General features: G+C 40.7%; 1 protein-coding gene and 1 long non-coding RNA gene across 5 annotated transcripts; one reads left to right on the top strand and one right to left on the bottom strand.

The window, feature by feature from the left end:
* Positions 1–5,592: 5,592 nt before the first annotated feature.
* Positions 5,593–8,063, bottom strand: LOC148133157 (uncharacterized). 2 transcript variants are annotated; one of them, XR_015746535.1, is made up of 4 exons: positions 7,787–8,063; positions 7,420–7,589; positions 7,143–7,219; positions 5,593–6,130 (listed from the first exon to the last, which is right to left on the bottom strand). It is a non-coding gene; the product is annotated as an uncharacterized LOC148133157 (long non-coding RNA). The 2 variants fall into 2 exon arrangements; XR_015746534.1 differs by lacking the exon at positions 7,143–7,219.
* Positions 7,960–108,954, top strand: ACVR1 (activin A receptor type 1). 3 transcript variants are annotated; one of them, XM_087949943.1, is made up of 12 exons: positions 8,034–8,504; positions 15,483–15,587; positions 42,073–42,238; positions 61,940–62,013; positions 76,726–76,983; positions 78,785–79,002; positions 87,180–87,279; positions 94,028–94,174; positions 96,653–96,928; positions 98,280–98,477; positions 104,430–104,560; positions 106,494–108,954. In XM_087949943.1, exons 3-12 carry the CDS (start codon positions 42,195–42,197, stop codon positions 106,626–106,628), a joined length of 1,581 nt encoding a protein of 526 aa, XP_087806069.1. In that variant the 5' UTR covers positions 8,034–8,504; positions 15,483–15,587; positions 42,073–42,194; the 3' UTR covers positions 106,629–108,954. The 3 variants fall into 3 exon arrangements, with proteins under 3 accessions (XP_026530367.2, XP_087806069.1, XP_087806070.1); XM_026674582.2 differs by lacking the exon at positions 15,483–15,587 and having other exon boundaries at positions 7,960–8,504; XM_087949944.1 differs by lacking the exons at positions 15,483–15,587; positions 42,073–42,238.
* The last annotated feature ends 9,937 nt before the right edge of the window (positions 108,955–118,891 follow it).

The raw sequence follows: 118,891 nt of genomic DNA on the forward strand, positions 1-118,891 counted from the left end.
TCGCAGAAATGATTGTTTGGGGAGGAGAGGGAGGGAGAGGCAGGTATTTTGTGGTACACTGGTAGAAAAAAGAATGACACAATTTAGCCGATGTGTTAGTGAACTTCTGAAATACAGCACTTTGTTCAGTTTCAGACGCACATTTTAATTTTGGATATAATGTTTTAGCAACCATTTGATCTTTTTCCACAAAATGGGCTTGACCAGACAGTAATTAAAAATCCACACTCCACATTTCTCATTCACGTTTGACTTGTTTTGGTTTAACACTGATTTTTTTTCTCTAATCACTGATAGGAATAACTTCCAAATAAGTGATTGCTCAATGTTGCACACATCTGGGAATTTTATCAGTCATATGTTCATCTCCCAGGCTTATTTTCACCAGGCACCCAGTAAGTGGGATAAGTACTTCCTCCTAACTTCAACATCCCCCATTTGCAAAACAGAAAGGTGTAGTAACTGATAAGGTAGTCCTGAAAACAAATGAGATCAGTAAATAATTCACATTGTTTCATTATATCTGAATTAACAAAAGAACCTCCCAGTGGCAATGGGCCAACTGCCAAAAAGTCACATTTTGTCCTGAGGTTTCAAGTAAGGATTGCAAAGGTAGATGAGTTTGGTTTCCCATCTCCTTCTCTACATCTGCATAGCCATTATCTCAGCTTTTATAATGCAGACAAGAACAGTAACACCTTCTTGCTGGAAGAATAGAGTTGATTAAGCATTTGTAAAGTGGATTATCTTCAAAGGGTATTGGCAAGGCTGTGGGATCCCAGAGTTTGTAATTTTGCATCACTTTTGTCATTGATTTTCCAAATGCTACAAAGAACTGAGGCCAAGAAACAGATGCCTTCTTACAATTCACATCAAAATCTAAATGAGTTACATTCCAGGGATGTGCATATCACAAAAGTGCTCTGTGGCCAAGGGTTCTTTCAATCCAAGCTTAAATCTCTCTGGCAAAGTAACATAAAGAGCTCTTCAAAAAAGCCTTTCATCAATTATGTAATCCTTTATTGATGATTACCAACTCTTCCCCCCCTCACCACCTGCCAAAAGAACCTCCAAACCCCCCAAGCTTCCCATTTTAATAATAAACTTTCTTTGTCAAAGAAAGGATCCTGTCACTTTAAATACAACAGTGCCCTGCTCCAGAAAACCAGAACAAAAAACACAAAAAGTGAACATGCAGTTTGGGCTAGGTTACAAGGGAAGCAGAAATAAGCACTCATAAAGAAAATGTCTGCAGCTCAGAGAAGTCCTTTTTCCTCCTAAGCTTCCTTGAATTCATTGGTTTGCTTTCAAGTTCTTCTTGTTCCTCAGAAATCTCCAAGGCTGACATGAGAAGAAATAGGTAAGAAACGGCAGCCTATGGGTTGCCCATTACTGCTTTTAATTCTGCCATCGCTTCCTTCCAAAACTTTCTTCCTTCCTCCTTCCCTCCCCCTCCCCCTCTTTTAAAATGTTCTGATGGATTTCTGATTGTCTTTGTACATGTTGAAACCCAAGCAACATATTGAAATGAAATGTATCAACATGGCACCAAATCACACTGTTCAGCCTTGATTGCAGCTATCTTGGATAACCAAAGAGATACCAGAGAGACAGAGAGAGATACCAGAGAGACAGAGAGAGGGAGTAAGCTTTGTCAGATGTCAGCAAGTATGTTTGGGAATCCTACTGGGCATCTTGTGCCGTTTTGGCAATTTATAAGATGACAGCAAGCAGAAAGTATGGTCATGATTGAACAAGATTGTCACATTGTCTGTCTGTCTGTCTTCCACCATATCTATCTATCTGTCTGTCTGTCTGTCTGTCTGTCTGTCTATCTGTTTTCTATTATGTTTTCACAAATTCAGCTGTCACAGAATGGAAGTCTACAGCGGAAGGTATTGATGGTTAGAGTTGTATCGATCTCAATGAATTAAGCCCTATGTCTTTAAAAAAATATATATATGAGACTAATGGTCAATTTATCCCAAAGAATTCTTATCTACCAGGAGAAAATCAACATCCTTAATAAAGAATGCTGACTTTGTTTCTGCACCTTAATATTCCAGTAAAAACTTGCATAAATGTTTAAATCCTTTAGAAAAAACTAATTACACTATTTTAAATATTACATTTCCAGCTGAACAGATTCTCCTATGTCCATTAGATTATCTTCCTTTTTATTCTTTTCAACCCAATGCAATGCTGGTGGTGGTGGGGTACAATGTAAATTTCTCAGGAATCCATCTGGTTGCCACAGGATAACTCTTCAAAAACTAAAAAGAATTGGACCATATTTTGTGTGGGAGGAGAAGCTAGCCCCCCAAAAAACTGGATGGGAATTGTCTTGGTGCTTAGGGAAAAAAGCATTCCAGAAAAAATCCCTTAAGGCATCTGTATAGAAAAAGCTGCTGGGTGATGGCTAGCAATATTGCTGACTATTCCATCCTAAGACACTTCCCCGCTTCTGGTCACATGACCCAGAGTAGAACGCACACTCTGAATGCACACACATAAGGAGAAAGAGGAGCACATACACCATTCTATACATCATTACAAAGAAGGGGAAAAAAACCTCAGATACCACCTATACTATGGCCATTGCTAATATAGGCATTGGAAAAAAAAATCCAGAAGCGATATACTGCATGCGTTTGCTACCTTGTTTATGCTGTTAGGATTTATAGGCCCACCCATGTCTTTTTCCAGAAGTTGTATGGTTAATGATCAAATGAAATCTAAAAAGATCGATACAATTTAATGCGAGAGGGTAGTACGTTGGTATCAAATCCCATTAAAATAATAAAAGCAGAAGGTAAGAGTGGTGTTGCAGATCTACTCTACCATGAAGATTATAGCAACAAGGTCATATGCCCTGAAGTTTTCTTGGCAAGATTTTTTGGGATGGCCATTTCTTGTTTCATAGAGTTGAGAGAGAGGGAATGGTCCAAAGTCCTCCAGCTGGCTTTGTGCCTTAGGTACAATGAATCCATGGTCTTTGGGTTCCTCGCCTAATGCCTTAACCACCCCAATAAACTGGCTCTCTAGGTTATTTCTCAGTTAAAGGATAATATATCTCATATGGTAAGTCCAGAAAATTGACAAAATCAAAACCAAAACAGAGCTTTTGGAGAATACCTTACAAGACACTGCATTAGCAGAACACAGTTGCCTTTCAAAATCCAGTGTGAGATTTTGCTTGTACCATTCATTGTTTGCTTTTATCAAGGAATCATTAAAATGTTTAGCCCCCCCCAGTTTTGTATCCTATTATCTCAGGAAACAACTCTCTTCAGGACTCTATTTTAGCTCTACGGTTTTCCATGGTTCCTTTCTTTCATAGAACTTTATGCATTTCATTCATGAAATCCAATCTTTCATTCTAATCATATATGTTCCTTATATCCTAGTCTAAGGAAGTGATGCTTCATACCATGAATTACTGAGAGGAGAATGAGTCATGTTTTGCCATCTTTAGCAGAAATAGTATTCTTCGGGAATTATTATTTGAAAAGAACTATTATTGGCAAATCAACTTGCACCATGGCCCATGAAGTGGCTCAGGAATAATTTACTATTAGGACAGTTTCTAAGAGACCAATCCAAGGGCTCTTAAGAGGCAGAATTCTTATTGAGTTCAGGAGTGCTAAAGCAAGAATTATTAAGTGGAGGCTATCCAATCTCATTGGGGGAAGCCAATTTAGAAAAAGCAAAATGATATTTGGTAAAAAAAAAAAAGTGGGGGGGGGGAAGACTTGGGTATAACACAATTGTACAATGAATGCATTGGTTTGTATTTTTGGAACTGTTCAAAAATATACCTCAAAGTGGTAAAAGTCTTCTGTTTTGCACATAGAACCAAGAATCTGAAGGAGTACTTGTTAGAAGTGATTTAGTTGCAGCATGTAATGTTGCATAATAAACTGAATTATCATAGGATCTTTCCACCCATGTGGTCATTGTACTTATTTTAAGTGAAAGAGCTTGTTAAGTATACAACAAGCTTCCACCGCCTCCCCCTCCCCATCTAGAGAATGGACAAAGGTATTATTTAAAATAGTATATTCCAGCCTTGGCAACTTTATGTTGCGTGGACTTCAACTCCCAGAATTCCCTAATGCACATGGGCATTGCTAAGAATTTTAGGAATTGGAGCAAGCACATCTTAAAGTTGCAATGATTGGGAAACATTGTCTGGAAGAGATCATTATATGCAAGAGTGTGAATGTTTTATGTATAATTTAAGTGGGAGTGATGGTTTGTAAGAGGATAAATGGACAAAATGATTGCACTGGAACCATCCTTCCCCACTTTAGAGACTCAAACTTAACTTTCTGGGGAAATTGGTCCTAAATTTAGAATAGGAGATATGCGTTGCAGACATCAACACAGTCCAGTTTGGCAGTCAGTCAGGTCTTCAGGAGTACAAAATGCTAGTGAGTTAGAGTACCCTAGGTGTCTAGATGCAGAGTGTGAGCAGGCCAAGGATGGCCTGGAAATTGGGACTGGGAGAGAAAGTTAAGGTTCAGTAGTGGGAGCTGCCCATAGATACTCAAAAAAACAGGTAACTAGACCTGACCAGCAGAAGCCAGTAGACTATGAGAGACTGCTAGGGCAGTCTGCTACAGAGACTACTAAGAGCCATAGCAATGGAGGCAGAAGGAAGGAAGACCAGGTGACCCTGAGAATTATATCAAGAAAAGGCAACCTATGAAAAAGAACTTATAAACCAGGGTTGTCAAACTTCTGGCCTGTGGGCTGGATGCGTCACATGCTGGCCATACCCATGCCCAGTTTAGTGAAGGGGGGGAAAAGTCCCAATAAATCACATGACGCTGCCGTGATGTGAGTTTGACACCCCTGTTCTAGAGGAGTTGGCATGATTGAAAGCCCATGAAGGGCAACCTGGCTGAGTAGAGCACCAGGCAAGTTTCAGTAGCCTGGGCAGAAGGTTACCCAAATCCCAATCCTCACAGCCAAATGCTTTCAAGTAGTGTGAAGTGAGAGAAACTTTGAAAGGACTCAAGGTTCTGGGTACAGGAAAAGTGTCAACCAACACCAGAGCAGTTCTGGCACAAACTGGGCAGTTGCAAAGAGCCAGCTGGCAGCAGAGAGTAGCTTCAATTCCAACAGCAGTGACTGCTGGTGGGGAAGATATTTATTTATTTGATTTGTCAATCGCTTACAAGATAATAGGTATAAGGATAAACATAGTTATGAATACAAGAAATGAGTACATGTAAGAAAAATAAAAGAAACAATAGGACAGGGACGGTAGGCACTTTGGTGTGGTTATGCATGCCCCCTAATATATAGTTGATATATATTGATATATAGATAGTTGATATATAGATAGTTGGAGGTGTGAGGCCAGAGGCCAAGAGAAAAGAACATAGGATAGGATAAAAATTGGAAAGAATATAGACATCAAATTTCTAAGATGGAATTGATATGTACAAATGACAGGAACTATAGAGAATCTAGAAAGGAGGGGGGAAAGCCTATATAAATTTTAGAGTAGGTAATCAGAAATCTTAGATTAACCAAGAATACTCTGTAAAATAAAACATTCAGCAAGAAAGATACAGGTAATCCTCAATTTATAACCATTTATTTAGCAACCATTTGAAGTTACCACAGCCCTAAAAAGGGAGCTACAACTGGTCCTTGCATTTACGACCCTTGCAACATCTCCATGGTCACATGATCAAAATATGGGCATTAGAACAAGCAACATGTATTTTTGATGGTTGCAGCACCCTGAGGTCACATGGTTGTTCTTTATGACCTTCTCAGACAGTATCCAATAAGTAAAGTTAATGGGGGAAGCTGGATTTGCTTAATGACCACATGATCCACTTAACAATTGTGTGACAAAAAAGGTTATAAAATTGAGCAAGACTCACTTAACTAACCACCTTGCTTAGCAACAGAAATTCTGGTCCCAATTGTGGTCATAGGTTGAGAACTCCTTATAAAATAGAGATATCAAAAGAAAAGAAAGTATGAAGGTGAAAGTTCGTTCTCCAAGCTTTTGGATTGGTTTCCAAATGTTTCATTACCAGGCTAGGTAACATCTTCAATGGAGTTTAGGGGATGTCAGTGTTCTTCTGTTTATAAGGGCTTCGTCCACCTTTAAATAAATAGAAAAACAGTAAAACTACTTTGTAGGATTATAGGCAGAGTAAATAAACTGAATTGATAAGCAGAGTAATGCACAATAATTGATGGGAATAATACTGTATATAGGAGAGGTAAGAGAGTAGACCATGATATAACAGGAGAACATTAATTTTGTGTTTTCACTTTTATTTTCTTATATTCTTATATGTTGAATGTGTACAGCCTGTCTGTCTTCACACCAGGGGTGTCAAACTTGCGGCCCATAGGCTGGATGCATCATGCACTGGCCACGTCCACCCCCACTTTAGCAAAGGGGGGGGGGAAGTCACGATACATCACGTGACAATGTGACACCGTGAGTTTGACACCCCTGCTTTATACCATAGCTGAACCAATGATAATACCCCAGGAATTTTTATGGGTGAGACTAGGATAGCACTATAAATCAGGACATATAAGAAAGTCAGAGGAAACTTTGAAGTATTTCATGGGAGAAAAAAGACACCCAACTTCAGACTTACAATAAATGAAGTGCGTTAATAAAAAATATTTACCGTATTAAGAAAGAGAAGAAAATTGACAGCCACTAATATAGCTTAATCCCCTGAGGACTAAATGAAGACATTTAATATGCCAATTTGATTCCTGGATGTTTTTCCTCCACCTAATCCCCCCAACTTCTCCTAAGTATTTACCACAAGAAAATGGTTATCTGTATCTTTCCCCAGGCTTATTACTTTGTTCAGCAGCCAGATATATTAAATTCATTTCCCCTTGCAAAATAGAACATTTTTTCATCTACTTAAAAAAATCATTAACATTAAAACAGCTGTTCCTTTTCAAGGCAAGTTTGCTAAGTAAGATGAAGTATTGCCTAAAATAAACCTTTTATCTCTTGCTTTATTCTTAATTAGAAAAAAAGCAAAACTATCGAATTGTTGTAGAAATTGTGGGTTTGGATAATAAAAATATAATAACAAAAAATGAAGCAAAGAATGTTTTTGAAATGTCAGTGTAATCACCTTGGCTTTTTCATCCTTAAAAGGTGGATTTTTTTTTCCTTTGTAGAACTACTGGTGTGACTCAGTTTTAGGTTTTTCTACAAGTAGAATAGTATAATCATTCTAAAATGGGTCTCTTTTATATTTTCTCACCATCTATTATGTAAAAATGGTTTTCCAGGGATGAAATTGCATCAATCGTTATTAATATTGCTTGCTTTTCCAAAAACCTGTTTGGAGTTCTAACACAAGATTATTTCCTACTAGCATTTGAGTGAGTCTTTCTCCCTTTCCTCACCTCCCGCCATTTTCTGTTTGAGTGCTTGTACTGTTTTTTCCCCCCCTTCTGTTCCACACACGTGAATTAGTAGGTTGCATGTTCACACTTTGGCAGGCAAAGCCCGAGTCCTAGGAGATGCTTTCTTGGAGTGAGACAGTCTGTCGCTCCCGAATAGGAGCAGGTCGTGACTGGAAAGAGAAGAGAAAGCGTGGGTAGATTATATATATATATATATATATATTCCAGATCTCTTTAACGTAAAGGGTGCGCGAGGCAGTCACAAGGGGCTTCGTGGAAAAGATCAGACCGCGACACACACACACACCCCACCTCAAAAGCACCAGCGGCGCTGCCGCAAAACAAAACGCGTCTCCCCCCCACCCACCCCCACGATCCCAGCCCGCGAGCCCACGCGTGTGGGCGGGTCACGTCGCACGGGGGAGGGAAGGTGCGATGCCCCTTCGTCCCTGCAGGGGGCGAGGCGGGGCAGCTTTGGCGGCGCCTGGATTTGCGCCGGGAGGAAATGATGTGCCTGCTGCCTGGCTCATTTCAGCTCCTGAAGCCCATTGGCAGAAGAGGGAGCAGCCACTTCCTCCTCCTCTCCTCTCTCTTTCTCTCTTTCACACACACACACATACTGCAGCTGGATTCCCGGCTGAGTAGCCCCACCTCCTCCTAATCCTCCCCTCGCCGGAGTCTGCCTTGTCTCGGCTCGCCCGGCTGCTCTCTGGAACTTTGCGCTCGGCTCGCCTTCCCTTTTGCCAACTTTTCCCCGTCGCCGCTCGACGGCAAGTTCTTCTCCCGCCTTGGCGAAGGGTGCCGCCGCCACCGCCGCTGCGGGAGAGCGCAGATCCCGCCGGAGGTGGGAGGCGGCCCGCTGGGGAGATGCGGTCGCGGAGTGATTAGAGTGCGGGACTCCGGGTTTGGCCGCCGCCAGCGCTGCAGCAACTTGCAAGCGGAGCGGTGATCGGCTGCCGCTGCGGCAGATCGGCGGAGGAGAAATTGTTGCTGCTGTGTCTGGTCCTCCTTTAACTGCGCCTGAAGCTCCCGCGCCGCCCGCTCGGCTGCTTTTTTTGCCTTTGTCTGTTAACCGTGCGAGAGAGGTGAGTGGATCTCTGTCTGGGAGAGAAATCGCCCACTTGGCCGCCATCTCCCCCCTTCCTCCTCCCGCCCCCCAAATGTTGGGCAGCTTTCTCTCTCTCCTCCGGGTTTTTAAACGAGGGGCTTCCCTCTCCCTCCTTCTTTCCTTCCTCTCTTCGGGACACGAACCTGCCTTTCCAAACGGGGGAGGCCGGTCGGTCGCGATTTTTTTGTGGTTTAACCTTGCTCTTACATTCGTCTCCTCTCCGCCCACCTTTCTTTTCTGGATGGAGAATCTTTTAAAAAAAAAAACTTTTTTTTTTAATGCACACAGCGATTGGAAAGGGAATCCGTGTGGGTTGCTTCCCCCCCCTCAAAATCAGCTCTCAGACATGGGCGTTTCGGACGTGCCTTTACAGTTCTCCGAGCCCCCCCTTCCCCCCCCCAAAAAAGCTCGTAAGCTAATGCTGCATCTGTATGTCTTGCTTCCAGCCGTGGCTTTGGAAAACTTAGGAGATGGAAGCGGTGCATCTTTTAATCGCTTCGGGGAGGCCACCTTTCCTGAAAGTGGAGGGTTTGGAAGGGGGGGAGGAAAGGCTGTGTAGAGAGGAAAGAGAATCTGTATAAACTTTCCTTGGCTCCCTCCTCTGGCTGGCTGCAGTCTTCAAGGAGCATCAAAGGAAGGAATGCCCCACAGGGCAGCTGTGGTTACAGATGTTACTCATTACCCTGCCAAGTATAAGCCCGTCCCTCTCTCTATGCTGTAACTCTTGTAGGGAAGAGGGGTTTGTTTGGGAAAGTCAGCAGTACAAAATGCAAAGATGATGGATAGTTTTGATGGGAAGCAAAGCAAGCAAGTTTTGTTACACAACACCTGTCTGGTTTGGTTTGTGGACTTTCCCCAAAGGATTGGGGAAAGGAAGAAAAGTTGGGGTGGGTGGGGGCTGTTGTTTGTTTGGATTCTCATTTTTCTGTGTCTACATATGCAATTGTCATTTTTAAAAAAAGAAAGTTGGAATTTGACTTGCACACTTGGCTTACCCTCTAGTGAGGCTGACCGTTGTTTTTTTTCCAAACAGCAGAGCCTATGAAGGACATTTAATCCCTTCCCTGAAATTTGTTTTTTGTTGAAATGGCCCTTTGTTGAAAGCAGTTTTTATTGCTGTCTGCAGGCTACAAACACATGTTTTTCAACTTGTTAAAGAAATAGTTATGCCAGCATGATGTTTGGCAGAATCCTTTTCTAGCATTCCTTCATTTAAACTGAGATCTGAAATACTGTGGATCTCAAGAGAAATAACTCTTGCAAGTCTATTCCAGATATTGCCATGGGTTCTGAAGAGGCTTCATAGTAGTGGGATTCATACATCACGTAGTGCAAGGATGTAGAATGCTTGGGTTTGGTTTAATGGGTGATATGTATTCTTCCAGAGGACGCAATGGCTCAATTAGTTAAAGACATTGAGGTTCTCAGCTGGAAAGCTGCCAGTCTGGGTTTAAGACCCAAGTGCAGCATGCCGGGGTGAATTCCCATTACTTGCCTCAGCTCCTGCCCACCTAGTAGTTCAAAAGCATGCAAATGCAAGCAGATTAATAGGTACCACTTTGGTGGGAAGGTAACAGCTTTCCATTCACTGCACCTCATTGTATAGTCTTGCTGGCCATGTGACCATGGAAAAGTCTTCCCATACAACGCTGGCTCCCTCAGCTAAGAAATAGTGATGAGCACTACTGCCTAGAGTCAGATATGATTGGACAGGGGAAAACCTTTACCTTTATACATCCATCCATTTTGGTTATAACTATTGCTTATAATGTATGATGTAAACAAGGACATTCAGTAAATCAGGGGTCCCCATCCGACCCTTATTTGGAATTGGCCCGTGCGAGTGGCTGGCCGGAGCCCATGCACGCAGCTTAACTTGTGCAAGTGGTGGGCTGGCAGGCACTCGCGCACATGCGCGCTGGCCCACTGCTCATGCAAGTTTGAGTTGTGTGCGTGCATGCTGGCCTGCCATTCGCACAAGAGCTGTGGCTGTGCGCACCGACCTGCTGCTCGCACAGCCAGTTCCCCTCCTCCCCCACTGGGCTGCCAAGCAATAAAGGTTGGGGACTGCTGCAGTAAACCATGGTTAGGTGCTACCTGTACTATCTCTGAGCTTAATGCACCCTTACACAACAAGTTTTGTGTAATGGTTGAGGCAGCAGACTCGAAACCAGTAGATCCATGAGTTCTAGATCTGCCTTTGGCCTTAGAACCCTCTTCTAGTAATCCATGTATTTGCATAGTAAACAGTGACTGATATGTTGTGGTATGTGTTCTTGGAAGCAACAGCTCCTTTGTGTCAAGCGCACTTCATGCTGACTTATAACAATGATTGTCTTCAAAACTGCCAGGGTACATACTTCATTATGGCATTTCTGCTCTACCTTTCTTGTTTTGATTTTTAGAAGGGCTCACTAATTTTCTTTTTGCAAGTCTACATTTTAAAGAACAGTGATAATTTCTAATTGTAATGAGGGAGAACTTGACATAGTTTATTTGTATGCTTCTCAAGCAGTTGGTCTTGACTAACATTTAACTCGTTTCCCCAGCAAATAAACATGGAAATGAGCATAGATGTTAGCATAACCGAGAGAAGCAACTAGCAGTCCCTCTTCCCTGAACATTATTCAGATTGTGATGCTCTAAATTTGAAACCAGTTTTATATTCTTCAGTTTTAAGTACATAATTGAATAAGTCCTAGTTAACATTACCATCTCTGCGAATTCATGCTTATAACTAAATCTGGTTCTGAATGGGAAGTTCTGTTTTCATATAGCTGTCTATTTCAAGTCTTGTTAAGCTTCATATTTCTTGTCTCACATTGACTTGCTTTCTTGAAATTGTGGAAATGTTGAAAGGCACAACCTTCAGTCTTGATTAGTGCAAGTTACAATGAGCAAAAAATTCTCCCCTTTGAACTGTATGGTGAGGTGTAGGAATTTAGGCAAGAAATGGCTTGCTTTGAATTAGGACTAGCCTCATATTTGGTTTCATGGGAAATTGCTTTTCCTTGATTTGGGAAGTGAATAGAAGAAATCTGTCTTTGGAAAGAGGTCTGTCTCTCCAATATTGCTGTAGACTCTTTAACACATTGGGAAGGCACCATTTTGGGTGATGTCAGTTGAGAGGAACATGCATGGAATTCAAATCTGTATATGCAGAATAATCTAAGACATACCCTCCCCAAACAAAGTGTATTCTGATCATTCTAAAAGTTATGAATTTCCATCAGTTCTGAATGTTTTTTTTCTTTTCTTTTTTTAAAAATAAACTGTATTCTTTTATGTTTTTTAAAAAAGCAAAATTAATCATAATATTAACAGTACTTTAGCATCAGTATTATACACATTTATCTCTTATGAATATTTACATTTATATACATTGTTATACGATTATTCTTTTTCTTTTCCATCGCTCTTGTTCTAGTTTAAAAATGAGGGGAACATTTTGTTGACATAAAAAATAAATGTGTTTGTGTGTATAGGATATATAAAGTGCTACTTATTCTTAGTATTGTTTTGTGTATGGTGGGAATGGAACATCAGTGGTAGCTTCTGGACAAAAATTGATAGCGTACTGAGGACATCCCTTATCTTTTACCTTTAGTGATTTTTTAGTGTCTAAAGCTGCTGCCTTTGGTAAATAAATCCTTTAATGTAGCAATCAATTGCTACTGAATATAATTTGAGTCTTTTACTTTGTAAGTTGATGGGTTTTATTTTATATATTTATTATTGTATTTATGTGTTGGAACTGACTTGCTCAGAAAGTTCTGAGTTTTTTAACTAATGGTTGAAGATCACATGACAAAGAAAATATACATACAGGTGTATATTATTTGTATGCTGCATGTTTTCATTTGGGTTAAGCTTACATAAAAGGAAAGCCATCTAGTGCTAATAGGATGCATTGTGTGAATTGAGTCAAATTCCAAAATAACTACTGGAGGTTTGAGGGTTCCAAGCATGGAACAAAACAACCATGTTCTGGAATTGTTGGGTCCTGAGTTCAGTTCAAATTGGGATATATTGTTTTATATTGCCTGGAGTGTCCCTATAAGTTAAGTATAAGTTAGGTTCTGTTCTAAAAATTCCTCTAAGCTATGGAGACTTTTAAGAGCACATTAGCCAATAAAATAGCAGAGCTAAAGTTCTTCCTTCTGCTGCTACCATTTAAATGTGGCTGAGTAGAGAAAGGTTGGTAATGTGAGGGTGAGTTAACTCCTACTGTAGGAGGTAGGTAAATTTTGGAAGTCTTTGAAATAGAATTTATAGGTCATGGCATGGCTATATCGTTTTTGTGTGTTATGTACTTTGTGTCTTTTTCAGGTAGGTTGTTATGAACTATGCTTTACAGAAAGTGTATCTGTGCTGGTAAGCTTTCAGACATTTGGGGTGTACTGCTTTGTCTGAAGTTGTCTATATTTGCTAAATGCAGAGATTTTATAGTTACTGCATTAGGAAGAAAGACCACCACCCCTGTTAAATTGTGTTGGGGTTGTGCTGGAGTGATTCTATTATGTTTTTTTTTTTTTTTTGCTGGGCTAATTTCTTGTGATTATTTGTGCAGACAGGCTGTAAAAAAAAAGTACACCCAACTTGTTTACTCTAGGAATGTTTAAATATTTACACTCCTTTAAAAAAAATCTTTTAGTCAATGTAGTTATAGTTTGAGCAGTAGACAGCAGTCAGCATGGGCTGCCATTTCACTTTTATGACCTGATGATGAAAAATAATAGGCTTATTTTATGTTGCCGTTGTTCCCTGTGGCAGAGCACTTAAGATGTTTCAGGATTTGTTGTGGGATCACAAAACACTTCAAAATGTTTCACTGGAACATTCAAACTCCCTTGTTACAAGTTTGTACCAACACTACCCCCCCCCTTTTTTTTAAATATCTGTAGTGGGATTCTATATCACTGATTCCTTTGGCCTCTTCAATTCTATCACCAGCAGTAGCTAATTGAAAGGATTTCTTTGCACTTATCATGTAGCAATTGTTTTTGCTGAATCTGCATTCTAAGAATGTATTCTAGAGCACTTAGCGCTTCCAGTATATTTGAAAGTTCAAAGGTTTGCTCTTGTTTCATACTTAACCTGATATATGCATTCCAATTTGGGCTTTGAGAACTTGTATTTCTTTAAACTCTTCCTTGTAGTTTGAGTTATAGAGTAGTTGCAGAGGGGCCTTTGTGTTTGTATGAGTCTGTTGTGTTTATGTTCAGCCCTTTAGAAACAGGTATGGGTGTCTTCTGAGGTTTATCTTTAATCCAATTTATGTGTATCAAAGTAGATTGGATTCAGGTTGCTTTATAATTTTGAAATTCATACTTTTTCAGAGGGTATTCTATTTGCCTATTGCACATGGTTTCTGATATGAATCTGTGTGCTCAAAAGTAGTGTGATGAGAGAATGATTGTTATATTTTATCCGTCCTTTTTAATATACACACATACACACACAGGGGTGGGTTAACTGTTTGGCTGAGCTGAAAGTTTGAAGAACAAGAACACCACAAATTACAATTGTAAATCAACTTGTGAACATGTGATTCCCACTGTCTCTATACCTGACTATTATGCAGCCAGATCATCTAAATATTGGATGTGTGGGATGACTGTTTCACTTGCCATCTATAAATTGGCATATGTCAATTTTTAGAATTATAGTTGGTCAAATTATACACAACTCTCTAGGAGTTATATTTCTTTGGAATAGAACATTTAAGTTTCTTAAATGTGTATTTGGAAAATGACATTTAAAGAAAAAAGAAAAGGCCTTGACTTACTTACTTCTGAAGGTATTTTTCAGACAGTTATTGTGCATACATTGAAAACATATGGTGAGTTTATATGTGGATGGATTTGATATGCATGAAATTGTATTGTCAGAAAGTAGCTCCTTTGGGCTTTTAAGATGATGACAACTCATTTAGGTAATCTTGTGAATATGTCCTTGATTATGGTATGAGAGTTCATTACGACAAGCTCTATTTATGCATGGAATGGAGAGCAACTAGACATTAAGCCCTTAAATGGAAACAAATCTTACAATTATTAGATTTAAGTAAACTAATGAAACACAGGTTCTATTTAACCTAAACTGTGTTGTTGAAATTTATGGGACAAGATAGTCCAAATTTGAAAAATGAGCTCACTAAAGATATGTTTTCACTTTCTATTTCCAAATTATCCTTCCTGTCAACTTTGTCTATGTTCTGAGTTATCTTGATCTCTTGCTGCTTCTCTTGTTATTAATTCCAGCCTTGTCACTGGGATTTCTAGGTTTCCCATTTTTCCACAGGTTCAGAGATATGAATATAGTTCTGTAGAATTTGAAACAAGAACAAACTTGACAGCTTTAAGACTTGTGGACTGCAACTCCCAGAATTCCTCTAGTCATGTTAGCTTAGGAATTCTGGGAGTTGAAGTCCACAACTCTTAAACTTGCCAAGTTTGAAGATCCTTGTGTTAGGGTTTGGCAGTCTATAGGAAAGCTTTATGTCATCCCTGGTAATTGCTTAAGTAGCCTCAAGGAGACACACCTAGATTTGGTTCATACTATATGCTAATACATAAGGTTGTTTGTTTGATTTTCACTTAGTATGTTGTGTGAATTCAGCTAATCATAAACTTCTTTGGGATGCAAACCACAGCTTTGAATTACCTTGGAAGTTAATGTAAAAGTATAGACTAATTCTTTCATTGATTAGGCATATTAAATAATGTTTTATACAAATTGGAGTAAACAAAAACCACTTGTCCGTATTTGCTAGGACTATTCAGCACAATAGAAATCTTATCAGAAAACTGAAATTAAAACAAATTTTGTTGTTTTAGTTAAACATTGCAATGCAGTGTTTGGTTTGAAAAGATGTATGTTTGCCACTGTCTTACATCATGCTAACTCATGAATTGTTAAACCAGCTCTGATTCATTTCTGGTTTGTTTTTCAGACAATGAACATAGTCATACTTCAGTTAGCCAGTTGCTAGTTTCTTCTTCACAGTTGCTCTTACCATACATTTCTGGATTGGTTTGATCACAAAATCAAATCACAAGTAAGTCAAGAAACTGCAAGTAAGCCATGAGGTGTTACTTAAATATATCATGTGAAGTCACACTTGCAATCAGTATGCCACAAAAACTGTATGATTTCTAACTGGTTTAATACCCTAAAACAAACCATGGCTTGCTTATTACCCACTCTTGTGCCCATACTGAGCTTTGTATCTGCGTTAATGTGTACAGAAATCAATTTCATGGTGTTATGCCTTTCTGATCAGATGGATGTTTGATATTTCTGGATGTGATGGGTATATGAAAAAAGGTGAAATTGATATTGGTTGTAGCAGTGGCTGACTCAATCTTTGTCAAGAAAATGGCAAATTTAACAGGAAGTGGTTCTGTGGCCTTATCTCTCAGTCATTTTCTCGATTCCCATCAAGAGTTACTAGAGGCAGTTTCAGGAACTACTTTAAGCAAGAACCTCCCTGAAGAAAGTAATGCCAGGTCTCAGCTTTCAATGCTGTTTCATACTGAGAAGCTTACAAATGTCTGACTCATATACCTGGGCACAGACACTGAGGCCTCACTTTTATTTGTTCTTTCACTCTTGAATTAAATGTTTCAAGTAGGAATACCATATGTTGCCTGCTTCAGGATTGCACATCCTGTTTCAGGATTGCACATCCTGCTTCAGAAAGTAATTCTTGCTACATTTTTGGAATTGGTGGCTTTCTTTGGACTCCAGCTCTTGCCTCTTTAGGATGGAAATCTGTGGAATCTAAAAAGCAACTTCTAGTAGTTCGTTTTCACTTTTCTTTTGATATGAAATTACTCAGTCTTCATTCTAAGTATACAGTATCAGTTAAAATACCTAAGCAGTATGAGGGAAACCTTTAAAATAGGGGGTCTTCAAACTTGACAGCTTTAAGACTTGTGGACTTCAACTCCCAGAATTCCTCCTTAAGTCATGTTAGCTCAGGAATTCTGGGAGTTGAAGTCTACAAGTCTTAAAACTGTCAAGTTTGAAGACCCTTGCTTTAAAACTTATGCCAAAAGGAGGAAACACCCAAAGCCAAGGACTGTTTTTAATTACTACAACTTTTGTAGATTATATCATTTTACCATTGTTTAAAAACTAATAATGTGGGGTCTAATTTCTCTGAGATGCCATTACCCCTAGGATTATTTTCAGTATCATAAGCCTCCAGATTTGCCCAATTGGCAGAGTAGATTCATCACTGTAATATCCAAACATACTCTTCAAAGGGTGATTGCAATTCATGGCTATTTTTATATTTTAAAAATTCTGTTACTATCAAGCAGTTCTTTCAGCCGTGTGACATTTTTGAAATTAATTTTTTAGTGTTCATCTGACTGTGGTATATTGATTTTTAATTCATATGATGCCAACTCAAGCTATATTAGTTGAGCATCCAGCTGTTGTACTTAAGTCTCCTTGCCTGGCATATTAAAGCTGTGGTGAACTTAGGAGAGTAGAGGTTTTTTTCCCCCTAAAGCAGAGGTCGCCAACCTTTTGGACCTCAGGGACCACCAAACTCATAATTTTAAATCCCACGGACCACTAATATGAATTTTGACAGACGTTGGCTTGCTGATGTTGGTGGGAGAGAGGGAGATCTGATCTAACCTGGGAGGGCTGGTGCTGATGTGTGTTCTCTATCTCTCCACCTCTCACCCCCCTCTCACCCCCCCCCCACCCCCTCCAAGGCAGCCACATTCCTAACCTGCTTTTCAGCTCTGTTCTCAGAGGGAGAGAGAAAGAGAGAGACAGTATCCTGCAATCCCAAATAAAGAAAATAGGGTGGGGAATTTTCCTGCAGACTTTTTTTGAGATTTTCCCAGGGTCTCTGCAGAAAAAGCAGAAGCAGCAGAGACCCTGGGAAAATTCCAAAAAAAGTCTGCAGGAAAATTCCCCACCCTATTTTCCTACCGATCAATTATTCTTTACGTCTCCAGCTCTGTTCTCGGGGCGGAGGGGGAGAGAGACTTTTGGCTTCATGCAAGAAAAGCAGCAGAAACAGCAGAAGTCTTTCTTTCTCTCCCCCAAACTCCGCCAGAATGGTGCAGCCTCTTGGAGCAGGATGCCTTGCAGGGTCCCAAAGACTCATTTCTGGTGGAGTTTGGGGGAGAGAAAGAAAGACTTTTACTGCTTTCCTTGTGTGCAGCCAAAAGCAGAAGAAGAAACAAGCGGAAAGAAGCAGCCCGGTGGCCAGGTGGGGCGAGTGGGGCAAGTTCCACCCCTCCCCTCACTACTTCGTGTTCTCAATGCAAGCAACACAAGCATTGTGTTCCCGCGGGCCATGTGGGTGGCGCAGCCTTGTGTTTCCGCGCAGCCTGGATTAATTGCTTTGAGGGTGACATTTCTCTGCGGACCACCAAAATTTTCCCACCGGTTGGCGACCATTGCCTTAAAGAGCTGTACACTTACAACTTCATGACCTACGTGGGTGGTCTGATGGTTCCACATCCTATATCTGAGATGTTTTGATATTTAATTTTATCCAGATATTAGTTATGGCTGGCTCTCATAGCTTCATTATCCATTTTTCAGTTGCCATATGATTGCAGTTGCTATTACACAAATTAACATATACAGCTGAAGCTGTATGCACGACACAGTTTAAAAATCCTAACCAAGTGAATGAAATTCTTCCCTGAGAAGTCATTGGAATGGTCAGTCAAATATTCAAAGTCAAATCAGTTTGCTTATTTTCCTGGTTTTTTTTTTAACTGCTCTTTAGTCCAGTATTACATTTATTCTGGTTCTTGAGATAGGGAGGAATAGTGTGCTACACAGACCACTATTTGCTTTTTTATATCTTAAGATCTCAGGAGGCGGTCCTTGCACAAACTTTATGTTCATTCAAGCATTCATCCTCAAGAGTAGTCTCTAATGGTGATAATATGTTCTCATAGGATATGTGTAGCCTAGCCTGGATGCCTAGGTGAATTTGTCTGCGTTGAGAATGTAGGTTGGAAAAGCTTGATTTGATTGACAGTATACTAATTCTAACAATGGCTAGTGAATAAAGTACAAATATCTGGGTACATCCAATATACTAAGCTGTAAGCTGTGGCTTATCAACTATAGTGGTTGACCTCAGATAAAATGCTAAGCTCAAATCCATCATGTCCTGCAGTGTGTGGTTGTGCTCTTTTGGGATGATGAAGTTTCTAGTCCAATCCAGTACATTTGAAAGGCGCCAATTTGTGAAAAATTAAATGGACATGATGAGTGACGTTTGGGTATATTTGCTTGGCAAATGACAACAAAAGTAGAAAAACTACTTATCACTTAATGTGAGCAGTTTAAATTGAAGAGATAAGCATCAGTGATAATGCTTAATTGTTCCCCTTACCAATGTGTAGAGGTGCATTGTTCTCTCTTTTAAACTACTACCTCTAATTGGGGACCAATACAGCTGTTTATTACTCCAACTTGTCTTGTTTGCTTAGCTTGTTCTGGGATACTGGATTTGAAAATCAGTCTGCCTGAATGCAGCTTATTAACAGGATTTAGCAAGGAATAATTTTTTCTACAGGAATAATTTTTTCTACAGGACAAAGCAGGAATCTGGCTTGTCTTAGGAAATGGAACTGTAGTTTGGTGTAATGGTGAAGGCACCAGGCTAGAAACCAAGAGACTGTGAGTTCTAGTTCTGCCTTAGGCCTGAAAGCCCTGCTGGGTAATTTTGGGCCAGTCACTCTTTCTCAGCCCTCACCTCACAAGACGGTTGTTGTGGAGAAAAGAGGAGGGGGAAGGAATATTAGGTATGTTCACTGCCTTGAGTTATTTATGAAAATAATAAAAGGATTGAAAAAAACCTGTAAAATATAACTGGAGTTACTTGTGGAAAAAGTTATGGCTTTTTTCTTTTGAATTTTTAAAAACAGCAATGAAAACTCTGAATCCAGCTGGGGTGCTCTTCCATTCAAAGGAGAAAAAAACCCTCAGTTTTTTCCTATCAATGTTGTTTAAAAAAGGAATTTTTTGATCTAAGAACAGCAAAATGAGGTTTTTTTTCCTATTCCTCCACCCACTCAAAAGCCAACGTGAGTTTTAATCAACTACATGCATTATCAGCTCTCTCTTAATCTCTCTTAATTTAAAGAATTATGTGCAGCCATGCTAACGGGGATTAATTTACAGAAAACTTAATAAAGTAATTGTACTCCAGCAAATGCTTTTGGGGCTTTTATGTTAACCTGATAAAAGTGTTTAGATACGGCACCCTGATGATATAAAATGAGGTGAGGCTGCTTATATGATTCTTGTTGGTGTTTGTTTTGTGACCAGATGGATAGTGTTAACATGTAGTGTTAACAGTGCACTGTTTTTAGACATTAATCGTTCAAAGATTTTGTAGGTCATACCATATGCAGCCTTGAAATAGCTTGAAATTTCAACTTACATGCAAACCACCTGTGACATAGAATGTTAAACATAGGTCACCTGGACAGTCTTTTTCTGTAATGTGTAATCAAGATTTTGTCATGTTTAATTTTAGTTATCCACAATTCTCCTACTTAGAAAAGAGTGAGAATTTTTAAAAATAGCCATGGGTTTGTTTAAAATATTTGTTATTTTCTGGACAGTAGAAAGTCAAAAATCTTTTAAAATTTCTGTGTAGAAAGGAATCGATTTTAGAATTCTTAGGGTAGAGTAGATTTTTAAAAAATTTAATTTCGTTAATATTTTTTAAAAGATATGAGTTATTCAGAAAAGACCTTCAAAGTGTTTTACAGGGAAATCTAAAGCAGTCACTATCCGGAGCCATGTATTGAGAAGGTACGCACGGTAGTTAAAATATATCCTCTGCTGTACTGTATTTTGTGTTGCAAATGTGATTACGGTACTGTATTTTGTTGTTTTAAACTAAGATTAAATATTGGATCCCATTTTGACATGGACAGGGTCCTTGTCTCTTAATCATAGCTTTGGCTGCTATGACTGCTATATTGTCTGGCAGAACTGCAGAGCAGCGTAGAAGCTACAAGCAGACTAAAAGTGTGCTGAGGCATCCTTTTTTGCAAATACAAACATGTTATTGTATTGACGTTGGTTAATTTTGCTTCCACAGAGCTGAATTGGTGGTGAGAACAGGCCTGAAGGCCTTGTCTGAATGATAGCTATAAAAATGAGTCATGAGATCAAGTTTCAACACAGCTTTCTAGCTCTCTGCGGAGGCTGATGCTGAGCAACTAAAATGTGTAGAGCCGTAGAGGCTCTAAAGAGATTTGCTAAACTTTTTTTGTGCTGTGCGTGCACTTTCTTCCCACTTCAGTCTGTTGTAGCAGTCAGTTGTATTATGTCTGGAACCCTTGGCTCTCTTTATAGTATGTTTATTCAGTTTAATCCTCTGAGCAGATTTAGAATCTGAGTGTGTGCTATTAAAAGTGAATGGCAGGTACCTCAGAATTGATTGGAAAGGCTGAAATGAGGTGGGGGAAAGGCTTGCTTGTAAGATGTACATATGTCTTCTACCTCTTTTTTATTTTCCTTTAAAGACTTCCCTTTTACAGAAGAAAGAATGATTCTTGTTGACGTTTTAAAATTATTTCTGCAACCAAATAATTTGCAATATAAAAAACATTCTGGTATTAATTTGAAAATTTGACCTGAAGTCTGATCTACTTAATGTGATCTATTTGACTTTTAAAATAAAAACAATATAGACGGCTCTTTGCCGAAAACTCTGAAGGTAATGTTGGCAACGGCCATAAAAAATTCATAATCCAGATTTGGACCTTAATATTGTTTAGCTCTCCTCTGAAGTGTCAGATCTGGAGGGCTATTTTGCAGAGCAGATCTTCCTGTAAGAAAACAAAAACAAACCATACCATCCTTTATCCAAAGGTTTAGATTAGACTTGATCCTTTTTTATGGTGAGGCAAACAGCTATTCAAACTAATTCAACAAAGTTGGTTGGGTTGATAGTTCTGAATAGTGGTCCTTTTTCCTTAGTGCTGTTCTTGCTATTGTGTTTGCAAGTATTGAACCCAACTATAAACTCAGCAAACATGTGTCTGAAAAGGATGCAACGTTTTGGCTATTTTGACCATGTGCCTTGTTAGTATGAAAAAAGCCTTCTCACTGGATCCAACCTTTGCATGTAAAGGTGGTGATGTAAAAAAGAACGCCTTTTGTGTTACAGTTGTCCTGGACAGGTCACTGCCTGGTTACTTTTAGATGTGCAACCAGATTGGCAATTCTGAAGAAGGGAAGGGTTGACTAAAATGGTTCAAGATGGGATTGTTTTGTTCTGGATATAATGGAGGGAGAACAAGCGGAAAAAAAGCTAAGAATATAAGTGGATGGGGAGGCAGGAGGGAGGGGAAGTTGCAGGACACATGTAGGAGAGTAGTGGGATATACCATACTGGGACATTGGCAGCAACTAAAGAGGAGTTTTTAATACCATCAATCAAGTCATCCTTCTGAATCATAGGGACACTGTTTTTCCTATCTGCTCATGTCAGCACCAGGGGACTGTTTTTGAGCGCTTAGGTCATTGGCCTGCAATGTCTAATACTGTCACGCCCCACAAACCAAGGGCGACACATGAAATTATTTCTGGGTAGCTTCTTTATTATTGTTTGCCTACAGACAGAATCACACCAGACTAAAAGAACTTACCTGCACAATATAAACATTTTAGTTAACCCTAGAACTATATTTTGTGAACTACTAGGGGGAGTTGTCTTTGCTTCTAGCCTACCACACATTCCAAACTCTGCTGCCTCTTTGCCCTCTGAGAAGCAGTTTCTCCCTCCTAGGACTCCAGATGACATTCTACCGCAAGAAGGATACTTCTGTGTGGTTCAACATCTCTATAAAACTCTGGGGAGGTCCTTTGGAGCTTTGGAGTAAAATGCCACCATGATGGTTATTACACCCAGTTCTGCAACTCTCTTGGTCATTAAATTTATTTATTTATTTATTTTTATTTATTTGATTTGCCAATTGTTTACAAGATAATAAGTATAAGTGTATACATAGTTGTGAATACATGAAATGGGTACATATAAGAAAAATAAAAGAAGAATAAGAGAAACAATAGGACAGGGACGGTAGGCACGTTGGTGCGCTTATGCAATATTTCCAAGGAAACAACAAGAATCCTTGAATGTTGCTTAAATTCTATAATGAGTTGGATGAAGGAGAACATTCCTTAATTAAATACAAACAATATGGAGATGCTGGGGGTAAATAGGATATTCAACCTCAGGGAATTGAGGTTCAACAGCTGGTTACAGTCTTGTGAAAGTACAGGTCCACAGTGGGGGAATGCTCCTTCATCTTCTGGACTTACAAATGATGTGAGCAATGCGTATGCATAATTAAGTGCCAATGGAAGCCATTCATGAAGACAATTGGATTTTGGTGACGATTAGTCAGTTACCTAGTTACATCCTGCAAAATACCCTGTGTGTGTCTAAAAATTGTGATTGGTTCATGATGGCTTTCTTGTCAAGAAAAGGTGCAGATATCACATTGTGCTTGTACTGACAGATTTCTACTACACATCAGTTGGTACTACAGTACTACTCTTAGACTTACAAACAATCATTCAGTGACTATTCAAAGTTACAGCGGCACTGAAAAAAGGACGTATAACCGTTTCTCACATGTTGCAGCATCTTCATGGTCATGTCATCTCACTTAGCAACAGAAATGTTGGGCTCAATTGTGGTTGTAAGTCGAGGACCACCTGTGGGTGGTAATTGACACAAACTTAAGTTCTTGGAATAGAAGCTCCAAATGACTCAATCTAACTGTCCGAGAGAGTTCATATCTTTTCTTCTTAGATCTGCAGAAGTGCCATAATTTTGAAGATGCCATAATTGTTCACGGATCATTTTTGTAGCACAACGGTCTTCTATATAGATACACTGTTGAGAAAATCTCCAAAGAGGCATCTGTTCCATCAGGCTCTTAACTCTTAATTTATTTCAGTGTTCAGTGCTGTTTTTAATTTTCTATATACCGTTTGCTATCCTGCTGCTAGCTGCTGTTAGTTGCCTTTTAAAACTTTTATTTTTGTTTTTGTTAATGAATTCAGAAATCAGAAAGAAAAAAAAAATAAAGTTATAAAGCAAGAAGGAAAAGAAAAATGGCAGACATCAGGGGTCCCTGACTCCGGGTCCGTGGACCAACACCGATCCGTGGCATGCCAGAAACCGGCCCACGCAAACAACAAAACCCTATCCACAAGATGCAGGCAGCATGCAAAACCACGTCCCTTCCGGTCCACGGAAAAACCTCTCTCCATGGAACCAGGCCCGGGAGCCCAAAAGGTTGGGGGCCACTGGCATACATTCATAAATGACGAGCCAGTTTTGTCAAGTGGTTAAGACTAGAATCCATGAAACTCTGCCTTCTAATTCCACCTTAGGTTTGAAAGCACAGCTGGGAGACTTGGGGCCAGTCATTCTCTCTCTCGGCCCAACCCACCTCATAAGTTTGTTATGGTGGGAAAATAGGAGGAGGAGGACGAAGTAGTATTAAATATGTTCGCCCCCTCATTTATAAAAATAAAGGGAGGATGAAAATAAATAAATTAAAAGTGTGTGTGTGTGTGTGTATAGATCTTGAGTATCTATTATAAAGGTAGAGTTGAAACAGAATAAGCAAAATAAATACTCTCTTACATGCGCGGGCTCAGATTTAGAGATTGATTTCTCAGGTTTTTCTTTCTTTATGCATCATCCTAAATAAGGTGATAAATTTTCAGAACACTGACTTCTATGGAGTTCCATACTCTGTTATAGTTAAGGAGTATTTAAATTGGGAGCTAGTACTCTGAACAACATTTGTGTATAACTGCATGGTTGGATTTTAGAGGTCTACTTTGAAAGAAACCCTGTCAGCCGAGAAATAGCTCTAAATGATTTTAATTTGAACCAAACATTTGTGAACATTATAGAATTGTGAAATAAGGTTTTAACAGAGGACTATTATGTCAAATGCTAATCCCCTTCCCAGGGAACATTTTGCAGAGCTCCGTAAAAAAAAAAAGGATTTTCTGAGTTAGATTTTCCCATCAGGTGAGTTACTGAATCCTGCTTGTCGGAATGTACTTTCTGTTCACTTGGGAGAGTTTTAAGAAATACATATGCTGTATGTCACAATACAGTTGATTTTCAGATCATTTGTTCATATTACAACCTTACAACCATTCGTTTAAGTTACAGTGGCACTTTAAAAAAACGACGTAGGACCATTTTTCACACTTATGATTATTGCAGGATTCCATTAATCATGTGATCAAAATTCAGACATTTGGCAACTGGCATGTATTTAGGACAGTTGCAGTGTCTCAGGTTATGTGATCGCCTTTTGCGACCTTCCGACAAGCAAAGTCAATGGAGAAGCCAGATTCACTTAACCATGTTACAAATTAAAGAACTTCAATGATTCACTTAACAACTGTGGCAAGACAGGTAAGTGGGGCAAAATTCACTTAACAACTGTCTTAGTAATGTTAAGCTCAATTTTTGAGGACTACCTGTATAGGTAAATTAAAACTGGAATTTTACACCATTTGCCTGAGAAAATACTCAGTTGGACTTGGTGGGTGTATTTCTGAGTCAGTATGTTTAAGATTACATTATTAGACCATTATATTAGTAAGGATAAGTGCTGGATTTGAGTGACCGAGGGTCAGATGCCTATCCAGCCAGAAAATTCACAGGACAACTGTGGCCCAGCTCTGTCCTTTAAGCTAATTTACTCATTGACTGATTTTACAGGCAGAGTTTTACTATATGAAAGCTGTGGTTTTGCTTAACCTTGATGCTGAATGTGTCTAAAGTCACAAAACATATTAAGCTATCAACCATAGTTCAGACCTGAGAAGGATTGGGCTGCAACAATACTCCAAAACCAAAGAAACCACGTTATGGTTTCCTATATTGTATATCCTTCCTGTTGGAAGAAAGATGCAGAGAAGCAGGTAACATTTTAATGGTAAGGCAGATTGGGCGTTGGTTCTTACCTGATACGCCCTTCTCGGCGAGCCGCAAGGAGCATCCAGAGACTGGGATGTGCTTCCGAGTCCTCTTCTTGCAGGCTGAGCTTTAGATGAGGAAACGCTCCGCCCCCTCACGTGACATGCGGAGCGCCTCCCAGTTTTTGCGATAACGAGAAGAGACTCCACCAGGCTTTCTTAACTGTTAATTTATTTCAGTGTTCAGTGTTGTTTTTAATTTTCTATATACCGCTTTGCTATCCTGCTGCTAGCTGCTGTTAGTTGCCTTTTAAAACTTTTATTTTTGTTTTTGTTAATGAATTCAGAAATCAGAAAGAAAAAAAAATAAAGTTATAAAGCAAGAAGGAAAAGAAAAATGGCAGACATCAGGGGTCCCTGACTCCGGGTCCGAACACCGATCCGTGGCATGCCAGAAACCGCCCATGCAAACAACAAAACCCTATCTGCAGGCATCTCCACGGAAAAACCTCTCCACGGAACCAGGCCGGGAGCCCAAAGGTTGGGGGCCACTGGCATACATTCATAAATGACAGGAGCCAGTTTTGTTCAAGTGGTTAAGACTAGAATCCGTGAAACTCTGCCTTCTAATTCCACCTTAGGTTTGAAAGCACAGCTGGGAGACTTGGGGCCAGTCATTCTCTCTCTCGGCCCAACCCACCTCATAAGTTTGTTATGGTGGGAAAATAGGAGGAGGAGGACGAAGTAGTATTAAATATGTTCGCCCCCTCATTTATAAAAATAAAGGCAGGATGAAAATAAATAAATTAAAAGTGTGTGTGTGTGTGTGTGTGTGTGTGTATGTGTGTATAGATCTTGAGTATCTATTATAAAGGTAGAGTTGAAACAGAATAAGCAAAATAAATACTCTCTTACATGCGCGGGCTCAGATTTAGAGATTGATTTCTCAGGTTTTTCTTTCTTTATGCATCATCCTAAATAAGGTGATAAATTTTCAGAACACTGACTTCTATGGAATTCCATACTCTGTTATAGTTAAGGAGTATTTAAATTGGGAGCTAGTACTCTGAACAACATTTGTGTATAACTGCATGGTTGGATTTTAGAGGTCTACTTTGAAAGAAACCCTGTCAGCCGAGAAATAGCTCTAAATGATTTTAATTTGAACCAAACATTTGTGAACATTATAGAATTGTGAAATAAGGTTTTAACAGAGGACTATTATGTCAAATGCTAATCCCCTTCCCAGGGAACATTTTGCAGAGCTCCGTAAAAAAAAAAGGATTTTCTGAGTTAGATTTTCCCATCAGGTGAGTTACTGAATCCTGCTTGTCGGAATGTACTTTCTGTTCACTTGGGAGAGTTTTAAGAAATACATATGCTGTATGTCACAATACAGTTGATTTTCAGATCATTTGTTCATATTACAACCTTACAACCATGATTGTTTGAAGTTACAGTGGCACTTTAGAAAAACGACGTAGGACCATTTTTCACACTTATGATTATTGCAGGATCCCATTAATCATGTGATCAAAATCCAGACATTTGGCAACTGGCATGTATTTAGGACAGTTGCAGTGTCTCAGGTTATGTGATCGCCTTTTGCGACCTTCCGACAACCAAAGTCAATGGAGAAGCCAGATTCACTTAACAACCATGTTACAAATTAAAGAACTTCAATGATTCACTTAACAACTGTGGCAAGACAGGTAAGTGGGGCAAAATTCACTTAACAACTGTCTTAGTAATGTTAAGCTCAATTTTTGAGGACGACCTGTATAAGTAAATTAAAACTGCAATTTTACACCATTTGCCTGAGAAAATACTCCATTGGACTTGGTGAGTGTATTTCTGAGTCAGTATGTTTAAGATTACATTATTAGATCATTATATTAGTAAGGATAAGTGGTGGATTTGAGTGACCGAGGGTCAGATGCCTATCCAGCCAGAAAATTCACAGGACGACTGGCCCAGCTCTGTCCTTTAAGCTAATTTACTCATTGCCTGATTTTACAGGCAGAGTTTTACTATATGAAAGCTGTGGTTTTGCTTAACCCTGATGCTGAATAAGTGTCCAGAGTTACAAAACATATTAAGCTATCGACCATAGTTCAGACCTGAGAAGGATTGGGATGCAACAATACCTAAAACCAAAGAAACCACATTATGGTTTCCTATATTGTATATCCTTCCTGTTGGGAGAAAGATGGTGGTACTAATGCGGAGAAGCAGGTAACATTTTAATGGTAAGGCAGATTGGGCGTTGGTTCTTACCTGATACGCCCCTTCTCGGCGAGCCGCAAGGAGCATCCAGAGACTGGGATGTGCTTCCGAGTCCTCTTCTTGCAGGCTGAGCTTTAGATGAGGAAACGCTCCGCCCCTCACGTGACATCGCGGAGCGCTCCCCCAGTTTTTGCGATAACGAGAAGAGAGGTTATTGATTCTATCTAATCTACTATTGGCTCCTTGGCTGAAGAAAGAGCCCCCACCAGACGGAGAAATTAGGGTGGGGCTGGATGCTCCTTGCGGCTCGCCGAGAAGGGGCGTATCAGGTAAGAACCAACGCCCATTCTCCCTCGAGCCGCTCGGAGCATCCAGAGACTGGGACATACCAAAGCTGGGCTGTCCTACGGGTGGGACTCCGTCTGGCCCGAAGGCCCCTCCGGATCACTGATGACCCTCTGTAAGACCCGTCGGCAAAAGAGGCCTCCGCTGAGGCGTACGTATCTATTTTATAATGTCTGATAAACGGGGACGGAGAGGACCAGGTGGCTGCCCGACAAATGTCAGCGATGGGGGCTTGTGTGGCCCAGGCCGCCGAGGTGGCTGCACTTCTGGTGGAATGGGCGGTTATCCCACCCGGAGCGGGCAGAGAATGGGAAAGGTAGCACCTCGCAATAGTAGCCCTGATCCAGCGACTGATGGTGGAAGGGGAAACCTTAAGCCCCATTGACCTGGGTTGAAAGGATAGGAAGAGGGATTCCGACCTTCGCATGGATTGAGTGCGCTAATATAAATACGCAAGGCCCTTCTAACGCCTAGGGTGTGCCAGAGGACCTCCCTGCCCCTGGAGGGCCTGGGGCAGAAATTTGGTAAAATCAGTTCCTGTGACCTATGGAAGGGAGAGTTAATTTTGGGTAGAAAGGTAGGGTCGGGACGAAGGACCACCCGGTCTGCGTGGAACACGCATAGATCGCTCCTGACTGACAGAGCTGCTAATTCCAAACTCGACGAGCAGAAGTAATAGCTACTAGAAAAACTACCTTGAAGGTGAGAAACTGCAGGGATGACTCCCTCAAAGGCTCGAACGGGGACGTGTAAGAGAAACGAGGACCTTGTTGAGGTCCCATGTGGGGAACCTGTGAACGGTAGGAGGGCACAGGTTGGTGGCGCCCTAAGGAAAGATCTAACCCTGGGGTGGTGAGAAAGGGAACCGTAGTTATCACAGGAGACCACGGTTGAGAGAGCAGAAACTTGCCGTCTCAGGGTGTTAGGTGCGAGCCTTGCGAAGACCCTCCTGAAGAAATTCCAGGATCTGTGCCACCGAGGAGAGAGGGGATTAACCTGAGACCCGCCACACCACTTGCAGAACCCTTTCCAAGTGGCATCATAAATTCGTGTGGTGGAAGGGCGCCTGGCGGCCAAAATAGTGTCGATGACTTGAGTTGAAAGATTCTCAGAAGTCAGACGGATCCGCTCAACCTCCAGACGGCTAACTGGAGCCATTGAGGCTCCGGATGCAGAAGGGGCCCCTGAGAGAGGGAGACCTTGTCCGGGGGATCCTCCATGGGGGCGCTACTGATAAGATGCGGAGATCCGCAAACCATGGTCGCCTGGGCCAATAGGGAGCCACCAGGAGAAGTTCTGCCCTCTCCTGAATGAGTTTTTGAACTACTCTGGGAACTAACGGGAGCGGAGGGAAGGCATATAGGAGCCCTGGGGGCCATGGGCAACGCAGAGCGTTGTGATTCTCCGACCTGTGAGACGGATACCGGGAGAAGAACCGTGGAAGCTGAGTGTTGGTCGGGAAGCGAAGAGGTCCACCACCGAAGGCCGAATATTCTGGACGCTTCCTCGAAAAGGGATGGATGGAGACGCCATTCCGCCTGGTCCACCGTGGCCCTGCTCAGCCAGTCCGCCTGAGTATTGTCTACTCCGGAGATGTGTTCGGCTTTTAAAGATAGGAGGTTGGATTCTGCCCAGCGGCAAAGGCGTTCGGCTTCCTCATTAGCTGGATGGACTGGGTGCCCCTTGCTTGTTGATATGGGCCTTGGCCGTGACGTTGTCCGTGAGCACGAGAACGTGATGATTGCGGATCTGAGGAAAAGCTGCGCAGGGCCAGAAGGACGGCGTGAAGCTCTAGCCAATTGATGCTGCACCCTGCTCGGTCAGCGACCATTTGCCCTGTGCAGAGATCGAGTCGAGATGAGCGCCCCAACCGGATAGGCTTGCGTCCGTAGTGACGGTGAGTCGTTGAGGTTCCGCGAATAGGTGGCCTCTGTTGATGGCGGGATTGGTCCACCAGAGAAGAGACGTGAGGACCTTTGAGGGACCCTGACCTTGACCTCGAGTTGCTTCTTCCGGATCGTTGGAACGGGAGCAGGAACCATTGGAGGGATCTGCTGTGTAGACGAGCCCAGGGAATAATGGAGATGCATGATACCATTTTGCCCAACAATTTAGAGAGGTCCAACAAGGCCACCCTCCTTGAACGCGCCTGATCTGATTGACCAGGGCTTGAATGCTAAGGAACCTCTCCGGAGAGAGGAAAACTCTCTGTGACACCGAATCAATTATGGCCCCCAAGTGGTTAATTCGAGTAGAAGGGGTAAGTTGGCTCTTTTGCCAATTGACTAGAAAACCGTGTGCCCGTAAGGCGGAGAGGGTGACCCTGGTATCCCTGACTGCCTGGGATTTGGACGGGAGAGAATAAGAATATCGCCCAAGTAGCAGTGGAGGCGGACGGAACGGTCCTGAGATGGGCCGCCAGGGCCGCCAGGACCTTGGTGAAGGTCCGGGGGCCGAAGCCAGACCGAAGGGTAGGGCCACGTATTGATAATGAAGGTTATTATGGCAGAACCTGAGGAATTTGTAATGGGAGGGCCTGATTGGAATGTGGAGGTATGCCTCCGACAGATCTATGGAAGATAACCAGTCTCCCCGCCTGGTGCCTAAGAGAATTGATTGCAAGGTGTGCATCTTGAATCTACGCTGGATGAGGTGACGGTTGAGCCGTTTCAAGTCTAGGATGGCTCTCCAACCCCAGAGTGTTTGGGCACCACAAAGAGATGGGAGTAAAAACCCTTTCCCTTCTGGGCCGGAGGGACAGGTTGAATGGCCTGGATGTCAAGAAGATGATGGATGGCTGCATCCATTAGAGCCCGTTGGAGGGATCCCTTGAGGAGGGGGATGGGATAAAACAATCAGGGGGCGGACCTGAACTCCAGGGCGAGACCAAACCTGATTGTGTCCCTAACCCATGCATCGGAGGTGGATATGTCCCATTGGGCGGCGAAGGGCTGAGGCGGCCGCCAATGGGGAGGGGAGGAAGAGGATCTACCTTCTACGGTAGGGCCTTCCTCCCGATCCCCGGAATGGTCTCTTGTAGCCGCCACCGCGTCTGGTTCTATCACCCGGGTCTGAGCGGTCCTGGGACCGGAAGGAAGGAGGTCTAGGTATCTGGGCGGGAAGGGGGTTGGTAGAAGGGGCGGGGAAGCTCCTCCGAAAGGGCTGGGGCCCCTGGTCTCCGATCTTCAAAAAGGGAGGGCAAATACTTTCTCTTACTGCGGCCCTCGACCAGCAGTGGTTCCAAAGCTGGGCCAAACAGTTTGTCTCCGTAATGGGAGCAGTGGCCAGCTTGACCTTATTCTTTACGTCCGCCTGCCAGTGTTTGAGCCATAGCATGCGGCGAGCCGAAACGTGCACGTGATGGCTCTGGAAGAAAATTTTACCGACTGGTAAGTGGCGTCAGCCGAGAACTCGGCTGCAGCCACTAACTTCGCTATATCCTGGTGAGCTCTCAGATTGGAAGCAGGGATGTGGTCCTTGAGCTGACGTAGCCAGCGGATGGAAGACCTGGTGAAATGAGGCGGCGTAGCCGATTTAATGGCCCAGGCGTCAGATAGGTGGGCCCACGCAGCGCCAGCTCCGCCCGCCTGTCCTCAGGCTTTAAGGCCTCTAGGGCCTCACTAGGGGTAGAGGAAGAAGCTAGACCCACAATGGGGTCATCAACCTCCGGGATATTCAGAAGGTTAGACAGAGCCGCATCGAGATTGAAGAATCTCTTGTCTTGGCTAGATGGAGCAGGAGGTGTCCCTGAGGAGGTAAGTTGCTTTGCAACCAGATCTACGAAGATGGGAGGGGATGGGATGACCTCGGCTTCCACCACTGGTTGGGTGAAAATGGAGTCTTCTGGGCCCTCTTGGACTGGGGGGTTCAGCAGGGGACTGGGAAAGAAGGCCAGATACATTCTTGGCCTTAAGGAGGAGGGACTTGAACATATGTGGTTTGAACAGCCCCCAAAGGTGGGTTGGTCGAGGAAGGACCCTCGTCCTCCGACATCTCCCCTCCATGATGTCAGCCTCTAAGGGGTTCACTATAGCGGGAGGATCCCATCCGGGAATCCTCTTCCTCCTCCCTGAAATCCCCAAAGTCCCCTTCCTCCTCCATCTGGGCCCCAACCGGTGGAGGGCTATCCCTCTGAGATAGTACCTGATCAGTTGGGGGACCGGTTGTGGAAGGGATCTGAGTGATAACGAATCGTGTTCAGAGGCTCGCGGAGAGAAACCTGATCTGGACACGTGTTGTAGTGCCTCTGCTATGCCCTGGCGGATGGCTGATTCCATCCAAGCCTTGATGTGAGGTGGAACCTCGGAGGTAGAGGGTTCATCCTGGCGCAGACCAGCGGCTGTGGGTGTAAAGGTGGCTTCGGGGTCCGTCTGGTCGGAGGTCCGGGGGTCGGAAGACCCTGAAGCGAACTGCGCGCCTAGGTAGGGAAGAAGGGTCTGAGGGGAGAGGTAGAGCAGAGGTAGAAGGGGTTGGAGGAGGAGGTATAGGCGTCTCCGAGCGGGACTCCCTTGAACGCCGGTCGAACTCTTTTTCTAACGCTTTGTGGCGCCTCAAGGCGTCACGTTGTGCGGCCTTGGAAGGTTCCTTGTCCTGTCTGGAGCCCTTAGGTTCCTTGTCCTGCCTGCGCAAGTAGTGGGACTTTGCTTTAGCCTTCAAAGAAGGACGTTTAGATGGATTGTCGTCTGCCATGTTAGGTAACAATACTAGCAAAGGCGGTTGGCTCGCCCAGAATAGGCCTGGATGAGGCCGGGTGAAGGTGAAGCTGGCCCTCTCCCCCTTTGGAATTTGTAGTTACAGAGATAACAGTGAGGTATCTGAATAATATAGTATGTACAGGAAAAATAGATACTCTATTTGTAATTCCTTTGATTTCTTTTTTTTGTTCTTTTTATCTTTTTCTCTTTCTCTTTTTTTTTTTTTTTTTGTACGCAATATATATACAGGTTATCCGTAAATGTCTATATATCTATGAAAAAAAAATTATTACTGTACAAAAAAACAGAAATTATTATTATTATTATTTTGCAAATATATTCCTTTATTCTCGAACAGTAGCAGTAACTGGTATCTCAGTACAGGCCGGATCAGTCAAATAAACGCCTGAGGCCTATGTAGAAGAGAGGGCCTCTGGCAGCAGGCCTCCAGACAAGAGAAAACAAAACCGGAGGGGGCTGCAACTTCGCCCGAAACGGACTGCGGGAGGCCAACTAAGATAAAAAGAGCGAGCCAGGTAGAAAGAAATGGGCAGCAAAGCTCTGACCCAAGGCCTGGGGCTCTAAATCACCGCAGCTACAATCAGAAAAAAGGCGCCCGACCACGAGGCGGAGCCAAAATGGCGACCGCGAGCTGAACCGTCGGGACGCCTTGACGGAAAAGGAGGGCTTTGCCGGTCAGCTCGGCACGCCTAGGGCCTTAGGGGCAATAACCCTCCCGGTCGGCGTTTGGGGTGGGGGGAATCCAGCAGTAAATGAAAGAAAAACAACGCGTGCCACGAGGCAACGCGGAGGCAGCGATGCGATCTGATAAGGATGGGGGGGTGCGCTAAACGCGCTGCGAGCCCGCAGCTTCGTCTCCGGACGAGGGAAAATTTTCCCTGAAGTCCAGACCCTTTGCGCAGGAGGAGAAAGAAGGCAAACCTTATCAGAAAGTGTAATAGGAAGGAAATCTGCGATCAGCCAAGGAGCTCTCTAACACACAGCCTGACTCTTCGAGGCTGAGCAAAAGACTGGGGAGGCGCTCCGCGATGTCACGTGAGGGGCGGAGCGTTTCCTCATCTAAAGCTCAGCCTGCAAAGAAGAGGACTCGGAAGCACATCCCAGTCTCTGGATGCTCCGAGCGGCTCGAGGAGAATCATGCAGCCTAGGGCTGCAAACTGCAGTAGTCCTTGATTTACAACAGTTCATTTAGTGACCGTTCAAAGTTACAACAGCATGGAAAAAAGTGACTTATGACCATTTTTCACACTTACGACCATTGCAGCGTCCTCATGATCAAAATTTGGACATTTGGCAACTGACTCGTATTTATGACAGTTGCAGTGTCATGTGGTCACTTTGTGCAACCTGCTTACAAGCAGGAAGTCAATGGGGAGGCCAGATTTGCTCAATAAAAACGTGTTACTAACTTAGTAACTGCTGTGGTTTACTTAACAACTGTGGCAAAAAGGGTCATAAAATGGGGCAAAATTCACTTAAATGTTTTGCTTAACCACAGAAAATTTGGGCTCAATTGTGGTCGTAAGTCGAGGACTACCTGTATATAGAATGAAAATTCCTTGTCTGGTTACATTTATTGCTTCGTGTGTAGCTCTTGGACTCTTTAAAACAGCTTCCATCTAAGGTAGGACAGTAGAAGTCAGCCTTCAAACGTCCAATGACAGATTCAGATTACATAGCCTGTCATTGAGGACACAGCACAGTGCTCTAAATACTGGACCTTGTGTTTGAATGGAGGTAACCTGCAAATCAGGCTGCAGGTTTTCCCACCAAACAATGGACCACAAAATATGTTCCACTGTGGCGTGGCTTTCTAAACCTACTTCAACTTAAAGCACCTTGAAATGTTTTATCAATTTGTCCTGGTATAGCTGAGTGACCATGGAGGAATTCTCAGGTGGATCTTAAGGATTTTAAATTTTTCTTTCCAAAGAAGAATAAGTTGAGGTGCTTCATACCACACTCTGAAATAGCTTTCCTTTGAAGGAGTGAGTTTTAGGATTTGTAGTAAAGCCTGTCTTCCTTGTAAGTCATATGGAATGGGATACAGCATGCCTAGAATTGGTGGGTTTGTCTTGATGACATGGTTCTGATTGACTTCTTCTCAATTCAGTTTTATGCTGTAAGCTGCTCAGAATTGCTTCAAAATGAGATGGCGGTGAATACATTTCATACACACACACCTGCATACACGTGTGCCTGTTCTGGCTGCTCTTTCTTAGAAAACAGGATTGGTGTTAAATACACCCACGATTTCTAGTTGAGTGTGGTTAGCTGCATGCATAGCTTCTCTATTCTGTATTGATTCTACAGAGGCCCTGAGGTTTGATTTTGATAGAAATGACACCGGAGACAGCTGTCTGTTAAGAAGGGTCATGCATACTAGCTACATTGATGAGAAAGACGTCTGGCGCCAGGGTACACATTAATAATAACATTTCAGTAAAGGGCTCTTTAATTTCCTTTTATTAAACTCCCTGACATGCTAGTCAGCGTTCAAAGGCTTTTAACTCCTCCCTCTCAAACACTTCTGTCTGTAATGTTGGTGTCGAAGACGGAAGTATTATATTTATCTCTCTGTTTTGAAAGGAGGACAAAAAAGACAGCATATTTTGAGACTCTTATCAAAAGCTAAAAGGGAAATAAGAGTTTCATTAAAAATCTAGCTAGCCAGCAGGAAACATGTTTATCTAATCATTTGTTTATGTGAAAAAGAATACAAGTTTTGTTCCCTCTAAGCAAATGCAATATTTTTTTCCCCTTTCCCTCTCGAGGATGGCTATAATTCCAGATGCTGTTTGGATTCAAGATAGTGAATAGAGGAGGAAAAAATCTTAATGATAATAACAGAGTCAGACTGGCTGGTTCTGTTTTGTCAGGGAAATAGAGAGATAAAAACTCCATTAATGATGTGTGCTTTGCCTAAGTAGCTAATAAAACAATGCCTTCTTCACTGGAAATACGTCCAGAGATTGGCAGAAATCACTGCCAAGAGCATAAAGTGACAGCTGGACAGGCTGATGTTGTTTTTGTGAGGCAGAAGTGATGGGTGGGAAGAAGTCTTAATGATGTAAGAACTTTGCAAGTTCTTCTGTACAACCTTTTTCTATCCTATTGGTTAACTAGTTATTACTGATATATCTATCACTATATACAGCTAATCCTCAACTTACGACCAAAATTGAGTCTAGAACTTCTGTTGCCAAGCAAGGTCTTTTTTTCCACGGTTGTTAAGCAAATCACTGAAATTCAATGATTACGTAAATCCGTTGACTTTGTCAGAAGCTGATTGGGAAGATCACAGATGGTGAATATATGACCCAGGGACACTGCAACGGTCATAAATGCATGCCAGTTGCCAAGCACCCCAATTTTGGTCACATGACCAGGGGATGCAGCGATGATCATAAGACTGAGGAACAGATGTAAGCTCTTTTTTTTTTTCCTGTGCCGCTGTAACTTTAAACGGTTGCTTTTGAGGACTAGACTTAAATGTTGGAAATCCTCTTCTACTAACTTGTATTGGACTAGTATGTTAGATAACCATCTGTAACCTTCAGTGAAGAATCATCCTGTAATGGATTCATTTTTAGGATGATGATAATAGTAATAGTAGTAGTGTTAATAGTAACACCAACAGTAATAGGCGCTTTGGGGTGCAATCCCCAAACAATTGGAGCACTACTTGTATAAACATCAGCATTAACAAAATCACCACCAGTCAATTGCAAAAGGCAGCTTTACCCAGGATAGCTTACATTCTGTGACAATGCCTCTAGCCCCATAAAACATCAACCTCTTTCTATCTCAGGTTCTTAGGAAGGACTTGATAGGTGGATAAAAATACCAAATACAGTATAAACATCTGGCTGACTGTACGACAAACTATATACAAACAAAAGTTGTATAAAAATAAGCATGAACAGTAATCAATCATAGAATAACTATAGGTAGTCTTTCACTTAACAGCAGTTCCTTTAGTGACCATACAACGACACTGAAAAACGTGACATAGCCAGTTTTCGCACTTTACAACCATTGTAGTTGTCTTGGTCATGTGATCAAAATTCAGATGCATGGCAATTGACTCATATTTATGACAGTTACAGTGTCCCGGGGTTGCGTGATGCCATTTTGCGACTTTCTGACAGTCAAAGTTAATGGGGAAGCCAGATTTGCTTAACAACAATTAGACTCATTTTAACAAATCCAGTGATTCACTTAGCAACTGTGGCAAGAAAGGTCATAAAATGGAGCAAATTCACTTAACAAATGTTTCGCTTAGCAACATAAATGTTGGGCTCAATTGTGGTCATAAGTCAAGGACCACCTGTAGTTTTTAAATATAATTCTATTCGTAAAAAAAACCCAACACCCTAAAAACTAAAGCCTTTTCTGCTGAATTCAACTTCTGATGATTTCATGGATACACCTGTGTAGTTTTCTTGATATCGGTATCAATTAAATGGCTATACAGTATAAATGGCTTTGCCATTGCCTGTTTCTGGAATATTTTTGGACTTTCCACTTTGCACAATGCCTACAGCATTGATACTATGGTGGTTTTTCACCCCAGTACTGACTAAATCCAATTCTGCTTAGCTTTTTGAGGGCTAGCCATCAAAGTAATCTTAGATATGTCAGTAGGGATCTGTATTTAGATTTATGAACTTCCATTAAATGATCTTGGAAGAGTTGCTAAGCCACAATGGGTTAGGCTTGGAATACCATCTGAACCCAGACCATTAAGGGACTCTGCCAAGATTAATCACAGTTTATCCCCATGCTTGTGCTGCATTTAACTGAACCATCACATGGCAGGTGGTCCAAACAAGGAAAGAGGAATTAGCTTTATTGTTTAGTTTCCCTAACTCTCCAGACCTAGAGATGGGAGTCAGAAATGGTGTAAAATGGGTATATGTTTGTGTGCTTCTGTTTCTACTATTGCTTCTACTCACATTTTCCTCCACCACATACTCAATTAGTATCAACTCCAATTAGACACCCCCCCCTAATTTGGGGGATAGGGGAGGAATACACAAAGAGATACTAACCATTGGTGGGCACCCAAAGTAAGTTTGCTTAGCGTTCATATCTCTCACTTGCTTTGTAAAGTAATTGTGAGAAAAGATTGTGAAGAAAGAGCCGTACCATATATTAACTTGAACTCCCATTTTGCAAATGTTTAATATGCAGGTACTCCTCAGCTTACATCATAAATTGGGACTGGGATTTTGCTGTCGCTAAGTGATGCAAGTTTAAAGCAGGGGGCGGTAGGGAGTGCTGCTGGGGATGGGAGAGACTGGGTCAGGGTCAGGGAAGCCATGTTTGAGTGGGAGAAAGAGTAGGAAGGATGTATTGGGAGTGACTTGTGACCTTCCCTGCTGGCTTCCACGTTGACTTTGTTTGCGGGGACAGTCACAAACAGCAATCATGTCTCCGCAGCTCCTTGCAATATCATAATCATGGGCTGAGCGTCTAGATTGCAGTCACATGTGCTGTGTGGGGAGGGATGCTGTGATGCTAGAACAGCGGTCCCCAACCTTTGCGGCTTGGTGGCCCAGCCCAGGGGGAGCGGAGGAACCGGGATGCACAAACATGCAGCCCTGCCACTCACGTGAGTAGAGCTCCACATATGTACATGTGTGCCAGCCCGTTGCTTGCGTGACTTGAGCTGCATGTGCACTCTGGCCCATAGCCCGGGTGCAAATAGGCCACGGCCCAGTATTAGGCTGCGGTCTGGGGGTTAGGGACCCCGGGTTAGAGGACTGGTCATTTTTTTCACTGCAGCTGATTGTTAGTACCATAGTTGTTAAGTGAATCTGGTTTTTCCATTGATTTTGCTTGTCAAAAGGTGACCCTGGGATGCTGCAATGGTCATAAGTATGAACCAGTTGCGAAGCATCTTAATTTTGATCACATGATGATGGGGCTGCTACAAAGTTTGTAATTGCGAAAAGTGGTCATAAGTCATTTTTTTCAATGCTGTTGTAACTTTGGTCACTAAATGAACTTGTAAGTTGAGAACTACCTGTATTTTCTTTTTATTAACATTCAGCTTTCTCATTAGGGTAGGTCTCGTTTTACAATCACAACTGAGACCAGAATTTGCATCATAAGTCATGCAACTGCAAGTCAAGTTGGACCCAACAATGCCTATGATTTAAGAGAATCACCACGGTCATTAAGGAAATCATTCAGTTGTTAAGTGAATTCAGTTTCCCCAATGGGTGTTTTTTTGCTGGAAATCAGCAAAATGGTTGCACATTGTGATCAGGTCACGACAGGATGCTGAAACCGGCTCTAAATGCAAGCTGGTTGCCAAGCCCTCAAATTGTGATCATGTGACCATGAGGGTGATATGATGGCTTTAAGAGTGAGCACAGGTGATAAATCACTTCTTCCAGGGCCACCATAACTTTGAACTATAACAAAATGCTAAATTGTTGACTGCTTGTAATCACAACGTGAGAATGAACATTCTATAGGGAAGTGATTTTAAAAAACCTGAGTAGCCTGTTTATTATCTTTTGGGGACAGTATTGCCTGGTGGTGTTTTATTTTCCCCCTTTAGAAAAGTGGCAAATTGGGCATTTTCTTTTGAACCAGAAAAACTGTAAGTTGCCTTTGTTTTCTTCCTTCTGTCTGGGGAATAAGATTTCCCAAGTAATTTTGAAAAGTGGGAAGAAATTATCAGAATTGGCCATGAACTTTCTGTATTTTGAACGCTGGATCAAGGTTGTTTCCTTGCAAAATTACAAGACATTTCCTTCATAATGGAGGAAAAAACATATTTTTATTGGTTTTTCCAAAAGCTTCTGCTGTTCTAAGATAAAAGGGAAATGAAAGAGCACACATTGATTTCTGGGGTGACGTCATATTTTACTCCAGTGATAAGTTTTTCCAAGCCTTTTTAAAGAAGAATTTCACCGCTGCCAATTTTAACTTGTATCTATTGAAGTACTCTGCTTAGGTAGCATCAGAATTTTCTATTTAGAAATAGAATTTTTTATTTTATTTTCATAATTCTATGCTTTGTTCCATAATAAAAAAAAAAACTCAGGGAATTCAATAAAATGTCAATAAAAATAATTGTAATAAAAACATAGAGAAGAGCAGCTGCTTTTCGTTATGCGTTCCTAGATATAATCAAGACTAAAATGAAAATATAACTAAAGCATTTTTAGGACTTGCTGTTGTTCAAAAGTTTTTAAACGTCTACCTTGAATAGAGCTAATATCTTCATGGACAAAATCCATGTAGGAATACTTATTGATTTATATCTCCTTGGAATCTGATAACTCATAAAGGCACATACAATATAAGGAAAAATCAAAGCATCTATATGGTATCTGTGTGGTTGCTAAGAGTTGTTGGCACATAATCACATAATGACACATTTAAAATTTACAGTGTAATCAGAAAATCAATTGACACCAAACATATTTCGATCTTTTAAGCATGATATTTATCTTTATATAAAACATCAATATAGATGTAAAATATGTGGAAGCCTCTCCAAAATATTTCAGTTGACATACTGAATTGAATGTGAACATTTTTTGATTCAATTAAATATATCAACAGAGATATTTTGGAGAGACTTCTAGTGATGCTATGTATTGCCCATGTTTTATATTTGTATTGATAACTTTATTTGTCCTTTATCTTGAGTGTTTTCAATTTCCTAGAGGCTATTAAAGAGGGACCAGTCTATTCTCCACCAGAGAAATAGTCCAAAGCAGTTAAACCATTATGAGGAGCAGTTCCTCTTTTCTTTGGCTTTCCTCACCTCCTAAAAATATGGAACCAGAATGTGTTTCTCCTTGAGCAGTCTCCTAAGATGGGCTGATTTAGGTTAGAAGTCTCTTGGAAGGCTTGGAATGGCTTGCAATTGGTTTTTTCCCATCATATAGTTTCAACTAACTTTGCTTATAATTCAAGTATTAGAATTTGGTCCCCAGTTTAAGTTCTGGCCATTTCATTTTGTTTTGAAAATTTATATTGCTGCCTCCTCGCACATGGTGACCCAAAGATATAAAAACATATTAAAATAATAATAATAAAATAAAAAGCTAAGCTTTTTGACACCAACCAAGGATGAAAAAGACTTGGTAAGGATTCCCACCCCCCTTCCTTAATCAAGCTGCACTTTCAAAATGCAGCAAGATATTTCAGTGATGTAGTGAAATCAGTTGGTCTGAAGCGGTTTGTCGGGGTTGGTTGGTTTGTGATTCTGGTTATCTTTTTTAAAGCTCTAGGTCGGTTGGTTAAGCCCAGCAGAGGTTTACAAAACTTCTGTGATTAATCTTTCAGTGGCAATAAAAGAAACAAGGCAATAATCATCAGCCTGTTGAAAATTTGAGGTTCTCCTCTAAATTTTGGCAATACAAACTTGGGAGGCGGGGGCTTCATTGATTGCAAAAAATGAAATTGGGCCATATGGGGCCTGTGGATTTCTGATCCTTTCTCTAAAATATATGAGTTCAAAAAGAGCAGCTTGGGAACCACATGTCACCTACTATCCGCATCTGCGACTTTCAGAATGAACAAAACCAAACATTTGCGCTGCGTTTTGTGGAGGAAAGGTTGTTACTAGGGTTTTTTTTCCCCTTTGCATTTTGTGAGGCAAAATGGTGGGCGGGGAGTCCTTAAACTTTTGCCGGTTCACTTTGGGTACTGATCCCACCCATTTTCGATGTCCGGCGAATGACAGGCATTCAAACGTGATGGGACAGATCTGAAGGTGGCTACCAGAGCTAACTTTCAGGCTAACCTCTCTTTGGAGAAGAGAAAATTCTGCAGTTTGAGCTTAATTGCAGAACAAATTCTGTCTCATTTCGTTTTCCTCTGAATCTCTGCTGCAAAGGACACTGGTGGAAGAGCCTGTGATGATCAGCCATAAGCTGTAAACAAGCTTGCATGTACACAGGTATCCCTTCGTATAAGAGGGATAGATATAAGAGGGATTTATTTTTCTTATATGTACCCATTTCATGTATTCACAACTATGTATACACTTATACTTATTATCTTGTAAACAATTGGCAAATAAATAAATAAATAAATAAATAAATAAAATAGTGGAAGGAATTCTGGTTTCACAACTTAAAAATAATAGCAGAAGTCAAAGTAGTTCAAGAGACATATATAGCTCATGGTACTCTTTATTTTAAAACACAGCTCTTCTTTGATTAGTCACTCTTTTATTTGTAAAAGGAAACTATTTGTTCTCAGGGACAATACTGATCAGATTATATATTGTTTTTGCCTTTGCTCCAGAAAAACAGAAGTTTTACTTCATGGCAAGAAGTAATATCCTGCAACAGAAATTTCCCCCCAAACTGGGCAGAAGGAATCTTCATAAATTGTGACGTGCAGACCTTCAATCAGATTTTGCTGAAATGGGTTATATGGCTCGCAGTTCAGTCCTGGGATTTATTCTTAAGTAAGTATATGTAGAATGGAAACTTCATTAAGCAAACAATACAGTGCGTCAGTCCCATATTTTTTCTTTTTAAAAAACATTTGCTTGCTATAGGATAGTTGCATGGAAGCATTGCATCAGGTGTGTATTTCATTGCACCCATAATCTGTTGGAAAGATACTCTAGATTAAGAAGAAACTTAAGAGGCCATGGTAGAGAAGAGTTAAAGGAGCAAGAGAAAGTCCAGCTGTTCCAAGTTGGATAATAAAATGTTGGGTGTAATCCCATTGTTTTCAATTTTTCATTTCAAGCTTTTATTTTTGTTCAATGTTAAACATTTTATCAGATGCAGCCTTCTAGTAGATAAAGAATCAGTATAATATGATGATGCACGGAATATTTTTGGCATTTTCTTTTCCCTCCCCTTTCCCCTCCTTTCTTTTTCTTCTCCTTTCCTTTTCCTTTTTCTTTCCCCTCCCCCTTTGAGTTATTTTTTTTTTACTCCTGGCCCCTGCCTTGACAAGTCCCTACAGTTTTCCTGGCAAGGTTTTTTTGGATCTGATTTGCCATTGCCTGTTTCCCAGGGGTGAGAAAGAATGACTGGCCCAAGGACAACCAGCTGGCTTTATACCTAAGACTAGACTAGAACTCAGTCTTACACCAAACTGGCTCTCACTATTTCTTAAGGTAAAAGTAAAATATATTAAAAAATTCATGTATCAGCTCTCAAGATATATATTGTACTCCAGGCTTCACAGGGGCTAAGGCAGAAGAAAAAGTATTTTAGCATAATATATCTGAAAGATATAAGATCAAAAATGGTTGCTTCAAAGTGGGATGGAATACGCTTGACTTTCTATAATAGTCAGTTGACCAGTGAAATAAAATCAATTATCCTTTGAACATTATGAGAAATTCAGGATACCGTTATATTCAATCCAGTAAATGTTGAGTTGAATGGCCTTCTGAATCTAATCTGTAAATAATTTTTTATTTACCTTTTAATGTATATTATAGTATAGCAAAAATAACAATGAGGCTTTGTAGTGTAATTGTACCCATGTGTACTTTGCTTCTTATATCCCTGTGTTACTGCTTGATCATTTGGCGCTTGGGAATATACCTGGTATAACTCCTGAATGTTTACTTATATTTTTATTTCCATACCACTATTATAAATAATAATTGACCACAGTTTAGGATTTAATATGTGCTGCTTCTCTGGGCAATTCTGGTCTTCTTTATTTCAACTTCAGCCATGGAATCCTAATGTTCCTTCTTGCTGGCCCTCTTTTCTGTTTTTCCTGACTATGCAATTAAAGTTGGCCTTTAGGCCAACATTGTGGGGCTGATTAGAGCCTTGTGACAATTTCAGGGGCAGAGCTCCAAAAGCCCTCTGTAAAAGGTCTTTAGTTGGAGTTAAGCCTGCAAGCGCCTATGGTTTCTCATCTGTTACCAGGAGTAAAATACATTTTATGGCTTAATGGATAAATAGGAACCCGACCAAGCATATTGAAGTCTCTGTGTTGGCAGCAAGAAAAGCCACAGCCCGCTATTGGTATGCAGCCTCCCAGTGCATTTGCACAGATACCCCTCTCCTGTTTGCATATACTCATATTCCTATATAACAATTACCTGTGGTTGTCCTGTCTCTTAACAGTGAGAAAGAGGAATCCCTGAGGGTTGCTACTCAAAGTGTTCTAGAACCTTGAAATAGCTTCCCCTTTGAATTTTCCAGTTGAAAAAGAGGTGAATGAAATCTTCGAGGAGCACTGTTTCATGATGATCCAAGCACCTTGAAAGCACTGAAGGTTAACAGTTTAAGTTAACTTTAAGGGCAAATGTTACCCTGGGATATGATTATTTCAGGTCACTGGAGTAGCAGTGTCTCCAGTGAAGTGCTTTTTGGTGGATAAACAAGAATGAAGTGAATCCCTGGGACACCTCCTGAGAGAATAGAAGAAATTAGCTGTTTTGGGAACCTAGATTTGATCATTGATTGATCGTGGGCCAACATATTGTCAGGTCCTAGCAACAGCATAACATAACTTGATCTTTCAGGTCATCCAAGGGTGCATACTGTAATTGAGTCTAGCTACCTTGCTACTGGTTATCCTCGCCCTCTTTTTTTCTTTTCACCTTTCCCAGCATTAAAGCTTCTCCAGAGAGCTAGATGTTTGCACAATGTGTCCAAAGTATGATAATTTGAGCCTGGTCATTTGTATTTGGTATGAAACCTCTGGGTTGTTTTTTCCCCAGTAATCTATTTGTTTTCTTGATTGGATATGGCATTTTCAAGGAGTCTTTTACAACACCAAGGTTCAATATCCTTCATAGCTTATTTCTTCAAAGTCCACCTTTCACTTCCATAGAATGCTACAGAGGATACATGGCTTACATGGGACTCTAGATATTTTAAAAATGTTTTTTTTTCCGGGGGGTTGGGGGTGGGGTGGGGATAAAGACATCAAATGGGGGGGGGGCGGTCGGCAAGCAGGAAGAAACGCAAAGGGGGGGGGGGGGGGGGGGGGGGGGGGGGGGGGGGGAAGCGGGGGGGGGGGGGGGGGGGGGGGGGGGGGCCGGTCCCCGGGGGGGGGGGGGGGGGGGGGGGGGGGGGGGGGAAGGGGGGGGGGGGGGGGGGGGGGGGGGGGGGGGGGGGGGGGGGGGGGGGGGGGGGGGGGGGGGGGGGGGGGTTTGGGGTGGGGGGGGGGGCCCCGCCGGGGGGGGGGGGGGGGGGGGGGGGGGGGGGGGGGGGGGGGGGGGGGGGGGGGGGGGGGGGGGGGGGGGGGGGGGGTGGGGGGGGGGGGGGGGGGGGGGGGGGGCCCCTCCTTTTGTTTCTTGGTTTTTTTTTTTGTTTTGGGCCTGGGGTTCAAAAAGGGGGGGGGAGGGGGAATAACATATGTTTTTTTTTTTTTAGTATAAAGACATCATGCCATATGGATATTTTCCCCAAGGCCTTCATAGCTGTTTACCTATTGCTAATCTGCAGCATATTTCTTGAGTGCTTGTTTCTTTATTATTGATGGTTCAGCCTAAAAGGTAGATACTATCCACCGTTTTGACATCTGCATTGTCAGTACTAAGACTGTTGTACCTGTTGTCATTAGTTTGATATTCTTTAAATTGAATTTTTGTACCATTTTATTTTCAGCGTAATCCTTGACTTTTATTACTACAGCTTGCAAAAAGCCAATATTTTCCTCTAAAGTCCTGCCTTGGATTTATGGCCAAGCTTTTAGAGAATCTTGTAACTAACTATTGGTTCAGTAATCAGTAGATCCCAACAGTCGCTTGGGTTGCTTTACCTATATTTCATGACAAAAGAAAGGTATGGAGATAGCCAATTAAAATTTGCTTTCCCACTGACTTAATGTGGGTAACTGGACTACAAAGTGGTATAAAATATATCAGAGGGAGGTTGGAATTTATTATGTTCCCATTATCCTAAGAAAAGATCTTATGTTGAGCAGCGTTCCTAATACAGCGAAAGCAATAAGTAAGACAGTTTCATGCAATAGTGAACGCAATTAGTGAATTAATGGGTAGAGACCAGCAGAATTCCTACATGTTTGAGAAGTGAACAACAGAAATTAACAGAAATTTCCTTATGTATTCCATGTATGTGCTCTTTCTAGGAACGTTTAGTACATTTAGTTTATCCAAGGACTTTGGAAAAGTACTGAAGCCTAATTAAAATAACAAAATTAGGGTAATTTTGCATACAAATAACAGCTGATGATAGTCACAAGTATTACTAACACAATATTCCTTTTTCTTGTCTTGTATATATATTTGCCTCGAAAACTAACAGGACACAGAGCCAAATTATTTCATAGAGCAGTTTTAAAACAAGCTTATATATTTCTCCACCCTTTCTATTTTACCCAGAAAAAAATTACCTCCAGAGACTTGGATATTGTGCAGAAATTGACCGATCAAAGGCTCAATATTTTTGTATTTTAAGCACATGTGTAACATATATTAGAGAACATTCTTACACTAATGTGTGTTAGGCACTTTTATCCCTTGGCATTTGCTTGCTTTCACTAAATCCAGGCTGATAGGTTTTATTGGAAGTAAAATAGCTGGGTGTTTTGAAAGCTTTTGATGGAGTGTCAAAGGATTCCTTATAATTACAGGAAAGTTCAATACTTTCAGGTTCTTTAGATTGATTCTAGTTTTTTGTCTTTTTATTAAAGGTAATCCTAATGCAGGGATTTGTTTAATGCAGAAGGATATAAAAGATGGGCTGAGTGTTACTTTTATGATAAGAGTAACCTCACTTTGAAAAGTCTTCCCCATTCCTTATAGGAGAAAAGTTAGAAACATTGATGAAATGTTGGTATTATTAATGGCTTCTTTGCTTGGATTCAGCCTGAGCAAAAATGTGCTTTATTTCATCCAGATCAGGAATGAGAAATTGATATTTTTTGCAAATTATATATACCATTGTATACAAAGCGGTGAGCAGTAGCTCATGTGATAAGACTCTGGGCCTGCGCACCACTGAGGTTGTGGCTCAATTCCCATGAGCAAATAAACCGGTAGGGCCTCCCCCGATTGCCTACTGACATTCCGGCGTAACAATAACACCGCCCGAAAAAATCCTTTCACAGAGGCAGCCAGCCACCTTGGTGATCCCTGGTAACACATGCCATACACTAAAAAAGTAAAAATAAAATAAAATAGAATTGATTGGACTCTTGGAGGACTTTGATTCCTACTTCACCAATGACTACCATTTTGTTCCTTGTAGTACCTCCCCTGCTTGGTATCTGGTTTCAGGACTTTTCACTTTTACTTGGCCCACTTGCTTCCACATAGTACTTCGAACTATAGTCCTTCATATACAACATTCTCAACCACGACTCAAACCAAAAAAGTTAATTGTACATAAGGAAGACTGCTGTAACCACAGTCTTGTATCCATTATGTAGCATAGTTGCGGTCCAGCTCAGTGCCGCCATGTGGACAAATTGAAAGCTTACAATTGAGCAGTCATTTTATCTTCTGGGAAAATGAGATAGCTAAAGAGCAAACATAAGAGTTTCTCCTCCTATAGTGTCTGCTCCTCCTCCTTGGTTTTTCATTCCCAGGTTCTTTTTCAAAACAAAGGATTTAACCTTCTGGCCTGTGCATTGTCTCATACCTGAGAAGTTTACTGAAGAATTTTTCCCCATTGCAGTCAACAAACATGACCAATATTACAAAGGTTGCTGAGCTATGGTGAGAAAGGAGACAACCATCAAAATGCATGTGGATCGGTTGTGTTTACTGTTCAACATTCACTAAGTAAATCTCTTGTCCATGGTCAGTGTTAACTTTACACTTAGTATGCCCCAAAATATATATCTAATGTAATTCTGAGATAAGAAGTTGGTCAGACAAGGGCTGACATTAGAACATGGTTATGAATCTTTAATTACAGACTTAAAATGCCATTATTTACCAGCTGAGTTGATTCCATCTCTTCTTTCATATTAGTTTGAGTCCTTTTGCATTAAAGCCCAGAATGAAAGAGGATTCATTTCAAATTCTGCCCAAACTTGATTTAATCATGTCAGGTGGAAACCAGCCAACTACATCAACTTGCTCATCATTCCAACCCAGCAAAGGTTCTTCTTCAGAGCCAGATATAATAGTATTCCCCCTGTGCTTTTATACAGTATATTCAGCATATCCACAATGAAACCTCTCCTTACGTGGGGGGTTTATATTGATGTACTGTCCCTTTTACAGTAATATTTGAGGAAGACTCACCTCCCACTTCTTGCTAAATGCACTGAATTATCCTGAGGAATTTGTTATTTTTCTCTTATCAAACAAGAAAACAGCTATCACTCTTAAGACGCAGCAACGTTCTGTATTGCTGCTGTGAATGTACACAAACAATTAACTATACTGCACATGACAGACATCCGCATACCTGGTTCATTTGTCTTTTGGTTATGTGGGTGCTTTGTTGGTTTTCTCCTATCTTTCTGCTGTAATTAGATCATATATGTTCTATTTTATTCAGTCACTGATCAAATAAATATCTCACACTTAGTATATCAAGCAGGCTCATCTGTGTTGTAATCCCAGAGCAGCCTTTCCTCTATTCTAGAAAGTAGCATTCATGGCTGCTCTTTTCTAGCACTATACTGTGCTTCAAAAGCTTGTTGTGACAGGAAAGTTACAGGAGGAGAATGATTAAACTTGCTGTTTAATCTTGTGATGTGGCAGAAGTTACATTAGGGCTCCCTAGAGATTACATATAAAGTGTCATGAATTTTAAGGGCAAGGAGAGAAAGCTGTTCATGTGAAACACTTTCAAGAGTAAATAACAAAATGCCCCTTAGTGTGAGAATGTGCCTTTTAAATAGAATGTTTCCCTTATATGTCCCAGGGCCTTTTGTTTTGTCTTTCCTGGTAGAGACAAAAAACATCAACAAAACAAAACAACAAAAAAGAATTTTCTTAGCAAATAAACCAAAAAAAGAACACTCTATTTTCAGGTGTCAGGGAAGAGCGAAATAGCACACACAGAGGCTGCATTGCAGCATTCAGATTTCTAAATGTGTTCTTGGCTTAGTCTATCATTTGCAGATGGCCTACTCTCTGGGGATATGCTGCAACCTTTTTAAACTGGCTTCCCTCCTCCCTTTACTATTCTTCTACAATTAGCTCGCTTGTTGTCTCCCAAGACATTATACTGCCTTTCCCTGCACAGATTTGTATTTTGTGGTGAACATATTTAATGAACAGCTGTGCATCTGAGTCACGCTGCAAATTATCCATCCCCCCACCATTTTCTCTCTCCGCCTTTAGCAATAAGGTAAAACTTCCTCAGCTGAAGTGTAAGTAAATTCTATCAGCTTCCCCAGTGAGATAACATTGGGGAAACTGGAAAGAAAGGATGGAATTGGCAATTGCATGCATCAACTCGAGACTTCTTCAAGTTGAGCTCAACTCCTAGTGACTACATAATATATCCAGATAAGCTTTTTGGCCCGAGTGCAGCATAGGCTTGTCACTTCTTTCTGTAAATTTCTGTAAATTGCACCTAGGAACTTCTTAGTTAGGGTCCCATTTAAGTTCTAACTCACTTTGACCCTGGTTTTCTTTTTCCAACATCAGCCAGCGTCCCTAGGCACTGCCCCTTGCACTGTGTTGCATTCTCTAACTTTTTTTCTTTTTTACGGCGAGAAGATTTGTGCATATGATATTACAGTCTCCCCTAAACACTCAGGGTGCAGAAATTGTAACTGGTAATTTCTTGGAATGGGTATTTCTTTGTGTGTAGAAATTCTACTGGCTAGAATTGCTCAGGTTTCTATTTATGGCAGCAGTCCTTCTGTAAGTGTGAATGCAACACATTGTTAACACATTTTAAGTATCCTGCTGGCTAAAATAGCATGTCTTTCATTTATGGAGCAGCTATTCCTCCAGAACTCAAGAGTGTCTCAGGTTAAAGGATGTCATGGCACCTGATAAAGACTGACTCGTGTCAGTAGAAAAACTGCCTTGCCCATGTTACAGCCTGCCAGAATTAAGTTTGTTGCATTACAGCCTGCGAGCATTGGAAATCTGAGGGGCTGAGCCCTGAAATGCTCTCTAGGCCAAGAAGAAAATATCTGGGGCATATCTTCAACAGACTATTTCTTGGCTTAAATATTCCCCAGCCATCAGCACCCAAGGCATGAATGCCTGCATTTCACCATGTGCAAATGCTTGGCTTAACAAATTGATGTGTCTAAATTGTTCACATAGAGGGAGGAAGACCAAGAAGCATTAGTTCGTCTTGCAATAAAAGCAGCCTGTTACGTTCTTCATGTTAATACGGTACCAGTAATGCTGATATTTATTGCAGAAGAACTCATTTGCTCTCTTCCAGGCTGGCTACTTCAATTGCTATGCCTGTCTTTATTTGTCTTTATATGTCTTTGTTTTATTGGAAGATGTAAAGAACTCTGGCCCCATAGATTTTAAGAAGCACGAGTTGTGCATGAAACAAGGGCTCTTGTAAAAACATTAGAGAGTTATAATTAACAAAATGGTGCATACCTCTGTAGAGTCAAATATGTCCTTCAACAGTTTGGGGAAGAATCTGAAGTTAAAAGGTATTCCCTCTCATCCTCATCCCATAAATCCAGTGAAAAAGGGAGAAACACCTACATTTTTGTTTCCTTCTCTTTAATTGGTTTTCCTTGAGTATCCAGTTGTACTATTACAAGTTTGCAAGAATTGAACTGAAGCCTATCTGGAAATAGAATTGATTAGAAACTATTAAATTTCCCTGTGCCTTTGTTCAAGGAGGCATCTCCTTTCTGTCCTAAGACAGGAATGCATTGTTGTGACATTTCTTTTGTTGCACTAAAATAGCTTTCCCTGACCTGGTGCTGTCTTGACATGTTGGGTCACAGCTGCGACCGTCCCCAGGTAGTAATACAATACTTTTGAAAGGCACCAGGTTGAGGAATGCTCTGCTAGCTAATGTACACCCAATGCTGGCTTAAATATTGCAAGTTACCTATGCCTGTGTTACATTCTTGGGGTAAATGTGGAGTGTCAGCTAGCTTTTTTGACTATCTATAGTTACCCATAAACTCACAAGCATGCAGGGGTCTTGAACCATGGTGGACAAATGATTTGTAACATGAGAACACTTCAGAAGCCTGTAAGATTTTTCCGGGCAGAGGTTCTCTTCCACAGACTTAGTGAATAGACCAGCAACCCTTAGAATCAAAGGTACAGGCCTCATCTAATGTCCTTAAGCTTGTTAAGTATTAGTTTTAAAATAATGATATATTAAGCATACTTATTAAGGAAGAGGTCTCCAAACTTGGCAACTTGAAGACTTGTGGACTTTGAAGTCCACAAGTCTTAACGTTGCCAAGTTTGGGGACTCCTGTATTAGGGGGATAAGCCATTCATTGTCTTTTAACAGCAATATCTTTAGAGTAAAGGATTCTGTCAGTATGTATCAATTTATATTTTGCAAAAAGACAATAAAACAAAAGTCTTGGTTCACATTTTAGTGATCACAATTTTTTTTTAAAAAAATCTTCACTCATACCACATTGTGATTCATGTCATACATGGAATGAAAAACATAAAATATGCAGAGTTTTTTTTTAGAACAAGCATTATTAACTCCTCAGTCTTTAAAGACAGTGTTAAATGAATGTTAATTGCTTCATCTTAAATATGCAGAAAGGGGTTTTTCTTAATAACAAGCTCTATGTTTTGTTTATTCTTGTTGATAAAAAGATGAAGCAGATGAATTTTATGTGGATATTTTCTTTCTGATAAGTCCATCTATGGAAGTTATTTTGTAGCATTTTGCAAAGGGCTTTTGAGAGCAGCAATTTCACATGCTGTTCTTGCTCATCGTTGCAAAAAGTCCGATTAGCAGTGCTGTAAAATGGAGCAGAAAACCTAGTGGCACCTTAAAGACTAATAGCATAACCTTTTGTAGGCTAGAGTTCGCATCATCTAATGGTCTGGCTGTATCTAGTATAGATGTCATTAGCAATGCAAAATAAATGGACGCCTTTACAGGAAATTCAGAAAGTTCAGCTCAAGGACATTTCAGTCCATAGCAGTTTATATTAAAATTCATTTTACTAGTCTCTAAAATTTTAAAAGAATGTTTGCGTAACTCTAGAACCATTTGTTTGGTGTGATTATATGATCTAATAAAATGAATGAACAATGCCTGGTTTTTTTCTTTTTTTTTAAAGTAGTGTTCTGTTTGGCAAAGGTAGTATGGCTTGCTGGTTGACCTGTCTGAATTGCCTTTCTAATGTAGATAAAAGAGCAATTTTATCTACAGGTAATACAGCAATTAATAGCAATTAAATTTAATCTTGGAAATAGCCTTTGTAAAAAAAAACCTGCACGCTTAAATAAACAAAAGTATAGAAGATATAGTGGATTAGTACTTCTACATAAATTTAATCAAAATTGTATCTAGTAGTGAGATATTGTGGTGTATGGGTGTTTGAAGAACACTGCTGTCTAACACAACATTAGGAATGTTTAGCTCACAAGTGCCTTCTAGTCAGGACCAAAATGCTAGGCCCAAGCCAGCATTTCTTTCTGAGACAATTATTATTGTTGTTGTTATTGTTATCAATTGTGTTATCAGTTTAAGACTTGTGCTAGAGTTTACAACCTTAGAGATAATATACACAGACAAAACTGGATATTAGCATTTTAGGTGATATTGTGGATTATCTATAGGTTTTGCTGAGGGAAGATGATGATAATGGTAACAGTAGATCTGTAAAGATGCTACTGTTCTTTCTTCCAAAAGGATATATTGTGTATATAAAAGTTCAATAAATTCTTGTCAGCTTATTTATTTTATCAAATAAGGTGACTCTGGGTGGCATACAACAAAGCCACATATAAAAACCAGTTAAAACAATTAATTAATCCACATTATAAAACCAAGATTGTGAGAGGCTAATGAATTAATGTCACACATAGTGTGACTTAAAGTCTAGTCTGAGTTATCTTAACTGCGTAGTAATGTTCTTTCAACTTTAGGGGTTACATAAGGTAATTATGTTGACAGTGGTTTAGATAATGCTGTTGACACACAGTTTAGAGGAAAATATAACATAAAGTTGAAAACAAAATAGGACAGAACTGCCCTGTAAGGAATAGTTTGGGAGTCATAGACAGTCTGACAGCATTCCTTTTGTGGCCATAGAAATCTCCAAGGTGTACTAAAACATTGTAAGGGGGGGGGATTTTTTTGTGGGATTTAAGAGGGGAAAAGCACTAGATTGGGCGTTGGTTCTTACCTGATACGCCTCTTCTCGTGGAACTGCATAGAGCATCCAGAGAGTGGGAGGTGCTTCAGTCCTTCCTTCTCACAGGCTGAGTTATAATTGAAGAACGCTCCTCCTTTCTCCACGTGGCTCCTCCATGCGTTCTCCCAGTTTCACGAAGACGAGAGGACAACCACAATCTTCTAACTGAACTAGTAAACAACTCAAGTATATACAATAACGATCATTGGCGAAAAACAGAATTCCCTACCAGACGGACCAAGAAGGTGGGGCTGGATGCTCTACGCAGTTCCACGAGAAGAGGCGTATCAGGTAAGAACCAACGCCCATTCTCCGTAGAACTGCTGCGAGCATCCAGAGAGTGGGACATACCAAAGCATGTTTGTCCTACGGGCGGGACTCCGTCTGGATCGGAATCTCCTTAGGATCCCCAACCACTTGCTGTAGGACTCGCCAGCAAAGGACGCTTCAGCCGAAGCGAAAGTGTCAATCTTATAGTGGCGTATGAAAGGTGACGGAGAGGCCCAAGTGGCCGCCCGGCAAATGTCAAGAAGCGAGGCTTGAGTAGCCCAAGCTATTGATGTAGCTGCGCTCCTGGTGGAATGAGCCATTATCCCACTGGGGATTGGAAGAGCTTGAACTGAATAGGCCTTGGAAATGGTCGCCCTAATCCACCGGCCTACCGTGGATGGTGGTACCTTTGACCCAGCGTTTTAGGCTGAAATGACAAAAACAGGGACTCCGATCTCCTGATGGATTGCGTGCGACATATGTAAATACGCAACGCCCTTCGAACATCGAGGGTGTGCCATTGCCTCTCCCTATCATGCAGAGGCTTTGGACAAAAATTAGGTAGGACCAACTCCTGCGCCCTGTGAAAAGCAGAATTGATTTTTGGTAAAAGGAGGGGTCTGGTCTCAAGACAACTCGATCAGAATGAAAAATGCACAAGTCCTTCCTCACGGATAGAGCTGCAATTTCAGATATCCTTCTAGCTGAGGTGATCGCTACAAGAAAGACCACCTTAAAGGTGAGAAACTGGAGTGGTACCTCCTGAGAGGTTCAAAGGGAGGCCTAGTCAAGGCCAGGAGAACTTTGTTAAGGTCCCATGTTGGATATCTATGCACTACCGGTGGGCGCAAATTAGAAGCCCCTTTTAAAAAGGCCTTAATGCGAGGGTGGTGGGAAAGAGAGCTGAAGGAGCCGCCAGCCACCACCGTTGAGAGGGCACGACCTGTCTTCTCAACGTGTTGGGAGAGACCTTCATTTAGGCCATCCTGTAAAAGGCTAGAATTTGTGCTATAGAAGGAGAGCGAGGATTGACAGAGGATTTTCGGCACCACTTACAGAAGCTGTTCCAAGTTGAATCATAAATTCGAGTAGTGGAAGGCCTCCTGGCAGCCAGAATGGTATCTATGACCTGGGTAGACAAGCCTTCTTCAATCATCGTTCCCGCTCAACCTCCAGACGGCTAGCTGCAGCCACTGTGGTTCTGGATGAAGCAGAGGTCCCTGTGACAGGGAGATCTGGTCCAGCGGGATCCTCCACGGCGGAACCACCGATAGACCGTGAAGTTCCGCAAACCACGGCCTCCTGGGCCAATATGGGGCCACTAGTAGGATCTCCGCCCTCTCGAACAGCAACTTCCGAATTACCCTGGGGATCAGCGGAAGCGGAGGGAAGGCGTACAGGAGGCCGGGAGGCCACGGCAACGCAGGGCGTCGTGGTTCTCTGCCCCGTGGGAAGGAACCGAGAGAAGAACCTTGGTGTCTGCGTGTTGAGCGGCGAGGCAAAGAGGTCTACCAGAGGAGACCCGAACCTGTCTGCTGCTTCCCTGAACAACCGCGGATGCAGGCGCCACTCTGCTGGGTCCAACGTGGCCCTGCTCAGCCAGTCTGCCTGGACGTTGGAGACCCCGGAAATGTGCTCTGCCCTGATGGAGGAAAGATGCGTCTCTGCCCACCGACAGAGTCGCTTCGGCTTCTCTCATGAGGATGATGGAGTGGGTGCCTCCCTGACGGTTGATATGGGCTTTGGTGGTGGTGTTGTCCGTAAGGACCAGAATGTGGTGCCTTCTCACCTGAGGAGCGAAAGCTCGCAGGGCTAGGTATACCGCATGAAGCTCCAACCAGTTGATGTTGTGTCGCCGTTCCGAAGGAGACCAAACTCCCTGGGCTGACAGAGACTGCAGATGGGCCCCCCATCCGGAAAGGCTTGCGTCTGTCGTAAGAGTGACCCTTTGGGGCTCCTTGAATAGATGACCTCTGTTGGTAGAAGGTCGAGTCCACCAAAGAAGGGATGAGAGAACCCTTGGAGGTATCCTTACCACTCGACTTGATGTGCTCCTTCCCGAGCGCTGGTACGGCAGAAGGAACCACTGCAAGGATCTGGAATGCAAACGAGCCCATGGGATAATAGAAATGCAGGAAACAAGTTTCCCCAGAAGCTTGGATAAACTGAGCAAGGACGCTTTACCAGTTCGCCTGATAGTCCGGATAGCAGTATGAATACTATGAAGCCTCTCCTGGGAGAGGAAGACCTTACCCTTAACAGAGTCAATTACAGCTCCTAGGTGAGCTATGCGGGTGGAAGGGCTAAGTTGGCTCTTCTCCCAATTCACTAAAAACCCGTGATCTTGTAGCACTGAAAGGGTAACACTAGTATCCCTCTCGGCCTGCTGTCGGGAAGGGGATACGATAAGGATATCGCCGAGGTAACAATGGATGCGGATGGGAACCTGTCTAAGATGGGCCGCCAGAGCTGCCAGCACCTTCGTGAAAGACCTCGGGGCTGAAACAAGGCCGAAAGGGAGGGCCACATACTGGAAATGTTGGTTATTATAACAGAATCTCAAATACTTTGAGTATGAGGGATGAATGGGAATATGGAGGTATGCCTCCGACAGGTCAACTGACGTGAGCCAGTCCCCTCCCTGATACCCTGTAAAATAGACTGTAGAGTCTGCATCTTGAACTTCTGGCGCCTGACAAAGCGATTAAGTCGCTTGAGATCTAAAATAGGTCTCCAACCCCTGAATGTTTAGGCACCAAGAACAAGAGAGAATAAAAACCTCTTCCTCGTTGAGAGGATGGGACAGGTTGGATGGCCCTAATGTCAGCCAGATGTTTAATGGCAGAATCCATAAGAGCCCGCTTTGTAGGATCCCTAGAGACAGGTGAAATCCTGAAATGTTCAGGGGGAGAGGAATTGTAGAACGAGTCCAAAACGCACGGAACTCCTCACCCAGGCATCCGGTGGACCTCTCCCAGAGGTCTGCAAAATGCCTGAGACGACCGCCTATGGGGAGAAGGTCTGAGGCCCTATCTGGGCCGGCGGGAGGCCCTGTGACCGGAGCCTCTAAAGGGTCTCCTAAAGCTGCCTCCTCTTCGGCTCCTGTCTCCTGTATCACTTCAGTCGTGGTAGGATGACCGAAACGACGGGGAACCCTGGAATCTAGGGGAGAATGACGACTGGTATGGGGGCGAAAGGAGCCCCTCCGAAAGGGCTGGGACCCTCTAGACTCCTGCCTGCGAAAAGCGAAGGAAGAAACTTTTCTTATTTCGAGGTTTCCAAAAGCAAGGGTTCAAGGGCAGGCCCGAACAGCCTCCCTTCTGCCAAGGGGGCTGAAGCCAACTTGATTTATTTTTAACATCGGCCTGCCAATGCCGAAGCCAAAGTAATCTCCTAGCTGTAACATGGGAGGAGATGGCCCGTGAAGCAAACTTAACCGAATGAAAGGTGGCATCAGCCGCGAACTCCGCCGCTGCTGTGATTTTTGCAATATCCTGATGGGCCCTGGTATTAGTCGGGGATATGCTGCTTGAGCTGCCTGAGCCACTTGATGGAGGAACGGGTGAAAAAGGAGGCGGCCGTGGCCGACCTGATGGCCCAGGCATCGGACTGGTGAGCTCGCCGAAGAGCCATCTCCGCCCGCTTGTCCTCTGGCTTCAGCGCCCAACGCATCCGTAGGGGTTGGAAGAGGAGGTCAGCCTCACAATTGGATCGTCTACCTCCGGGGTGTCTAACATAGAAGAGAATGCTGGGTCCAGATTAAACATCCTCTTATCCTGACTAGAGGGGGGTGTAGGACCCACCGAGGCCAACTGCCTCGCAACCAAGTCTGAGAAGATTGGGGGCCGGAATAACTTCTGCTTCCACAATCGGTTGCCTGAACATGAGGTCATCTGGATCCTCCAAGTCGATGGCGGTGGATCAGAAGGAGATTGAGAGGCCAGGCCTGAGCTATTCTTAGCCTTAAATAATAAGGACTTAAATAACTGGGGTTTAAAGAGGCCCACAACCGTCGGTTGTTCGGGAGAAATGCCCTCGTCCTCTGACATTTCCCCTCCATAGGGTCCCCTAGAAGGAAATCAGAATACTGCGAGGACCCCCTCTCAGAGCCTTCCTCCTCCCGAAGGCTCAAAGCCCATTTCCTCCTGTTCCTGCGAGACCTCCTGAGGCTCCTCCCCTCCTGGGGATGGGGCATCCGTATGAGAAGGTACCTGACCCTGCTGGGGCGCCTGCCCGGAGAGAGATCGACCAGATAAAGATTCAACGTCGGAAGTCCTCCTCGAGAACCAGGTCTGGATAGCTGCTGCATTCCATCAGCTATACCCTGACGGATAGCAAGTCACATCCATTCCCTGATACTATCAGGGATGATGGTTGACGGCGGCTCCTCAGGCGAAGACCTGCAGCGGTTGGCGTGAAGGTCGCCTCTGGAGTACGGGATGGCTGGCGGCTCCGGGTGGATGTACTGCACCTGGAGGGGGAAGAACGACTGGCAGGGGGGATGGGCAGAGGTAGAAGGTGGGGTAGTTATAGTGTGCAGTTCTTTAGATCGTTTACTGAACTCCTTTTCCAGAGCTTTGTGGCGCCTTAAAGGCGTCCTTTTGGGAAGCACTGGAGGAGTCCTTGTCCCTCTTACAAAGATAGTGCGTCTTCGATTTGGCCTTCAGGGAAGAGCCAGTTGGATTGTTCTCTGCCATGGTATCAAGGAAAAAAACCTTACAACAAATATGGCGGTTGGCACGCCTAGGAGTTCGCTTACAAACGCAAACCGGTTTTCCCAAATCAGATCACGTCCCTTTGAATAAAAAATTTTTTTATTATTTTTTATTTTTATTTTTTTATTTTATTTATTTATTTATTTATTTATTTATTTGAATTTGAATTTGTTTTTTAAAACACCAAGTACTAAAAACACAAGGAGAAAACTATCCAAAAATATCTACACAAAAGCTTGCTGGAATATATTATAAAATAACTAATAATAATAATTTCTTTTCTCCTTTTTTTTTTTTTTTTTAAGGGCGGGGCCCAAGGACAGGGCCAAATAGGCACAAGGAGAAAATAATAATAAAAATTATTAAATACAAATCCAAATGAGCCGAATGAACGCAGAGGCCAAAAATAAGGGAAGCAAAATAAGTATAATAGGTAGGCCTCTTTAGGCAGCCTCCCAACACAATGGGAAGTACGTGCCCGCGCCTCTGAACAAGCTGATTGATACAGACAGAAAAAGCCAACAAGAAAAAAAACCTCTAAAGGAAAGACAGCAGGGTCGGAACCACAGTGTCCTCCAATAAAAAAAAAAGGGGGCTCCACGCGGCCTGACGGTCCCGCTTAGGGCCTCAATCCACACAGCTTAAATCCAAAAACAAAAATTACACACAGCCAGGAAAAATATTATTTAAAATAAAACAAAATGGCGCCGGCCATGAGGCGGTTCCAAAATGGCCGCCCGGCACGACGCGAGGCAATCAGAGGCGCACCAGCCCTATTCGCTACCAGGCAATCAGGAACAACGAAAAGCCAGGGCTGGGAGAGGAAGCGTGCTTCCTCTAAAGCGTTCTAGGGGGAATGATGATAGTGCAATAAATCAAGGCACGGAGACAAGCGGCTGGATAAAGGCACGCTCGGAAATGCAGAGAAAGGGAAGAGGGGTGGGGGGCGAAAAGCTCCGAGCCCTTAAACCCCTTCCTACAGGCAAAAAACGCCTCACCAATTAAATTTAAGAGCACACTATCAACGCAGGGACAAGGAGGAAAGGAATAAAGGCAAACCTGAACACTTAGAAGCAAAAACTCTGAAAAACGGCCAAGGAACAAGAGATCGCTGCCTGCTTTCTCGAAGGCTGAGTGAAAAAGGGAGAACGCATGGAGGAGCCACGTGGAGGAAGGAGGAGCGTTCTTCAATTATAACTCAGCCTGTGAGAAGGAAGGACTGAAGCACCTCCCACTCTCTGGATGCTCGCAGCAGTTCTACGGAGAAATTTAACGTACTGAAACCCCAATGTATTATCCTTCCAGAATATGTCTCGGTACCTCTCTAACTAATGAGACTTTCCAACCCAACTTCTAAAACGTGTCTTGGATTCATGCCATTTCTTCATTCTAGTGCTCCATAATTCGTCTTCTTCCCCTCAGAAGAAGGCTCAGTTTTCATTGACACAGAGGGTTGTGTTTTCTAGGCTCTGATGATCTTTTTTTGTTTTTTCCTTTAATAATCCTCCTCCTGGTGGTTTCATGTTTATCTAGGTGAAATGCAGCATTGAAACTTGACTTCTTGGCTAACATTCTTGGCATCTGTTTATGGAGTTGATGTGTGATTTCAAAATTAACAGGCTTTCTTTTAAGGTCTATTCCTCCCTTGCTTGAATATACAGGCTAGCAGCATATCCTATGTTCTCTGAGCAAAATGGCAGCCGGCAAGAAATCTTGACATCCTTTCCAAAAGTTTCTTGGCAGGACTTCAACTGCCTAAACAGTTTGTTGGCTTATGCTAGACACTTTAGTAGAGAGCTGGGCTCTATTTCTTCTTAAGCATTATATATCAAGAAGTGCTTGACATTTGCCTCCCTAAGGATATCATTTAAACAGCTTGTCTTGATCAATAGAATAGCTTCCTGATAAAATGAATACATAATCTGTATTTTTGGCAAGCTAAGGCTGCAAATTGTTCTTTCCTTTTGCTTTTGTTCCTGCAAGGTTTGTGCAGTAACCTAGCACTAAAGACCTGGTTCGTATTTTTTGCTGGCTGCATAAAGGCTACCATTAGTAGGTGAGCATTTTGTTCACAGTGATAATCATATATGTAACATTTCAGCAAAATATTCAAATGGCGTATAATTAGCTAGAATACAGGCAGCCCAAAGCATTCATGAATTAAATCTCCTATTGCACAATTGGAATTTGGTAATTTGATTTTCCCTTCCTTTTGCCCCTTCCCCATTTTTCCTTTTTAGAGCATGCAGATAGTCCTCGACCTACAACCCCAGTTGAGCCCAAAATTTCTGTTGCTAAGGGGGACGTTTGTTTAGATTTTACAGCCTTTCTTGTAACAGTTGTTAAGTGAATCACTGCAGTTGTTAAGTTGTAACAGTTTGCTTGTTAAATGAATCTGGCTTCCCCATTGACTTTGTGGTCAGAAGGTCACAAATGTTGGTCACATGACTCTGGGACACTGCAACTGTCATAAATATGAGCCAGTTGCCAAGCATCTGAATTTTGATAATGTGACTACAGCGATACTGCTATGGTTGTTAGTGTGAAAATAGTTACTTTTTTCAGTGCTATTGTAACTTCGAATGGTAACTAAACAAATTATTGTAAGTCGAAGGCCACCTGCATTTAAGAAGATTCTGGGTACCTCATAATAAAAAAGTTACAGAATTCTTTTTCCTTTAAAAAACAACAACTATTAATGTAAGTTCAAAATGTGATCTAACATTACATTTTTAAAAAAGGCCTAGAAAATTACAACGTAAAACAATTTAGTATGTGCAAGTTGATCAAAGTCCTCTTCTTTTCTCCTTTATCCAAAATATTCCTGATATTTTGATGGATTCCAAAACCTCTGAATGTACTGTAATCGACATGCCTGCTTGATTCCCAGTGATGGTTAATGTAATTATGGACCAACCTTGCCAATTTGAACCCCAAATGTGCTAATTATACAAGTCCAGTTCATTGACAGGAGATATCCCAGTGGCCAACTTCCAGTCAGTGTGAAATTGCAAACTGTTACATTATGGTCTGATAGGAATGTTACCACTGGCTCCAGTGGGGTGAGTTGATTAGATCCCCTAGTGTTAAAAGGGGGGCAAAAAACAGCCCAAAACCAAACGGATCATTTTTTTTTAAAGTGAGTAGTTTTGCTGCTACTCACAGTTTTTCTGCTGTGTGATTCTCCAAAGGTAAGGTTGATCTGGTAAGAAACGTGCAGAACTCACACATGTAAGATTAGTGTTGGGAACAGCCTTTGAACAATAACATCCCCGTTGGTTAAGATTCCTTTTCCTTTGATATTGGATGCAATGCTTTAGGTCTGGCTTTGGACTTTAAAAAAAAAAAGGTCAAAATATCAGTCTTTGCTTTGAAATCTAAATATTACACACTTAAGACTGTCCATAGGAGCCAGTTTGGTGAAATGGTTAAGGTACCAGGCTAGACAATGGAAGATCATCCATTCTGAGTGACTTTGAGCCAGTCACTCTCATTCAGCCCTAGGGTGAAGGCAGTGGCAACCACCTCCCAAATTTTGCCGAGAAAAACATGGGGATTTGTCAGATAGTTTCCAGGAGTCACTAACTAAAGGCGCACACACACAGTCTCCCCACATCTCTGTTTATATTAACTGCTGGTAGGAAGGGCTTAGAAAGCCCACTGTCTCAAATTTGCGAGAGGGTTTCATATTTGTAAATGCATTATTTTGTAGACATTTGGCTGCTCTTATAAAGTTGTATTTTTTGCTATTCCGGAATCTAGCCTCTTACAAACTCTTCATGTTAGTCAAGCGATCGTTAAATGTAGTTGGGAAATTGCTCATGCTTGTTGATTGAACAGTGCAGAACTATCAAATGCAATTGGTACTCGGCTAGAGTATGCTTAGTTGTGATTTTATTTTTAAAGCAAGAATCTTTTTCCTCTTTTTTTAGATCTACAATGATAAATGGACTTATGATTGTTCCTGTTCTTGTGATGATAGTTTTTCTTTCACCGAGCAAGGCTGGTAAGTATTTGGGTTTCAGATCATATTAGTGAAATGTATTTTAATGTCACTGTTGTGTTTCTACAGGTTATATTGATTCAGTGAGAAAAGATAACTCCACAGTGGAACATTCATGTTGTATATCCTTTTGGGTGGGGGGAGGGCGGGGGGGAGTGACTTTGCTCCAATTAACAATTTAAGGTTGGAGGTCCCATGTCCCAAGTCCCTTCTGGCTCTGTTCTTCCCAGGTTCATTATCATTTCAATTCCTGTGCTAAGCAGAAGGGTTGACTGGCTGGCCTAAATGACTGCTTCCAGTTGCATCCTGGAAAAACAGAGCATTCCATTTCTGTTTCTAGATCAGCAAAAACAAAATGTTCTTGGGCCTATGCCTTAGATTTTGTGTGTGTTCCTCTCCTGACTTCTATCAGATTTAGTTCTGTCAGCAATGTTGGCCACACTTCTGATGTTATTTTGGAACACAGTTAAGATTTAGCTCTTAGTTGGACCTTCAAAGAGTGAGGAGATGATGGAAGCTACACCCCAGATATGTAATGGCAAATGCAGTGTTGAGTTTGTCTGTAGTGTTAAATGTAGGTGTTTTTGGAAATTTCAAAACTATTTATTGTACATGGTTGTTATCTGAGGGGTCCTGGTGCTCTCTGAGCTTAGGTGTTTCATTACCGAAACTATGTGACATCATCAGTGCTATTTTACTCCCTGCTAGGCCTGATTATCTTACCTAGTTTGGGTAATGAAATGTCTGCAAGAAAACAAGTTCAGAGCAATAGCACTTAGATTTTATATCCTTCACAGTGCATAAAGCCCTCGCCAAGCAGTTTACAGAGCCAGCCAATTGCCCCCAACAGTTTGGGTCCTCATTTTATCAACCTCGAAAGGATGGAAGGCTGAGTCAACCTTGAGCTGGTGAGACTTGAACTGCTGGCAGTTGCAGAATTAGCTTGCAATACTGCATTCTAACCACTGCGCCATCATGGCTCAGAGAGCAACAAAGACCCCACAGTTCAACCCTGAACTACAAATATTCTCCTTCATTGGTACTGTTGTTATCTGCTTAAAATCTAGGGATTGAAGGAACATAAAGACCCAACAAATAAGTAAATTTGAGCTGGAATGTTTATGTCCTGCTGTGTTCTTTTCCTAAAAGAAATTGTTTGGGGACAAAACCATGATGGCATTCAGCCCAGAAGAACTTGTCAGGTTATATGAATAGGTTATTGGCATAAAGCTATTGTACCATCAGTAAAATGTTTCACCAAGAAACAAAGCAGTGAGCAGTTGAGCTAAAGTTAATGTACGTGTAAAATTTGGTTTTCCTTTCTCAAGAGTCCATATTTCGAGGGAGTTGTGTTTTGAGTATGACCATTTCTCTGGTATGAAATAAGTATGTTGTGTTTTCATATTCCCCTCTACCCTCTTTAAATTAGTGATAAGCTTTATTCCTTGAGTGCAGACATGGTTTATTCTGAGCCGAACATAACTTAAAGTCTTTGATAGGGGAGGAATGTCTAGTGGTGGCACCCATTGTACAAACTTCCTTTTATCTTGCTAGACTTGCTAGTTTATAAGGTCAGGTATTACTTAACCCCAATAAGAGGGACCTTTTTGCTTGTTAAGAGTTCTCAGCCTTTAAAGTTGTAGGAGTATAAGATTGCAAAAAAAGTAACTTTTGAGATGATTGAACAATGAAGGCTTTTATTATCTACACTGAGGCTATCCATTATTAGAAGTAACTTATAAAATAGAAACCAGTGTCTTCAGAAATGAGGCATGTATCAGTCATATATATTGCATTAGAATTCTGGTAGTTGTAAATGTTAATTACATATATAGGTATATGCATGCACACCCGTACATGGAGATTTATTTTAGATCCTAGATCAGGGGTCCCCAGTCTGTGGTATGCCAGAAACTGGTCCGCGCAACCAAGTAGCCCCATCCATTGGATGCTGGCAGCACATGAAACCACACCCCCTCCGGTCCGTAGAAAAACCTCTCTCCACGGAACCGGTTCCTGATGCCCAAAAGGTTGGGGTTAGGCTGCTATCCTAGATGTCTTCCCTTACTCCAGGAACCATAAAGTATTTCTCTCCTATTGTTCAGACAACTGGAACTGTATCTGCTTTTCTTTAGGACAGTTAAGAAACATTGTGCAGGTAGTCCTCAACTTACAATCATTTGTTTCGCGACACATCAAGAGTTACAATGGTAGAAACAGAAGTGTTGTGTAGCATGTTTATATAACATTTGCTGTGAGGACATTCCCAGTTTCTCAAGCTGATCCACCTAGTTTTCATCGTTATATTGTAATGCCCTTTTCATAGATTATTATAGACAGGCCTAATATACTGCTTTTAGAATTTTTCTTCTGTATTTTGCTCTTTCCCTTCAGCATATCACTTTCAATAAATGCAGATCAAAAACAAATATTTGCCAGGATAGAAAACTTAAGCAAGAAAGCTACACTATTGAAATACTCTGCAACATACTGCAAACTGTGTCACAGCATGACTGATAAAGTAATACATTTTCTAATGCCTGCTGTGTTATTTTGTACAGCATTTATTAATTCAGATGGTACATTAGAACAAGTCATGTTGCTATTTAAGCCCAATTCCGTAGAGAAGAAGCACTAAAATAAAGGTGGAATGCCTATTAAAGGCAAGAGTTTTATACTTCCCTTCTCCCAAGGCAAATGGTTAAAGATATGTTCAGGGGTTCTTTTATGAAGGGGAAAAAAAAGACAAAAAAAAATATAAATTTGTCAGCTGCAAAGCAGGTTGAAACACCTAAAGGACCGCTTTTTTAAAAGGAGAAATCATTAAAATGTAAAGAATATGAATCAATGTGCAATCTGTTTGATGATAATTTATTCTGTTATAAGAAATATTGTAAAAGGATATAAGTGGCCACAATGGAAAGAACCAAGTTTTAAAATTTCTACTTGAGGTTTTTTGAAAAAATAAAATATTTTCAAAATTGGATGTTACTGCAGACTGGCAAGGGATACGGAAAATTCAGTGGTAGTGTCAAAAAGTTGTATTTATGAAGCCAATTATTAGCTTGGTCAGTGAGTTACAATTCAAAAAAGTTGTGGGCTAAGTCAAATATGCCTATGAACATCCAGAAATGAGGCACAAAGCTGACAAGGCAACTTTGCATATTTGTTGCCTTCATATCTTTCCAAAGTTCACACTGATTTTTCTATACAGAAATAGTAAAAATGCAGCAATGATGGTAGAGCCCTGAATTACATCACTGAAATCTTAAAAGATCAGAATAACCATTTATACCCTCAAATAGTGTAAGAGATTTGGGGAATTCATCAACAAATGATGTGATGTCAACATAAGGTAAAATACATTGTATTAATATAATCTAATACAGTGGTCTCCAACCAGTGGGCCGGGGAAATTTTGGTGGTCCACAGAGAAATGTCACTCCCAAAGCACCCCCCAAAGCAATTAATCCAAGCTGCATGGGAAAACAAGGCTGCGCCACCCACATGGCCCGCGGGAACACAAGGCTGCCGTTGCTTGCATTGTGAAGTACACGAGATAGTGAGGGAGGGGGAAAGGGCGGAGGGGGAACTTGCCCCATGCACCCCACGCGCCTGGCCTGGCCACTGGGCTGCATCTTTCCACTTCTTTCTTCTGCAAGGAAAGCAGCATGCAAGGAGAGCAGCAAAAGTCTTTCTTTCTCTCCCCCAAACTCTGCCAGAAATGAGTTTTTTGGACCCTGCAAGGCATCCTCCAAGAGGCTGTGCTGGCAAAGACTCATTTCTGGCGGAATTTAGGGGAGAGAAAGAAAGACTTCTGCAACTTCTGCTGCTTTCCTTGCATGAAGCCAAAAGTCTCTCTCTCCCCCTGAGAACGAAGCTGGAGGCGGTATCCTGTGATCCCAAATAAAGAATGATTGATCGGTAGGAAAATGGGGTGGGGAACTTTCCTGCAGACTTTTTTTTTAGGATTTTCCCAGGGTCTCTGGTCCGTGGGATTTAAATTAAGAGTTTGGTGGTCCCTGAGGTCCAAAAGGTTGGTGACCCCTGATCTAGTAGACACGAATACTTATCTTTTGTAATACCTATCAATTCTATTGTAATACCTGCTTATAGTTAAAAAGTGCAGGTAACGCTCCTGGAAAAGTGTTAAAAAATACTTACCCTGTGAATTGCTGAACCAGATCTGGAGGGCCTGGCTCTTCTTGATGTTGCTGAACAACAACACCCAGCAGCCACAGCCACAGGGGCCAGGAGTCGACGTAGTTCAGCAACAGTGAGATATAGCATGTTCCCCATTCTTGTGCTTAAAAAATTGCAGGAGTCCAGAAAATGAAAGGGCTTTCATGATTTTTACATATATAAAAAAAATTCATAGATATGAAAAAATGTTTTTATAAAAAAAAAATCAAAATTATTTGATACCAGTAGAAGAGAATATTAGTAGCTCAGGGTTGTATTGCAGAGTTCTGGGTGTTCTCTGAGCTTGGTTATTTTCTGGCAAACATTTTATTACCTAACTAGGTAATATCATCAGTGCTAGAAGGGAATGTGGCTTGCCACTCTCTACTCTCTTCTAACACACTCCTCTCTGTTATAGCATTGATGGTATTATCTAATTGGATAATGAAACGTCTGCAAGAAAACAACCAAGCTTAGAGAGTACCCCTAAGGACCCCTACAATACCTGAATCATTAGAAAGATATTAAAGATTGAAAAATTGTAACTTGTTGCTTTCGCCCTACAAACTTAAAAAAAGCTTATTTGTTAAGGTGGTATACCCGGGGAATAGTCTTGTTTCCCTGCAAAGGAATGCTTGTTCATGTTTTCTGGGGGAGCGGATGGAAATACCATAAAACATTAATAATATTGGTTTTATTTGGACATCCATAAACTACCGTAGCTAAACTCTTTTATGGGGATAGTCTTCCAAACGAAGAAGTCAAGTAAGATGAAAAACTATAGAAAGCTCAATACCGACATGAAAGTGGTAAAGGATCAGAAACAACAGATAATATAGAACTACTTCAGACTTTGTGGGGTAGGGGAGACAATTAAGCAGTTTCTGTGGAGATTCTCAGTCATCCAGATCATGGTTGTCCCAAAGGTGCTTTTTTTTAAAGAGGCAACTGGACTTTCTGGTTTTTCTTTGAAGACGTTTCTCTTCTCCAAGAAACTTCTTCAGCTCTTTGGAGAATGGGATGAGAAGCGAAACGTCTTCAAAGAAAAACCAGAAAGTCCAGTTGCCTCTTGAAAAAAACACATTTGGGACAATTAAACAGCGGTTCAGGGGGCAAAATGTGTATTCTGAGCCTTGATCAGTCCTTCTGTGCTTATTTTTTTCCTGACAATTACTGCTTTCAGTATCTGATAACCTGGAGGATAAATTCAGAATAACTTTTTGTTTTCTTCTTCTTTACCACTACAATGTTAATGATTATTTCCATTTACAGTATTAACATTTCTGTGTCCACCTCTCTTAATTAGGAGACGGGCCACGTTCCATTGCTCCATTAAAAAAGATCTTTTAAAGCTACATTCTAATCAATAACTCCATAATTATTGGCTGAGAACAAACTATCTCATAAATATAATATACCAAACATTTTTTATCAATAAGCCAACTTGTAATAACAAATTATGCAAAGTAATGTGATTTTATATCTGTGAAATGTGCTAAATGTACCACAGGTTTATTCCATTTGTTCCTCCACAAAACCTTCCAGAGATTTTTTCCCCCACCCTCCTGGCTTCACTTGCGGGCGCAGCTCCATTTTGTGCAAGCGGCTGGCGCATGTGCCTGCCCCTAGCACAAATGGAGCTTCGCACATGAGCACGAGCACCTGCTACGTGTGTGGTCCAGGGGTTGGGGGCCCCTGCTTTAAAGGAAACGAATAAGTTTAGATTTTTTTAAAAAAAGTTTCCATTGCAAGTTGTCTTCAACTCTAGAGGATCGTAGTCATCTCTGATTCACAACTAAAGAGCTAGCACTTGTCTGAAGAAGCATCTGTGGTCATGTGGCCAGCATGACTATACTCTGAACAGAACCCTGTTAGCCTGCCCACCGAAGTGGTACCTACTTACTTGCAATTAAATGCTAGGTGGGCAGGAGTTGGGGCAAGTAAGGGGAGCTCGCTCCATCATGTGGTATGTGGGTCTCGAACTTCTGACCTTCTGGTCGATAAGCCCAGGGTCTTCACTGCTTGGCCACCATGCCCCCAGGTTTAGATTAGTGGAGGGCTATTTCTGCAGGCTGAGAAATCATGCCACTTTTTGGTTGGTTGGAAGCTTTGCCAGACTCCAAAACTGGACCTTAATGGAAGAGGTAAGGGATTTTGACCCTTAAACTCCCAAATGTCTGAAAAACAAAGATTTGCTAAATAATATCTGCACCCTAGATCTCAGTGAAACTTCAAAGAGTTCTTTGGGTGGGTTCTTGACTTAGAGATTTGACAAGGTTTTGCCCACTTCCTTCAAAGTCAAAAAGCTGTAGCTATTTATAAGATTTCTCTGCAGCGTTTCCTTAGACTAGGAGTATCTGGTTTCTTCAGGTGCAGAGCAGTGGTGGGTTTCAAAACTTTTTCCTTCTGGTTCTGTGTCAGTGCATGCTTTGTGCACGCGCAGCGTTTGCAACTCACCTGCTGCAAGCCCGGTGTGTAAAACAGCTGACATGCGGCAATCGGCTATGCTGCGTGAAGCAGCTGAGGTTGAAAAGCAGTAAATAAAAGTCAGTATACAGCCGGGCGGGTGGGAGGGCCCAGCAGCTGATCGTCGGAGCTACCAGTTCGACCAAACCGGGCCGAACCGGTAGAATACCACCACTGGTGCAGAGAATAGTGGACACCACAGTTGGAGTGATAATATAGGAATGCTTCTGGCAAAGCCAGTCAGGACATTTAACAATCGTCTCACTTTGCAACAGAAACTTTGGGCTCTATTGTGGTGTTAAGTTAAGGGCTACCTGTAATGGTTGATTTTACAGAGTTTGTGGAACCAGCCATATTAACTGATAACCATAATGTGTGGACTGGGTATGTGAAAAACTGAACCACATTATGGCTTAGTATCATATGTGAATCTGCCTTCTTCCTTCCCTCCCTCCCTCCCTCCCTCCCTCCCTCCCTCTGTGTGTGTTCTGAGAATAAATCTTATAATTGTTATGATTCTGTAGTATAGGTAGTAAACCTGGATTAAAATGAAAGATTCTTTGAGAGGAGATGGACAAATTTGATGTTGCAATGGCTCAAAGTTTTCAGATAGAGTAGATGAACTCCTTCACCTTTTCTAGCCATTGTAAGAAAGAGTTGGATAGTCTGTGGTAGTAAAAATCAGGAGCCTACCAGTCTCTCAATTTTTTTGCCCCTTTTAGCTCTATGTACAGCTTCCTTCCTACTGACAGAATGTGTAGCTTGTTCCCTTTTCATTAGATTTAACCTGTGCAGGAAATGGGAGTTCTCTTTATGGGGTTCCTTGGTGTCTCACTGTCTCTGTGGTCAAGATATTAACTGAATCATTCAAGCCCACAAATTTCCTCTAGCACTGTGTAGCAAAACCAAGTAACATAATCACCGAGTTTTGATAGCAAATGGTAAAACTCAGCGCCAGTGGACAATACCTGGAGTTCATTCAATAGCAGAGCAGACAGTGACTTTTGTAAGAAAGGAAACCCTGTTTGGCATTAAAACAGAGGTCTCCAAACTTGGCAACTTTAAGACTTGTGGACTTCAACTCCCAGAATTCTCCAGCCAGAGTTGAAGTCCACAGCTCTTAAAGTTGCCAAGTTTGGAGACCCCTGCACTAAAAGAACATTAAGCAAGTGCCTTTCTATTTTTCAAGTGTATATTCTTCCCTTCAGATAGTGTCTCAGATCTCCTAAGTGGGCCCTCTGGCTTTCAGAGAAAATGCTGGATTTCATAACAGGTCGAAGTTATTAAAAAACAGCCAGGTGAATTGTTTATGAATGAGAAGGGTCATTTGGATTTTCCCTCCCAAATGCATTGAATTTGTTCTTTATACTGAGTCACGTAAAAAAAAAAAAAAGCACACAGCAATACAAACTTTTACCATAAAGTACATTTGATAATAGGGTGTGTCTTTCCATTATACAAAAGCAATTCTTTACAAAAATACATACACTTTTTTTCTGAATTGATCGACCAAAGGAGGAAAACCAATGCATGCTTCTGTCTGAAAAAGTGTCCAAGGGAAAACTAAGAGTTGTTTGCCTCTGTTTATACTGTGTGTATCTTCTAAAGTACATCATGTTGAAATACCACTGGCAATTATTGCTACAGGGTGATGTGATTGAACAGAGTGTTCAGGGATTCCTTGGCTTCCTAATTTAGATAGGTTACCTCCAGGCTGTCCAAACGTCAGGAGAACTGTTTGATCAAGTAGTGATCAGATCAATAATGAGAATGCAAGGATTGTGTCTGTTTGGATATTGGGCCATGAAAATGACAATGATTTTAACCTACTCTAAATAGGACCTTGTTTAAAAGGCAGACTCTGAACAGCCAAGGAAACAAACCAATGGATCATTGAACAAATTGACCCGGAGTTCTCACTTGAGGCACAAATGACCAAACAAAGCTAAGTGAAGACCTAGCACTCTGGAAAAGGCTCCAAAGATGGGAAAGATGAAAGGAAAGAGAAAAAGGATGACCAGCAGCAAGGGACTCAGTTACAGTAACAATGAATATGGTGATGGAAGATCTGAAATACCAAGTCAGGAGTAGATTGTCACAGAGAAAATCCGTGTAGTTGTCAACAATGATGTGATGGCACATTATCCATTAGGAGACTTTGATTATAGGTAATCCTCAAGTACGACAGTTCACTTAGTGACCGTTCAAAGTTACGTGATAATCCCACCCAAGTATTTACGACACAGTCCCACAGTTGAAATTATGAATGTTGCAGCGACACGGCAGTTGTTCACCTTATGAATGACCGCAGAGGCACTGCAACATTTCACCCTGCCTATTCATTCCCCACTGGCTGCCCACAATTTTTTTTTTAAACAAATTTTATTAATTTTAAAGACAAACAAACCATCATTAACCATTAAATACATAAACCTCTTTCCATTATAAATTTTACAAGTCGAATAAAACATTATTTTATACCACATAATTCTGTTTTACACCATTTCCATATGAACATACAAATATCTCTTATCAAATTTTTCCTTAATTCTCTTTACTCTTATTCAATTTCATTATTATTATTATTATTATTTTTCTCTATATTTATCCAATCCAATTTGTAATTATCATCTATTTCTCTCTGACTTGGTTACCGTTATTCTCATCCTACATTCCTCCAAGGTTTTATTAATTCTCCCACATACATAAACACACAAAACACAAAAATATAAAACGTCTTTTAAGAAAGTAACTGGCCCCAGATACCTCTCTCTTTATGGACTTCAATTAAGTTCATGCTCATCTTATATGCCATTACCTATTTTATTTACCATTCTATATCTTCTATATAGCTTCTCCCCACATTTCACTCTTCTTAATTCTATTTTATTTAATTCCCTTTAATTTAAGTCATTATATTTGTATCTTTTGTCCATTCTTTGCAAATTATCCATTTGTCTCATTCCCTATAGTAAAAAAAAAAAAAAAGAGGATTTCTCCTGAAATCACTAATCAGAGTATGATGCCTTTCTATCATTCCCCTAAATTAACATTTAAAATAACACCTAATACCCAATCTTATTCTGCTTAGTACATTCTATCTACTAACTTTTAAAAAGAAAAATAATAAATCCAAAATGATTAAATACATAATTAAATAATAAATCTAAATATTGAATCTTGTAACATTCCAATTATCTTTTTCAAAAACAAATGCTACAATAATAAATTTATAATAACATCAACACCATAGTCAATTAAACTCTTTAATTAAACTCAATATTCTAAGCATTCCCTTTAATATTTTATTAAATTTTAAAATCTATCATTACTAAACAGTTCAATATTTTAATCTCTTATTAATTCTTATAACATTCTAGTTTTCTATTTCTAATACAAATGCTACAGTACCATCTTATGTACCTTGCAGAGTCCCTTTTAAAGAAATTATACATTACCCTTTGTCCCTAAAAAAAATTCCCTTTTTCCATATCTTTTTTCAAACCTTTGTGGCTTTTCCCCCCCTTTTCCGTTCCTTTCTTATCCCACCTGGCCTTCTTACCCCCCCCCCCCTCCTAACTTCTGCCTTGTTAGCTTCCCTTCTCTGTTGTATTCCTTTTTTTTTTGCTTTCTAACATTGTATTGATTTTGCATCTTATTTTTCTCTTTCTTGGGTGTTTTTTGAGTCTTAAGTCCTTCATTTTCCTTCCTCTCTTTCTCCTTTCTTTCTTAATTAAGTTTTGGGATTCATTAAAGATGGCATCTTCTTCTTCTTCTTCTGCTACCTCCATCTGTTGTTGTGTTTGTTGATAAATAGCAAGCGCCATTTCTAAAAAGAGAAAGGCTTCTTTCACAGCGTCCTTGCCTTCTTTTTTTATTTTTCCATATTCTTTTCTCAGTTCATCAACAGATAAAGCCATTATAAATCTTTTCTTTTTTTCCCTTTTCTTCTTAAAACAACCAAGATATTTCAAAAGTTAGAACAGTCCCAAAGTCATCAATCAGTCCAAGCCAAAACAAAGTTCTCACTTTCTCTTCCTGGGGTAATATCAATTAAAAAAAAAAAAGCCCAATCTGTATTTTAAAGCCTTATTGCAATAAATTTCAGTCTCCAAATCCTTAAGGCATCTCCTCCAACAAGATCTTAATATATATTTTTTGTCCTCTCCCTTCCCACTTATCACAAAAAGCCAAATTTTTACCTTCTATAAAAAGACAGGTTTCTCAATATCCATTTGTTGATTCCATAGGAAGGAGAGTAAAACTTTCCTTTTCAGCACCTCAAATTTGCCGCTTGTAATTCTCTTCTGGAAACAAAGTATCATTCAAAAAGCCATAGTTTTCAGGATGTTAAATGTATCTTAAAGTCCTGGGTCAGCCAAGAAAAACTTTCTCTTCAAAAACTTTCTCTTCTTCCTCCTGCACAATCTTACCCAGCTGCCGGCTTCTTTGTGGCGGCCATTACAGACCGCCGCTCCACCGTCTTGAGAGAAGGGGGTTTGCCGGCCGGGGAGGGGGTCTGCAACACCCCAAACCCCTCTCCGGATCCCCTATCTTTCGGCTGCCCCTGCAGGGCAGCCTTAGCCTCCAAACCCGTCCGGATCGGAGGCACCAAAACGGCTAGCGCCGCAGGGATCGCGCAGTATCGCGAATCCCTGCCGCTACCAAAGCTGACAAACTGGAAGTTCCCCCACTGGCTGCCCACAATTGCTTCCCCTCTCCCGTACTGCCACACCGGACTCACTTATCTTGCAGAGATCTGTCTCCTCTCTGCCGCGATTTCTTTGAGAGTGGGACAATTTCGCTTCCAGTATCCGATCAGCTTCCAAATGCTTTCCATGCACTGAGAGTGAAATGTTCTGGGTGCCGTGATCTTGCAGGACTTCAGGCTACCATTCTCCGCAAAAGCAGATGGGTGCCTGAAGTCGCACGTGATCACAGCGCCCAGAAGCTTCCTGCACAAAATGTTTGCCAGCCGACGGGGTGCTTTGAGGCAGCATGATTTTGCTTCCTTGAACGTCCCATCGCCTCGCAAACATTTTGTGTGGAGACTAAAAGCTTCTGGGTGCCATGATCTTATGAGGCGGAGAGGCTGGAGAGCTTGCTAGATCTTTGCAAGGTAAGTGGCCCATCGCAACAGGATGAGGGGAGCATGAAGTATCTCAGTGGGTGGGAGGAGGCCTTAGATGTTCTTAAGCAGGTGGCCTCTCATGGCCTTCCCTATCCTGAGATACCTCATGTGCACTTAACGACCTTCGCATTTGATTAGCAAATGAATGGGCAAAAGCAGGGAGTTTTTGTGTTTTATGTGATTCACTCCAACGAATCCTCGGGTTATGAATGTAATTGGCAGGCTCCACTGCATTCATAACTCGAGGACTACCTGTATTCCAATAGGAGAGAATATTTGTAATAATCCAAGTGGGATCTTTGGTGCTCTCTGAGCTTGGTTGTTTGCTTGCAGGTGTTTCATTACCCAACTAGGTAACTTTCCTGGTTGGATAACAAAATGTCTACAAGCAAACAACCAAGTTCAGAGAGCACCAAAGATCCCACTTGGATTGTTTATTGACAAATCAGATTTGTTTTGCAGTTGTAGTTTTAAAATACAAAGTATGGAATTGCAATCAGGAAATAAAACGTGCCAGAACTGAAAATCAGGGTCCATGCCATGAATTATTTTTAGATGCTGTTTTATGTAATTAGCTCTGTTTTTGCTTCAGAACCATATGTTCTTTTTCCTCCAGTTTAAAACTATATAGCTTTGATTATATATAAATACACAGACATGTATAGAGATATTGATGCAGATATGTAAGTTTCTATTGCTTTGCCAACAAGGCACCTTGCAGAATAAATCTCACTGTTTCCAAACATAGCTTAGCACTCATTTTATAAAAATATAATTTGGCTAATTACCAATTGGTTTCACTCTGTGTATTTGTACATATGCAATTATTGCATATCTCCAGAACCCCAGATGTATAGAATCATTAAGTGATCAGTGGAACAGTTCTAAGGGGCAGGACCCATCCTCACACTCCTGTTCCCATTGTCTCCCTTCCCCAAAGATCTGAAACCACTATTTCATGGGACAACTCTTCTCTTCTCTTCTCTCTCTTTCTTCTCTTTCTCTTCTCTCTCTCTCCTCTCCTCCTCTCCTCTCTCCTCTCCCTCTCCTCTCCTCCCCTCCTCCCCTCCTCCCTCCCTCCCTCTCCCTCCCCCTGCCCCCTCCTCTCACACACAAAAGCAGGTGATTTTTTTTTCAGCAGATGCCCAGAAGGCTGGGATTCTCAGAACTCTGCATACTTTGGTTGTCACAAAAGACCATCAAACTGTTCCTTGGCTGCATTGTTTTATTTTTAGACCTACTTGGGAGGTATTTGTTTCATGTTCTGCTTCATATGCCAAGTACAGTTGTCTTTCCTTGACAATGATGTACGCAAGTGAGTAAATAAGGAGTGTCATTTAGTGCTACATCTTGCATGTTCTGTGCCCTATGTCCTATTCCAAGTGTGCCAGGTGGAAGCATTCTGTCTTTCTCCATGCTGTTTGCTTGATTATAATTAGATAGAATTTAATTCCTTCCTCCTGATTTTTAAGTGTAATTCAATATATTCTTTGAGAAGATATTTGTTGCATGCATGATCTCTCTTGTGTGTGGAACTTGATAGTTACATCATTGACAGTAGCCAGAAAAGCCACACAAAGCTGTGGAGACAAAGGGAGAAGAGGCAAGGATTTCTGAGAATCTTTGTGGAGATTTCTCTTCTTGGTTTTTGAAATGCTTGGGCAATGGCCTGCTTTTAAAAATGTTCGGAACCATCTTTATGGAAGCTTAACTGTGGTGAGATGTGATGTCAGCATCATCTTCAGTGTGTTTGGCAAATGGATGACAAGCTAGGATTAGAATCTATGGGTGGATTCACATATATTGAACTGTTGTTTGTCCAATATTGATAAATTTAATAAGTCTTAATGCAAATAAGAATATGGCTTAGTATGATATTTGAATCAAGCTTGGGTTTTGATGGTGGTTTTTACAGTGGACATCCAGTTATATATATTTTATTCACATACAATAGCAATAGCACTTAGACTTATATACCACTTTATAGTGCTTTACAGCCCTCTCTAAGCGGTTTACAGAGTCAGCATATTGTCCCCAACAATCTGGGTCCTCATTTTACCCACCTCGGAAGGATGAAAGGCTGAGTCAACCTTGAGCCTGGTGGGATTTGAACTGCCAAATTGTAGGCAGCTGGCTGCAGAAGTAGCTTGCAGTACTGCACTCTAACCACTGTGTCACAGAGGCTCATAATAATACTATGGGGTCAGATTTGGCACAGGCTTAGAGTATTGTTTGAACATAAATAATTGTGATTTATGATCAAGCCTTAAAATGAATTTTAGACATTAGGTCTAATAAGATGCAACATTTTGCTTTTGCATTAGGAAAATTGAAAGAATTTGTACGATATGCCGATGCCTATTGATATTTTACTGTTACTGAATTCTATACCTTTTGATGGAAAATTGAGGCGAAGGAATCTAGCAAGCATAGATACCTCTCTTAAGTGGCCTTGCTTACATGTCATATTATACCATGGTATGATTAAGGATAGCTTGTTGAGTAAACCTCAATTGACCATGAGTTCATATCCTGCATTAGCCATGAAAGCCGTCTGGGTGACTTTGGGGCAATGACTCACTCTCAGCCCAACCCACCTCCCAGAGTTATTGTTTTGGGGAAAATGGAAAGAGGAAGGTGTGGTGGATATGCCTTGTGTTATCGGTAAAAATAATAAAAGCGGGATACAAACAAACAAATAAAAATAAATGCATTAGGTTTGCACATATATTACTGAACAGTGGTTTGCAAACCACTAGCTGACTATGAAAGACCGTAACAGTTTGCATTTTCATGGAATGCTAATGCTCTATACCTGGACCAAGAGGGAGAAATGGATTCTGCAAAAACGTCCACAAAATTGATGATATTGTTTGATGAAATGATTCAGGAAGTTTTTTGCATTAATAAAATGGTCCGTTTTCTCTTCTCCACAGACGAGCTAAAATTAATGACCGACTATGAATGTGTGTGCGAAGGCATGTCATGTGTGAATGGACTCCGCTGCAAAGGACATAGGTGCTTCTCCTCCTTGAGCATCAATAATGGAGAAAGAGTTTATCAGAAGGGCTGCTTCCAAGTTTATGAGCAGGGGAAGATGACATGTAGAACTCCTCCATCTTCAGATCAAGCTGTGGAATGCTGTCAAGGGCACCTCTGCAACTTCAACATAACAGCAGAGCTACCAATGAAAGGTGAAACTTTTTGGTTCTGTTTTTAAAGAGACCTCAGAGAGGGACACCCTTTTCCTGTTTAGTCTTTCCTTGTTCGTTTGGCAGCCTTCATAGGAGATCCAAGATCTGCATGCTTGCTCAGAGCACAAGTGAGTTTGGGCAGCGTTCCTGCTTTTTGCCCACACAAGGCTGACAAGGAAAAAAAAACTCAAAACATTGCTATAAATGGCTCCTGAATTCATGAGTGAACGGTCACAACCCCTAATTGACACATATTGGTGAATAATGCTAAGCTGCAAATTTAGAACAGTCACATGTGTCTGAGAGCAATAAACAACTGGAACATAAACATCGTAGTTTCATCTACCATATTTTTAAATTATTGTTAGTTTGTTGATAAAAAAAAAAAAGAACAAATATACAAGCCACTGTTTTCTATCAACAGAAGAAAAGTTGTCTCTCTACTTCTAATTCTCTCTTCTGTAATCCCCTCTTCTGTTGCTTTCTAATATTATACTTATTTTTCAAACTATTCTTTTTTGGGGTTGTTTTTTCAAATCTTAAACTTTTCATTCTCTTTCCCCCCTTTCCTTTTTCCTCCCACATAAAATTACTTGTTCATTAAAGATGGCTTCTTCTTTGTCCCAATCTTTTTGTTCTGCAAGCGTTTCTTGTTTCTCATAGTTCCAGATCTCCATTTCTAAGAGTTGAAATACAAAGCCAAAAGAACCTCTCCCTTCTTGTGCATCTTCTTTGTACTTTTTAAGTTCCATTTTCAGTTCTTCTAAAAGTGGTGCCATTTTAAACACTTTTAAACAACCACCCGATTGATTTTAGTCATTTAAATGCAATAACCAAAAATCCAAAGATCACCAAATAATCCAAATAATCCAAAGCTATTTCTTCTTGCTTCTTTTTTCCACTTTCTCTTTCTGGGGTTCTATTATTTTGTTGCCAAGTTTCAGTTAAAATGTATCTTTTAGGAATCTTGTTGAAGTTTCACTGTAAATTCCTATTAGTTCCAGGCAGTCTCCTCCATTTTTCCAGATCCTGCCCTTTTATTCTTTTTCTCTCCTTTCCTGCTTTTAAAAGCTTTTAAGTATCCAGGAATCTTTATTATCCCTTTAACATTTTATTTTCAGCTTAAATACCTATTGATGTCAAAGTGGATTTTTTTTTTCAATTTCTTGCTTAAGTCTCTTAGCTGTCAGTATAGGGAAGGGAAGAAAAATAAACCAAATCCTTTCCCTTCCCTCTCTCCTTCGCTATTTCAAAATCTTCTTTGGGAACAATGTTATTTTTTAATAGTTTAAACTCCAGGGTACCTTACGTTGTTGCTTTTGCAGTTTAACCCGGTCAACCAAAACTTTCTCTTCTTATCTTCCTCCTGCACATTCTTTTCCGGTCGAATTCTTCTTTGAGGTGGCCATTTCTGACCACCGCTGCAACCGCCTTTGGGAAAGGGAGTAATGGCCAGCTGAGGATGCGGCTCTCCTCAACTCTGCTGGCAGTCTCCCCCCTCTTCACCACCTCTACGGGGTGGCTTAGCCCCGAAACCAGCCGGCTTTGGGCTCTCCAGCGGCAAGCACAGTTCAAAACCGCGCATGATCGCAGTTTCGGTCTGTCGGCGAAGGAACTCAAACCGGAAGTCCCCGTGGTGTGATCTTCTTTCTGAGTGCTCTTCCATTGCAAAGGGAGACAACTTGTGCTTGGGTTCCCTTTCTTCTTTTTAGTCTTGTTCTTAGATCATGTTTCTCAAAGCCATCTGCATCAAGCTTTTGCCTAATCATATTTTTTGTTGTTGTTGTCTCTCTTTGTGAAGGGCATCCATCTCAAGGGGAAGCCATGGGTTATACCATGGAAATGTTTGTTATTTTTGTACTGGCTCCCTTTATGGTGCTGATCGTATTTTCGGTGGCAGCGGTGCTAATCATCAGAAAGATTCGGCAGTGCCATATGGAAAGGCTGAATTCAAGGGATGCAGAATATGGCACAATTGAAGGGCTCATAGCCTCAAACGTTGGCGACAACACATTGGCAGTAAGTAATCCTTGTCTTGTGATCTGTTACTAAGCATCAAATAACACTCCGTTGTTTTTCTTTCTAATCGGATTGCCTGAAATGTGATGTGTAAAATATGGAGCATTGCATAGTCCCCTTTCATACTGCCTGTACAGAACAGTGCCAGAACCAACCATAGGAAACCTGTCAAGGTGTATGGCACGTAGGAAGATTTGGGGAAAACTGAGACACACTTAGGTGGAGGCATCATTAAGTAGTTCTTGCTGAAGTCTTAACTTCAAGGGCTATTCCAAGGGCTATATTGGCACTGTCCTGAATGACTTAGAATAAAAACAGGTTCCTACTTATTAACCGAGTTTTCCAAGTATACCCGTTCTTCCTTTAGTGAGAATCTCAGTTAGCAACCATTTGTAAATACCATGGCAATAAAAGATTCATTTTCTGACCAATGTGCACATATTACAGCCAAAATTTGTACACCTTGACAGCAACACCCATAGGATTGAGAGTAACACTAGTGTAGCTGTATGAGAAAACTTCATCTGAATGAGACAGCAGCAAGCAATGATCTTCATTCTCTCTCTCTCCCTCTCTCCCTCTCTCCCTCTCCCTCTCTCTCTGTTTCCCTCTCTCTCTGTCTCCCTCTCCCTCTCACATACACACACACACACACTAAATGAGGAGTGGACATACAGTTAAAAACTGCATTTGAGAAGTAATACAGCTTTCATGGATTGGGATCATACAATTCCCTAAACCCGAGTTAATGGTATACTATGTTTTAAAATAAATAGATAAAATCATAGTGCAGTTATAGTTCATATAGGATGCAGAGGCAAAGTTTCAGTTTCCAAAGCGCAGCAAGCTACAAACTGTCAAACCCAATTGAGCCTAGCTGTTGCATTGGCCCAAACCCAGCCTGCGTTTGGGATTTCAGCAAGGACTCTTATCGTGAAGTAATGACGATGATGGTGGTGGAAGTGTCATTAGGACTGATAGAAGGACTATGAAAACAATGTCATCCTTTTTTAAAAATCCCTTGGAGCTCCATCTAGGAATTGGGAAGAATCATCTAGGGAAGTAAAGCTGTTATTGTTGGTGCAGCCTTGGTACAACCTGGAGTGCAATTGAAAAGCACTTAGGTTTTTGCCTGCTCATATTAGATATAGGGCCTCTGTCTTTTTGAACTATTGAACCTGTGTACTGCCTGTGGGAACGACACCTGTGACATGCCAGGTAGAGTTTGGTCTGCAGGAAGATTTTAGTTTTATTGGGGTGGGGAGGAGTAAAAATGCCTGGAATTATTTACATAACTCCTTGGAAAGCCTCCAATATGTTACTTAAAAGCATACTTAAAGCCAGGGCCACTTGGATACAAGAGTGGGTGAACTGATGTTGCATGTTTGGTTATAAACTGAAAAAGAAAGCTTTCTAGATCTCAGTGAAATGCCTTTTCTGGATTCTGTCTGAAAGTTTCTTCTATTGCAAGTGGTGAACAGTCTGTTAAGAATCTCCAGATTATGTCAGTCCCAACTATGATCAGAACGGCGGGCATTGGTATTTGGCAATAGCTGAAAACCTTCAGGGTGCTCACCCTGGTATAGGATAATGAAGGATAGATCCATTGCAACTGTTATTTTGTTATATTCTTGAGAACCGTGTTGGGTTTTTGGCTACTGAAAGGAATTGTGGATGAAGGAAAATTAGACTGTCTGTGATGGAGCCCCATGTATCTTACTTCCAGGTGAATGAGCTATAGTCGACACGAAAGGCTTAGTGTAGAGAAAGATCATCACTGATATTCACCAATGACTGGAAACCTCTTACGGACTATTTGTGTGAGAAAGAAAATGACTTTGTGATTTATATTTCTGATGATTAGAAAGAATAGGTTATATAGAAAGAAGAGAATTATAATGAGAGCCTGGTTTAATTAGGAATGTATGTGTAATTGCTGACTGGAATATTGGAACCCATATTTCTCTCTCTCTCTCTCTCTCCATCCATCTATGAGAGGGAGGGGGAGGGAGAGTGTGTGTTTTGGTATTTTTAATTTCTTCTTTTTCCATCTTTTTTCTTTTTTTTTTTTCCAGCTTGTTTTATTTTTTCGTTCTTTGAGTATATTTTTTATTATCTACTTAAAATCTATTAATGAAATTATTTTTTAAAATGAAAGGCCATCGATGATATCATGTGGGAAGGAAAAATGCTTCTTATAACGATCAACTTCCCACATCAGACTTAGCCATAGTGGGGAAGGTTTAATTATGTACAATGTATTGGGCAAATTTCAGTTATTCTGGGTTGCATATAATGTGTAATCATTCTTGATGATTTCAGGTGAACCTGGTTCATCAATATGCATGTACATATTATGTTTTACATCCTATTGTCAAGCCGTGAAGCGCCTTACAGAATGCAAGGAGGCAATTCCTTAATCTGAGATTTTGCAGTATAAAATACATCACAGCAGAATTAAACAAATAGGAGGTTAAAAGATTAACAGGAAAACAATATATGTCTGTTTTAGTAACTGAGGGATTGGCTCCCATTAACAGGTTTATAGTGTTTTAGTATGCAAATAATTGCAGTGAATTCAAATGAGTTTCTCCTGACTTTATGAATTTCCCAGTGGAACTATATCCGTATAACTATACTTACAAGGTGTTGCAAGTGGCCCAGAATAGCTCTGGATAATAAGGTGGATGATATATAGATTTGACAAACAAATAAAGTAATTGTAGCATCACAAATCCTTACAATATCTCTAAAGGGGTGGGAACTAGCTTGACGTATAGCAGTGGGTCTAGAACCTCAAGAGTTTGTGAACTTCATGGAAGGAATACAGAGACCTTTAACAATAATGCTTTTTACCACAGATTTTTTTTTTTATCCTGTAGAGGCAGCTTTCCTCTTGTAGCAACTTTATGTGATCATAGTTGGCTGTTATAAGCAGCAAACAGGTAGTGTTTCCATAGTTACTGTAAGGTATCTCAGAAGTGTCCTTAAGGGAATAGATTGCACAGTGTACACAGTCACATTTCTGTGAGGCAGGGTATATTCTGTTTAATGAAAACCAGGGAGCCACAATGACTGTCTAGGGAAAAAGGCTCGCTCTGGGAACTGAACATTTGATTCCTCCCTATTCCCAGCAGATTCCTGCTCCAGCATGTTTCTCTTTTCCACATCATAGCTAATTCCACTGATATCCTTCCTTCCTAAGAAGGCGGGGGAAAAAAGCATACATGCAGCACCTAGCAGGTGAAGGAGAAGCATGGCTGAAAGAAAATCTCTGCAAAATCTATTATTCTGGGAATGGAACAATCTAGAGATTTCTGGAATGTTCCATGTGACCTTGATTAATCTGGCCAACAGTCCATTTTGAGGGTGATCTGGCAATTTCCAGAAGTTTGTCCCTTGAATTAGAAACTTTTACACAGTATTCCATTTTCAGAGAAAAGATGAACCCTATAAATGCTTTTGATTGTGAAGCTTCCAGAAAATGGCCAAGTGACTCCATAACAAATTGGCATGTCTAGAACAGGCTTTGAACATAGTCTTTATCTGTCCAGGTACAATTTGTGAAGAGGAATTCTGCTTGAGAAATTTTGGAGGCAATAATGTGGCCCAAGTACAGGGCCCAAGGACAGGGAAATTGCAGCAATCCTCAACTTATGACCACAGTTGAGACCAGAATTTCCATTGTCCAAGGTCACAAAATGCAACCGCATGACCCAGTCCCCCTCATAAATGTCACAGTGCCGCAGTGGTTAGAATGCAGTACTGCAGCTAACTCTGCTGACTGCCAGCTACCAGCAGTTTGGCAGTTTGAGTCTCACCAGGCTCAAGGTTGACTCAGCTCTCTATCCTTCCGAGGTCAGTAAAATGAAGACCCAGATTGTTGGAGGCAATATACTGTAAACTGCTTAGAGAAGTTGGAAATCAAGGTGAAGCGGTATATAAGTCTATATGCTGTTGCTATAAATACATGCCAGTTGCCAAGCATGCAAATTTTGATCAATGCCATTGTAACTTCGAACAGTCACTAAACAGAACGGTTTGCTATGATTGAAGCAAATGAGCCTTGGCAAAAATTCTCTGGATTTCCTTGCTTGGGTTTATTTGGCAGCTAATTGTTGGTGTTAGCTACCTGCTGCTTTTAGTTCAGAGAATGTATGATTTTGAATAAAAGAAAGATTTCTATAAAATTTAAGTGACCTGATTTAAGTTTTTGAGTTCAAGCCCAAGGCAGCTCAAGCAAATTCTGAGAATCTTGGGCAAGGTTTTGTCTCACTCCATGAAACAAAGCCAAATACGTAGTGTTGTGGAGCGGCGGAATGACTGAGGCAAACATGGAGCAACTTCAGCTGTTAACTTTATTATAACAATAAAGGGTTGCCGCGACTGCCGCGCTAACAGGGCAGCCACCTGGCGGGCAACAGCTGATGCTGTTTGACAGCTCCCTTTTATAGTCAGCTGTCAACGGCATCAGCCAATAGGAACGGTCCGTGTTCCCGCTGGAAACGCGGACCGGAGTGAAGACTTCAGCTCAGTCTTTTCTGAACGCAACACGTAGGATGGCTAAAGGAACACTATTAATGTTATCATTCTTCCAAGATCTTACATTTGCATACATTATATCCTCAAAACTCTCCTCAATAGAGTGTGGGCAGAAAGAGATCGGCTGATCCAAATCACCCAGATAGTTTCAGCAATGGAGAATGGAACTTACCCCTTTAGGCCAGTATACTGATTTCTCATCTAGCTTTAGACCATCTTAATATAATATAGATTAACTTGGTCAGATACTCAAGTTTGTTGTGTTCCAGTTAAGAGAGTTTTGATTAGGGTTTAGGTTAATATTGGCCCATTTCTCCCCAAAATTGAGAGCTTGTTTTGAGAGTTACAGTGCATACTTAACTCCAGTTTGGAGAATGTTTTTGTATACTCCTTGATCCTGTGCCATTCTTTTTAACAGAGGAAGACTTTCTCCCCCTTCCTGCTTTGCTTTCAAATAAATCGCTTTGCTGCCACCTTGTGGCTATGTCGATATGACTTAAACTAACACATGGTTTATATATGACATAAGGTCGAGTCAATACTTTCTCCAGTTCTGACTTGACAATTTTTTAAAAGGAACACTTTTTGTCAAAATGCTAAACTCAAAAATGTTTTCTGAGCTATCACGTCTAAGTCATCTGAGATTTTTTTAAAACAGCTTTTTGTGTATAGTACATTAATAGTTAAGCTTTGCTAGCTTTAAACAAATCTAATGAAAAGAATAAAATCCAGGAATAACATTCCTTTCAGGGCTCCCATATGGATATTTCTTAAGGGAAAAAAAATCACTGGGCAAGAAACAATATTCATTGAAATTCACTGCATCTCTTCTATCTGGCAGACCTCCTAAATCGAAACCTGACAACTAGGTGGTTATTAAAGCAAGCCTCCTTTTATACGTCTTGAATGAATGGGAATGTATTATCGTACATGCTTGAGGATTTAGCAGGATTGTTCTTTGGACTGTTTGAGATGAGAGTCTTAATTTATTTCCTAGCAAAGGATAATTGTATAAAACACATTTAGATTGGAAGAGTTGTGCACAACCTCGGAATACAAAATACAAAATAAGAAAATACTGTCCAAAGGCACAGGAAAAATACCTAGCGGTGTTGGGGGAAGAAAAAAAAAGCAGATGTAGAAAGTGAAGTAGCACAGTAATTGGAAGTGGGTGGGCATTGAGTTAAATGAGAATATTTGGCAGGTTGGTTTTACCCCGTTGAATAAAATGGCAATCTCGACAAAACATTTGAAGGCCTTGCATAACTTGTTTTTGAGACATTTAAAACATGAAAAATTTAGTAACATATTTATGCTGAAGATGCGTGGGTTCAAGAGCAGATAATTTTTGTCTGTGGTGGGTGTGAAAAAAATGGAAGCATATTGAAAGGAGGCGGTTGATATGAAAAGATTCACTACGTGCGCTGTCTCCATAGTACCTAAAATTGCTTGTTGGGTATATCAATGATACAGCAACAAAAGAAATATTCCAGAAATAATGTCTAAATGCCTCCCTATGGTAAGAATAAGAATGTCTTCTTTATCAATCAAGTTAACATTTACCATTAATGATTTAGATGAACAGAAGGTGGACTTTCACTAACTTTGGTAAATGAAATACATTTAGCAATGTATTAGCAATACATTGATGTCATTTAGTTTTACTTTATATATAGTATGAAATATTTTAATTTTAAAGCTGTTCCAGTTTTGTAAGTTTAGGCAGGTAGGTAGGTAGGAAGATGGACGGACAGACAGAGAGATAGAACTGTCTTATTGAAAAGCTGCAGCCTCTTAATGTCTTCTGGAAATGTGAGGACCTCCACTGAAGCTTCACAAGAATTCTTAGACCATAGAAAGTATTGTTGGTTGCTTCCAGCAATTTTTGAAGCATGTTTATGCAGGAGATGAGCAGGCTGCAATGCTTTGCTTTTATAGTATTGTTTTGTTAATGATTCTTAGCATATGTATTATATTCAAATCCCTATTAAATGGTAACATGACACAGCAACATTGCAGTATTTATATTTTGACACGACTACACCGAGCATAACTTGTGTATTCTATATCTCTATAGAATTATATTTTTAAAATTTGTTATAGAACTTCTATATGTATCCTCCAAACTAACGACAGTGATCAGTGTTTTTATGATTTAAAGTGTTTTAAATTGTATTAAATAGGAAGGGTTTTCAGAATTCAGTAATGCTTTGCATTTGAAATCTGAATAAACAATTGGAAAGAGTTATATTTCATTATCATCTATATCTAGCATCTGTGAAAAGCAACTGTGATTCTATTTGGCAGATTTCCAGTAAAATATAATAAGTTTGTAATTTTCTACAATTGCACAGGAATATAGTTTGCAGTTTGGAAATTTTTGGGAAATCTCAAACTTTCCTTTCATTTAAGAAAGATCATCGTTTTCTGTAAAAAAGAAAAGAAAAAAATTGTGGACTCAAAATTAGTAAGCGGGAAATGAAAACTGTATACTTAAATCAGAGAAGTAATATGATACTGAAAGTTTAGTTACAGCTGTGATGAATTACAAAGCTAGCAAGAATGTCCATTAGATTAGTAACTCAGTAGATACTGAAAAATAATTAGACAAACTTGTCACCAGGGTACTAAGGCTTATGAGTTCTGTAGAATTTATTTCCCAATAAACCTGTATAAGATTGCAGTGTTTATATACTACTAAAACTTTCATTATGATCTTTAATTGGGCAAAATGGTGCATCACAGGGCAGCAATTTTTGAATCAGGGTACCTCCAATGGGCTAACTTACAGAATGTGTTCAAAATCAAGGACTCTTGAGGGAATGAAATTTGGTGAAATTGTAGCTGCTTCGGTGTTACAGTGTTAGGATCACATGATCTTCAATTTCAATATTCTGTAACAATTTCCCAGCCAATCTTGCAATCCCTTGCTCCACCCCACCCCCACCCCACAGTAGCCACTTACCTGTCTGCTGGCAAGGGAAGGGAAGGGAAAGAGAGGAACAGGGAAAAAGGAACTTCCCTGCAGCCTTCCTGGCCCATTCCACACATGACCTGTGCCAAACCCCTGTACCTTCCCTGATTTGTGCTGCTCCCCCCCCCCATGCCTTCCCTGACTCATGTAGAGCATTTGGCGCTCCCCAAAAGACCCTTCCTGACCCGTGCTACCCTTCTGCACATCTTCCCTGATCCATACAGCAACTCTTGCTCACCCTCATGTATCCTTCCAGACCCTGCTAACTTGCCCACTGACTTTCTCCCTGCAAGCTTCCCATAAGCAAAGTAAATGGGGAAGCTGGCACTCAAGGCAGTGAGGGAGGAAGGAAGCAAGCAAGCTTCTGATGTTTCCTGCTAGCTTCTCACAAAACTCATTGGGGAAGCCAGTTGGAAATTGTTCCCACTGTCACTGCGTTTTTGCCGACCACCTGTGGTCATTCTGCTTCTGTGGAATGGAAATATCTCTGAAAAGATGACCCAATGGATGATGGGTGTCCATCCTAGTGCTAAATGCTCTTAACTAGTCATATTATTTCCATATCTGTCCAATAAAAAAGGTTCCCTGGAAAGATAGAATGGCACAAATGCTTGCTTCTGTTGCAATGAATCCCCTAATAATGTTTGTTATTTCTACACAGGACCTGTTGGACCATTCCTGTACCTCTGGGAGCGGCTCAGGGCTGCCTTTCCTGGTACAAAGAACAGTGGCTCGGCAGATTACCCTGTTGGAGTGCGTAGGTTAGTCATCATTTGACTTGTTCCTCAAGAATAGCTCTATGAGCAATGGGATTGTTAAAGCAGTCATCTCAGAGTCCAGATTATTCCATTCTATCTCCCTTCTTTTAGCTTAAGGAAGATTGTGCTAGATGAATATAGGTGGATCACTTTTTTTCAAATGGAGTGGATCCAAATGGTGGACTTCCTCCATTTTAAGTTGCTTCATAAGGCTACCGAGACAAAAAAATGGAACATTTTTTTCTTCTCTGCTTTTTCTGAATGTGAAGTGTTGGGAATTAAGTCTTAAAAAAAAAAAAAACCTGGCAAGATTCAGCCTTAAGGGGAAAAAGTGACAGAAAGGAATCTACTACTGAGTATTGCTTTTCTCTACTGCTGTGTATTTTAATGTTTGTATTTAGGATTCCGTTTGTTATTGCTTGCTGCCCAGAGCCACTTGTTGAGATGGACACCTTTACAAATTGATTAAAATAAATAGAGACAGTCACCTGGGTTAAGAATGAGATCCATTTACATAGAATTTGTATGTAAGTCAGGTACATCGTAAAAAACACAAAGGCAATTAAAACAATACAAAACAAATATATACAGTATGGTCACTGAATAAAACTATGACCATGAGGGTTGATATAGCCAAGAAATGGAACCTGTAACACACTTGGGCCTCCATGACTGGGTACATAACCAAGTCATCAGGAATTTATGAAGGGCCAGCAGGCTTGGAATCATCCTGAGGGCAGGGAGTACAGCAGAGAAGGCCCATTTCCTGACCAGCCCGACCAGCCCACTCCTTGGCTGAGGGGATCTGTAAAATGTCCATCCTGCTGGACCCAATTGGACAGGTAGAAGTGACTTGGAGAACACAGTCCACAGTCCCTTAGGTAAACTATGTGCCAAGCCATGAAAGGCTATGAATTGCACGCAGAAACACACTGGCAGCCAATGCAGTTCACGTAGCAGTGGTGTTACATGTTTCAAATATCTGACGGCTCTTACTTAACCCGTGCAGCTGCTTTCTGAACCAGGTCTACTCACCTAATGCTCTTATGGGGCAGCCCCATAAGATGTTCGGTGAGTAGACATTGCTGTCAGCATTCTCCCTCCTTTCTGCATTCTTCCCGGTGCAATTAAGATTATTTCTGCCACCCTCCCAAGAATGAAAGGAGTTTTCAGTGCTTAAATCGCAGGAGTAGCATGGATGCCATTCCCATGGGTTTTCCAAATGGCAGCTCTCATGGGATCCACTCAGAGGTCATCCAGTTTCCTCTATTAGTAATGTTTTCACTTTTTTCAGTTTTTGGTGGGTTTTGTTGCTGAATATAATGAACAATATCTAAGCCTTGGCAATTAACTAGGGACACTTACCATTTTATGAGGACAAGTCATAAAGAAGACTTTAAAAAAATATTCTTTATGATTTAACCAGTTGAATGGGTATAGCATCAGGAATTGATGGTTCTTATGTGATCTTAGCTAGCTTTTTAAATATATGCAGTGCACTCACCTATATCTAAAAATATTAGGAAACCACGGCAGCTCCATAGAGGCTTGGAACTTGGCCTTTTCCTAAGATAGACAGCATCTGTTTATAGAGACTAAATGGTTAGCCTGTATTACGTTGCTATTTTTGGATAGGAAGTCTCGTCTGGGTATTAGGAATTCCTCATAGCGTGTCACGTGTCTCTTTTCCTTGAAACACATGTGTTGTTGAGGAACATGTGCCAAATATGAAGAAATGGGAGACTCCAATCAGATGTATGTTTCTGAGAAACAGAGCAGGTGGCACTGCACTGAATTAAACTTGTATAGGTTGACCAGGAACACACTGTGAGTCTATGTCAATTTCTAATTCAAGACATGTTTGGTTCCCTTCGGGGAAGCAGAAGGGAATAAGTATCATTCTTTTGTATAATCTTTGCTGGTGTCCTTTTAAGAAACAGAATCTCCAGGTAACTCCATTGGGCAAGGCAGATTATACAGGTAGCCCCAACGGCCACAAACGGAGCCCAAACTTTCCGCTGCTAAGTGACAAAACGTGTTAAGGGAGTTTTGCCCCATTTGACGGCTTTCCTTGCCCCATTTGTGAAGTGAATCACTGCCGTTGTTAAGTTAGCAATGCGGTTGTTAAGTGAATCGGGTTTCCCCCGTTTGAACTTTGCTTGTCAGAAGAGGGGATCAATGTGACACAAGGACACTATATCCGTCATAAATGTGAGTCAGTTGTCGAGCCTCCAAATGTAACTCCTGTGACCATGGGGATGCTGCAACAGCCGTAAGTGTGAAAAATGGCCGTAAGTCACTCTTTCTATGCCGTTGTAATTTTGAATGGTCACTAAGTGAACTGTTGTAAGTCGAGGACTACCTGTAATTCGGCGGTGGGTGCGGAATATTTGCTTTGGACCAATCTAAAGTATGTTGGAATAGGAGTTGGAGAACCCTGGAAGTAATTGTCCATGATTAATGCCTGGAGTTTAATCACATACTATATAAGTGCAAAACCCCTATAGAATAACAATACAATACAGTACAATACAATACAATATAATACAATACAATACGATACGATACGATATAATACAACAGAACAGAATACTTTATTGGCTAAGTGTGATTGGACACACAAGGAATTTGTCTTGGTGCAAATGCTTTCAGGGTACATAAAAGAAAAGATACATTCGTCAAGAGTCAAGAATCATCAGGTACGACACTTAATAATAGCCATAGGGTACAATAAAGCAATCAAATCATACTAGGAAACAGTCAATATAAATCGTAAGGATACAAGCGACAAAGTTACAGTCATACAGTCACAAGTGGGAGGGGATGGGCGATAAGGAGTGATGAGAAGATTAACAGTAATAGTAGTGCAGACTTTGTAATAGTTGAACAGTGTTGAGGGAATTATTTGTTTAGCAGAGTGATGGTATTCGGGGAAAACTCCTTGTATCTAGTTGTTCTGGTGTGCAGTGCTCTATAGCAGTGATTCCCAAAGTGGGTGGTACCGCCCCTGGGGGTGCCTTAGGGGGGCACTAAGAGGCAAGGGGGCTGGCAGGGGGCGCTAAGAGGCGGCAGGGGGCGTTCGAGGCACCGGCCCTGCAGGTTCACCCATTGACTAGCACTGCTCCAGAGCTGGCGCCTCCGATGCGGAAGCGGTGGCACGTTATGTGCCGCCGCGGCAGCGTTCGATGCACCGTCCCCCTGCCACCTCTTAGTGTCCCCAAGGGGGCCGGCAGAGGGGCGCTAAGAGGAGGCGGGGCGTTCGAGGCGCCAGCTGGCCCTGCAGTTTCACCCATTGAAGCGCCGGTTCCGGAGCGGTGCTACAGTTAATGGGTGAACCTGCAGGGCCGGCACCTCAAACGCCCCCCTGCCACCTTTTAGCATCCCCAATAGGGCCAGCAGAAGGGCGCTAAGAGGCGGCAGGGGGACGGCGCGTCGAACGCAGCTCTGGCGGCATGTAACGTGCCACTGCTTCCGCATTGGAGGCGCTGGCTCCGGAGCAGTGCTAGTCAATGGGTGAATCTGCAGGACCAGCCAGCATCTCGAATGCGCCCTGCCGCCTCTTAGCCCCCCCCTGCCGGCCCCCTTGGGGATGCTAAGAGGCGGCAGGGGGTGTTCGAGGAGCTGGCCCTGCATTTCACCCATTGACTGTAGTAATGCTCCAGAACCGGTGCCTCGAATGCGGCAGCATGTTGGGAAAAGCTGCTGCCACTGCTTTCCCAAAGTGCCGCCACTGTCGCATTCTGTCCGTCCGTCCATCCATCCATCCATCCATCTATCCATCCATCCATCCAAAAGTTCTGTCTGTTTGCCTGCCTGCCTGCCTGCCTGCCTGCCTGCCTGCCTCTCTCTCTCTCTCTCTCTCTCTCTCTCTCTCTCTCTCTGTGTGTGTGTGTGTGTGTGTATATATATATATATATACACACACATACACACACACACACACACACACACATATATACATACATGTTCGAAGCGCCGGCCCTGCAGGCACATCGGGAAAGTAGAGCAAAGCCAGTCTGAGAGGGAGAGAGGGAGGGAGAGAGAGAGAGAAAGAGAGAGACCTGATGCATCAGATTCAATGAGGCCTAGTTTAGACTGAGGCCCTTTTCCACATTGAAACCTCTTTGGCTTCTGTTAAAGGTTTTGTGGACGCAACATGGTCAAGACTATCAGGAAGCTCTCACATTTTGTTGAGGCTTTAAACAGGATCCATTGGACCAGATCTCCACCCTAAAAAATTACTTTTCCCCAATGTATTACAGTGCCAATTCTGTAGAAGGCAAAACCAAAATGTACTGGTAAATTACAAGGAGAACACACACACACGCACACGCACACGCACACACACTCCCTTCTAACCCTACTGGAGCAGGTGATTGGACTAGAATAGATATTATCTTTCTCCTTCCTCCCTCCCTCCTTCTTTATTTCTTTTTCTTTCTGTCCCTTCCTTCCATCCCCCCTTCTTTCTTTGTCCCTTTTCCTTTCTTTCCCTTTTCTCTTTATTTTGTTTCTCTCTTTCTTTTCTCTCTCTCTTTCCCTCTCTCAGGCTTATCCCTTTGGATCAGGGGTCGCCAAACTTTTGGATCTCAGGGACCGCCAAACTCATAATTTTAAATCCCGGAGACCACTAATATGAATTTTGACTGATGGTGGCTTTCTGGCGTTGGTGGGAGAGAGAGAGAGAGAGAGAGAGATCTGATCCAACCTCTCTCTCTCCCTCTCTCACACACACAGGCAGGGGTGGGATTTAGACCCCTGATCTAAAGCTGTCAAAACTCCAAAAACTGGTCAAGTAGCTCATGGGAGGCCAGTCATAAATTATAACACTTGCTAAACAACCGATGATTAAGTGAGAGGACCACTTGTATTTGGTTTGCCAGTCACCTGGCCACGCCCACCCAGTCACATGACCAGCAAGCCATGCCCACCCAGTCATGTGACCAGTAAACCACACCCTCAAATTAGGCCAATTTGGGTTGCAGAACCAAACCAGACAGTTATAGAGGTGCAGATGACAGACTCAATCATTCCTCTGTAGAACTGGATCAGCAGCTCCTTGGGCAGTTTGAGCTTTCTGAGTTGGCACAGAAAGAACATTCTTATAAGTCACTTACAGCGAACGTAGTCCCACAGGTTTTAGAAGCAAAAAGTTGAGGCAGAATTAAGTCAAGCTGTTTGACAATATCACAATGTTTCTCGTGTCTCAGATAGTCCTCGACTTACGACAGTTCATTTAGTGACCGTTCAAAGTTACGATGGCACTGAAAAGAGTGACTTATGACCATTTTTCACACTTACGACCATTGCAGCATCCCCATGGTCATGTGATCCAAATTCAGATGCTTGGCTTGGCATCTGACTCATACTTATGACCAGTTACTGAGTCCCAGGATCACGTGATCCCCTTTTGCAACCTTCTGACAAGCCAAATCTATGGGGAGAGCCAGATTCACTTAACAATGCTGTTATTACTTAACCGTGCGAAGAAATGTTTGCAAAATGGGGCAAAACTCACTTTACAACTGCCTTACTTAGCAATAGCAATGGCACTCACTTATATACCACTTTATAGTGCTTTACAGCCCTCTCCAAGCGGTTTACAGAGTCAGCATGCTGCCCCTCCCCCAACAATCTGGGTCCACATTTTACCCGCCTCGGAAGGAAGGAGGCTGAGTCAACCTTGAACCTGGTGAGATTCGATCTGCCAAATTGCAGGCAGACAGCAGAAGTAGCTTGCAATACTGCACTCTAACCACTGCGCCACCGAGGCCACCTAAATTGTGGGCTCAATTGTGGTTGTAAGTCAAGGACTGCTTGTATTTGCTTACTAAATAGAAGGGAATGGTAGTTCAGTTGAAATTAGCCATGTGAGAGCTTATCTGGAGTGGGATGCAGCTACCTCCGGAGTTAGATTAGCCCAGCTTCAGGCTTGAACCTTATTCCTATAAGCCAGCAGGATTCAGACTGTGAGTAACAAGCATTGCGTTGTTGCTGTGAGTATTGTGAGCCCACTTGAGGAGGGTTGCAGACTGCGTACACAAAGCCAGAATGCCTTTCCACTAGTTAGGTAAGCCAACTGTGAAGTTTGGGTTTTGTATGTTGCTGCTATTGAAGGTCCAGAATAACAACAACAACAACAACAACAACAACAACAACAACAATAATAATAATAGTAGTAATAGTAGTAGAAATGAAAGTGGCTGTCTCAAAAATTCTATCCATATTCCAGAACTTTCCCATTAGGCCAGACTTTTCCCATTTATTTTCAGTCAAAAGACTTCCTTTTGTAAACTGGCAAAGTTTTTTTTCATGGTCATTGATGTCAAATATGCTGACTCTGTAAATCGCTTAGAGAGGGAGACTGTAAAGCACTGAGAAGTGGGATATAAGTCTTAAGTGCTGTCGCTATGGTTTATTTGATCTCTGGGTGAAAAGTTAACTACTAAAAGATGACTGGTTTGTTTCTGACTCAGTTCTAATATCATTGGTTTCACTCATGGGATGATAAGGTGAATACAAGTTTGCCCCCCCTTTTTTTAGAGGGTGTTAAGGTCCCTGCGAAGTTGAGAATCCTTGCCGTAAGGAGATGGTAGAGATTCAGACGTACTCTCCATCCAGCAGCGTAACCTTTGAAGGCTCATAAATAGGGATGTTGAATACCATTTCTGGTTTGGGCGATAAGCCCAAAAAACTCTTTTTTTCCTTTGATTAAAAAAATAAATAAATCTCTTTTGTTTATGCTTTCTAGGAAAAGGCCGATACGGAGAAGTCTGGCGAGGACAATGGCAAGGAGAGAGCATTGCTGTCAAGATCTTTTCTTCCCGAGATGAAAAGTCCTGGTTCAGAGAAACAGAATTATACAATACCGTGTTGCTGAGGCATGAAAATATTTTAGGTGGGGAGAAGAATGCCAATTGCTTGGGGGGGGACTGATCGGAGGAGAGCTCTGTGGATGGACTGAGAGCCCAAATCTGCCGGGACCACCCAACTCATTATTTTCTTTAGTCCTTCTTGAAGAAATAGAGAAGTACATTTAATTGCTGGAATTTAAAAAAAAAAAGTTCAATGAGACCCAATAATAGAGAATAACTTTTCGTTTAGAAGCAATTTATTCTTCGGCCTGATCCCCCGCAGAAAGCAATTAAACCTGCCACTTTAGACACCTTGGTATAATTCTACAAATAAAAAAAAACCGACTTGCAATGGAATAAAGCATTTATGCTGCAAATAAACTGCAGTATATAAAATGCCATCAAAATGCCAAGTAGACTTATCAACCGTGCTTGCTAGGTGGCATTCCAATAAAGGGTGGTGTTTCAAAGGCAGATCTTTTAAACCCAGATTAGAGGTCTGTGTTTTATCCTTTGCAGACATTTCCTTCCCTTTATTTAATACTTGGTATTTGGGCGATACAGTAGAATGTCTCCTCCCTAACCATTGGAGATGAGTAGATGGATGAAAAATCAGAATTTAATCACAGGCCAGCTGGTCTGTTGAATTGATTCCGTTTTTGGTACCACCTCAGTTCAGACCTGATCCTTCTAGGCTTTCTGTCTGCGGTTGTCTTTTGGCATTCTTTGGTAGTGATGTGTCATGTGAAGCTGTGCACAACCCTCTGCAGGGTTTAACTTTAGTCCAACGAGTGCCAGGGCACACATCTTAGCCTTGGAACAATAGGGTAGATTTGCAGTGGTACATTGCTGGGGGCAGCAGAGATAAGATGGACTTTATGTTGCTGGGTACATGGGATACATGCGTTGGGAGCTATTTGCATAGAATACAGTATATATTGAAGTGCTTTATGTACAGTTGTTTCCATATTTCAGTGTGGTGGTGGTGGCTAAAGCTAATCTATATTTACTTGGTCGAGTTGGGGGGAAGCATTCAAGTGCTTTTCTGTTATCTGAGTCCTTCAGTACATCTGGTAGAATTAAATGTGCCTGTTATCTTCCTACATTTGTTTTTAATGTAACGTTCTTTTTAGTGAAGAAATGTAACTAGTGGAACTGCGGCTAGAGCTTCCATTGTCAATATGGGAAGTCGCTTCATCAAAGCTATTTCCCCCCCCCAAATTTTAAATCCAGTTCAATATCTTATTCTTCTAGTCTTACACAGGCCTTCTCTCATTTCTGGGAAATGCTTCAGCTGTGTTTCCAACTGAGCACTTAAGCAAATGTAAGAGTTGGCTGAGTTGGGTAGTCTATGTGTATGTTTTGGTGCAGAGAACAGCTCCCCACACTAGTGGCAAGTTGTAGGTGCTAGGGAAAATTTTTTTTTCTTGGGTTTCTGCCAGGGGAGATGAGCTCCAAGTTCTAGCATTTAAAGTAGGTTAATACATCATTCTGTAGATTTCAGATTCAGTTCAGAAAAATTGCTTCAGAGCCCACAGGGGGACTTGGCTGTGAATTCATTGCTACACAGGCCATCTTGGAAAGCGAAGCAGCTGCTTCAATGAGTCACAAGCATTAGGTTTATTCGTACTGTTGCAGTTTCCAAAGAAGCTTTTCCCAAACTGATTCCAATGCATTGCACATCCCGATGATCATTTAACACAGGAATTGCTCACTTGAAAAGAAGAGGAATTATACAGGTAGTCCTCGACTTATGACCACAAGTGAGCCCAGAATTTGTGTTGCTAAATGAGACATTTGTTAAGTGAGTTTTGCCCCATTGTACGGCTTTTCTTGCCACAGTTGTTAAGTGAATCATTGCCATTGTTAGTAACCTGATTGTTAAGTGAATCTGGCTTCTCCATTGACTTGGCTGATCAGAAGGTCGCAAAAATTGATCCCATGACCCTGGGACATTGCAACCGTCATAAATATGAACCGGTTGCCAGGCACCCAAATTTTGATCATGACCATGGGGATAGTGCAATGGTTATGAATGTGAAAAATGGTCATAAGTCACTTCGTTCAGTACTGTTCTAACTTTGAACGGTCACTAAATCAACTGTTATAAAGACTGCCTGTACTGATGAAAAGAGCAAGAAATAGTAATATTTTGAGCATTTTCAGCCCTAACTAGTGGAGAACACTTAATACCTTTTTTGAAGTCTGTTCAGGGAGTAATAGAATTTGCCTTTTGTGCTTAGAACAGCCTACATTCTGTTCTCATTGGTTTTAGGGATAATGGGGAATGTTGCAGTTTGGGAAGAGTTTAGTTCAGGGTCCAACAACCTGGTGTTTTGGAGATGTTTTGGAACTCTGTTCCTCCTCATTGACCATATTGGGTTCATTTGATGGGAACTGAAATCCAACTCATTGGGGAGATCCAAGGTTACTTACTCCTGGTTTCTATGATGATGACCATTATATGAAGAAGGAAATATCTGATAACTTGCCTTTCTTAGGAATGTTCCTGTCCCCTTCAGGTTTTATTGCTTCAGACATGACATCACGGAATTCCAGCACTCAGTTGTGGCTAATCACACATTATCATGAAATGGGCTCGCTCTATGACTACCTGCAGCTGACAACGTTGGACACTGTGAGCTGCTTACGAATAGTTTTGTCCATAGCTAGTGGCCTTGCTCATTTGCACAGTGAGATATTCGGGACCCAAGGAAAACCTGCCATTGCTCACCGGGACTTGAAGAGTAAAAACATCTTGGTTAAGAAAAATGGGCAGTGTTGCATTGCAGATCTAGGTAAGTAACGTTTTATTTTTCGCATGGCCAGCATGAGTAATTTATCGCTGGGAGAAGAGTACCTAGGTTGCCAAACCAAGAAACCAGCCAAAAACTATAAAAGAGCAAGAGCAAATGTAATAACAGACAGGTTCAAGGTGTAAATATAAATCACAGAGCTTTCTAGGCTTTAAAGTGGGTTAAAGTTTATCAAGGTGCTACATGATTTATGTAAGGAGTGAGGTATATATAGAAGGGACGTCGTTCATGCTTTCCTTGGTGTTACTTGATAGCGAGCTAGGAAGATTCAGCATCCACTAGAGGGCACTTAGCACCCAAAAGTTTTGCTGCTCCTGGATGCATCTTGTGCTGTTTTCTGAATGTGGAAGCCTGTCACAAGAGATTTCTTTCTCAATCTGATATCCTTCAGGTGTGTTGGACCTCAACCCCTTGAACTCCTTTCCAGCATTTTATATAGCAGTAATTAATTACTGTTGGAAGAGCCCTGTGCTAGCTTCCTTGAAGCCTATAACAACTCAGCATGCAATGTTGAGCCAAGGTTAGGATTATTAAAACAGACTATTAAAACCGGCAAAGTTACAGGCTCTCTTCCTTCCTCCTGATTATTGTAAGGTCATATTTTTGTGTCTTTTTATCATAGTAAAGTGTTGCATAAAGACCAGAAACTGTAGTTAAAATTTATCATGGTTGTTGAAAACAAGCCACCTGAAATCAATTGTGGCTTGAAATTTGCTTATTTCTACTGTTATCCTGCCCGCTTAACAGTTCCAAAAGTATGCAAATGTGAGTAGATTAATAGGTACCACTTTGGTGGGAAGCTAGTGTGCTTTTAGCGTATAGCCATGCTGGCCACTTGACCATGGAAAATGTCTTTGGACATTGCTGGCTCCCTCATCCAAGAAACAGAGATTAGCACTGTGCCCTAGAGTCAGACACGACTGACAGGAAAACCTTTATCTTTTTTTTTTTTTTTACTATGTTATTTAGAGTTTGAGCCATGTAGTAAATACTGCTTAATTTCAAAGGGAAAGTTTTGAAGCTTTTTATAACCAGTCGATAAGAGAAAGTGCAATGTATGAGCCCAAGGCTTGCTCAGATTCCTTTCCACAGTAGTGACTCTGGCTGAGTTACCTGTGGGCTATTCAATTGCTGCTGCATTTGATGGTCTCTTTCTGTTTTTCCACTGGAGTCTGCCTGGATTTTTTTGGGATGATAAACACTCGATTTCTGAAGTATATGTGTCACAGCAAACTCAGCTAATGCCTTCAAGATTTTTTTTCCTTCCTAAAACTATTATAGATCTAACTTTAAAAAAGAGACACTTCACAATAACTTTTCTTTATAATTATAGGTCTGTCCGTCATGCATTCTCAAAGTACCAATCAGCTGGATGTTGGGAACAACCCCCGTGTAGGTACCAAGCGTTATATGGCCCCAGAAGTCTTAGATGAAACAATTCAGGTGGACTGCTTTGACTCCTACAAAAGAGTTGATATTTGGGCATTTGGACTGGTCCTCTGGGAAGTAGCCAGACGCATGGTTAGCAATGGTAGGTAAATGTGAATTTAGTTCAGTCTACAAAGTTTAAATCCTTCATTTTGCTTTTCCACTTAAAAGCCCTTTCATGTCCTGTTCGAGCAACCAGAATGACTTGTGTAAACAGCTGTTCTATTGTTGATCGCCTCTATTATAAGAATGTCACCAGACTGTCTACCTTCCCTTGGGAAATGGCAGATATAAACCTAAGGATTTGACCTCGGACATTTCCTCCCCTGCATAGACTCTTAAGTTGGAATCTCTTATTTACTCCCTCTATCAGGGGTCCTTCACATTTAGCTGGCTATCAAGATAAAATATGCTGAAAATGTATGTGCTACCAGATAGCCAGAAGAGTGAAAGTTTAAAAAAATCAGCTAAAGGAGGGAAAGCAAAGGGGGAATGAAAGACAAATCTTTATTTCTTTACACCTGAAAACTGAAGGAGTTGGAATGAGTAATTCAGGCAGCAACAAATTCTATGAAGCTCAAGGATTTCTCCTCCTTCTTTCCACAAGCCTGGAAAAAGCTCCCCTTGTAACAAATATTAAGATTTCACCAAGATGTCCTCCAGCTCTTACAGGCCAGACAAATTCATACGGAAGCAAGAAATCTTCATTTCTAGTGCAAGGCTGTTCTGTGGAACTTTAGGGCTCTATGAGAACTTCTTCCATGAGAGACTAGTTAAAAAATTGTTATTTAAATAACAACAGCAACAATAATTGTTCGCTTATTGAGGAACTGTAGCAGATAAAGAGTGATCTAGAATGATGCCATAAATGTATCAAGTGCACCTGGCTACAGAAAATAAATACATAAATTAATAAGTTGCTGTTAGGTTTCTCAGCTGTGGCAGACCTTCTTGGACCAGGAAGTACTGAAGGTAATGTCTCTTATCCTTGTCATATCCTTGTTAGACTATCGCAATTTGCTGTGCAGGGGGTTGTCCCCAAATATAACCCGGAAAACTGTAGCTGGTACAAAGGCAACTGCTTGCTTGGATTGCTTACATTGTGGGAATTATATTAGTTGCTGGGTGGCTTCTGGGCCCAACTCAAAGTGCTGATTACCTGTATAGAATAAGATGTCCTATGTGGCTTGCCTACTTGCTATATATCTGGGATGGCAAAATCTTCCTGCCCAATAAGGGCCAGCTGGGAGAAAATGCTATTGGTGTCCACACCCTGAAGGGAGCAAGATGGAGGATGGCCTTCTTTCTTTGGACTAGCTTTCCTTCTGAGGTCAAGATGACACGCCCCCATTGATGTTTAGAAAGACTGCAAAAAGATGGTCTTCTGAAAGGCCTTCAGAGAAGTAGCACCTAATTAGGCCACTCAAAGGTGCTTTTTCAAGAGACCACTGGACTTTCTGGTTTTTCTTTGAAGACGTTTCGTTTCTCATCCAAGAAGCTTCTTCAGCTTTTGACTGGATGGTCAGTCAGTCAGAGCTGAAGAAGCTTCTTGGATGAGAAGCGAAACTTCTTCAAAGAAAAAAACAGAAAGTCCAGTTGCCTCTTGGGGGGGAAAAAAGAAGCACCTTTGTGACAACCTAGATGATTGAGAATCTTCACAGACATCTAATTAGGCAACAGCAGAAGTAGCGTTTTGTGGGATATGAATTGATTATTTGGATTTTGTTTTTGTTTTTACTTTTCTGTAATTGTGAGCTGTTTAAAATGGGTGACAAACAAGCATAAATAAGAAAGTTGCTCACTGTTTCGCTTTTGAGCACAGAGAAGGTTGGCCAAGGGCTGCTAGCTTCTGCAAGTGTCTACTCTGTAAACAGGCACAAATTTAGCCCACTTGCTAGAATTTATACTGTCCCTGTAGTTGGTTTCACAAACGATCTTAAAAGATGTTGTTTGTCATGATGTGAGAATAAATTTGCTTGCTAAATTTCAAGCAAAATCCAGAGGCTGTTTCTGATTGGACAACGGCTCTATTAAAGTCAACGGCTCTATTAAACATTTTAAGCAGTGTAAAGCAGGATACAGTTGAGAACCAATTTATCATTTTTGGTGACACCAATACAGAACCACTCAGAGGTTTGCTCCTTTTGTGAGCTCTTCAGCTGTGCTGCGAAGGGACAACATTAGAGGCAAAAGATATCAGACCAGAATGATTGGTAACATGGGGACATCTTAAATCAGGGGGAAAGATTAATAAAAGGCTTTTCACCTTTCTATTTAGGGAAGAAAGGTCACTGGCTGAAGGTAGGGTTAGAAATAACCTGGAAAACGGCATTTGTGTCCCCTTTCACTGCACAATAACATTACCCTGAATTTGATGAATTGTAAATTCAAAATAAGCTTTTTTCCCCACAGTTCAGTGCAAAGTGTAGCTTTGTTGGATTGCAGGATCAAGCTAAGGGAGGTTGATGTTAGCATCAGAAGTCCCTATCTTTATTTATTACTTTATTTTATAAGTTGAAGGACAGTTCTCGTTAAAGTATTTTCTTTTTTCTGGGGAAATGAAAAAGAAATTGGATCAAAGTTCATTGGGATAGTATTAAGGCAGAGGTTAATATTGCCCTTCTTCAGTGCCTCTGGAATCAGCTGCAGTCCCCTGGGTGGGTTCATGAAATTTTTATTACATTAATTGTCTTCTTAATTTAAAAAAAAAATACATTGGAGTAAAAGCCAGACAACAGCTTCTTGTATTGTAATATAATCACAAAAAGAGTAGTAGAAGCTTGGAACTAACTTCCAGGAGAGGTGTAGTGAGCCAGTCATATTTAACGGAATTTTAAACATGCTTGGGCTAAATGCAAGTCTACCATCTGACAAAAATTAAACTTTAAATAAATAAGCTCCGAAAGAAAACAAAAAATTCAAAGTGCAGAATCAATGGACCACTGGCTGTTGTTTTGTTTTGTTTTTTTGCCATCAGTTTTCTATGTTTCTATATTCAGCTTATAACATACAAATAGTTATTTGGGTCTATAAATCGAAGTCCTCCATTGAGCAGACTTTCCCAGCTGTTGCCTCCAGCGGTGTCTATAACAATCTGTTCTCCGTGAACAGAAGCACTGACTGAATCTCTCTGCCAAATGATGGCTGTGTCTTGCAAAGTCTGGGAAAGGTTTTGATTTGAATATTTGAAAAGGTTTTTTTTTCCAAATTGGCAGGCCGTGGTGAATATTGGCTTCCTTCCTGTCCCTCATATGATTAGGATAAGGGTGTAGGGCAGTGATGGCAAACCTTTTTGGCACCAAGTGCCCAAACTGGAACACATGCATGCACGCTGGAGTGCCGTAAACCCGAAGACCAGCTGGCCCGCTGCGCATGCGTTGGCTGGCCAGTTGGTCTTCTGGTTTCTGGCACGCGCATGTGCACTGGGTCAGCTGGTCTTCAGGTTTCCGGCACTCCAGCATGCGCGAAGACTAGCTGGCCAGCGTACATGCATGCTCCGGAAACTGGAACAGCAGCTGGCGATGGCACACGTGCCCACAGAGTGCCACCTCTGGCATATGTGCCATTGGTTCGCCATCACGGGTGTAGGGCATCCTCCAGTCAGAGACTATACTGGTAGGATATTTCTGGAAGGTCAAGGCTGAGGAAACTTAATAGTAACAGGCATTTCTCAAGGCTGTTCATCTGATGGCAGGAGGGCCAGGCCCATACCTTTCCCCCCCGTCTGTTTTTTTCCTGGGTTTTAATCTTTAGGTCTAATGAAACTTTGGAAACTTGAAAATTTTGCAACTGTGTTGTAAAGATTCATTTGGGCTAATAAACAACTTGCTTTTGTGGGTTTTGGCTTATATTTCTCATAGCCAAACGATTTGTATTTGAGAGAAGTAATCACTTTCAGAATGAAGCAAATCCAAATGTGTGAATTTTAAAATACAGAAATATAATTATAACTGCCAGATAAAATAGGCTTTCTGTATTGCTTTTTAAAAACTTGTATAATAAAATTCTAATGGCAGATAAGATTTTTTTTAAAAGAAGGTTTTCTTAAAAGATACAAACTAATGGCAGACTAAAAATTTCATGGCAACTAAGTGTGTCTCTGTGTGTGTGTGTGTGTGTGAGTGTGTGCGTACGTACATGTGCTTAATGCTAGATAATTTCTAATGTTAAATTGCCACATTTATATTTCTAAAATAAAACATCTACTTGATATGAACATTTCCTCCAGAAACTTGTTATTCTCTCTTATTTTAATAATAGTTGTGCATGACCAATTCTTAATGGGATCAAAATGAAGAAATGGAATGTTGGATTGGAACATATACCCAAGTTGTTCTGAATACTTCTGCAATTAAAATATATAGTGCAAAAGTGCAAAATGATGTTATTTATTTGAGATGGGGGGTGTCTTTTATCCACAATTGAAAGACTCTTAACACGCTCTCATAAGTATCTCAAAAAACTCTTTTAACAGTTAACTATAGACATGAAGGGAACAGTACAATAAAATTTAAAACAGATAAATCATAAAAGTACAAGAATTCCATCAACAATATTGATGGCATCCCTTCATCCTCTAAGACTCTTCATAACAGTTCTGTTTTTAAAAAAAAAAAAAAAAAAAACTTACAGAAAGGCCAGTGTGGGAGCTAGTCAGATTTCCAGAGGGTGACTCTCATAACATAAGCATACTTACTGAGAAGCCATGCCTGTGAGTCTCACGGCCTCCCCTCCCCTTGAGAAATAGAGAACCAATAGTTTCTCTCAGATTGGATAATTCAAGCAGATTGAATTTGGCTGGAAAAGATGGTGTTGCAAAGTGTCTTGGTGCCAAGCCATAAAGGGTTTTATAAGTTAAAACTGTTGTACCCAAAAACTAATCCGTGCCAGTGCTACAGCTTATACTGATGTACATGAATCAAGAACAGTAGTGATCAATAGAGGACTGCTTGCAGCTTCAAAGTCATTTTCAGAGGTATCCCTATTTAGGGTACCTTGAAGTAATCTAAACAAGGGGTGATTCGGGCGAGGCCCTCTCGTTTCAAGATGGGCAAAAATCCTTATGGCTACCATCTGCACCTGCTATCCATCAGTAGCCATAAGTGCTGAGGACCCCCCACACACACACACAAGTCAGTTGTATTTTTTTTAAATTTGATTTATTTGATTTGCCAATCGCTTACAAGATAATAGATATAAGAATAAACACGAGTAAGAATACAGGAAATAGGTACGAATAAATGGGGACAATAGGACAGGGACAGTAGGTACAATTGTGTGCTTATGCATGCCCTTTAGGTCAATAGTGGATAGTTTAAGGGTAAAGGAGTACGGATTTGAGGATATAACAACAGAGTCAGGTAGTGCATTCCAGGCATTGACCAATCTGTGGCTGAAGTCGTACTTTCTGCAATCAAGTTTGGAGTGGTTTACATTGAGTTTGTATCTGTTGTGTGCTCTTGTATTGTTGCAGCTGGTTATTGCCATTCCACCAAGAAGCAACACCAGCATTATCCAAGGGCCTTGATGATGTATCACACAGTAAAATACCTACTTAGTTATAGGCAGTTGTGATCAGCTTGTTCTGGATTTCAGACTTGTTCTTTTGGGGAAGAGCTCAATTAATCTTACACTGACTTCATCCTATTCTTATAAACCTACTGTCCTACCCAGCAAGTCCGTGCTAGCTAGTTTGGGTCTGGATAGTGAGTGCCAAATATGTGAAAATATAAAGTATAAAGAAATGCCAAGTTTTTCCTCTTTCCAAATCCATAATAGTTTTGCTGCTTTGCCATACATATGATTTGTTTTCTGTACATGTATGTGTTTACAGAGTTAAACTTTTTTCTAGTCCATGGGGAGACTTAGTTGATTTAATGCTTTGGTTGTGTTGTGCTTTTAGGATTCCATTTCACAATATCAGTGAAATGTCACAAAAGCTTCCAATTGGCAAAGTTTAATCCCTTGGTAACAATATGTGAACTTTGTATTGCTAGTGAACATCTTAAATATATATTGGTGCAATATAACATATCCCTTGTGTTTTCGGTCGCAGGTATAGTTGAAGACTACAAACCTCCATTTTATGATGTTGTTCCTAACGATCCTAGTTTTGAAGACATGAAAAAAGTAGTTTGTGTGGATCAGCAGAGGCCAAATATTCCCAACAGATGGTTTTCAGACCCTGTAAGTGCACTTGCTGAAATGGGTTGATATATTTTCTACTCGATCGTCTGTTAAGAATTGTTAAAACCATCTGCTGTTTAGACTATAGGCCAAACTAGATGTGGCAGCAGTAATTACATTTGTTTAATCATCCATTTTTCCTATTCATAATACAGCAGGAGGTGGCCATATTTTTACAATAAAATAGGCATGTGGGCACAGGAGCTGAACCTCTCACCCCTGAAATCTGTTCACCTGTAGCAGTTTTACTTGGGTCTAGAGGCTGTCTGGAATACGAGGGATTTGGATGAAAGTGCAAAGAATATGGGGAAGTATTGGCTGCAGCTCTCACTTCTGGTACTTGCCAGTCTGTTTATATTTAAATTGGCAAAAGTGGTGGTGGTGGGGGGGGCATATGAAAAGTCATTGTAGAAACAACCGTTCTACACACACAGTTAAGTACTAGAAGAGAAAAACTTGCAAGCGAAATCATCTTTAAGAAAAATTGAAAAAAAACTTTTAAAAGAACATACATGTTTTAAAAAACACATACATTGTTGCTTCTCCCAGTATAAAACATCATTAACAAGCTCTTGATATAATCAGAAGAGACCTATAGCCTATCAACCCTAGGACTGCATAGTAGTTTTTTTTACCCTAAATATTTACAAATTCTAGAGTGGAAACAGAATATACTTATCTAAGGTCAGGGAGGGAGCTTTCCATTGAGTGGCCCCGCAGAGCCAAACGAAGGCATAATCCAGTGGCAGATTAAGACTCACTGGTGCCCTAAGCACTGAAAAATCTTGGTGCCCCCCTCCTTTGTACATACTGTACACACGAAGCCATATTCTCAATTTTGTGGTGCCCCCTTTGGGCCTGGTGCCCTAAGCACGTGCTTAGTCTGCTTCATGGTTAATACACCACTGGCATAATCCATTGGGCAGAAAGAGGATCTTGATCGGGTGAAAACCATCCTGGACTCAGTTTGTCAACCAAAGATATGAAGCTGTTATAAAAACCTTGAACTTTTCGCTCCAACCACCAGTTGTCCTGAGACCACAGAACTAAAGGAAGTACGCTTCACAGCAATTAAGGGCTGCTCAGTTATATCACCTTCTGGCTTCAGTATATCTGTGTGCAACTCTTCCCCTGTTTTGCATCTTCTCTTCCTAGCAGTGACCTCCTTCCCCATAGCATTAAGAAGCTTTTAGAAGCTCTTTGGAGAGGCATTTGATACTCAGGGATAGCTGAAACCTCCATTATTGCTTCTTTGCTTTAAATGTTGAAGCAACTTTTGAAATTAAAGAAGTTATTCATGAGTACTGTAGATAGAAAGTGTGGAAGACCAAACAGAGAAAGAAACAAGCTTTTAGGCTGGTATTGAACCAAAAAGGTCACTTGTAAAGTTCCCGACAGGTTTGAATTATTTTTCCATAGGGCAAAGTGGTCAGGCCACTTAGTTTTCTTTTAAAAAGAGCAAGAGAGCGCTCTTGATCTTCCTGATTGTACCTTCCAGTTCAATATGAACTTGGGGGGATGGGGACACAATGCTTTTTAATGTTTTTCCATATTATATTTTCATCATGTCTTTTAGTGGGATTGGGGTGTACTAAATGAATTGAATTGACCAAGTGTGATTAGACACACATGGAATTAGAAAGTCATCAGCCACCACTGATCATTTGTGTGTGTGAACTAGCTTCAGTGTTTGAATCTGGTTACTGTAGATGTCCCACTGTGGATCAGACTGGTTTATAGAAATGATTACTAAGCATACAAACAATAGTTTAAGCCTCAAACTGCGGTTTGAAACCACTGCTGTTTTCTGTATATTGTTTGGTCAGCAATTGTTTTCCAAGGTGCAAACAGAGCAGTGATAATCAGTGTGGGTTGGAGCAGGGCCCTCAAAATATTCTACTCTGAATATATATTTCTGTGCTTACCTTTTTAGACATTAACTTCGCTTGCTAAGCTCATGAAAGAATGCTGGTACCACAATCCATCGGCAAGATTAACAGCTTTGCGTATCAAAAAGACGTTGACCAAAATTGATAATTCCTTGGACAAGCTCAAATCTGACTGTTGATTTAAAAAAAAAAAAGCCACAATGCTGGCAGACACAAAGAAGGACATACAACTTGCTGGGATTTGGTTCCAAGGGACTTCAGGCATTGGCACAGTTGTATACCCAAACCAGCCATTTAGAGAGGAAACAGAGCCATGCAAATCTTAATTAGCGTCTGCCATGGCATTTTTGCAAATGGCCAATCATTAAAGACTTCAAGCTGAATCTCTGGTGGCCTATGGAAGAAGAAGACAAAGGAGTCCTAAGACAAAATCGGGGCATTAGAACCATGGCTTTTAATTTTTTTTTAAATTCAGAAAGTTGTCTGTTTAATGCTCCCAACTTTGACACATGGAACTGGATAATTTCAATCCAGAACTTTGCCTGCGTGTCTCTTCTTTGTTGCACTAAGGGATTCCTTGCATTCCTTCCTTGCACTGTTACAGTTTTAATTTTAAGGAACTGACTTGCCAAAAATGGGATTGGCTTTATACACCTTGATCTATGTTTTTTGGATATTAAGAAATCAGTTTGGGCAACTGAACCCATAACTGACTCTTCTCTTTCTCTTTTTATTTTGTTAAGCTGCATTTTACATATGTGTACTGTTTACAGTAAGGCTGGACACTAGGAATTGTTGATAAGGAAACATGCAGATTTTATTTATTACTGGTGCATTTAACAGTTTTTAAAAAACTGAGAAAAGTGCATATAGTTAAAGTTTATTTTTATGTAGCTTCTATCACTTACAGTCTCTTTTTCGTAATATCATATAATCAGAATTGGTTCTGTTTCTTTCCCCTGTTGAATCATTTAGACATTTTAATCACATTTTTAAGTGCTTCATATTTTATATGTGTATGGTCTGTAACATATATTTTCGGTTCAAAATATGCAAAACATTTATATATAAATATATATAAATATAAATATATATCTAAATATAAAGCCATTACTCAAATTATGTCACATCTAGTACCTTATTGATTTAGAAGAATCGATTAGCAGAGCAAAAGAGCAAACAATAGTTCATAAGAAAGTGCTGCTTCCTCCCTTCCCCAATTTATACATAATGCGCATTTAAATGTGGCAAGGAAGAAATTGTTTTAATTTGCTCTCCCCCCCCCCCCAATTAAGTAGCTGCTTGTATAAATGAAAAATAATATTTCCCAGTGAAATGAAAGGGAAGTATTCTGCTAGTGAAATGAAAGGGAAGTCTTCTGCTATTCTCCTGGGCTTAAGGTGAAGGTGGTGTGTTTAAATTGAAGCATCACCAGCATATATATATATATATATATGTATTGGTGGGTGATTCCCATCCTGGACTGAGCTATGCTGGAAAAATCTGCCATCCTACATTTTGGCCTATGTGATGGAAGAGACATCTCTTGAGGTTTGGCATGCTGGAACTATCCCTCAGACAGTGCCATATTCATTCTGGAGATGTGGCCTCACAATGATGGGTTATTGAGTGATGTATGGATAAAACATGTTGTCTTCTGCTTTTTTTGATATCAAGTTTTCCAAGTAAACAACTTTGATTCTAGTGCCTTGCTTTGTACTATAGTTACTCTCCTTTGAAGCCTTGCAAGTAAAAAAACTTGGAATGCTGACTTTCGAATATTAAACCAGGACAATGTCTGGAAAAAAGGCTGAATGGACTTGGTTTAAATTGAGAGGTTTTTTTTATTTTAAAAAGGGCAGGACAATTGAGGCTTCTATTATCCACTGTCCTATCTTATATGCTTCAATAACAATTATTTGGGAGATGTGTACAAGGTTTGGTTTGGACAGCTATATGCTCAATGAAATATTGCTGCTTTCACTAAATGGAGACATCGCTATCATTCATATAATATTGGATAGGCATACCGTGATTTGTTAGGATTTAATTGCACCCCCTATGCAACTCAGATTTTCAAATGTTATTTTTGCGGCACAGAACTTTGCCAGGTGATCTCAAAAAGTAGCATTTGAATTGATTGTGGATAGGAACTAATTCCCCACCTCAAAAATTCCCTGCTTGCAGAAAAGTAGTTGAATCACTTCTTCCTCATATTTAACATGAGAAACTACATATATGGACAACTTATATGTAAGTAAAGAGTAATGCTGGAAAGGACCCATAAAATGGTCTTTGATGTCCTCCTTCCTAAGCTTTCTATATTTTGATAAGCAGCTTGGTATTTTCTAAGAGAATTGTAACTTTCATTTGTTAAAATGTTTGGTGACAACCCAAATCAAAGAAAAAGAAATGAGAAATTCCAATTTTTAACCAACTCCATTTAATAGTGATGAACTTTTCCATGAGGACTGGTTATCCATCTAATAAATACTCATCCTTTGACTTGTTGTATGGCTATTTCACATTGCTTAACAGACTTGGTGGGGTATGGTGCATCCATTATTTCTGACTTGTCACTTCACTTTAATACTTTTTAATACACAAATTACTCTTGGATATTTTTTTCAAGTATTAAAATGAAGGAGATTACAACGCAGTTAACCCACATAAATGTGGAAAATATCTTGGGGTTCACTGCTGTAGAAAGAATGGGTTTTAATTCATATATCTGGAATGGTAATTGTGAGGGGTATACAGTGCATTTCAAATTTGACACATTTGAAGGTGAAAATACCCACAGAGTATTTTCCCAGATTGCTTTGCAAGAGGAAAACACGCTCAGAGAAAATCAAGTAATTGCCCAAAACTTTCCAAAGCAAATAGACTGTGGTGCCTCGTAGGGGAAATTAATATGTCATTATTTTCAAGATGCCAAGCAAACATATCATTCTAGGCACCAAAGTCCAAAGTTGATTCCCTAAGCAGGCTGGAGCAGATATGTGTGGCTCTACAGTAAATCTTATAAAAGATTCATGGAAAACTCCTCGCAAACAATACAAATACAGCATTTTAAGAACCCCGTTTGATGTATACAGAGGAGCAGGAGTGACTTTTGTGTCTTAGGTTGATTGTCCTAGCAGGGTAACGTACAGTAAGTGATATAATGCAAGTTAATTTGAGAATTCTGGCTTCCATTTCACAATTATGGTATTGAAAAAATTAAAAGGTTTCTTTTTCTTCGTTGCTGGACATTTTCAAGAAAAGATTAAACAACAATTTGCCTCAGGTGGTATAATTCTGCTTTGGGCAAGGTGGGGTGGATTAGATGATCTCCAAGGTCTCTTCAAGTCCTATGACTCTTCAATTCTTTTCAAGCAGTGAAGAATGACAGGCATGATGGTGCTATATTTTTCAGGGAAATACAAAAAGCTGCATTTCCCATGCAATATGACTTGCTTTACCAACCTGGTGCTCTTCTGCCTTGAACCACCGTTCATTTATTTATTAATCAAATTTATACAGGCCCCCACCTTATAGAAAGCCTGTAGTGATTCTGACTGGCGTACAATAATTAATAAATATAAAGCAATTGTTATGTAAAACATTAAAAACTATAAAAGCAGAACTAAAGAAGAATAGTAAGAGGGAAGTTGAGAATAATAAAGCCCCCTCATAGGGTTCACTCATCCCCTGGGTTCCTCAGCTCTGCTAGTATAACCAGGTCTTGAGATGCCTTCAAAAGCTCAAGATGGATGACGCTGACCTCATCTCTGGGAGCAGAGAAGATTCCACAATTAGGCTGCTGGTTTGAGCTCTGAGCTTGGCAATTTGGTTGCAAATGTTTCATCACCATTTGAGGAGACATTGTTGGTATGTTTTGAGTTGTGCTTGTCTGTCAAGTCTTCAAATACCTTTTCATGAGATGCAAATTGGTCTGAATGTTGTATTTTTGGGTATTTCTGAGTCATGATCTGTGGGCTCCACAGCAGAAAAGGCCCGCTATCTAGGGCTGCCAAATCAGACCATCTAACTCAGGGCTGTCAAACTCTGGCTGGCTACACCCACGTCCGGTTTAGCAAAGGAAAAAAGTCCCGATACGTCACGTGGCACCACTGTGACAATGTGAGTTTGACTACTTCTACTTCATCTAAATTTCTCAGCCATGTTGAAGAATGGTGGGGTTGTAGCACAACATATTTGGAAACCCACAGATTGGAAAGGCTCATTTGAGCTATTGGAAGGCACCCCTGGTTTATTCTTTACCAGAATTCCAAACCGAAATATTAAAATAGATGATAAGCAATGCCATTTCTGTTTCACTGAATTTCTAGAGCAAAAAAGTACAGTTATGCCAAGAAAAACATTGGATATTCCAAGATATTCCAATTAAAATGATTATTATCAGTAGAAAAACACAAATCATGCCTATCCAATAAGGTAACACAGACCTAGCAATTTTATTTATTAACTATTTACTTATTTATTGGCTGTTCACAGCCTCGTCTCAGTCTTTGCCCCTCTGTATTGCCATGTTCTCAACTGTGGTTACCTTACCTGTGTACAGATTTTGCATAACGACAATGAGATGTTTTTGTATTTCCATTTTTCCAAGGACATTCCACAACTTGCCATAATTGTCACAAACACCTTTCTATAATCATTGAAACACACACTGACTTTTTTGTTTGTTATTGTTTGGCTTGCATAATTATCAAACACACCTTAGCGATGATGTCTTAGGTTCCTTAGTATTTTGTAAATTCAGTTTCCTTGTAGGGCTCTCCAACATGTATTTTGCTGGCATGTGGAATTAAGAGTATCATACAAATTTGCACATCTATTAAGTCTCTTTTTTGCAATTGGTATGTAGGTGGACTTTCCAATCAGTTGGCCACTGCATCAGTCTCCAGATTTGCTGGCATAGCTTGATTAGAACTTCTACTTCTTGACTAATGTATCTTTTATGTACACTGAGAGCATTTGCACCAAGACAAATTCCTTTTGTGTCCAATCACACTTGGCCAATAAAGAATTCTATTCTATTTTACTACGTCCTTGACCTACAACTATTCTTTTAGTGACCATTCAAAGTTACAACAGCACTGGAAAAAAACGACATGACTTTTTCGCACAACTGTTGCAGCCTCCCTATGGTCATGCAATTGAAATTCAGACGTTTGCCAACTGACTCGTGTTTATGACGGTTGCAGTGTCCTGGGGAAGGGTCATGTGATCATCTTTTGTGACCTTCTGACAAACAAAGTCAATGGGGAAGCCAGATTCATTTAACAACTGTGTTACTAACTTAACAATGGCAGTGATTCACTTAACAGCTGTGACAAGGATGGTCGTAAAATGGGCTAAAACACTTAACTTTCTCACTTAGCAAGAGAAATATTGGGCTCAATTGTGGTCATAAGTTGAGGATTCTTCCGTGACTTGCCATATTTCTGTAGATACTCATTCAGCTCCTGTAAGCTTTCTGACTTGGCAATCATTGGAGTACTGATCTAACTTTCTCTTCCAGTAGTAGAGACCCTTGTACATAGGAAATAAATCTTGAATATTGACATCTCTACTCTACAGAAATTCAGCATATTCTTTCCATCTTTGTTTGATTTTCTTTGAATCGGTTGGTATTTGTCCAGTAGCATCTTTTAACATACCAATTCAAAGTTGGAACCTATTTTGAAGTTCAAAATTTCTCAGGAAGACTTTCCTTGGATTTCTTCTGTGTACTTCAATCTTTGAAATATTTACAGATGCCACATCTTAAAATGTTTTTTCTTCCTTTTCTATTTTTCTTCAACCTTTTCCTTTTCTTCCACTTTTTCATCTTATTTTCTTTCTTTTATCTTATTTTCTTCCTTAATTTGAATTCATTTATGTTTTCTTTTTCGAAGTTTAATTTTATATACACACTGTCACATACAAACAATTATACAAACATACTCTGACATGTTACAAGCCAACACAGGGACACTCAGATGGATTTAACACTTCATGAGAGCTCTGATGTCTTATTTCCAGTCACAAGATCAGAATTTTAAAAAGCATGAGCATATTGCTCTTCTGAGACGGAAGCTAATGAACATCCAGAGATGATAAAACTGTGACATCAAACTAATTCTCCAGATAGCCATTCCACTGTCCTCTTCAGTGGAAAAGCAGCCACAAGGGACAGTCTTGAAACAGCATGCAAAACAAAAACAAAAGAGGATAACGGGTAAAAGAAATGAACGGCAATACGTTTTAATTGTGCTGTCCCTGGCAATTCATATTTTCATGGTGCACAGATAAACATGGGGATTTTTCTAAAACTCATGGTAAGGGTCAATTTCAACATATCTATATATATTTAAAAAAACACTTCTATGGTGATTTGATTTTATCTTGCTAAGGAAAGATCATATTGACAGGAATTCTAGCAAAAATCACTATTATAGCTGTCCATATATGTCAATAGCTTAGCACAGTGATGGCTAACGTTTTCCACGTTGCATGCCAAAAGTGCTTGTGTGTGCACACGTGTGCATGCATGCATGCACTCGTGTGCCTGCACCCATGATGTGACTCCCCCCGCCCCCTTGCATGCACGCGCAACCCCCTGCACACGCACTGTGTACCTCTGCACATGTGTGCACGACCCCCTGCACCACACGCCTCTGCACATATGCATGCAGCCCCCCACATGCTGCATGCCTCTGCACATGCACGTGTGCATTCCCCCCCATGCCTACACGGCAGATACCCGACAATCAGCAGGCTGGCAGGGGCGTGTGTGCATGCGCAGTGGGGCTCTTCCGGGCAACCTCTCACATGCCGGCAGAAGTGGCTCAGCATGCCACTTCCGGCACTCATGCCATAGGTTCACCATCATGGGCTTAGCATCTGAATTTACTGTGTCCTGACTCCTTGACAAGAGAAATTTAGTTTTATAGGAAAATATCTAAGTAACAAGTAGCAATTTTAAAGTGTCATATAGGGACTGCAATCCCGGTAACATTACTTTTTTTTAACCTGTGTAGCTACATAATATCCTATAGCAGAGCTGATTAATTTTGAATTATACTAATATTTCCATATTTCTGTTAGCCTCAACACTGTTGTATTAAAATGTTGGCAACCTCTCACAAGCAAAATTATCAGATGTTATACTGAGGTTATGGAGAGAATTGAAATCACTAGGGAAAAATAAACTTGGTATATACTGATCCCTTGTCCTTTACTTCTATTTCTGTCAAATGCAATTGAAAGTAAACTCTGGATTAAAAAGTAAATTACATGCAACCAGCCTAGTTACCTGGGAGATAAATACACTTACTACTAACAGCTATAATATTAAGAAGTTCTCTCTCTGTGTGTGTGTTTGGAACTTTGGGTGCGAGAGAGTGTATACACACAGATACTTAATTATCTTGTTTTTGAAGCTTTTCAATGAAAGATTTTTAAATTAAGTTTACCCATATAAATGGATTCTTTTTTTATAAAAAAAAATGCTTAAAATGGCATCTGAGTCAAGAATAGTTGGTTACTATTTAATCTCTCTTTTTAACACATGATGGTATTTAGGCATGATTGTTATTTAATACATGTCCATTTATTATTATTCAAATTTTCTACAATTTTACCTTGTGATATATATTGTCTGTTCTCCAGAGGATTTATTACATACAGAAACAGCTTCAATGTAAGTACTGGTATTGTGTAGAGGGATTAAACCAAAATTGGGCACGTGTTCAGATTTGTATCTAATGATTATGTGCATTATTTTAAAGAACAGATATTTTCTTACCTCTCCCCCAATAAAATCTTATGCAACTTGGCAATAATGAAATATGTCACATTAACAATGTTTTAGATCATTATACAAAAAAGTAAACAAAGGGAAAACTCATATGCCCTGCATAGCTATCCATCTTTCTCCTTGTTCCACCCCCCAATGTACTTGCATTTCCAAAAACGTCTCTGGAGAATTGAGAGAGTTTTGCAAAATCTAAGAGGTGACTGAGGGTTATACTGGACAGAGGGGAAATTGCCTAAAATTAAATGGAAGTGTGCCTGGTTTGAAATTATTTCCTCCCTCCTACATAACCCCTATGACTTGCTTCAGATTGTTTAAAGCTCACTTCATCTTATGTAGGCTCATGAACACGCAAACAGAGGGAAAGATGGCATAATTTTACCATCAACTATTTAGCTTAGTAAAATTAGTCATTGCATATAATTGTGCATTTCTTATCAAAACTACAATAAACTGCAACAGCCACACTTTCACTGTGTTTCATTAAATCCAATAAACCACATTATGATATAATGCAACGTGCAATCTCAGTTACCATACTAGGACAATTTAATAGATTTGTCCATTGGAATTATGAATTGGATGCTACGAAGTCATCTTAATTTATTTCAGGATGAAGTGTTTTTCATTGTTTTGAATAGCTAATAGAAAAGCTAATAAAAAAGACACTGTCTACATTTATTGGTGACTTGAAAACTCTTATTCATGCTAAAATGAAGAAAAAAGAACTTATGTTTTATGGCTTTGATGATTAGACAGAATAGATTATAGAAAGAATATTATGATGTAACTTTAAAAAAGGAAGTTAAAATATAATTGTACTTGTAACTCCTGTGAAGAACATCAGAAACCACATAGTATCTCTCTCTCTCTCTCTCTCTCTCTCTCTCTCTCCCTGCCTCCCTCCCTCTCTCTCTCTCTCTCTCTCTCGTCTTAGCTTGGATTAGTTTTAATCTTTTTTTAAAAAAAAGTTTGAATAAAAATTATATGAAAAAAGAGAGATAAAAGGTTTCCACATGTTTTGCCAGAAAGTAATATCCAGAAGAAATCAAAAGCTACTCATCATGGCAAGCTGAAAGCATTGGTACAATAAAATTGTCTTACATTTAATACATAATAATTTTAGTGAGTTGAGCATATCTCTCAAACCATTTGACCTCCTCAAAACCATTAGTGTAAAGGGCTACTGGATGTCCATCAATACAGGTTATTGATAATATTCCAGACACTTTGTAATCTAACACGGTTTCCTTAATTGACATCAAAAACAGTGTTGCAGTGCTCTGGGCACAAATGTTTAATGGTTTTAACCCTTAATGTTCCAAAATGTTTGTGATTTGATACAATGACAAAAATTAAGGCTACTCTGGGATACCTATGTAGCAATATGAGCAGAAATTGCGGCTACTCCATCACTGAGGTTTTTAAATAGAGATTTGGACAGACATTTGTCTGAAATGGCATATGGTCTTCTGTTCAAGGACAGGGTTGGACTAGAAGTTGTCCAAGATCCCTTACAATGCTGGTATTCTTTATCAAATATCAAGATCTCATTTGTGAAGTTATAGAGTGAATACAGTTGTGGACACTTAGTTGTCACAAAAATACAGAACAAACGGACAGGCATGGGGACTAAGTAAATCAGAACTATTAGGAAATAGGGCAAGTTTGAGATATTCAGTAAGAACAAAAAGCAAACTGTAGTACTAGGAGTATTATAATAAGCATACAGTAAAATACAATAGTTTTTGGCAGTTTCTTAACTATTTGAAAACTGAGATGGCAACAACTGTTCACTGGGATCCTTTCAGACTGATGTTATATAGCTTATTCAACATTGCAAAATAATATAAGGTAAACCATAATATCAGGCTTCTTTGGGATTCAAGTCTGACATTTACTGCTTTAAGTGTAAGGTTTTTAAAAAGCATGTAGTTTGGTCAGTTTGAAGCTATAAAAGATACACTAAATTCAAACAGCATCTCTGAATTTATACAATATGCAGAATTTTTTTTTATTTATTTATTTATTTTTATTTGTCAATTGCTTACAAGATAATAGGTATAAGCAAAAACATAGTTACGAATACATGGATACATATAAGAAAAATTAAAAAATATATAAAAGAAACAATAGGACAGGGACGTTGATGCGCTTATGCACGCAACTTGTTTATGAACACAACTTGTTTACATTTAAAAAACTGAACTGTTAAGAATTGGACGCAATGACTTCCAAGTCAAGCTTTATTCCTGTTAATTCCATGGCTATGACAATATAGTTTTCTTGGCAACAGTATGGAAATGGTTTGTGTCAATTCCCACAATGGAAGAATAGATGGAAAAAGTGATGAATTGTAATAAAAGATAATTACCATTTATCCTGCTTTCACTTGGAAACCAGTTCTGGACTTCATACTCAAAAGAGGAAAAAAAGAAATTTTGATCTTAGCTTTGATGACTAGGTTAACTCTGTTGTTTGTTGTAGAAATGGCTTGTATCTATCAGAAATGTAAAGCATTTTGTATTCTACTGCACCAAAAAGAGTTATAAGTTATTATTTTTTCTTTCCTTTTATTTTTTACCTTACACTTTTTTCCGCTCTCCTCTGATCTTTATTTCCATTTGTATTTGCAAATCTCCAATCCAGTTACTAACCAGATCTGGCTATGCTAAATACTTAAGATGCTGCCACCTGCTGGGAACTTGAATTAGATCAACAAGCAGCTGAGCTATCTTAATTTTACCCTGAAGCCCTCCTAATCTTGATCTGGAATATAATTTTATAAAATGCCCTCTTCTATTCCCCTCTGTATGCTGTGCTTTAAAGGCATATTATACAGTTTTTTTTAGATGAATGTAATTTTTAAAGTATACCAGGTGTCTTTATATAACAGTTATTTGCAAAACTATTAATCTGATTAATCTGAACTCCTTGCAAAATGTATATCGGCAGGAATAAGTGAGCTTATTGAGCACTGTATGAATGACTGGTTTTTATGTCCATGTTCAAGATATTTATAATCCTGAAAAGGCTTAGTCACCAGGAAAAACTAACTTCAAATTATGATACAGAGAAGTTTAAGAAAAGTTATACTATAAACTTAATAGTATATTATAATAATAATTAAATATCAACCAGCTTTTTTGTGTCGATGTGGGAAATAACCTATTTTCATTATATAATAATTGTGCTATATCCTGAAAGCAGTTTTGCTGCAAAAACAGCTTTGAGCTGTTTGTCCTGTGTTATATAGAATAGGGTAGAAACTTAAACAAGTTTTTTAACAATCCTGAAATAAAATGGAAAAGCTTTCACTAAAGCCATAGGCATTGGAGGGCAAAAAAAATGTCCCTTGCCACCTCAGCTAGTAAACAGGAAATGCTTGCGATATTCATATACAGGTAGTCTTCAACTTATAACAGTTCATTTAGTGACTGTTCAAAGTTACGTCACTGAAAAAAGTGATGTAATCATGTGAAAAAAGTTCACATGATCAAAATTAAAACAGTTGGAAACTGACTCATATTTACGACAGTTGTCCCAGGATCGTGTGACCACCTTTTGTGACCTTTGGACAAACGAAATTAATGGGGAAGCCAGATTCAACCGTGTTACTAGCTTAAAACTACAGTGACTCACTTAACAAATGTGGCAACAAAAGTTGTAAAATGGGACAAAACTCACTTAAGAAATGGCTTGCTTAGCAACATAAATTTTGGGCTAAATTGTGGTTGTAAGTTGAGGACTGCCTGTACTCAGACATTCCACATAGAAATAATAATTCGTGGATTTTCTATGGCAGGGGTGGGCAATTAATTTTCCCAAGAGGCCACATGAGAAACTGGGACTATTGTGGAGGGCCGAACTGATAGGGCTGTGAAAGTACATAAGCTCGCACACAGGCATATGTGTAAATTGGGGTGAAAAATAGCACCTTCAAAATAAAAGCAATGCAGTTGTATTGCGTATTTTCTATGGCAGGGGTGGTATTCAGCAGGTTCTGAGCACTTCTGAAGAACCAGTAGTGGAAATTTTGAGTAATTTGGAGAACCAGAAAATACCACCTCTGACTATCCCTGCCCCCATTTATTCTCTGCCTCCCAAGTCCCAGCTGATTGGCTGGGTCTTCTTTTGTTGCCCTGCACAGGAGAACGGAGCTGGAAAGCAGGTTAGTGGGGTGGGGAGGGAATGGGGATTTTACAGTATCCCCCCCAACCAACCCACACCCTGCCCACCAAGCCATGCCCAAAGAACTGGTAGTAAACAAATTTGAATCCCACCACTGGTACATGGCATACACTTGTTTACATTTCAGTTGTAATTTCCAATTGACTTTACACGGTTCCTGTCCCTTGGCTGGACATTTACGATGGTTACAGTGTCCCAGGGTCACATGATCCCCTTTTACAAACTTCTGACAAGCGAAGTCAACGGGGGAAGCCACGTTCACTTAACAACCATCTTATTAATTTAACAATCATAGCAATTCCCTTAACAACTGTGTCAAGAAAGGTCGTCAGATGGGACAAAAGCTCGCTTTAAAATGTTTTTTATTTAGCGACATAAACGTTGGGCTCTACTGTGTTTGTAAGCGGAGGACTAACTGTATGTCCTTTATGCTTTTATGAAGAA

Source organism: Notechis scutatus, chromosome 1, assembly GCF_049901735.1.
Source record: "Notechis scutatus isolate UNSWTSFEM ecotype Mainland chromosome 1, rNotScu1.2, whole genome shotgun sequence".
NCBI lineage: Eukaryota > Metazoa > Chordata > Lepidosauria > Squamata > Elapidae > Notechis > Notechis scutatus.

Excerpts from the sequence above, each read along its gene's own strand:
- ACVR1 (XM_026674582.2), top strand. The coding sequence starts at position 42,195 with ATGGGTTATATGGCTCGCAGTTCAGTCCTGGGATTTATTCTTAA. Across the intron at positions 62,014-76,725 it reads TCTTTCACCGAGCAAGGCTG|ACGAGCTAAAATTAATGACC; the intron begins GTAAGTATTTGG and ends TCTTCTCCACAG. Across the intron at positions 79,003-87,179 it reads TTGGCGACAACACATTGGCA|GACCTGTTGGACCATTCCTG; the intron begins GTAAGTAATCCT and ends ATTTCTACACAG.